Consider the following 142,393-nt stretch of genomic DNA (forward strand, 5'->3'; position numbering starts at 1 on the left):
TTTGAATGGGAGGGGGAGACACACTTCCAAGTTCACTTTCTTGGCTGGTGTAGGATGCCTTAGTTCTTCACCACGTGGTTCTCTCCATAGGTCTGCCCACACCTTGGTGTCGATCTTCCTCCAAAGCAAGTGACCCAAGGGACAGTGTGACCAAGATGGAAGTCACAGTGTCCTTTTATGACCTACTCTGTGAATCTCACCCTGTCCCTGCTTTCTTCCATTCATTAGAATGAAATAGTTACGTTCAGCCCACACTCAAGAAGACGGAAAACTAAGCCCCACCTCTTGAAGACAGGAGTGTTCAAACACTTTGTGGTGGCCAGTGAGTCACTTTGGAGAAGCAGAAAGGAAGTTAAGGGATGAAAACTGTATACCGTCTAAATCGTACACACCATTGCTAGATCATTCTCATCAGATTAAAGTTTGTTCATGGGATACTCTTGGTCAAAAACTATCATAGTTTTCCATTGCCTATATCCCACAGGAGGAAGGTTAAACTCTTCAGCATGTAATTCAAGGCATTCCACGATCTCACCCTATTTCCCATCCTTCTCTCCCACGGCCCTTTTCTCTTTCCTATGATCAACCAAACGGAGCCATTCCTTACTTCTCACACCTTCCCTCCTGGTCCTTCCCCTTCAAATGCCCTTCCCTCTAATCTCAACGTGCTCAAATTCTGCCTACCCCTTTCGTATCTGCTCAAAAGCATTTCTCCCAAGAAACAGTGCCTAACCATCTCAGTCAGAAGTGAAATAAAATGGGCAGGAGGGAAAAAGAAAAAGAAATAAAATAAAATGTCGTTATGATCTCACTTATATGTGGAATCTAAAAAAATGATACAAATGAACTTATTCACAAAACAGAAACAGACTCACAGACATAGAAAATAAACTTATGGTTACTAGAGGGGAAGCGGGGGAGGGATAAATTAGGAGTTTGGGATTAACATATACACACTGCTATACGTAAAATAGATAGTCAACAAGGACCTACTGTATAGCACAGGGAACCCTACTCAATATTCTGTAATAACCTACATGGGAAGAGAATCTGAAAAAGAATAGATGTATGTATATGTATAACTGAATCACTTTGCTGTACACCTGAAACTAACACAATATTGTAAATCAACTATACTCCAATATAAAATAAAAAATTTTTTTAAATTAAAAAGTAAAAGAAATATGAACATAAAAAAAGAAATAAAATCTTCCTTTTCTGATTTCAGGAAAACTTTATCAGCACTTCTGTCACAGCCAATGTCATTTTCACCTTCATATTTAAATGATCTCTCTCCTTAGTGAATTTTCAGCTTCTTGATGGCATGGGTCATAGTCACCTTGGTCACCTTGCTCCCTCTGTGGTATGTAACCTTGCACCTAGAAGTTCAGTAAGTATTTGTTCATTTTACTTGCATCATAAGGATACAAATTATAGCCAAAAAGGAGGGGAGTTTTGCAATCTTTGGATTTTTTTCCTTTATGATAAAGTGATTCAGCAAAATTAAAAAAGAAAAAACTCTGTGGATGTTTGGAGAAAAGACTGAGAAAGGCTCCTGCAGTGTCTAGGTGAGAATTAGTGGAAACCTGGACCAAGACGGTGGCAATGGAGATGGGGAGAAGTGGAGAGACGTGAGGTGTGTTTTTAAAGTGGGACTGATACAGGATTTGCCTTTGGATTGGATGGGGGAGGGGAAAGAAGTTAAGGATGACTTGCAGGTGTTTGGTATTGGTATCTGGAGCTGGTGGCCCCATTTCCTGAGAGGGGAAGAAGGCAGAAGCACCACGTTTGGGGTGCTAATGGAGATGTTGGGATGCCCATGGAGAAGCCTAAGGGTGAGGTCAAGGGGCAGTTGGGTCGGTAGATACACGAGTCCGGATGAGAGCAGACACGAGGGCTGCAGGTACAAATTTGAGTTCTCAGCATAGAGATGGCTTTAAAGATGGGGGTGAATGAGATCCCCTAGGGAGAGAGTGGGGAAGGGAAGAGTCCAGGCCTGAGTCCCGAGGCTCTGCAGTGTCTAGAGAACAAGTAGAGGGACAAGAGGGGAAGGAGTCTGAGACAGAACAGCTGAGCAAGGAGGAGGAAAACCAAGAAAGCGTGGGGCTGCCGATGCCAAGGAAGGACAGTGTTTCAAGAAGCCCAGAGCTGGGCTTCCCTGGTGGCACAGTGGTTGAGAGTCCGCCTGCCGATGCAGGGGACACGGGTTCGTGCCCCGGTCCGGGAGGATCCCACATGCCGCAGAGCGGCTGGGCCCGTGAGCCATGGCCGCTGAGCCTGCGCGTCCGGAGCCTGTGCTCCGCCACGGGAGAGGCCACGACAGTGAGAGGCCCGCATACCGCAAAAAAAAAAAAAAAAAGAAAAAGAAGCCAGAGCTGCCTGTGCATTTACTCTCGACAGATCAAACAGACTGAAGACCCAGCGGTGTTCTTTGGGTACAAAAGAAATGTTAACATTGGCAAGTGTAGTTCAGTGGCATGAAGGAGACGGAAGACAGAGAGGAGTGGGCTCAAGCACGACTAGAAACTACCTATATGATGAGGAATTTAAATATTGGTGTGTTTATTATACACTCACCGGATAAGACCCTTCAGATTCTATCTGTCCAGCCTCCTAAGCCTCTCCCAAATGTACTCACTTCATCCCCACACCTGCCTCAGTCTCAGTTACCATCAAGTCTCACCTGGATGTCTCATCCACAGCATCCTAACTGGTCTCCCAACCTCCACTTTGCACCCTTCAAACCCTTTCTTTATGGCGGCCAGAATGACCTTCCGAAGACCCTACATCTGACATGTCACTCTTGTGTTTAGAAGCTTTCAACGCTACCCATTACCCCAGGGATAAAGTCCAAACCACTTGTAAGTTTCTAGGGCATAGGGTTCCTGCTTGGATCTCTGTCTCTCTGTCTCTCCCTCCCCATTTCATCTTTGCTCTCCAGTCATTTTCTTTCACTGTCATCTTGGATTTTCTCTACTGTGCCCTCTTTGTATTGTTGTCCTCCAGGTTCAAGTCTGAAGTCTCAGATTAAACATCATTTCCCTAGAAAGGCTTCCCTTGACCTCTCTCTCTGAGGTCAAGCCCTCTCCTCTCCGCACTTTCCCTATCATCAGAGACATTTCTTTTCTCTTTTCTGCCATCAGCACTAGATAAACAGCGTCTATGGTTTACAGCCCATAACCCCGAGTAGGCACCCAGTAAGTATTTCTTGAATGGATTAAGTGAAACCAACTTCTCATTTCCAAGGAAATTCTCCACCAGAATTTTTCTGAAATAGGAAAATATCTTAAAAGACTTTAGAGTCCTTGTTTTCAGTAATGCAAGCTAATTTGGACATTTTAGATGAGGCTTTTCAAAAACAACAGGTCAATGATATCTCAGGAGGCAAGACCTATAGATTCAATTATTCTCAATCATTGCTACTTACAGACGGAATGTAATGCTTTCACTAGGGATTGTTTGTTAATCCATTTAATAATAAGTAACTTTTTGGTTGAGAGAGAGGTGAGTTAAATAATCCCTGATTCCATAGAAGCAATTAGTTATACATACATTAATTTGCCTGCTTTCAATTCAGGTACTGTTAAAAAAAATTCCAAGAGGAAAAGTAGTGGGAGTTTAACAGCCATCCATTCTTTGCAACATTTTCAGAAAGCAAATGAAAATGAACCCTGAAACAAGCCGACAGCAGGGACACTCATTAACTTAATACACTTTAATCTCGTGAACAGAAGCTGGAGCCGAGTCACTTAATCCAGAGCCGCGGACTCCCACCTCTGGACACCTGCAAGACATCCAGGCATGGGTGTTCCCATGGCACCTCCAATCAGCACGACCCAATCTGAACTCATTATCGAACTCATTAGGGTCCCGTGCAGAAACCAGCTCGCCCCCTGGGCTCTCCGTCTCCGTGGTGCTCCACCCCTGGCACACAGGCTGCAAGTCTCAGGAACATCTTCCCGGGCTGTCTCCCTAGCCATCCCCAAGTCTGCTGCATCCTCAGGACTTAACCTCAATCTCGCAGCAGCCGCCCCGGCCCCTTCTTAGCCCCCGTTAACTCTCACTGAGGCCTCTTAACTTGCATTCCCAACTCCAAGTTCCCTCATCCTTATCATAATGACTAATACTTGCTGAGCACCTACTGTGTGCAAGCTCCACGCTTGGTGCTCTACATATGTTAATGCATTACATCTTTCCGAAGAGTCCTCAGTGAAAAACCCAACTCCCCACCACCACCTCCCCAAGCCTACCTCTCCCACTTCATCCAGGATTCTCGCTGGCCTGCCAGGTGCCAGTCTCAGTGGCCTTTGGGTTCCAAGGACACACGCCCAGCCTCTGTCCAGCAGCTCTGTTCTCCTGGTGTTCTCTCCTTGGTCCGGCTTGCTTTGCTCCTTTTGCCATATGGCTCTCAGCTCAAATATAAGTTTCTTAGAGACTGCCAAAGTTGGGCTCTCCTATTATCACAGAATACCAACCGGCACTTGTCACGCTCTGTTATTGTCTCATTTGTTTGTTCCCTCAAGTGAATACAGGCTCCCCCAGGGCGAGGGTGATGTTCGATTTGTTCACCAATGAGCTCTAGGAGTAGCATAGTGCCAGGCACTTAGGGACACACAATAAGCAGTAGTCAGATGAGGAAAGAAGGGATGCATGAAAGCACAGTGCTGATGAGCCCTCTGTAAGTGGTGGCTGCGATCTATATATCTATACCTGTATATACATATATATTCTTTTTCAGATCCAGAATATATATATACTTTTTCAGATTCTTTTCCATTATAGATTATTACAAGATATTGAATATAGTTCCCTGTGCTGTACAGTAGTAGGTCCTTGTTGGTTATCTATTTTATATACAGTGGTGTGTATCTGTTAATCCCAACTCCTAATTTATTCCTCCCCCTTCCCTTTTGGTAACCATAAGTTTGTTTTCCATGTCTGTGAGTCTATTTTTTTTTTTTTGTAAATAAGTTCATTTGTATCATTATTTTAGATTCCACATATAAGTGATATCATAAACCCCGTGCCCAATAAGTTGGCCCTGCCCTTGTGCCCAGGTGTCAGATGAGGAAACTGATGCTCAGAGGACCAAAATTCCCAGTGAAAAAGACCCAGAGCTGGCACCGGAAACCAGGCCACGTGTGAGTCTAGTTCCAAACTTCTATCCCGATCCAATATCCCTGGGGCCCAAACAGGTTGCGCTTCTGGATCAGTACGGGTGGTTCCCTCTGCCGCGTGCAGGCTGCCCTCTGCGCCCCACCCCTCCGCGCCGGCCCCGCCCCTCCGCCCCGGCCCTGCTCTTCCCGCCTGGGATGAGGCGCGCGTCCGCAGGGGGCGGGGCCGCGGGGCCGCGCGCGCGCTCGCCCGTCCGCCGTGCGCATGCGCCGTGCTCGCGCGCGCGCTCGCGGGAGAGGATGGCGGGGGCCGCGCCGGGCGCCATCATGGACGAGGACTACTTCGGGAGCGCGGCCGAGTGGGGCGACGAGGCGGACGGCGGCCAGGTGAGGGGGGCACCGGGCGCCCCCGACGAGGACTGTTGGTCTCCGTCGCCGGCGGGCCGGCCCCGCCCCCGCCGCGTGGTCCAAGCACAGCTCGCCCCGCCCCCTCCCGCCGCTCGCCCACCCCCCCCGGGCGCGCGGCCTCTCGGGGGGCACTGGACGGTGATGCGTGGCGAGGACCCGGTCCCCCCCAGTGACGGGCTCCGGCCGCAGGGGCACCGCCTCCCAGTCGTGACCCGATCTGACCTTCCGATCACCCTGGGGCGGCCTCGGGGCCGGGTCCTGGGACTTCCTAGCCCCGCCGGGAGGGTCAGACAGCACCTCGAAGGTGGAGGATTGGGCCCAGACACACACTGCGAAAAGTAGCCATAATCTTTAAAACAATCCAACTCAGCATCATGAGGGCGGAAAAGTGGAACTTGGACTTCCGCACATGTGCTTTACTGTTTGTAAACCATACTCTTGGGCGCTCTGGCTGATGTAATCAGTCCTTGGCCTGAGTGAGGAGGAAAGGATCGTCCATCCTTGACCTTCAGGGGTTTGCTGTGGAAGCTGAGGGAGGCTCAGAACCTTCTCCCCAGAAGCCAGGGGTTGCACAGTAGGAACTGGGCGCAGTCGCTCGGCCAGGGGACCCCAACCTGATTCTCATCTGAAGACCCACCCGCAGTGATGTTTGAAACCCAGCTTCCCGGGCTCCTCCCCTGGGGCCTGGGAGGAGTTGGTCTGGAGCGGAGCCTAGGAACCTGCCTTTTAACAAGAGTCAAGGTTAGGTGTTTTGGGAACATACTGAAGTGATATTTTGAAGGAAGAAAGCCTGGAGTGGGGCGTGCCCCGTTGAAAGGGGCTGGCGGGGCACTGAGGGCATTGAAGCCGGGGTACAGGGATGCAAAGGTGGGCGCTGTGTTCCAGGAGCTGAAAGGAGGCCTGTGTGGTTAGTTGCCTGGTGGAAGCAGTGGGTTCTGAAGGGCCTTTGAGAGCTGCTGAAAAGCATGACTTGTTCAAGAGTTGGGGGCAGGGAGTGACACTCTAAGCTTCACGTGTGGGATCATTCCAGGGTGTTGGAGGCTTAGAGTGGAGAGATAGAGTCAGATGTAGCTAATTGAAAATCTGTGCCGACTAGGTGCTTTCATGCATCATCTCATTCCACACTCAAGATACTGAGTTGGGTGTTAACTCTGCTCATGTTGAAAATGAAGAAAGTGAGACGGGAGGACCGAGTGACCTGCCCAAGGTCATGAAACTCATACATGAAGGAATGGGGATCCCACTTAGGTCTTGTCTCCATCTCCACTCGAGCAAACAGCCGGACCACCGAAGCCTTCCGGTCACAGTGCGCTACAACTAGGGCATATCTAAGGGCCGTCTAGTCACTTAACCCCATGGTGGGTGGATCTGGGGGAGGCCGGAAGATGTGTAAGGAGGCTGCTGTGACATTCAGTCCAGACGACAGAAGCTAAGGGGTACTGAAGTGCAGAGAGATCTAGGCTACATTCGCATTTGATAAACTGAGCACTCCAGTTGTTGGCCTTTGCTTAAGCAGTTAGGGATGGCAGAGCCAGGCCTAGACGCCCACAGACAGGAGGCTGGGGAGTCTCAGGTTTGCGGAACTTTAAGCATGATCCCGATTTGGCCCACTGACTCTGATAGGCTCTCCCTGATGAGAGGGGTGGACTAGATGTTCATTTCACGTTCATTCTAACTCTGACTTCATGGAGGAAAGAAAGTCAAGAAAGGTAACAGGAAGGGTGGCATGAGCTGGATTTTGAGACAGTGGAAGATCAATTTCTGTGACCCAAATTCTGTTCACTTAACCCCATGGTGGGTGGATCTGGGGGAGGCCGGAAGATGTGTAAGGAGGCTGCTGTGACATTCAGTCCAGACGACAGAAGCTAAGGGTACTGAAGTGCAGAGAGCTTACTCCGGCTGCGGCTTGCCAGTGGGGAGTGCCGAGGGACGACACTGCGGAGGCAAGCGAGTGGGAGGGTGAAGTCCTGCTGTCTTTTCTGAGGGAGATAGGAAACTTTAAGCAAGAAAGAGACATCAGATTTGTGGCTTATTAAGGTCATGGTGGCATCAGTGTGAAAGGTGACTGAAAGGAAGGAATGAGACCACGCCACTGGGGGACCATTGCAACTGCGAGCGTGCCCAAAATAAGGAAGGGCAGAGGGAAAGAGGGAAGACATGTGGGAGGGAGAATTGATGGGTCTTTGGGCAGGATGTGGGAGCAGAAATTGAAGACCTCTTCTAGGTTTGTGAGTTTAAGGTAACAGGTAGAGATGATGGAGTCCTTTACAAAAACATGGGTTGTGGGAAGCAGATCTGTTTAGAGGGAAAAGAGGAGGTCAGTTTGCAATCTAATGAGTTTGCCGTACTAGTGGGACATGTGAATGGAAGTGAGAATAGACAGTTGAATGCTTGAGTCTAGAGCTTGAGAGAGAGAGAGAGATCTAGGCTAGATTCTAGATTCATGAGCAGGGAAGTGGCACGACCCAGGAGAAGATGTAGTGGAGAAGATGAGTGCCCAGGGTAGAAGCCCGAGAATCCAGACACCCAAGGATGCCTCTTGGGGCAAAGGCCGGCCTTCCTTCAGAAGCCTTGCTCGAGGCTCCCACTCAAATAAGGTCCAAGAGAAGACTCCCCGGTCTCCATAGTGAAGGAATCGTGTTCCTTCTCCCAGAGCACTGCTTTCAGGATGTAAGTCTGCATCAGGGGTGGGCAAGGTTTTCTGGAAAGGGCCAGACAGTAAATGTTGTTGGCTCTGCAGGTCTCTGTCACAGCTCCACTCTGCCCATTTTATAGGGGGGAAGCAGGCATAGACAATATGTTTTTAAAAAGGGGGCTGTGTTCCAATAAAGCTTTATTTACAAAGACAAAAGGAGGCTGGATTTGGCCCTGGGCGTAGTTTGCTGATGTCTGGCCTAGCTCTTACCCCATTATGTTAGGGGCAGTTACTGGTTTGTAAACTCCTTCAGCAGAAAAAGCCATCTCTTGTCTTACAGTTTCTTGGGTTTCCTGTATAGTGCTCAGTATAGTGAGTGTTCAAAAAGCATCTGCTTGTTGGTAACAGCGTTAGAGCTGGACAGACCCTGGGGTCATTCAGTCCTCTGTCATCACATCATCATCCTGTTGTGCCCTTAGATTCAGCGACTTGCCTGAGGTCGCTGCCGTGTAGGACAGGGACTAGTATCCAGGCAGGCCTGCTGATTGGAGGCAAGCCAGTGAGCTTCACTTTCTGACAGCAAATGGACAGCAAATGGCCTTTGAGAATCGCTTCCTCAGTCTTTGTTGGAAAGCCTTCCATGCGTGGCACATATGAAATAGTAATAGTGAAGACAGTAGCTAACACCTACTGAACTCATACCAAATGTCAGGTGCTGTGCTTGGCTCTTCTGAAAATTAGCTCCTGGAATCCTCACAGCAGCCAAATGGGAGTAGGTCCCGTTGTTGTCCTTGTTCAGTAGAAGAGAAATGGATGCCCAGGTGAGGTGTCTTGCATGAGATGCGGTAACTTGTATGACCGCATACACAAGTTTGCCAGCGTGGAGTCGCCATACAATCTCACTTGGTATGATTCTGGATTCCATTTTCTTAGCCACTCGTTACTTGTCCAGCGTACTTCATGAGATTGTCATGAAAGTCAAATGAAATGACATACGTTGAACTTTTTTAAAAAATTAATTTTTGGCTGCATTGGGTCTTTGTTGCTGTGTGTGGGCTTTCTCTAGTTGCGGCGAGTGGGGGCTACTCTTCGTTGTGGTGCACGGGTTTCTCATTGTGGTGGCTTCTCTTGTGGAGCATGGGCTTCAGTAGTTGTGGCCTGCGGGCTCTAGAGCGCAGGCTCAGTAGTTGTGGCGCACGGGCTCAGTTGCTCCGCGGCATGTGGGATCTTCCCGGACCAGGGCTGGAACCCGTGTCCCCTGCATTGGCAGGCGGATTCTTAACCACTGCGCCACCAGGGAAGTCCATGGAACACTTTTGACATGGACAGCGTTATACGGGTTTAAGGTGAGATAGCAGGATATTTGTAGTAATGAAGAATAGCCTGGCTCTTTTTGCCAACAGCAGGAGGAGGATTATGGAGAGGGAGAAGATGATGCCGAGGTCCAGCAAGAGTGCCTACATAAATTTTCTACCCGGGATTATATAATGGAACCCTCCATCTTTAACACTCTAAAGAGGTATGTGAGAAAAGTTGTTTGCACTGGGAGGAGAAAGTTGTGTAATAGACCCAAAAGCTGATACGTGAAATTCAGAAGAATGCGGTACGGGAATGGAAGGCCTCTAGGGGTCCCCCCACTTTAGAAGCCTGAATAACCTGTCTTCCCCCTCACCCTGCCACGGCTGTCCATCCCCATGCCCATCTGCGTCCATTTGAGTGTCACAGCTTGTTTGTTCCTCTTTTCTAGGTATTTTCAGGCGGGAGGGTCTCCAGAGAACGTTATCCAGCTCTTGTCAGAGAACTACACTGCTGTGGCCCAGACCGTCAACCTGCTGGCCGAGTGGCTCATTCAGACAGGTGCCGTGTGGGGGTGGGGTCCTGGCCCTTCCCCCAACACAGTACAGAGCCGCTGGGTCATCATCATGCTGATACACTGGAAAGGCCTTCTTTGTCTTCCTGGTTCTTTCTGTTTGTTTGTTTTCCTGGTTTTTAACACCTCTGTCAGTAAGAAGTGAACTTCTTACCCATTTTCATCGGCTTGGTTTTTATCTTTGATTTAATAATTGAGGTTCACAGATAACCCGCAAATGTGATTCTCATTGAGCTGTTTTCCCTACCGTGTTGTAGAAGTAGAGGATTATATGGCGTATGTTCAGTGTGTCATCTTTAAGAGGTCTATTATAGCAAGCAGAAATCATGGCTAATTTAGGACTGGGCATGATTATGGCTTTTAGCTACTATGATCCAAGTAGCGCCTCACTGTAAATCCTCTGTGCTGAGTACAGATGGCGTCGTGGGGTGGGTGCTGCCCGTAAACGAGTTGACTCCCTGCTGTCACAGTCATCACACATGAGTGTGCCCCCTGGCTGGCATCTGCTCTGTTCTGCCATGGGGGAGGGGGGGTGTTTTTCCATTTTGGCAATTTGTCCTTGTTCCTAGCGAGGCTTCGAAGATGTCACTGTCCTTTCCACGTAAACAAGCATCCTTGTGTGTTTCGCCCTGGACTCTTTTTTGGGTCTTACCATCGAATATGAGTAATATTAATTTTTATAAGAGGCCCCAGATCCTAAGTGGTCAGAAGCAGTTCTGTGATATCTGATTTGCACGTAAACTTTTGATCTGTCGACTTTTTCTAAAATAACACGGTGAATTGAGAGATTGCCATTTTCCATCTCGTGGCTTGCATTTTCTTTCAGGTGTTGAACCAGTGCAGGTTCAGGAAACTGTGGAAAATCATCTGAAGAGTTTACTGATCAAACATTTCGACCCCCGCAAAGCAGATTCTATCTTTACTGAAGAAGGAGAGGTGAGGAACCTTTTTCCCTTTTTTAATTCCAGCTCTTAGAGTCCTCTGCTGATTCCACCTCACGGTGGAGTGTGGCGCGTTGTGTCAGTCAGGGCTGGAGCTTCCACACGCTGCGGGGGTGTTCGGGGCTTGGGCTCGGCCGCCCGGCCACCAAGCAGCCTCAGCAGCCCGCGGCCTGCTTCTTCCTGTGTCGGGGACCGCGGCAGAGCCAGGAGCCCAGGGGCTCTTGCTGTGTCTGCTGCCACGACGTCACCTTCACTTAGGCGAAAGCTAGGCCTCTTACCTTGCTTTTTGTTTGTTTGCTTGTTGTCAGACCCCCGCTTGGCTTGAACAAATGATTGCACATACCACGTGGAGAGACCTTTTCTACAAACTGGCTGAAGCCCACCCAGACTGTTTGATGCTCAACTTCACTGTTAAGGTAGGAAGAGTCCTAGAGTCCGAGAAAAGATGAAAGTATTTATGAATGAGGGTGATTTTGACTTGGTTGGTTGTTGGTCTGTGTCCTTTGAAAAGATCCTACGTGCTTTATTTGTAAAGGTTTTCGTCATTTCACTTTAGTAAGTCATAAACATCGAGAAAGAGAAGCATAGACTTTGTATGTTTGGGGATCGAGTGGACTGTGTTTTAGGATTGGGCAGGAACAGGGGACAGAGCCTTGCGTTCGGAGAGGAGCCTCTAACAGCGCCTGGTCCATCTCCTCCGTCTCACACACGAAGACTCAAGGGTGGGGGGCTTGACTGGGACCACCAACCTAGTTAGTGGTGAAGCGGGGACCCGAGCAGAAGTTTGAGACCCGCGCCCAGCGCCCGTCCCTCCTCACCCCGGGCTCGGCCAGCGGCTGCCTTCCTGTGGGCGCCGGGCACGGCTCGCCAGCACCGTGTGCGCTTACTTCCGTGTTGCAGCTTATCTCCGACGCAGGGTACCAAGGGGAGATCACCAGCGTGTCCACGGCCTGCCAGCAGCTGGAGGTGTTTTCTAGAGTGCTTCGTACCTCTCTAGCTACGATTTTGGACGGAGGCGAAGAAAACCTCGAAAAAAATCTCCCCGAGTTTGCTGTAAGCGCTTTACTTGACGTGGCTCAGATCAGGAGGAGGCCGTTCGCATGGGGCCATGCATCTTCTAACGGGAAATGCTCTTTACTGTGGAGAGTGTGTGGGGCGCAGGGCACCTTCCCAGGTGGGGACTTGCGTGCAGAACTGTCGGAGTCCGACTCTTCTGTCTGCCTTTGTCATTGCTGTGGTCCTGAAACCCCACACACTGTCTCCCTGCCGTCTTCCAGAAGATGGTGTGTCACGGGGAGCACACGTATCTGTTCGCCCAGGCCCTGATGTCCGTGCTGGCCCAGGAGGAGCAGGGGGGCTCGGCCGTGCGCAGGGCCGCACAGGAGGTCCAGCGCTTCGCCCAGGAGAGGTGAGAGGCTGCCTGTCAGCTCGCTCTCGCCCCTACCACATTGCCCTGTGTCCACAACCGAAGACTCTAGGTCCTCCTGTTTTTGACAGATAGGTAAACTTGCTTTTATCCAGTAGAGCTGAAAAAGTCGGGCTAATATTAAATACGTGAAGAGAGCTTGCTTCGTAAAGTTTTGCTTCGATGAATATTTGGTAAATGATTTGCTTATCGTTGAATTCACTGTACTTACGAACCTAAGTGTATTTATGAACCTGAATTCCCAATATATTGGGATTCATCAGTGGCACATGGCAGCAGTCCTGAAATAGCTCTTCAGTAGTCTGATGGTTAGATCGTGGTCCATATCTTACAGAACAAAACTAGCCCCTATTAGCTTCATTGTCTACTAATGGAGGCTTAAGATACTTAAGAAGTGCGTGGTTCCTTTTAGGAAGCCTCTGAGCTGTACTGAAGCATTCTTCCCCAGTTAGCTCTAAATGTTGCTTTCATGGGTCAGTTAGTAAACGTACCAGTGGATGAGAGAAATATGAAAAAACAAAGGGACCTCAACAGTTCAAAGCATAAATCTGAAAGAAGGAAGGAAGGAAAAGGAGAGAGAAGGAAGGAGAGGGCAGGACAGGGCGCCACCTCATCAATGATGGGATGTACGATTTTTTTTCATCAAGAGGCCATGACGCCAGTCAGATCACGCTCGCACTGGGCACAGCTGCCTCCTACCCCCGGGCGTGTCAGGCCCTTGGGGCTATGTTGTCCAAGGGAGCCCTGAATCCGGCCGACATCACAGTCCTGTTCAAGATGTTTACAAGCATGGACCCGCCTCCTGTTGAACTCGTGAGTTGCTTTTCATTTTAACCTTAAGATGGGACACCCTCAGTGCCTATCGGAAGTATATTCCTTTGGAAAGTTGTTCCTTTTAATTCTCTGAAGTCAGCGAGTGCACATTCCTATTGAAATGTTTCTGTCCTCTCCCTGGTCCTTCCTCATCACATCCTCGGCCCTCACACACCCTGAAGCACATGCAGTGGTGGACGTGAGTGGGCCCTCCTGCCATGGGTGCGTGTGGACTTACCTGCCATCTCACTCCTGTGTTCCTTTTCAGTGTGTTTGTGTGTTTCTCTTCAGATCCGGGTGCCAGCTTTCCTGGACCTGTTCATGCAGTCACTCTTTAAACCAGGGGCCAGGATCAACCAGGACCACAAGCATAAGTACATCCACATCTTAGCATATGCAGCGAGCGTGGTGGAGACCTGGAAGAAGGTACTGTCAGTTCTGAGAACTCATGGACTTTTTTACGGAGCCAGAAACCTCCTCTCTGTGGTGTAATTTGGGAATTTTGGCTGCAGGGAATCACGGGCCCAACTAGTATCAGAAATGTCTTTTCTAGTGTTTCTGCATAAAATAAGTCAAAGTGCTAAATGTCTCAAGGAAAGGTGCACAGCATCTACGATACTAATTTAAACTGTAATTTGAAGTGTGGCTAAAGATACGAAACCGATTCCCTAAGCCACTGACGGACGCCGGTCTCCCTGACGGACGGTCTCGCTGTGTGACGGGGACACTTCAGAGACAGGGACGGGGGTTTGCAGAGAGAAGGGCTGAGGCCAGGTTACCCCAACTGCAAGGACGCGGGCACCGTCGGGATTCACCGCCTTCATGTGTTTTCAGAACAAGCGAGTCAGCATCAATAAAGACGAGCTGAAGTCAACATCGAAAGCTGTTGAGACTGTTCACAACTTGTGTTGCAATGAGAACAAAGGGGCGTCTGAGCTTGTGGCCGAGCTGAGCACCCTCTACCAGTGTATCAGGTGAGCACGTGGAGCTTCTAACCCTGACTCTCCGGGGAGGACGGGTTTGAGCTTTCATATTAAAAGCTCAAAAAATAAAACAGATTCAGAGATACTTATTCATCGTATTTATTTTCTCTTTCGTAAATAGAGGGAGAGCACTTTCAACTGTTCTAGCAGCATGAGTAATTTTCAGGTGTTTACTTGCCAGAAGTTTGCAAATTAGACTCAGAAAAAGGAAGACCAACCAGAATTACAACAATTGACTTGAAGAAGAGGCTCTATTTACAGTAAAAGTTAGACCAACAAAGTACCACCTAGACAGAAGTGGTGGGTGTCACGCCAACTGTTTAAATAAGCATTCACTAGAAAAGCTGACACACAGGGTGGCCTCTTAGGCATTTGAATCTTCCTCCGTTAATTTGTCCTAGTGACAAAGAGAGGCTTTGCTAAATAAAGGTAAGCTTCAGCCCAGCCCACCAGGCTCTTGGAGTGTGGCGTGAATGGTCTTTTCCTTTCAAACCAGCAAAGTTGGTCTAAAGTCAGCTGAGCGTGGGATTCGGGTTCTTGAGCTGCGCGTTTGAGAGGACGCTGGTCTCGTCAGCCTGTTCTTAGCTCATCGTGTCTCCCTGGCAGAGCACGTTGTAGAGTGACGTGATGGGCTGGCTTGCGTTGGTGGTGTTCTGGGGTTTGCCCTTTAGGAAACTTTGTGTAAAGGAAGCGTTCTGCCTTGTTTACCTGTAGGTTTCCAGTGGTGGCCATGGGTGTGCTGAAGTGGGTGGACTGGACTGTGTCAGAGCCGAGGTACTTCCAGCTGCAGACGGACCACACCCCGGTGCACCTGGCACTGCTGGACGAGGTAGGGGCTGCGGACCTCCCAGCTCCGGTCCGAGGCTCTCGCACGTCTGTTCCCCGCCTTCAGAAGGCAGTCCTTCCGGAGCTGGTTATTTCTGTTCTAAATGAGGAGTTTCCTTTTAAGGAGCTAGTTTCGTTGACTCCACAGATCTCTCCGTTTTTATCAAGTGTCCCTGAAAGGATGAGGAATGGGTCAGAGGCTGGCCGGCCCTGGGCCGAATGCTGGGCCCGCCGTCCTCAGCCGCGAGCTGTCTTTGGTGACGGTCCTCTGGGGCCGGCAGGGAGCCCAGAGGCCTGGCCATAGCGCTCAGGGTGGCTCCCTTTGGCCTCTTTGTAGATCAGCACCTGCCACCAGCTCCTCCACCCGCAGGTCCTGCAGCTGCTGGTGAAGCTCTTCGAGACAGAGCATTCCCAGCTGGACGTGATGGAGCAGGTGAGCGGGCAGCCCGAGGGCTGGGCTGCACAGCGGGAAGGCGGCCCCTTCCTCAGCCTTGTCGCCCCACCCGTGCAGCTCGAGTTGAAGAAGACCCTCCTGGACAGGATGGTGCACCTGCTGAGCCGGGGCTACGTGCTCCCCGTGGTCAGTTACATCCGCAAGTGTCTGGAGAAGCTGGACACCGACATCTCCCTCATTCGCCACTTTGTGACTGAGGTCAGCGCGCGCCGGTTACCGCTTCCCCCGGCAGCGCCCTTCTTGGCTTGATGTAGTCATCTGGTACCGCACTCCGGAGCCGTGCCGTCGGAGAGTCACGGTGATGACAGTGACACGGATGCCAGTCTACCAGGCACCTCCTACCTGCAGGAACAGTGTTTTACCTGCCTGGCCCCTGGGCGTCTTAATGTCGGAGATTGTCGGCAGGAAGCAGAATGGCGGGGGTTGGGGGAGGGGTCTCGCCGCACTGTTGCCGTCTGACTGGTAGTCGGAGCCGCTCACAGGCTGTGCTCCCCGTAGGTGCTCGACGTCATCGCGCCCCCCTACACCTCTGACTTCGTGCAGCTTTTCCTTCCTATCCTGGAGAACGACAGCATCGCCGGCACCATTAAAACAGAAGGTGAACACGACCCTGTGACAGAGTTTATAGGTAGGGTTGGCGTGAGCGTCTCTTGGCTGCAGTTTTCGATGTCATTGTTTCCCTCCTGCTTCTAACCCAGTGCCTGTTTTCCTTCCGTTTGCTAAAGCTCACTGCAAGTCTAACTTCATCTTGGTGAACTGATTCAGCGCATCCTCCAGAGCTGCAGCAGAACATTCCAGGAGACCCGCTGTGGAAAAACCCTTTCCAGAAGCTATTGTTGAAGAGGCCCAGTCAGCGTCTTGGAAGTGGGCTGTGGTGGGAGGAGGTGGATAACTTTTTTAAAAAGGAAGATGTCAGCAGTGTAACGGCTACTAGGAACAGTCCCGTCTCCTCGTGAGTCCAGGGCTGCCCCCAAGTCCTGTTTACAGTATTTCCCCAGTAGCGGAACTAGGTTCCCGTCACCTCTTGGGATGTAGCCAACTGTCAGCCCCGGGGCGGGGGGTGGAAATTCAGAAACTGAGACACTTAGATGAACTATTTTCAGAGTTGATTGATTTAAGTTTTCTCACAAGGCTCCATTGGTTAGTTCGTATCATTGCAATTGCTTTCATTTTCCGAGAACAAATAAAAAGCCCTTCTGCGGTTGGAAGGTGTAGGTCCCGGTGTTAATGTTGTTTTCGTGTGTAAATAAAACACTCAGATTCAGTTCTGCTGTGAAGTGTGCATTTTATTCATCCCTTGGGCAACTTGAGATCGCCATCCCCCCTCGGCCCCACCATTGACTGCAGGGTGACAGAGGAACTGGTGATGACAAGTCTGAAATGTTCCACCTCTTAAATACATCACAGACCACAGTCACCAGATCATTTATCGAAGAAAACGGAGGTCACATCATTCGCTGCCTGGTGGCTCACGCTTCTTCAGGTAGATGGTGCGCTGCCGTCCTCCCGGCAGGAAGCCGTCCTGTGCAGGTGCTGGGTCGTCCCCCCGCCGCGACTCCCCGCCCCACCCCAGAACGCGTTCAGCCCGTGCGGCATCGCGGCGGCCGTCCCTCCTGGGCGCCCAGGGCCGTCACCGGCCATCACGTATGTGACCGCCAACCCCCAGTTCCTTCAAACCACGGCAGTACCACCCCAGTGCCCGTGAAGGTGGGATCCCCTCTGGTTACGGCTCATGCGATCATCTCTTTAAGAGCCGCTCCTCTGGAGACGTCTGCCTTAAACGATGGGGTCCCCGAATGTGCAGCTCTCCTCGATGGCGAGGTTGTAGGCGGCACCCATGCCACCTCTGTAGGCGCTGGTCACGATGCGCATCCAGCCCCGCTCACCCTGTGAGGAGTGGGACCACGCATCAGCTCAGCTCCCGTCTGCGCTCCGAGTAGACGGAGCCCCTCCCCTCCTCACTCAGCCTCAGGCTCGGGGGGTCTGCAGCGTCCCAGCCACCCGCTCGGCTGACCCTTCCCTTTTCTGGGACCCCTGTTCGGAAATAGCTTTTGTGAAATATTCAACTTGGTTAATATTCAACACGAGGGGTGCATGGCCCTGTTCTGCCGAGAGCTAATTAACTAAAATGTTGATCGACTCTTTAGACCAGATGACTCGACTACCTATTAATATCCCCATTTATAGTCGTTTAATAAAAAATATTGACATTTCATCACTTCGACATAAATCACCATCCCTGGGCTTCCCTGGTGGCGCAGTGGTTGAGAGTCCACCTGCCGACGCAGGGGACGCGGGTTTGTGCCCCAGTTCGGGAAGATCCCACATGCCGCGGAGCGGCTGGGCCCGTGAGCCATGGCCGCTGAGCCTGCGCGTCGGGAGCCTGTGCTCCGCAACGGGAGAGGCCACAACAGTGAGAGGCCCGCGTACCGCAAAAAAAAAAAAAAAAAAAAAAAAATCACCATCCCTGATTTCATAACAATGAATTTGTGTCTTCAGCTGTTAATGGTTAATACTAGGTCTTAGAAACGAAAATTCTGCCAGTTAATTTAATTCCCCTGGGTTTTTGACTCAACTCAAAAAGTATTTTTGAAGAAACTCCACGGTATTACTTAGGAGAGCCGAAAGTATGGCAAGAAAAAGAATGAGATGGTTGTAAAGGCATAAAAGCTAGCTAAATGGAAACTTCTAAAGCAGCACTTCTCAGCCCCCATCCCCCTCGGGAGACATTTGTCAATGTCTGCAGCCGTTTTCTGGATGTCACAGCTGGGGAGCGGGGAGGAGCATCTGGCGTCTACCGGGTAGGGGCCGGGGAAGCTGCAAACGCGCTACGAGGCACAGGACGGGGACAGCCCCCGTGCAGCGCAGGAGGACCTCACCCCACGTGTCTGCAGCCTGGAGCCCCTCTGCTCAGGGCCACGGTTCTCAGCTACGAAACCCCCAGAACCATCCAAGTGAGAGGAGTCGCAGTGGAAATGTCTTACCCATGGTTCGCCCCACGAATTCCGGACGATCCAGTACTCCGTCCCATGGCTGACACCCCAGCCGGCCACGGAGACTATGTGGTTTATGTAGGCCCTGTTGCGGTATTCAGCATAGATGCCGCCGGTGTAGTTAGACATCTTCTCCGTTGCCATTATACCGCAGCTGAGAGCAAGCAGGGAGAGAATGAGCGCTTTCAATAGCCATCGTTGACCATTGTTAGGAAGAGCCGTGTGGATCCAACTTAAATAACACGCACCTGATGATTCTGCCCAAACTTCTGTAGTTACTCACCTGGCATCCTCCCTACCAAAGCTGTACCAGCCGCCCCAGAGCACTGGCTACACTCTGGGAGCTGTCCATGGATGTGTCCTTCCCTCACAATAATCCTACGAGGGGCACATGGGCTACTGAGCTTTACTTTTGAGAAAACTCACGTGGCAGCTGTCTCCAGCCCTGTGGGTAAAGTTGGCCAGAAGGAAAGGGGTGAAAATCACCTGGGTCCCGTTTACTAGAAGCGTGCACGCCCTCTGCGGGCAGGGGTCTCAAAGCTCACCTGATGGGCCCCTTCGCATAGATTTCTGCCATCATCTTTTCCCTCCCGGAGACGGAGCCGTAGTCGCCAACTTTCCAGAGGGTGTAGTTCTTGATGACGTGGCACTCTCCGAATTCAGTGCATGTTCCACACTGGTTAAACTTGTCACACTCTGGGGACAGCACGGAAAGTCAGCGTGAGGCCATTTCCCCGTTAATCCCTGAACAAAGTAGCACGCCCAGACGCAAACTCCACTTGTCTAACTGAAGGCTCCATCCATCAGCTAATAATGGAAATCTTCTTGCCCTCGGGTGTTTAATTACCCTCTGCTTTCAGCTGCAGGAGTTACAAAAAGCCTTTCCCCGGGCCTCGGTGGAAAGAAACGTTAATTAGCACACAGTAGGTGCTCAAAAGCTCCACTTTTCCTTTAAAGCCGGGACAAAGGCCTCTGCACAATACTCTACAGCTGAGAATAGAGTGTAATTAAATTATTCACTTTTAATAAGATTGTATTGTTTCCCCACGTTTGGGGAAAAAATAAGCATTTTCTTATTCTTTCGGTCTGAGAAGGTATAATAATTAGGCCTCAAAAAACAGTGCAGCTATTAGATCTGGAAGACTCCACACCGTCTCCTGCATCCTTCCTGGGCCCTAGACAGTATTACTTCTCACCTTGTCCATCCTGCCTTGGCCCACAGCACCACTTTCTACTGCTTTCACATTACCTATTTCTGTTATAGTTTTGTATCTATCCAGACTCCTTCCCCAAGACATTAAACTCCTTGAGGATTAAACTGTTGGTTTAATTTGTCCCTTGGACACCAAATGCCCAGGACAACCTGAAAAAAGGTGGATCTGTGGCCACATTTGCTAATACAAAGACAGGACTACTGGAACTTGCCTGGTGGCGCAATGGTTAAGAATCCGCCTGTCAGTGCAGGGGACATGGGTTCGGTCCCTGGTCGGGGAAGATCCTGCATGCCACAGAGCAACTAAGCCCGTGCACCACAACTACAGAGCCTGCAGTCTAGAGCCCACGAGCCACAACTACTGAGCCCACGAGCCACAACTACTGAAGCCCACGCGCCTACAGCCTGTGCTCTGCAACAAGAGAAGCCACCGCGATGAGAAGCCCGCACACCGCAACAAAGAGTAGCCCCCGCTCGCTGCAACTAGAGAAAGTCCGCGTGCAGCAACGAAGACCCAACACAGCCAAAAAAAAAAAAAAAAAAGACAGGACTACTTATTGCAAACAATCAGGTGCCGATGAGTTCCATCTGGCCCTGTTGTCCCAGGTGGGCTGGAGGGGCCTGGCCGAGGACAGACAAGACCAGCTCTGGGTGGATCAGGGCTCCGAGGACCACGGGGGCCCTCCCTGCTCCCCTTCATCCTGGACTCTTCTTCTTGGTTCTCTGACGCCTGCTGCATCTATCACTTCAACAACTCACTGGACCAGTTTGGGGAGATGCTTGCTGGCCGGGCAATACGGCCTGGGAGGCAAGGCGGGGGCAGCCTGTGGGCGTGGGATGGCGCCTTCAGAAGGTACAGGGGCCTGAGCACACCTTTTACAGATGGAAGGGGGGGCAGAAAAGCCCCCCGGTCTCCCCACACACACCCCCGTCCTCCCCACTCCTGTCTCAAAAGGCCTTTTGAGTTGGTCTCAGCTCTCTGCTCTGGTTACGAGGGAGCTCAGACAGGTGACTTAAAACTACCCACTGTGGGGTTAGGGTTTGGGCTTTTTCTTTCCTTGGGTTTCCAAGGGGAGCACCCTGAAAGGACCGTGCCGACTCCAGGGCCCCAGGCCAGCTTGCATCCGCTGGTCCGTGCAGCACCCTCGGCTCCAAATCCACCCAGACGCAGGCGGCCGGGACCAGGGTCTCGAAGCAGGCCAGGCCCGCCTGCTCCCTGCCTGCTCGCCACTTCCAGCTCCTGGAAAACACTCTTCCCTTGATGAGCGATCCCCTTACAAAGGGCCATGAAACCACCAAAATGCCAACACATCAAAACCCAAACACCAGGGCCCGGCCTGGGTGCCGGGCACGCAGGATCCCAAGTCCTTTTTTTGTTGGTCTTCCCACCAAGGATGCCAGGCCCCACCTTTCCCGTCCCCCCGTCCCACTAGACACACAGCGGCAGGGGGCTCCCAGCTCCGTCCCACCCTTCCCAGGGACCCGGCCACGAGAGAGAGAGAGAGAGAGAGAGAGAGAGAGAGAGAGAGAGAGAGAGAGAGAGAGAGATGAGCAGGCCCTACCTTGGTCCTTGGCCTGGTAGTTGTTACAGGTCTCATCGGGGATGCCGTGCCGGTGGGCGTACTCCCACACCGGCAGGTCATTGCCCCCCTCGCACGAGCCAGCATTGCCGCAGTCGATCACGTGCTGCACGGACAGCAGTACGGAGGGCCACGCTCCCTTCCTCTTGATGTTGATCCGGTCTGCGGGGGCAGCACCCATGCTGGTCAGCACCCACCCCACTGCCTGCCGCCCCGGGGGCCATGCATCCCTCTCTGGAGGGCCCTCCCCTGCTCCCTGGGGTCCCTGCTCTCCAGAGAGGCCTCCCGGGCCCTTCCTGGTACCGATGCCCACCCTGCCCCCACTACGAATGTCATCTGGGCAGGGCCGGGCATGTCCTGCCTGAAGGCTGGTAGATCCCCGAGGGCACCGGGGAGCCAGACTAGGGGCCAGTCGGCGACCCCACTCTCACTCCCCACGCGCCTGGGCCCACACACCCCACGGGGCAGCTGGGGACGGCTGAGGGCAGCCACGGCCCCCCGCTCCTTGCCCCCCTTTCCCTGTACAGACAGCATCCTGTGGGGCCCTGCAGCCAACCATACCACGGGCCCGCCACCTTGCTTTCCGCCCTCCTGGAGCGAAGATTCCGCAGCCGCCCACCTCGTGGCCGCATCCCGAGTTCCCACCTCCAGGTCAGAACTCACCACAGCTGCTCCTGTTCCTTCCCTGATGACGGCGAGCAAGCGGCCAGGCCCTCCACCCACCAGCAGCCCCCTCCAGGCGCCCCCTTCCATCCTTCCCTCCTGCAGCCCCAGGCCCCCTACACCCCTGGGGTCACCTCCTAGGCCCTTGGGCCCCCAGGGCTCTACATGCGGCCCCACAGGGCTTGTGGAACCCACGGCCGGTCACCAGCACGTGCCCCAGCCCTTCCCCCAGCGCCCCTGGACGCACCGCCCAGTGCTCCTCCGTGGACCCCCTTGTGCGGGTGAGCACCGCCCTCCAGCCCCCGCAGGTCTCCCCAAGCTCCTCAGCAGCCTCCCGCCGTGCCCGCCCTGGGCGCTCGAGCCTCCTCCCCGGCCTCGCTGACCCTGCAGCTGACACTGCTTCACCCAATAACCCCTCCCGCCTGAGGGTACCGGCCCGTTCTTCAGCTCTTGGTGTCCAAACTGGGTCCCAACACGGAACAGGGAGCCAGCTGACACAGGCTCTGCGGGCAGGTCAGGGTTTTGTTCTATCTGCCTGAAACCTCGCAGGGCTTCAAGCGGAACAGAAAAGGGACCCGGCCTGGGTCTGAGCTGCTCCACCAGGAGAGCAGCAGGCGGACCAGGCGGCAGCTCCGCAGCGGTGCTTGGAAGGTAGAGTGCAGCCCTGCGGCCCGATGTTCTGAGGGTGGAAAGCAGGAGGCCGGCTGCCTCTGGGCCTGGGCCTGAGCGAGGGAGGGATAGCATTCTCCTGGAGTGATCAGGGAGGCCGGGGAAGAACCGGTTTGGGGGTGAGGGTGGTGGCAGAAAGGAGGAGCACGTGAGGTTTGAGGTGTCCCGCGGGGGGGGCGTGAAGGCCGAGTCCAGGTGCAGGGTCCCAGGGAGTCCAATGTCCAGAAGTTAAGCGGGGTGGGGGTGGGGGATGAAGTTGGGGCCGGTGAGACAGAGACTGGGGGCCTGTGGCTAAAGGCGAGGAAAGCATTTCGGGGAGGGGCTGATCGAGCACAACAGGGCGGGGCGAGGCCCAGGGGCAACCACCAGACCTGCCCCGGACGGCCCCGAGCCGGTGACCTTGGCGAGGAGCTGGCAGGCGACTGGAGGGGGTCGGGTTAGCAGGGAGAAGGTGGGGACTGCAGGCCCCTCCAGGAGCCCAGAAGTGGGGTGGCGGCTGGAGACGGGGTGGGGTTCAGCGCTGGCCAGGTCTGAGCATCGGCAGGGATGGCCTTGTCCAGGGGCTCAGACGCTGGACGGCCGGGGACAGGAGGGAAGGTGGCAGCTGGGCCGGGCACCGTGGAAGTCCCCTTCTGGGGGCTTCTGTTTTCTCAGTGAAAGAGGAAGAGGACGCCTGCTGCTAGGGAGGCCGTTAGGGGTTGGAGAGCAAGAGGGGAGAAGCAGTCATCTGCCCAGGAGACTCCACTCCAGCAGGTGGAGGGCGGACCTCTGAGCAGGGACACGCCATCGCCTCCAGGCCCCGCCCTCCTCTACAGATGCAAATCTTGGCATGTGATTCCCTCCCTAAGATCCCTCAGGCTTCTGCCGGGCCCCTCCCCTGGGGGTAGGGCCCCTGGTGACCTTCTCAGCTTCCCCCACCCACCCTTAGGCCCCTGCCACAAAGGCCCTCTCAATTCCTCCAGGCCAGGGAGTGCGCCATTCCTGCCAGGCCTTCGCCCTGAGCCTCTGGCTCGAGGCCCGCCTACACCCTGCCTGCCTGCCCGCCTTGGGCCCCTGAAGTCTCCCAGCGGCTCCAGGGGTTAAGCCTCTGCTCCACATTCTCCAGGGGCCCTGTCCCTCTCCATCCCGGTCAGGGACCTCCCCAGCTGCCCAGAAGAGCTCCTACAGCTTAAAATGGGGCTCAGGGGGTTCCCTGGTGGCCCCGTGGTTAGGACTCAGCGTGTTCACTGCTGTGGGCCGGGGTTCAACCCCTGGTTGGGGAACTAAGACCCTGCAAGCCGCGTGGTGCAGCCAAAACACACTTTTTAAAATAAAATAAAATGGGGCTCAGCCTAGCCGCCCCCACCCTCCTCCTCCCTGAAGGGCCAGAAGTGCAACCCAGCCCCCAGGAGAGATGGGGCGGGGCCCCCACGAGGCCCTGCCTGATGCCCCCAGTGCAGCTGGCTGGCCCCGGGGTCCAGACGCCAGCCCCACCCCTCATCCTACAGACAGCCCAGCTTCTGTGCCCTGCTCCCAGCTGTCACTCCCATAAAGGCCTAGTCTCCTGACCTCCCTGCCGGAGCCTCAGTTTCCTCATCTGCAAAGTGGGAGCAATCACAGGACAGCCAGGAGGTTTACATGGGATGAGCCGTCCAGCATAGGCCAGGGGCGGTAGCCACACACTGGCTTAACACAGTGCCACAGAGCAGGAGTTCGAAAGATTCCGGCGTGACTGCAGGCTCCCGGAACCCCGAGCTGAATGAAGGCCCAGGCTGGTGTGAAGTCCCCCTCCCTCCCCTACCAAGGCAGGCCCAGCAGCCTTCTGGAGCGGCGCCGATTTCGGATCCCTCCCTGCCCCCCAATCCCGGCCTCGAGGTTTCCCGCCCTCGCTGCAGCCAGGCAGATAAGGCCCAGATGAGGAAACAGCCAGCCTTGCTCAATGTTCCAAGCCCAGGGCTGGCATTCATTTCAAATATTAACTACGCTGAAAAGCAGCTTCTCTTCCGCATACCCAAACACCAGCAGGGTGTTCGGTGAGTTTGTGGTTTGAGCCCCAAGAGCCTAGCTCACAAGCTTCGGGACAGATAAGCCTCCTGGGAGCCGTTTGTCACAGGTCTTCAGTCCTGTGACTGCCGAGCATCCGCTCCCTTAGGCCTGACGCGGACACCCCCCCATGCCAGGCTGAGTCCTGGCACAGAACTGCAGGCCCCCAGGACCCTGGGCTGCAGCTGCCGGTACTGACAAAGAAGGCAGCTGGACGGGCTCTCCTGGCCCACAGTCAAGAGGGGCCGAAGTCCCCGACCTACCCGCCATGGCACTGGTGCTGCCGTGGGCCCAGCAGGAGCCACAGTACTGGGGGATGTGCTGGTTCCTGGTGACACTGGCGTAGTTGACCCCATTCACGTTGCGCCAGTCCCAGCTCTTGGGCAGATCCGATAGGGACAGGTACTCGTGAGGCCGGGGATACGTCCTGGGAACAGACCACCACCACCGGAATCAGCACTGGGGCCCCTGGGGGTCGGGCGCGCAGGCAACTTCCCCAGCGCCCTCTCCCTTCCCCAAACTGAGAGCGAGCGGGAGAGGGCCATCTCAGCCAGGAGACGCCCCTGCCCGCTCGGAATCTCAAGTGGGCAGGGCACACACGCGCCCCCGCAGTGCAGGAACCAGACCGCTCCGCCAGCGAGGCTCCAAATGCCAGGGCGGCGAGGCTAGCCTGCCTCCTGCACCGGTGCGCCTCGTCCAACCCCGCAAATGTGAAAGGGCGCGCCCCCAAAGCAACGGGGCTGGCCTTGACCCTCAGAGGTCAAGGGAGGCTGGGCGTCCTGGTTCCTGGCACCCCAAGGAGGCGGCAGGGTCCCCCAGGCGGGAGAGGGCGCGAAGCCCCGGGAGATGGGCAGCCCCTGACCACCCCCCAGCCGCCCCGACCTGCGCCCCAGCTGGGTGAGCTGGTCCCCCCGCAGGGGCCGGTAGCAGCCGCGGCCCGGGCGGAAGTGGAGGCCGGCCCGCGCCGCGCCCGCCGGCAGCACGAGCAGCAGTAGCACCAGCTGCGCCGGCCCGGACGACGCCATGGCTCCCTCGCCGGCGCGATCTGACCCCGACTCGAATCCCAACTCGGATCCTAACTCGGATCCCGCGCCGGTAGCTCCTCCGCCAGCCTTCGCCCCGGCCGCCCCGCCCGGCCCTTAAGGTGGCTGCGCGCGGGCGGGACACTCCCCCGGGGCGGGGCGCGCGGCTGCCCCCGGTGACCCGGCCCCGCCCCGCCCGGCCGCACGGCCCGCCGCCCGGACTCGGGTCACGCGCCAGGCCTCGGCTGACCCCAGACCCGACCCGGCCACCAGCCACGAGCCTCCCATCCGTCAGACCTCATTCACTCTCGGGCATCCCCACCTTGGATTCTTGGGACCCTTGGCCCTGGAGAGGTGCCCCTCTCCCCGCATCCCACGTGGGCCCAGGCCTCCGGGGATGGGCAGGGGGTCTCCTCGCAGGACTGTGCCCTGGTTTCATGTGGGCCTGAATCATTAATTCTACTTTCCAACTTCTAAAGCTGCTGGGTGAGGTTTCTGCTGACAAAGTGCTTCATCTTCAAACAGAGAAACAAAAGCAGAAGTGGGACCCTGGGGGCCTTGGTTTCGTAACTCAAGAATTTCCCCTCCCCCCGCTCCTCCTGAGTGGCGGTCACCTGAGCTGAGCACAGAATGGCCTCCCTGGTTCTGGGAGAAGAGGGTCCAGGCTTTTTGCTTTAGGGCCCACAGCCTTGGCTATAGGGTCCTCAGATGCAGGGACCCTGCTCTTCCCTGGACGACATGGGCATCCCCACACACCCACCCCCTCTTTCCCTCTGCCGACACCAAACCTGCAATCAGAAACCACGGTGGCTGCCCCGTGGACTTCCAGCCATTTCTGTGACGACCCTTGGAAGCCCTGGGGCACCCACGGAATCCCAGGAGGGCTTAGTCCCTGCTCCTGACACGCTATTGCTGAGGCAATGTATAGACATGGCCTCTACCTATTGAGGTCTATGTGTTGAGGTGTCTCTCTTTTTTTTTTTTTTGCGGTACGCGGGCCCCTCACCGCTGCGGCCCCTCCCGCTGCGGAGCACAGGCTCCGGACACGCAGGCCCAGCGGCCACGGCTCATGGGCCCAGCCGCTCCGCGTCACGTGGGATCCTCCCGGACCGGGGCACGAACCCGCGCCCCCCGCATCGGCAGGCGGACTCTCAACCACTGCGCCACCAGGGAAGCCCGAGGTGTCTTTTATCTTCCTGGAAAGTGGGCTCCTCCGAACCCTTACTGTGAGTCAGTTCCTGGTTAGGAGGTGGGATGGAGCTGCCCACCCTCCACCCCGATCCCGTGAGAAAACGTCCAGGTTTGAGCAGTGGGGATGGGGGCACAGAAACCACGTCTGCAGAGGCTGATTTGCCCGAACAGGTGTCCTGGCCCTGGCGCCAAAGCCTTTCCCTTCCCTCCGGTGTAGCAGGTGTGGGAAGGGAGTTGCCAGCCAGGACTTCCCCTTCCTACCCCTCTTTCCTCCACGGCCAAGGTGAGTCAGCCAATCTGTCCTCCATCCACATGAGGAAACAAGCCGGCATGGTTGTCCCCGTGACCCCCGTGACATCTGTCATCCAGGTGGGGTCTTCCTAAGAGGTGGGTGTTTGGTCTCCTCCAAAGAACAAGCTAAAACCTCCTAGTTGCTGAAGAACGATCAGAATGGTCCCAATATTGCAGGGTGACAAATATTTTGGGGACCCCCAAGTCCCCATAAGCGGTCAGGGCCCAAGAGGTGCAAAGTCCAACCACAAGTTTTATAACATGGGACACAGACGGTCCCTAGGCCCAGCCTCTGATGACTGCTGTGAGGTCTGGGGCTGCATCCCTAACGTTGGGTGAAAATCATGTGCCGGGTTACAAGCTCTTCGGTACCTGCCGTGTTGGGAGACCTGGATGTTCTGAAGGCGCCCTGGGATTCTCCAAGGAGGTCCACGTGCGTCAGTGTTATGACAGGCAGGGCCAGCGTCATGGGCTTGTGACCTCTGCCGTCAACAGGGCCCAGAGCACTTGGTGTGATGCCGGGTTGCCCAAGGTGCCCTGTTTTCGTTTTGAGCCTTAGGTTGCAGAGCTGGGCCTGCCAGATGACTCAGCCTCCGTAGGCCAGGGCCTGCAGCAAGGGTCAGAGCGGGGCTTGGGGGTCAGGGAGCACTCAGCCCTGGAGAATGCAGGTTAAAGGGAGGGACGGTGACATTTTCAGGCTGGAAACGAATAGGACATCCAGCGTTGACAGGTGGCGATACAGCAGGGTTTTCCTGCCCTAGAAGCAGCTCAAACTCAGAGAGTGACAGGAAAATCGGGCAGGAGGAGGGGGAGGGAGGCCAGACATTTGAAACCACAACTTTCAAGGCAAGAAGAAGTAAATGAGTTCTCCTGTGACCCACTCTGCTTCTTCAGAACCTGTGACGGGTCCAACGCGGAGCCAAGCCCCTGGACCCTTTCTTCCCCTCTGAACCTGGCTGTGGTCCGCTGATGCACGTCCACCTGGCCCACGGCTCTGAGGGGTGAGCTAGCCGCGTCACTTTAGGGGTCACTGAAACCGCACTGGGTCCCTTAGAGCTGTGTTCTGTTGAGGGAGGGGGCCACAGCCCTGACCGCCTCTGTTAGCCGAAGGCATTTGGCCCTAGGAGGTCTCTGAAGGCACACAGGTGAAATTCAAACGCCGCGGGGACGGAGGGAGAGGAGAACCTGCTGGACTGGCCGCCCGGCTCTCCCCGAAGCAGGTGCACCTGAGCGGCAGGTTGTGCGGTCCCTTCCTGGCACCGCTCTGCATGCCTGTGAGGGCAACGTGCAGATCATGACTGTCTCATCCGCCTGGAACAGAGGAGGCTCGGCAGGGCCCCAAGGTCGGCTGCCCTCAGGCCATCCTCACCTGTGTGTCCCCGTGCGGAGCACATCTAACGCATACTTGAGACTCAGACCCTTCCCTGAAACCAGGACACAGGCCTCTCCCTGGGAACCCGGCCGGCATCCCTGCACTCCCGCCCCCTGGGCTGTGTCCACAGGCAGATACAAATGACAGTCTAGAAGGCTCTCCCGTCTGGGAAACTCTTTTCTCATTTGATCCTCCAAACAACCCTGTGAGGTGGGAATCCGATGCTGTCACCTATTTTATAGGTGGGAAGACTGAGGCTCCAGAGAGGTTGAGAGACCGGTACTCAGCCCAAGGCTCACGGGTGGCGGGTTTGAGTCTAGTCCCTTTTTTCTTTTTTAATGCCCCGTAAAGTCTCCTGGCGAACATGTGATCCAAGGCCACGACGCAAAAGCCTATTTGCTTCTAAAAATAAGGTTGACTTGTCCCCTCGTCCCAGTAAAGAAATCACACACTTTACAGGTAGGCCAGGGCCGGCCCGGTCTCCCAACGGGCAGCAGAAGAACAAAGGTGAGTTTTTGTTTACCGTGGAATCGCCTCGAAGTCCTCTCCTCTCCTTCCTTCGTGCCATGTTGCTTGCCCGCACCCGGTAGGCTGCAGACATTTCCTATGGCTCCACATTCCTGAGCTGAGCCACATCCTGGATACCGCATCTGTCATTAAAGATGCTGGCGGTGACAGAAGGCAAGTCTGGCTCGCAGGGCACCGTGGTCCCCTCGCCAGCTGCAGGCTCGCCTCCATCCACGTGGCCACTGGGTCAGATGCTCACGCTGACCCTCTGCAGCGAATGTGGGTCAAGTTCGTGGTCCCCAAATGCCATCGCCACCACACCCTCTGCTGGCCGCACAGCCTCACTTGGGGGGGAGCTCGGCTCCTGGGGGTCCCATTCCTGAGTATGTCACACCTGTCAGTAACACCTCAGAACACGCTGGCCACCGCCCACCGGCCAGGTCACGTCCAGCCCACCCAGGTGCTGGCCCAGGAGCCCTTGCAGAGCGGCCCGGGCCTTTCACCTGGTCCAGTCTGCTGGCGCTCTAAAGGACAGTCGGCAAACATTGCTGACCACCTAGGATGCGCCACGCCACTGACCCAGCCCTGGGGGCACAGGAGTGTCAGTCCCCGCCTGCCCAGGGCGAATATTCTAGCAAGGGGCCACGTGGAAACAGAGGCTCGAAGAAGAATGTGCTGGCTACAGAGCAAATGGGGCCTGGTAGAGACAGGGCCTCGCGTATCTGCTCTGGGACGTTCTCTTAGCCATCCAGTGAGTTGGGATTGACTGATGAGGACGTAGCCATGGAAAGTGCTGGACCTTTCAAGCAGAAGGGAGAGTGTGTGCAAAGGCCTTGGAAGGCCAGCACCCGTGGTAGGGGCGACCAAGTGGCAGCAGAGGTGGTTGGAGAAGAAGGCGGCAGGGCGAGGTCCCGGGGCTGTAAACGCGCCTCTCAGCTGCTGGCGCTCTGGGATCTAAGACCATGCTGCCCGCTGCCCGAAGGCCGCTGCCCTCGAGGTGCAGGGCTCCTCGTCATGCACCGGTTCCCACCCACCCCTCCCCGTCCCTCCCTCCCGCTCGGCCTCCTTCGGCTCCCTCCCTGCTTCCGACCGTGGGCTTTTCCCATCAATCTGAACAACATATCAGCTGCGGTAAGAGCAACGGTTTTACCCTGGTGGCCGCTAGTTTCCCTGGAGAGCAGTGGGCGCGACCTTTTGTGTTCTATGAGCTCGCTCTGGGAGGATGGATGGAAGGTCAGGTAGAGGCCATTGTGGTCGTGGACAGGTGAGCTGGTGGTGATAGGTGAGGGATCCTGCTGAGAGATCGTGAGCATGGGCACGTCTGTCTGGGTGGCAGGGCTGACAGGACCCAGTTATGGACCAGAGGTGAGGAGAAAGGCCCAGCTGGAGGCTGTCTGGCCGGTCCGCCTCTTGACACCTGGAGTCATCCCTAGATGTAGAGGTCCGCAGACCTGCGACCCACCTCTGGTTCTGCCGCATCATCCTGGGACTTGAGCTGTCGGGTCCGTCTCCAAGCCTTAGTCTCTTCTACCAGATGGAGAGGAACCATCCCCTTGCCCAGAGGTGGGCTAAAAGAGGTATCGAGAGAGATGGGTGGCAGAGAACTTGGTAACGGCCAGAGAGAGGGAACTCGGCAGGTGTGTCTCTCATTCCTGGAGGGGATTTCCTACTTCGCCGAGGTCCCTCGAGCCCCCCAAATAGTAATCAGCCAATATTTGTTGGATAAACGAGTGGATTTCTGAGACAGACAAAATGGAGATTTCTTGGACAAACACGGAGCTGGAAGAAGTATATATTTGTGCTTGATTTCACATGTTATGTTTATCTCTCTTTCTGCCACTGAACATTATGAATCGGGAGTTGCACACCTTGGGAGACGGGAGAGATACAACCGAGAAGGTTAACGTCTCCATACACCCTCAGAATCACGTCAACTCACGGGAAGTGTGTGTGTGTGTGTGTGTGTGTGTGTGTGTGTGTATGTGTGTGTGTGTGTGTGTGTGTATGTGTTTCTGTGTGTGTGTTTCCTCCTGCAAGTCAGAGATGCCACAGCCCAGGACGCTGATTCTCAATGTACCCAGAGAGACGGCACTGGACCATCTCGGGTCCAGTGGACCACCTGATGGGGAGAAGGTCTCAAACTCCTCCGTGGACCTGGGCAGCCTGGCTTAGTGAAAAACAGTGACTAGTTTTTTAGTTAGTCCCTTTCTTCTTGCAGTTACTTATTCATCCTCCCCGAACTTTCTTTTACAGTAAGAGAACGCACGACGAAGCAGAGTACAGGCAAGTGGAACTCAGTTCATCTGATGATCTGCCCACACCCAGCTGAGTCACTCCTAATGGCTCCTCAGATGTCATTTTCTCGCTAAGACATTTGGAAAAATTTCTACCTCTGAATCACAAGCAAACACTATAATTCACCCATCTTCTCTAAGTTATGCAAGGAAGTATGATGCCCTAGGAAGTGGAAGATCAGGGGCGGATGAAATCAATGAATTCTCTGAGAACTTTGTTTTTCTCCTAATCATTCATTTGCCGAATGCAGGGCTGGGGGAGCCCCACCCGGCCACTGGGGTCATCTCCAGGGGAAGTGTGGCAGCAGCCGATGTGGCGTTTCTGGATGACGCTTGGTTTTCCTTATCGTCTTGGTCCTGTTCCCATAATAGACCCGAGTGTCATCCAGGAAGGGGCTTGCTGTCACCCCATCTTCTTGAGGACGGCTCCTCGCGACGAAGGGCTGGCCACTGGTACTTAATGATTTCAGTGTCCTTGGGCGAGCGGGGTCACCCCTGGTGCACAGGGCAGTTTCGCTCCTGCCCTCTGCCCTGCTGAAGCTCCGCTCAGGGTCCGTCACCATCATCTGCCTTTGTCACAGCCCTTCTCAGGGGAGATCCAGATGATTTTGTCATTCATCACAGATGGCCGCTTTTAATCACTTGCTGTGCTTCAGGGCAAGGGGTCACCTTCAGCCTGACAGGAGAGCAGACCTTGGGTCTCCCCCCGCGTGAACTGTCACACACTCACCTGTGTGGCGGGAAGGGGCCACTTCTCGGGGACTGAAAAAGGCACTGTGTCTTCAGCTCCTCACTGGCTCTCGCTAACCTGGCAGCCAGAGGGGCGCACGTTCCCCAGGGGGCAGGTCCCTTCATGAATAAGGACAGGGGAGCAGAGACAGGCTGGCGTCAGACCTGCTGCGTGTCCAGCCACCCTGTGCTACCCGGACGTGTTAAGTCCAGATGGAGGGCTCTGTGTGCCACAGCTAGCTTAGGCCAGATACACGGTAGGTGCTCAGGACCCAGGGTGCTGCTGCGTCTACGCAGTCAGCTGCATCGCCGCCTTCCATCCTGTGAAGCTGACTTGGAAAACACTGCCTGCCCAGGGGTGTTGAGGGCTGCTCAGTCCTCGACGCAGACCTGGGCCTCGGGACCGTCATCCCGCTTTCCAGCTGAGACGGCTCAGGTCTGGGGAGAGGTGGGCCCTGCTGAGCCGCAGCCTCTCTGCCTGGCATCCGCCCCCTACCCCCAACCCCCGCCCCTGGCAGCATTCCAAGCTCAGCACATGCCGCCCAGGCTGAGTAAACACTGCTGGCCGCGCTGGAATCAAAGCAAACAGGGTTCCTCTTCTTCCGCCGTTTTGCCAGCTGCCCCATTAACAGAAAAACCTTTTAAGCGCTCATCTGGAAACCTGGCAAACTGAGGTGACCAAGAGAGGCGTGCTCCAGGGTGGAGGCTGGCGTGCCCAGCCCGCTGCGCCCTGCTCCTCTGGCCTGCAGTGAACACATGGAGATCAAGGGTGTCCCTCAGGCCAGCCCCTGGGCCCTCCCAGCAGCTCTGCCCCCCACCGTGTCCTGCAGCGTCCCAAAATAGCTCGTGTGCTGACTCCACGTTCGATCCTGACATCCTTGTTCTTTGGAACAGTTTACGCTTTCAGCCTGGACCACCTCTTAGGGGACGGAGGAAAGCGCCCTCGGCACCGAGCCCCACCCATGAGGGCACACTCGAGGATAAATACGTTCTCGGCTCTAAGAAAACGCCCTTCTGAGCAGGGCTGCTCAAACTCGCCCAGCTGTTGGTCTGCCCTCAACAAACATTGACTGAGGCCCTGTTATGTATCAGGCACTTTGGGGACTCAAAAGGTGAAACGACACAGCAGCTCCCATGCTGGTGAGGAGATAAGGCAGGAGTAGAAGTAATGAGCAAACACAACCGTATGTGGAAACTGCCACTAAAGCTCTGGGGCCACCAAAAGGGGGGGGTGTCCCTGACCCCCCAGGGTCTGATCTCGTGCTCCAGCCTCGGAGTCTGCTGGGCAGGGGAGGGCGGGCTGGGCAGGTGGGGACACAGAGGGAAGAGGAAGGGGCGAAGGCACTGGGGTAGGGAGAGTGGGGTGACTTCCTTGGAAACCGAAAGGTTCATTCTGTGTATGTATGTATTTTCTTTAATTAAAGTATAGTTGATTTACAATATTGTGTTAGTTTCAGGTGTACAGCACTAGATCTATATACTATATATATATATATACTTTTCTTTTTCAGACTCTTTTCCCTCATAGGTTATTACGAAATATTGAGTATGGTTCCCTGTGCTCTACAGGAGGTCCTTGTTGGTTGTCTATTTTATATATAGTAGTGTGTATCTGTTAACCCTAACCTCCGAATTTATCCCTCCCCTCTGCATATTTTTTAATTTGTGAAAAATACTGCTAAGCACATGCAGATTTCTTCCTCTTGGATGTACACAGTCTCCTCGTCTCTTTACCTTGGGGAGAGGCCAAGTTTGGACCAGAAGCAGGTGTGGGTCATGTGGTCATTCAGCTTTGAGTAGGAAGAAATTTCTGAACTAAGAAATGTTGCCAGAGTCCTCACCTTGTTCTAAGCTTGGAAAGATTCAGCCTTGCTTAACCTCTCTCTCCACGTATCACGTTGTTATTGTTGCCCAGCTGTTTCAGAGAAAGTTGCATGGTGACCTTGAATACCTGGCAATATCTCCTGAAAACAAGGATTTGCATTTGCATAGCCCCTGGGCTAAGATGGAGTTCAGAGATTATAACATGGCTACACTGTTACTATCCAATCTACACAGTCTGTATTCAAATGTCCATAATTGTCCCAGTTGTGTCCCTTACAGCAACTCCTCCTCTGGTCCAGGACCTGACCCAGAGTCACACGGGGCTCTTAGTCAGCACATGGCCGGTGAGGTCACCAGACAACGGACAGGAGAGGTCCTGCTGCTGACTCCGCGGGACAAAGTCCCTCTTCCCCACCTGTGGGTTTCCTTCCCAGTGTTCAGCTCAGGTCTTTGCTCTGTGGTTGAACTCCTGGGAGTACTAGAGGCTATCTTCCCCAGAAAGTCCTTTGGCAGTAACTTCCCTGCCCATGTCACTGACCTCATGTCATGGGCCCCCAGAGCCCTCTAGAAAGGCACGGGGTTTAGGAGTTGACAGTCAGGCTGGGGCGTGCGGGGTGAGAGGTGATGGGCCGGGGGCTGCTGGTGGGCGTGGTTTGCTGGGAGCGCTGGGCTGAGCACCTCCTGTGTGGCTGGCCCTTGCTGGGCATCAGGGAGATGTGGCTGGGAGTCCGTTTGGGTCTACGGGACTTCATCGTCTGGTAAAGGACCCAACAGCAAACAGTGAGCCCCCCGTGACAAGAGCGAAGGGGCAATAAAGCACAGAGCTGGGGGTCGAGGGGGCAGCCAGGCCCTGGTCTGGGCAGAAGGCCCGACAGAGCAGCTGCAGCCTCTGCATGAAGAGTGGCCTTGGCATGTCAGGGAGGGGCTAGTGAACACCAGTGTGAACACTGGGCTGGGCGAGAGCAGTCGTGGGCTGAGAACCTGAGGGCCCAGCGTCGAGGGAGCTGGCTTCCAGAGTCCTCACCATACAGGCTTTCTCAGGACCAGAGTTTGGAGGCGGTGCTGGGAAGGAAGCTTGGGGCCAGGTTAGCAAAGGCTTTGATGGCAAGCAGGGGAGTATATTTTCTTTACTTATTTTTTAGAAGTATCTTTTTAAGTTTTATTTATTTTTTTTTTTACTTTTATGGCCACACCTCGCGGCATGTGGGATCTTGGTTCCCCCACCAGTGATCAGCCCGGCACCCCCTGCACTGGAAGCGTGGAGTCTTAAGCACCGGGCCGCCAGGGACGTCCCAAGCCAGGGAGTTCAGGTTCTACGTCTTGACTGTGGTTTCCCAACCTCCCAAGAATCCCATGTCACCCAGACACATCTGGCCAAGTTCAAAAAGCAAACTTTCTCTTATTATCATTTTACTACTACGCATACTAGTTATTTTTTTCTACTAACATCCAAGTATACAACATAGAAACTGTCCACCCGTGTTCCCCTGACGGTCACCTCAGCGCCACCAGTGGCTTTCAGACGAAGCACGGCTGCAGGCGAGGGAGTCATGGCAGGTTCTTGAGGGAGGGTGGGGAGACGTCTTAGTGGTCGTATGTAAGACTGTGGTGAAGCCACTTCATGCTCTGGGATTCGTGGCCTCATCTGTCAAGCGATGTGTTTAGACAACAGGATTTCTAATAATACAACTGGCTTGGATGGGAAAGTTCTCTGGAGGTGGTCCTGGTCACCCCAGTGAGCTAGGAGTCTCACCAACTTGGGGCCCGGAGCCAGCGCTGGTGCCCAGAGTCCACCATGGAAGGCCTAGGCCTGGTGCCAGACTTCCACGCACCTTGAACGATGGCAGCCTTTGGTCTTGAACTCTAGGAAATGACCAGGCAATATTCTGTGTTGGGAGAGGAAAAAACTCCCCCTCCACAAGGATGATAGGGGGAGGGCTGGGGCTGGGCCTCTGGGCTGGACACACCCTCGGGTCACCCTGGGAGGTAGCCTGGTCAGCTGGTCCCATCGCTGCGATGACCAGAGCTGTGTGGGGCTCACAGCGGTGACGGGCGGCTCTCCCAGAGACTGGGGACCCTGTGAAGATCTTGCCCTTGGGCACAAAGCAAGGATGCGTGAGATCGTACACATTCAGATCGGCCAGTGTGGCAACCAGATCGGAGCCAAGGTAAGGAAAGTTCGATGACTAGTGCTGGCCTTTCCATGGTCCACAGTGCAGCCAACTCAGAAGATCCCCTAAGTTAGCAGGACGGACGGGGAGCCCAGCAGATGGAGACGCTTGGTGGGTATCTGACTTATTAAACGACACCTGTAGCTCAGGAGACCCAGGAAATAGTAAAGGTTTAAAGGGTTAATTTAATTCATGTTAATTCTGTTGACGGTTACATGTGTATAATATACCTGTCAACCATTTTTACTCTGATCACTTTAGCAATGAACTTTTCATATCTAAAACCAGGAATTTGTCTCAAAACAGTTTTCCAAAGTTTCTTGGGAAAATTTTTACACCGTATTACTAAGATATCTTTCCCTCCCTCCCATGTTTATGTTATAAAGTTAAAAAAGATCAACTACTATTTTATTTCAAATGCAACAGAAAATGAAAGAGGTAAACCTAAAAGTTTTTTGGGTCCAGCAGCAGAAATAATTAAAATATATCCTCTGGAATATAGAAGTTTTTCTCCTTCCCCCTTAAGTTTTTCTAAAAAATACCTGGTACTGTTGGCCAATGCTAAAAAACAGATGCCACAGCCCAAGGTCTCCAACCCTAATTTTAAGATGATCAGTTCTACTATGTAACAACTGTCTCTTTGCTATTTCGAAATTACTTTTACTAGTACGAATTGCATTAAAAATTTAATTGCATTAAAACTTTAAAAAATTTAAATGTGATAAAATGGTATAAAATGTACCATCGTAACCATGTTTAAGTGTACAGCTCAGTAATGTTAAGTATATTCACACTGTCGTGCCTCCAATCTCCTAAATGCTTTTCTTCTTGCAAAACTGAAACTCGGTACCATGAAACACTAACTCCCCATTTCCCCTCCCCCTGCCCCTGGCAACCGCAATTCGCCTTTCTGTCTCTATGAATTTGACAGCTCTTGGTGTCTCATATTAACAGTATTCGTCCTTTTGTGAGTGGCTTATTTCACTCAGCATAGTGTCCTCAGTGTCTATCCCTGTTGTAGCCTGTGTCAGAATTTCCTTCCTTTTTAAGGCTGAATAATAGTCCATCCTATAGAGAGACTGCATTCTGTTTATCCAGTCATCTGTCAATGGACACTTGGATTGTTTCCAACTTTTGGCTATTGGAACTAGTGCAGCTATGAAAAAATGAAAGTCTTTTAATACAGGTGTTTAAAACCCGGGGCAAAGAAAAGGACCGCTTGCAAAGGAGGTGTCACCCTTCCTTGCCGAGTGATAAGACGTTCAAAACTGAAACACACAGAGACGTGGGAGGCATGGGCCCCAACTGCGCTGAAGTTGGAAGACAGGATGGAGAAAGGACCCCAGGAGGGAGAGGAGGGTCTAGACAGGGTCTCAGCTCTGAATCCAGAACTGTGTTGTCTAGTGGTTAGAGGCCCAGCAACTACTTATTATTTGGGGCCATAAGAGCTTTAAGACATACATTTAATTTGTGCTGTGAGAGAACTTAAATTTCTTTCTTTTCCCACACCCTGAAGAGTGCTGATAATTTACTATAAAGTAATCTTGTTCATAAGACCAAGGCCACATCAGAGCCATCATTTACAAGATGTGGTTGGGAAAACACCCCAGGGGATTTTAACATAAATGAATGTATTTTCATTGCGCTTTACTATGTGCTCCTTCAGGTAACGAAAAGGGGTTATTATCTCAGTAACTGTTTCCATTCCATATAAAGAGCTTGGCACCTACCTATATTCATAGATACTGTAATGCGATTGGAAGTGTAGTATGTCTCAGGTAGTTACAAGAGAACAGCTACGCATAATTCTGAATTGAGCGAATACCTGATCATCCAACTGCACACAGTTTAAAAGCGCGCATAGGCGTCTTAGTGGGGGGCTTTTGGGAAAACTGCATGAAAATAAATCCGCAAAGTGAAAGGGGATATTATTGTGAAATCAGATAAGAATTCAGTTTATTTTCACGTAATGGGATCTATACTTTACTAGCTGGAAGCACTGTAAGGCCAAACTAGAGATACACTTCTGATGAGAAACTCTAAAAGAACAGCATTAATGTACACAAGGGCCTGAATTTAACAGGAGCAAAATCCAATTTAATATTTTATGTGTTGACATTTTATTGAAGCAGTTCAGGCTGACATAAAAAATCTTCACTTCATGGTGAGCAGAGGTGAAGAGGACGTTACGCCATGGGGTGGGCAGTTAGGAAAAGGGCCCCCAAGACCATGCTGGGGACGGAAGCGGGCCCAGGAGCCCTCACTTCCTGTCTTTCTGCTCAATGTGCTGTCGCCGACCTGGTGCTTGTCGGGGTCCCTCTGGACACTGACCTCCCCTCCTTCTGCTTTCAGTTCTGGGAGGTGATTGGCGAGGAGCATGGGATCGACTGGGCCGGAAGCTACCGCGGGGACAGCGCCCTGCAGCTGGAGAGGGTCAGCGTGTACTACAACGAGGCCCATGGTAGGACCTCGCTGTCGGCCCCCGTCACCAGCCCCAGGGACGCGGCAGAGAGAGGAGGTCCCGTGAGACGGGAACGCCAGATGGGGGATGTCCCGAGTGACCGAGGGCAGGACTGGCCACTAGAGGGTCACTGGTCTCTGGTCACTGGAGGGGGGCACACTCAACACAAGCAGTTTAGGCCCCGACCTTCCTTTCTGGGTTTTATTTTATTTAATGAATTGATTTATTTTTTAATTTTTTAAAACTTTTATTTCAGCTGTGCTGCACAGCTTGTGGGATCTTAGTTCCCCAACCGGGGACTGAACGCGTGCCCTCGGCAGTGGGAGCGCGGCAGTCCTAACCACTGGATCACTGGGGAATTCTCCCTTTCTGGATTTTAAATAAAAAGTAGAATCATTTCCAATAGGAACAAAATCCCTGTCGCTGGCAAGACAACAAACAAAATGGACAACGATGGAGAAAGTTATTTCTGCAGCGTTCTACAGATCTGTGTGATCGCTGCTGCAGTCCCAGATACGATTTCCAGTCTTTCTATCACAGACACCTTCAGGGAGGGCTCTTTTCTTCTGGACCCGTGTCACAGGGTTCTACTCTGATGAAACATTAACCTTTAGAAAAACAGCAGTTGGCTGACTTCTTCCTATTTTTCCACGCAGGTAAGAAATACGTGCCCCGAGCAGTCCTGGTGGACCTGGAACCTGGGACCATGGACAGCATCCGATCCAGCCGACTGGGGGCCCTCTTCCAACCAGACAGCTTTGTCCACGGTAGGTTTTCCTGGAAGGTTCCAGCGGGAAGAGAGGAGCGCTTCCTGGTGTGTTGCTGCCGACATCCTTCCCCCGACCCCAGCGGGCTAACCGAGTCCCTTGTGCCGCAGGTAACTCTGGGGCCGGCAACAACTGGGCCAAGGGCCACTACACGGAGGGGGCCGAGCTGGTGGAGAGCGTGCTGGACGCGGTGCGCGCCGAGGCCGAGGGCTGCGACTGCCTGCAGGGCTTCCAGCTCGTGCACTCGCTAGGCGGGGGCACGGGCTCGGGGATGGGCACGCTGCTCCTGGGCAAGATCCGCGAGGAGTACCCCGACCGTATCCTCAACTCCTTCAGCGTGATGCCCTCGCCCAAGGTGTCGGACACGGTGGTGGAGCCCTACAACGCCGTGCTGTCCGTGCACCAGCTCCTGCAGAACTCGGACGCCTGCTTCTGCATCGACAACGAGGCCCTCTATGACATCTGCTTCCGCACCCTCCGGCTGGCCACGCCCACCTATGGCGACCTCAACCACCTGGTGTCCCTGACCATGAGCGGCGTCACCACGTCGCTGCGCTTCCCAGGCCAGCTCAACGCCGACCTGCGCAAGCTGGCCGTGAACATGGTGCCCTTCCCGCGCCTGCACTTCTTCATGCCCGGCTTCGCGCCGCTCACGGCCCAGGGCAGCCAGCAGTACCGCGCGCTCTCAGTGGCCGAGCTCACCCAGCAGATGTTCGACGCCCGCAACACCATGGCCGCCTGCGACCCCCGCCGCGGCCGCTACCTGACCGTGGCCTGCATCTTCCGGGGGAGGATGTCCACCAAGGAGGTGGACGCGCAGCTGCTCGCCGTGCAGACCAGGAGCAGCGGCTGCTTCGTGGAGTGGATCCCCAACAACGTCAAGGTGGCCGTGTGCGACATCCCGCCCCGGGGGCTGAGCATGGCGGCCACCTTCATCGGCAACAGCACGGCCATCCAGGAGCTCTTCAGCAGGATTTCTGAGCACTTCTCGGCCATGTTCAAGAGGAAGGCCTTCGTGCACTGGTACACGGGCGAGGGGATGGACATCAATGAGTTTGCCGAAGCCGAGAGTAATATCCAGGATTTGGTGTCCGAGTACCAACAGCTTCAAGATGCCGAAGCAGTTCCGGAGGAGAAGGAGGAGGTCGGGGGCGAGGCAGAAAGGGAACCAGGAGATAAGGGACATTAACCATGAGAGAAGCTGCGCGAGGCTGGCTGCGGCGTGGAGTCACGTCCAGTGTTCTCACCTAGGATGAGTGAGTCCCCACGGCCGTCCCCGGCCAGTTCTGCACCGTAGCACCGCGACCCACACGCAGCCACCCAGTATTAGCTTCAACACAGGACTGCGCGGGTGGGGAAGTACTGATGGGCAGTAGGGTCTTCTGCTGGCACCGACTAGCCTTGAAGAGCTTCATATCCCCTGCCCACTCTAGTCGCTTCTTTTTAATAGCCAGGTGAACTTATGGTAAAGCGCTCCCTCTGTTTAAAGATCTGGATTGGCTATTTGCTGTATGCCTAGCACTGCGCCAGGCATCAGGGCTCCACACGTGAACGCGCGGGGAGCCACGGCAGTTGAGGTTAAATTGTAGATGCTTTAGCTACGCTGGTAAGCGTCCCGGAATCTGTACTCGGCATCCCGGGCTGCTAAGGCTCTTCCTGCAGGTTCTCTCTTAACTCGCTGCCCGCAGCCCACCTGTTCACACCTGCCGTCCTCCAGAAATGCCAGGTGACTGCTTGGTGTGCAGGAGGTTCGCAGAGGTAAATGGGCTTCAGCGTCCACTAGTAAATTGTGGAGACTGTGTGTACGTTTCAACGTACCAACTGCAAAGGGCAAAAGGGAGGAAAGGAGAGTGGCATTCCTTCCCGCAAATACCCGGGCAAAAAAAAATAAAAAACAAAAAAACAAAAAACGACAAGCAAAACTCGAGAACTTCAGTCCTCTGACCTTTATGTCTGAAGAGCTGGCTTTTAACATAGGTGTACTTACATACGTTTAAGTTTCTTATTAATGTTTGATTCTGAGAATTCATTAATCATCATCTTTGGTTTTCCTTGTAAAGGCTATCTCGAAATGCCCTTTTCACTTTCACGCGGCGATCACCTCCTGAAAGCTCCCTGTAGCCGCTCTGTTCTTTAAAAGGGCACAGGCGCGCTCAGCAGCCATTCAAACGGAGGAATTGAGCAGCGGTGGCTGCAGTGTCCTTCGCAGTTACGGAGGACATCGTCTCATTAGGGAACTTTTACAGTTCAAATTAATTTGCAGAAGTTGCCATAATGTTTGCATGATCATGCAGCTTTAACCATTACATGATTTTAATCTGCTCACATTACAACAGGACCAGATACACAAAAGCGTAATCAGATCATCCATAACTTCTTAATTACAGTTTACCTAATTCCTGACATACAGCACTGCCATCCCTTCCAGCGCCGCAAGGGTTTTAATGGCCTTCTAGAATTACCACGAAGCTGTCCTATTTGATCCATGGGTAGCTGGCGACAGGAGGAAATATTTACTTGCAGGCAACTGGATTTGCTCTGTAATCTGCAGTAACGAGGTAGCCGGTGAATGGGTGACAGGAGCTCATTTTGAGAAACTTCACTCTTTTCATGTAGTCTTATGAGGAAATCACTAAAACATGTACCCAGAGAAAATTGTCTCGCTGTTGGTATCATGACAAGTCTTCTATTTCCAGAATTACAAAAAAAAAAAAAAAAAAATTTAAATACTTTCTACTTGTGGTTCAAAAAGCACTAAAAACAAAAGTAGATTTAAAAGTAGATTTAAGGAACTGCACCTAAACGACTCCTAGTTTGAAGTTCATAACTTCCTTAGATGCTAAAAAGACTTATAACCTGCGATTACATAAGAACTTACACACGATTCCTCTAGCACTTTTTTTCACTTTCTCAAACCTGAAAAGGCAATTAAATAGATGCAAGAAAGGATAAAGATCTAAATTAAAAAAAACCCTGCTGATTTATATTACTGTAAAGATTTTTGTTTGCTCAACAGTAATCATTAAAATAAAAGAAATACAATTTTAAATGGCTAAATTGCTTTATTTCAGACTAAATAAATTCCTTTTCTTGGAATTCTAACCGTCCAGACTGATTAATGTGAGTAGTTAAAAATATTTTCAGAATGCATCTCACCATCCTACTCTTTCGTATGGTAGAAATAGATTAAAAAAAAAAAAAACCAAAAACCCCACTAGAAACCGAAAGAAATCTGTCCCCTGTGATTTTGAAGAGCCTATTCCTTTAGCTGGATGGTTGCTACAGCGACATTGGTCTCTCGGAGACCAAGACGGTGGAATCAGAATCTCGGAGCTTGTCTGATTCCTTCACTTCACACACGAGAACACTGCATGAGTGAAGAGACTGAATCCCTCACAATCACTCAGGTGGTTAGTGAAATGCCCACAAGATCTGATCAGGGCCCCTGGTAGTCTGGACACAGTGGTCCTGCCACCTCCCAGCAGGGCCTCACAGTATCGGTTCAGGATTTTTTAATCACAGAGAAAGAGCCTCAAAGAATCTTTACTGAGCAGTGAATCTGTCCTTTACTCAGTTGACTTTTAATCCTTTCCATACCACAAGCCCTGTCCCTAAGTCTCTTTTCTAATTATCCCATTTGCCTCCCGAATGAATGACTTATCTCTAATTGAATTGGTTGGGAAGAATTTAGCCCTTTGCCTATCAGTTACTTTTATTTGCCTGGTACCAAGAAGGCCCCACGGCCTTGTGATCCATTTATTCCCGTCCCTGTAATGAAAGATGCCTCCTGGTACCTTAACTGTGGGGACCGGAAGCATGACAACTGAGGGGCCTTGACTTCAAAAGAGCAGGACAACAGCCTGAGGCACAGGGCACAAGGGGCTCGTAGGCTGCTTCCGTCCAGCCCTGCAGCTCCTCGCGTGCCCCATGCCAAGAATGAGATAAAGCCTGTAGGTCAAGTGTCCAGGGCAGGAAGTCCTCTCCAGAAGCCAACAGCAAAGGCGTTTTCTTGCCCTCATCCTTGGCATGGCGGAGTGGCCGTGATAAATTATTGTTAGCTTAAGTACCAAGCTGAGAACCTGTCCTGGGGCAGAAGCTAAACCGGTGTTTCAACATTTCCTGTCCAAGTGTCTCTCTCCATGTCCAGAAGTGGGTAAAAATCAAGCAGTTAACTTTGCAACTTTGTAAGCTTTGCGGTTTTACTTGGCTGAGTGCCTTCAAGTTTCAAAGAAAGAGAAAAACACCCTGCTGGCAACAATTCTTCAACCCTAAATATTTAATAGGTAAACGAATCGCCGTGAAAACACCATGGACCTACTGTCATGACCATGCCCTAGACCTGCAGTCCAGAAGCTTAGATTTTCACGTCAGCTCGGCCATCAGCTCGGTAAGCATGTTGCTGAGCGGCTTTGCCTCGTTTCCTATGAGAAGTGCTCCCAGAATATAAAGATTCACTTACAAGACAATGTGAAAAGTATCTCGTGCTTAGCAAATTTCGACAATAGTACTTCTCTATAGCTTTGAAGTGCACGATAGAAAATGAATACTACAATTTAGCATTTCTTCTCATCTACGCTTTCCATAATTATTCGCACTCAGCCTGCTGAATCGCACCACCTGGATACGGCTGCCGGCGCAGAAGGACGAGGCCAGCAGACAACCCGGCCCACCCCTGACCCCAACCCACTGCTCTGACATGACGTCTGCAATTCAAAGATAAGGGGCAAGACAGCCTCAATGACGGAGCCCAATTCTGTCAATTACGTCACGAAAAAGAGAACCTTTTCTTTTGAGACATTTTCAAAATGTCTCCTGGATCCCTCTGGTCACTAGATACGATATCTGTTCTCCCTTTAACTTTTTTTTTCTTTTTTTCAGCTGTACGTCTTACAGGACCTTAGTTCGCCGACCAGGGATTGAACCCGTGCCCCGTGCAGTGGAAGCTCAGAGTCCTAACCACTGGACCACCAGGGAATTCACTGTTCTCCTTTAAAAAGCCCTGGTTCGTATGATCATAATCCTGCAGTGGTGTGGTAGTTCCCAAACAGAAAAAGTCCGAGAGAAACCAAAAACCAACAGCAAGAGTGAACTGTACTTTAATTTATTGGCATTGTCAATCTATGAACAAGACAGGTTTTTTTTTTCCCCCACGAAGGGGGATCGTTTTCAATCTGCCATAACACGTGCCCACACATCTTCACCATGAACATGCAGCATTTCAAGCTGTAGTCAGGGTCTAGGAGGAAAAGAGAAACAGCAAGTTGCCAGTCCTTCATGTTTTCTTAAAAATCCAACACGAATAGGGAAAGTAACTTCCTTATAATGAGCAGTATAATATGACTGCAGATCTCCTTCACTCGGTTGGTGATAAACCCTGGCTCTCAGCTGTAAAAAGCGCAGGTTCATGTGCACTGCCTTAGCCGAAGAGGCACTTCCCTGCTAAGGAAAACCAAACACTCTCCCTGCAATAAAGAAACACTCTGCCTTTAAAAGACGCTAAATCCCCTATGCTGAGGCGGTGGGGCTGCGTCCCCAGCACGATGGATAGAGAATGGTCACTGTTCTGCTTACCGGAGCTGGACACTACTACTTCCTGGCCCAAAGGACATTACAAGGTGGAGGGAGTTCGATGCGGAGTCTGGCTCGGCCATGCTGCAGGCACAGGCTGGGTGATTTTTCTCAGTTAGCTCGTTGTTAAAACAAAACAACCCAACCTAAAACCAGGTCTCATTCCTCAGAATTATGAGATCAGACAGAGAGCCCCAGAAAAAGGGCTCAACACCGCATCTCCAGACTTGTAATAAAATATTTACTAATTCAAAATGAAAATGAAAAGTGCTTAGGGGAGACAGTTCCAATAAGTACAATCGCTCATAACCACAAGCTGCCAGAGGATTACTATTTATCACATTTCCCTGCAACTGCGGGTCTGAAGCTTTTTTAAAGCTAAACAAGAAAATTAAATCTGAAAAACAGCTTTCCGGTAATTTGCCTCGCTTGATCTTCGAAATAATAATGTCAAGAAAGCAGTTTAGAGATCAACTCACTTTAATAGTTTGGAACACAAAAGTCTGAACTTATCAACTGTACGAAACTGCCTTACTTTGCATTGCCAACATCAGAAGTAAAATGAACCAAACTCTGAAAACATAAATTTAGCCAAACAGTATTCACTGCAGGGTCTTGCCGATTTTATTGCTTGATAAAATAGCAGGACCCTTGCCTGTACCTGTAGCCCTACGTTCGGGAAGTAGTGATTTGTGAGAACATGAGCAGATGTGGGGGAAATAAAAACTCAAAGAACTGTAATTTTTCATGCTCCTGAACTGTTACATCACTCCAGTAACAATTATAAAAGTGGGGAGTTTATCCTCCGAATTATTTGATTTTGTGCAGACACATGAAACAGGTTTAATTAAAATAAGATGGCTTTCTACCTAGCATTGCTCAATGAACTGAAAATCAACGTGGCAGGTTACTTCTGCTTGTCAGGGCCTCGAAATGACATTCTTTGATGATGCCATGGGGCTTCCACAACCTGTATGCGTGACATTACCATCCCACTAACTTACTTCTAGATGTGCTGATGGACCAAATGTGGACAGAAGGCAGAACTAAAATTATTTTGATTTTTAAAAGCTCTCTAAATACTTAAGATGCAACTCTTTCTCTAAATCCACCAACAACTTACAGATTATTCCTTTTGCACTTTCACAATTTTTATGCTGCTGCCAGAAGTCTTCTCGGTGTTTGCTTTGAATCCCGTCTTCAGCGCATCCCTCACTGCTTTTGCACAGATCTGGGAGTATCGGATGTAGCTGGAGGAACACGAGAGACAATATAAAGCTAATTATCAATGATCCAGCCAGACTTGCTGTGTGACTGTGCTTTTGTTTTTCTTCCTATACTTTTCATTTTGGTTGGATTGTACATCATTGTAGAACTGAACTTAAAAATGACTAATGCGGGGCTTCCCTGGTGGTGCAGTGGTTAAGAATCCGCCTGCCAATGCAGGGGACTTGGGTTCGAACCCTGGTCCGGGAAGATCCCACATGCCGCGGAGCAATTAAGCCCATGTGCTCCAACTACTGAGCCTGCGCTCTAGAGCCCACGAGCCACAACTACTGAGCCCGTGCGCCCTAGAGCCCGTGCCCCACAACGAGAAGCCACCACAATGAAAAGCCTGTGCGCAGAAACAAAGACCCAACATAGCCAAAAAAAAAAAAAAAGTTAATTAATTTTAAAAAAAATGACTAATGCAAAAGGAATCTATACAAAGAAAAAGAAGAGCAGAAAGAAATGTATCAAAGTCTTAATTGGGGTTAGGTGATTTTTGGTTTTTCTTCTTCGCAGTGTTTTCTCTTTAATACATATTAATTTGAAATAAAAGATGCATATATTAGAGGAAAAAACCCCACAGCACAGTAAACAGTCCTAAATGTTAACAGAGGGTATGAGTGGTTTTTTTCCATTTCTCTATTTAAAATTTTTTCTTTTATTATTCTTACAAGGTAAAGTATACATAATTAAAAGAAGGAAAAAAAACTATTTTGAATTAAAACAGCTCTACTTCTGATTATTTAAAGGTTTTCCTGCGAATATTGGATTCTGCTTGTCAGGCCTGCCATTGAAAATACTTCCCAAGCAAGGTTTCTAAATTAAACGGAGAAGTCCTTAGAGAACATCATCAATTCCAGCAAAATATCTAACAGCCAGCTTCCTGTTTTGTAGATGGACTCCCATCAACATCTTATTTTCCAAAAGATGTCAGCTCACTTTTTACACTGTTTGAAAACAGGAAGGACAGAGGGGAGGGAGCTGCTGACTATTTTCTCATGTTTCAGGTTTGTTTTTTTGGGCCAGAGATAGGAGTTCCAATTCTTGCTTCCACTCCTACTAACTGGTGAATTTTACGCTGTTCCATCTTTTGGGCTAATTTATTCTGTAAAAACAATGGAACAAAGCAGAAGGATAACAGTATTTGCCTCACTGGTGGCAGGGAGGAGGAAAGACAAAGTGTGGAGAGCAGGATTGCCCCACCTGTCTCGTAGGAGGTGCTTAATACATGGTCCCTCTGACTGGGGCCATCATCCTTCCAACTGTACAAAACTTTGCTTGACCTTGAAAGTCAGGACACACTTGGGTTGCCCACAGTCACATACCCACAGACGGTCACTACTAGGAGGTGCTACTTAATCTAGTCAAGCAACAAGGTGTGTTAACCTGAGCCAGGTGAGCGGCTCAACTGGGTGCACAGGCAAAGAAACCAGGTGTGACACCTAGATCCATGGTGTCTCCATTTCGCCAGAAGCCATGTCCCCCAGTGGGTTCCATAGTTTGGCTTCCCAAGAGCCACCACTCACCTTGTGGCAGAGCTTTGTACACCTTACCGAGGGCTCAGCCGTTTTACCAATAAGGAAACCTGAGAGCAACAGGAGCTAATTTAATAAAAGATGGATATGCCATTTTAAAAGGCCCCACCTTAATGCTGGAACGGCCAGGTATGGTGACCGTGGTTACCTCCAGAGACCTCTCTCCTCTCCTTCAAGTTCTCAAGTTGTATGTGGCTCTGTTACTTCTAGAACGTGAACCGAGTGTAATTTAAAGGACAAAGGCCCCGCGGGTGAGAAGCGCCGTCCACGGGAAGACACGGCACTTGTCGAGCGCGTTCAAGGCGGCGCACAGGTGCTCGGCGGCGCCCCCGGCAGGTGCGGACAGGTGCTCGGCCCCGGCGCGCCCGCATCCCACGGCCGTGAACCCGGCCTCCCCGCCCGCAGGCCGCCATCTTGGGGCCGCACTCGCCGGGACCACCCCCACCCCCGTCGCGCCCGGCGTGACCTCCGACCCCGGTTCGCCCCGGACCTCCCCGCGCCCCAGCTGTCCGCCCCTCCCGATGTCCGGCCCTACCTGAGTCCAGCTTGTCGCCAGTACGCCACCATGATGTCGCGAGAGGGGGCGCGTCAGGCCGAATCCCGAGGACCCGTCAAGGACGGCTCAGCGGGCAGGCCGGCTGCCGGAAGGTCAGGCCTGAGAAGCGGAAGGGGCGGAGCTCCGGGCCTGCCAATCCCACCGCCCCTTGCCCCGCCCCGCCTTCCCGAACGGCCTCTGCCGTCTCATCGCAGAATCCTCCAGGCTCCGCGAGCCAATGGGGGCGCGCGGCCCGGGCCGCGGGTGCCAATCCCCGGGCGGGCGGGCCGGTCGGCCGCGCGTTCCTATTGGCTCCGCGGGCTTTCGTAGTGGCTCAGGCGGCGGCGGCCGGGGCGGCGGGGCAAGAGGGGAGTTGGAGGGAACGCGCGGCCGCGTAGCTTCGGGAGCGCGAGACTCGGGGCCGCGTCGAGGTCGGTGTCGGGGCGCACCGCCCCCCCCGACCCGACGGCCGCGTCCAGACCTTCATGTTGACAACACTCAAGCATGTCCGCCCCGAGTTAACAGTTAAAACGAGCCGCCCCCCGACAATCCCTAGGGTTTCAGGCCGGCCCGGGGCACCAGAACCTGGCCGGGGAGAATGAACTGGACATCGGAGGGAGGAGGGGAGGAGGCCCAGCGCGTCCAGCTTAAGAGACTCAACCTCGCGGCGCAGAGCCGGCTCGAGCGCGCGGCAATTAGGTGAATTCTTACAAGGAAAAGCATTTCTTTTGCTCCTTAGTTATTAAAAAGAAATTGTAATCAGGAAAAACATCATAGTTAAAAGGAAGTTTTTATTAACAGGAAGGTTTTTCTTAATTCATGTAAGATCCATCTTTAACATTAAACAGGATAATATGCTCCATAATCCGAGAGTCTAATTCTAACCCATGAACACTCTACTCCAGTTTAGTCCTCTCGAATGCCTGCTGTTATTTATATTTTAACAGGTAAAAGCCATTACCTACGAGCTACTTAACGAAAAGTAACTACACTGGAAGATGAAAATCTATAGAATTTTGTCATTAGATCAGAGTAAAAAAAAAAACAGGATAAAATTTTGTTTAGAAATCTTTTTTATCATTAGGGTATTCTTATACTTTTCAGAACAAGTATAATTTTCAGAAGTTATACAAGGCAACTTATTATTAAATATCATTATTTAGCAATGGTTTGTTTAGTTGAAATGTTATTTTAATTGTAAAAACCATCTCCGGTTACAAAAAATAATCAAAAACCTTATTGGCTTTAACTTGCTTTTACAAATGTCCTAAGAAGTCACAAGCTAAACAATATTTTAAATAGAAAAACAATAATTTTCAAATAGCCTGGTATACTATTTTTGTGGTTTAGGTACATGTATTAATTGGTTTCTTTTGTAGGAAACCTGACTAGAAGTTTATCACTTTAAGTACTGTGAAATAAAGACAAGAGCTCATCACCTTTTAACAAAAATATTCTGTATGCAACAATTCCCAGTATCAAAGGTATTCTTATTTAACGGTTGATAATTAATTGCCTGCTACAAAATACAAAACAACACAACATTTACTGGATTGTTTTCCAGATTGCAGCTGCCCACTGGCATCCAAAGCAAGGATTTCCCATAAATAAAAGCTGCAAAGCAATTCACATACTGGTTAGTTTAGGTCAATGCTTTTTTTTCACCCTATTATTCTTTTTTCTTCTCCACCGCCCCCATCCCCTGCAGTGACACAGTATTATTTAAAAACATTAAGTCCCTGGGATTTATGCTTCAGATCAAGACATCATTCGAGTAATTTCAAATGATGTACAGCTCTTCACGTAAAAAAGATGTTTTGTGGTCACAGTTACTTCAAAAAGGAATTATATTCAAATAACCTGACATATCATGCTTTAGCAATTACAGAACCACAATTTTGACACATGGCAATTGATAAGTTAGGCAAATGTGAAATGCTAAAAGATGTGAACAGCTGTTCTTCTGTTTAAGTTTAGAGTAGTGCAAAATTCTGGTAATGACTTTATTTTTTCAGTTAACATAACCAGCCCACAACACAGCATACTAAGTCATAAAGTACAGATCCAAGGAAGGTAATACATTTACTAAATTACAAAACTTTGGCAAATCAATACAGTACTCTTTAACACAATAAAATATATTTTCGTTGGAATCAGTTATTACTTTCATGGTAATTTTTACTCCAAAAATGTTGAGTACCAAATTAAAACACTGTGATTTTTCATGGTGGTTTATAGCAGAGCAAGTTATTTTATACAATTAATGTCTTTTTAAAACTATACAGTTTCTCCTTTAAAAGTGAGTTCCCTCATGCAAGTTCTCCAAGTTTATTGCAGGGCAGTGGTGGGTATGTAAGAGGTGGCTCTGCTTGGTTCTGGGGTTGGTCCAAAGACAGGTAGAGTTCCAATGCATGAAAAGCTTTAAAACTCTACCTTAAGGAGGTTTGATCAGCCAATACCAATTTTCAAGTACTTTTCAAAAATTGTTACATTTTTACATAAATACTGGAATCCTCAAAATCAGACAGTCATTTCAGACAACACTAATTTCAGCCAATCCCTTTGATTTAGAAACACTGCACCTCTTTGTTTTGATCAAGTCACATAGTCCTTCTTCAGCTTATTAAAAAAACAATTCTACCGAAAATATAGTTGTATTTTTTAAATAACAAATAAATATACTGCCAGCTTGTAGAGACCTGGGGAACTGGGTGTTATCAACTTTCATTATCATTTCTCCACAAATGCTGCTGCTGCCATTGGTGTCCTTATGCTCCCTCTTGCCGAAGCCGTCAATTCCTCAATTTCAGCATTTAATTTATGTATTACCCACTCCATTGCTTCTCGGCCCTTAAAAAAAAATCCAACATGTTTATTCTTACCAAGTGAGAGCAAAGGCACCTGTCAAACAAACGGCACATCAGGAAGTAACAAGAAGCGGTACAAGCGTAACTAAACCTCACCAGGACAGGTTGTTTTTACCTTTGCTTTTTTTTCTCTAACGTTATTTACCAAATATCAAATGCCTTGAGAAACTGGCTTGATCTATATACTGATTTTAATTTATATTTTTGCAAAAGATGTTCTCGAATCTACAATTAAATGACAGTGGTGTTTTACTTATTTATGATTAGAATGGTTCCCCTTTCGGGGTGAGGTCAAACTCCTTTTTTTTCTTTTTATGTCCATATTTTAAACCAAAATCCTGTATGAGGCTCTGAAGGCTCTGGTCCCTGACTTCCACTTCAACCACTCTCTTGGACCCTATGCAGTTCCTTGAGGGACAGAACAGGAGCATTTCCTGCTTCCGGTCTCAGGGCCTCCTTTGCACACGCAGCTCCTCTGCCTGGAATGCTTCCTAGCAGGCCCCTCACGGCCTACCCACCCCTCATTCAGAACTCAGCAGAAACATCACTTACTGAACACTCATTAAACACTGTCATACCTTTCTGTACTTTTCCTTTCCTAATGACGTTTTGTATGATTAATGTCGCCTTCCTCTTAGTTCCACGAGGGCAGGGACCACGTTTGTTTTGCTCCCCGCTGTATCCCCAGTCTAGCCTAGCACTCTGCCTGACACAGAGAAGGCATCTATGAATATCTTTTGACTGCTGAACGATTATATCAAACATGTGTTATAAAACAGTACATTAGGCATCTCTTTCTCTGAACTTACTTTATTTTAACTCATTCTCAATCAGGCAAAAATTAGTTGGGGGGCAGTGGAGAAAAATCTCACTGTTTTCACGTATAAAGCACAGACATATATCCATTTATCTATATCTATAATCTGTAGTATTAAACAATTTCATGGGGTGGGGGTAATTAGGGGAAAAATATCTACAGTGGACCTGGGCGTGAAGGGAGCTAAGAAAAAAAGGTTGGGAATCTATGCTTTCAACAGTGACGCACTGCTACATGGCTCCCCCCCTTCCCCCATGCTGGGCCCAGGGCTACAGTCTTCCCATATTATCTCATTCACTCTTCGCACCCAACCCTGTAAGGTGGGTGATTAATCTCCACTTCGCAGACAGGAAACTGAAGCAGAGAGAGGTTCACTTAATTAATCGCCCAAGGTGAAAGGCTGGTCAGAGTTACAGCTGGCACGTGAAGGCAGGTGGGCTGGACCCCAGAGCCCGTGCCAGCAACTGCCCACATCACCTCGCACTGCAGTGGCTCAGAGTCAGCTCACAAGGACAGCGCTTCCAAGAAACAAGACCCAGGAGTAAGAGCAAGCAGGGAGGGGCTTCCCTGGTGGTCCAGTGGTTAAGACTCCACACTTCCACCGCAGGGGGTGTGGGGAACTGAGATCCTGCAAGCCTGCGCTGCACCCCCCAAAGAAAAAACAGAAAACAAAACAAAGAGCAAGCGGGGAGCAGCCTTACTTACTTTATTGGCATTTGACGATATCGTGCTTGCCATCAGGCCTTCGAGGTAACTGCCGAGACTGACCCCTTTCACGGTAATTATGGCTTCTTGAGTCAAAACAGTTCTGGAACAAAACACATTTACACAGCTTCAGGATGACCTAATTTTCATTTTTCAAAGAAATATTTGATTAAAAAATTAAAACACACTGTAAAATAGGTTTGTTAAAATATTTTTCACTTACTTTTCTGGGTCTTGAGGATGTGGTTTGTATATAAGTCTCTCATCTACTGAAACCATATTTGTAAATGAAATCTATAGAATTAAAAAAAAAGTCAAATCATCTTGGAAACCAAAAATATTTCCAAAATTAATTCACAAACCAAAACCTTGCTAGCTAAATATACAAAACAGCAGCAAGTAAACCACTTTGATATTAGTGTAAAAAGAAGTTTTCACTATTCATTGCTTCCTTTTTATTAAAAAAATAATACATTTGACAAAAGCATCATAATAGTAATAACATGCACACGATGCCAAGTGCACTTTACTGAGTGCCGTCTCCTAGAAATAACAGGCAGGCTCCTTAGAGCGCTGAGGCTAAGCGCAAACAGGCAGAGACGATGCAGCATCTCAGTACTGATTTCCTAAGCCAGGCTGAAGAGCATACATTCATTTGTGTACCAACTACAAAAGAGAGGAAAAAACGAAGCCAAACAGTTTAAAATTAAAACAAAAGAGAGTCCAGACTTACATTAGTAGATTTAAGTTCCATTGTTTTCTCTACGGGATCCACTACAGAATGTTCTTGCACATATGTTTTGGTTCTTGCTGCACCAATAAGCTAAGTAAAACATTCAGAATTAGTAATCAGAGGAAGAAGGATTTCTTAACAAGTGTATCAATATTTTATTTGAAGGTAAAAATGTGTTAATGTTTTGAACCAAAAATCTGTTTTCATAAAAAACATGAGAAAGCAACAAAGGTCAGAAAGGAGACCCGTTTAATGGTAAGAGGACTTCATACACCACGAAGGAGATGAGACGCCCAAGACACAAGCAGAGGCGATTAGCAACCAGCCCGCGGAGAGCGAACGGAGTACAAGGCAGGACTCGGCAGCTGCCGAGGTTGAGGGTGGAACAGTGAGCCTGAACATTCGGGAAGCAGGGCATGTAGAGAAAGGAGAGGTTTGGAGTGTCTGTCAGTGTTTTCCTAGCGCGGCCCAAGGGAGAGGACGCAGTGGCTCCGGTCTCCAGACAGAAAACCAGCCACCTCACGACGAAGATAACACAGCACATCCAGGGTCATTCCCTGTGCTCCGACCCCAAGCCAATCCCAGCCGTGCTCATTTCTGCGTCCGCACCATCTAGTGCAGTGGTGTGTGCAATGGAAGCAAATTGTTGGAAAATGTGTACTTTACTTTTCTGAGGTGGCCCACTTTCTAGAAAAAGAATCTCTACAGACAACTGGGTCCACTTATACCAGGGTTCTCTCCCATCACGATAAACTGGCAGCCCACTTTCTTGCTGGTTAAACTGGCTCACTAAAGCCTGCTCCCTTGAAAGGGCATAGAATTGCTTTTAAACGTACAGGTAGAAGCAACAGATCTTGGAACAAACACGGCAGCAGCAAAGTGAGACCATGCTCCTCACTTAACAGGCGCGGCCACCACTGACCACAGCAACTGTCAGCTAACAACCGGCACCAGACCACTGCTTCCACATCTTAAGTTGCTGGCAAAGTAGGAAAAGCAGAATAAAACTTTTAGATTACAGAGCATTAGCTGGCTTCCTTCAGGAGGTTTTATCGGGTGCCTTCATGAAGACTGTAATAATATTTCCAATTCATTATACACTCATAACTCAAGTTTATTATAATACAATTTGAACTGATGCAAAAATGACATTCAGAATCGGCTCCCACAACCTATTTGAAATTATAATGTGGTTTTGAAAACTTCTCTACAGCAGTCACATTGCTTCAGGAATAAAGACACACTTACAGATTTCACAATAGAAGGCAGTCCCCACTCTGTGCTGAGAAGTCTATGGCTGTGCAACTTTCCAGAGAGATCTACGTGTCTGTCCAATACATCAACTCCAACCACACTTGGGTTCATAGGGTTTGGGTATTTCTGCATTGCAGCTGTTGTAACAGTTTCCCATGGGTGGCTGCCGACAGGAATAAAAAAATCAAACATTAAAAAATACGCATATAAATGAAACCATTCTTATAACCCATCCAATTAGTCTTTACAATTAAACTTTACTTAATTTACCTAGGGAAGACTACTTTCTGAAACGCTGACTGAAAGATGATTTGGGGAGGCTCCGTCTGCATTTTGAACGTGCAGATTTCAGTATGTTTTCAGCACTCAGGTGATGCGGCAGAGCTGGCGCCCAGGTTAAAATAGCCCACAGGGCGCTACAGGGCCGTTCTTCAGTCACCTTGTCCACTTACCAGTGTCCACTCTCACATGTAAGTTTTGTTTCTAAGAATTACTGATTCATAAAAATGTGTTTTACAATTATGTTCTACAGAAACAAACAGCAAAAAATATTATTATACCATTTATTCTTTTGTCTGACCCCACTTCTGTGAAGCCATAAAGAAGTAACAAGAGCAAAAGAACTTATAGGCACTACAAATTCTCATAGGAATTACAAAAAGATCCAAAGCATTACTGATTTGAATATCATAATATTAAACATGTATTCTTCTCTAATAAGGTAATAAAGAATACTGGCCCCTCCAGTCAATCTTTATCCATTACTTTCCTCAAGAGTGATTCTGATTTCTGTTTTGAAAAGGTCACCCAATACAATAAAATGTTTTTTTAAGGTGCTCCTAATGTGCCACTCTCTAAAATTCTCTCTTAATAAGCATTTGCTTGCCATCTAGCATCGAGATGGTAATAATACCACGGAACTCGCAGCATCTTTAGAGTCGTCAAAGCGCATGTACTTGGGTGATTCAAAATGCGATGTGCATTTGTTCTCTTCACAACTTATCTGGACAACATGCCTGTACCAAAGACAGCCATTTCAAATGGGCTTCTCATTAACTACAATGAGCCTTAAAAGCGACTGATCTTACACGTCTTCACTGAAAGGAAAGACAAGATCTGGAGACGGTGTTTCAAACTACACTTACCGATAAACCACACAGCATGACTTCCTATTTTTCGAAAAGCAAAACACCAACATTGTAAAGCAATTATACTCCAATAAAGATGTTAAAAAAAACAAAAGCAAAACAAGTAGGCAGTAATCTACTTCAACTTTTCAGAGAACTAAGCCTGACAACTTTTCGTGGACAAAAGGAAAATCTCAGCCTCACTCATTTTGCAAAATCCTGGACAACCAGTAACATTGCTCGCAATGCCCTCACTTTTGCTCTAACGTTACACAGAAATGAGCCCCGTTCTGGTTCGAATCTCAAGCCGTATTCAGCAAACGCTGCAGGTATATAAGCGGGGCTACTTCATAAAGCTAAACCGTCCCCACAAACAGAAGTGATGGGCCAAGCACTCTCACTGCTACCACGAAGACTATCTAAAATGAGAATCGGATGAACACCTCCCTGTCTCCATCTAGTCATAAACCATGGGGAGGTGGCTTCCACGCACTTATCTCTTCCCCCACCTCCTTGAAAAAATTAATAATTGCAAGGCTTTGGGGTGGTTATGCATTATTTCTAAGTCAGTCATTCTCTCCTCTCTGAGCCAACTTGAAAACGTTGACGTTGACTTAGCCTGGACGAAGACTGCTCTATAAAACACGACTAGCTCAAAAATCACAAAGGATGCATATTACAATTAACCATCTTCCACTAATTCACTTTAACTAAATTAATGAAATCATGTGAAAAGACTTCACACTGCAAGGCATTCAAAGATGGCCCCAAAGGACAGTCAGTCAGTAGAACCTGGTCGTGCTTGGTGAGCTGTCCAATTTTTTCACCTATAAAACGAGGTGGGGAACACTGTTAACTCCACCGAGGCAGCAACAGTGTCTTGATTTATTTACCAAAGTGGAACCAGTCCGAAGAACAGTGCCTGGCACTTAGTGGGCCTTCATATTTGTTGAAGGAATCAGTGAATGACTTCAACTGATGCCAACTACATGCTAGGCCTCAGAAGGAAGCACTGGAAAATCAAAGATGGGAAAGACTCAGAATGATGACTTAGATGTTGTTAGTTAGTAACATCCTTAAGATGGAAAACACAGGGAAAGCATAAAATTTGAGAGGGGAGATAAATGACTTCATTTTTGGGGATGCTGAGTCTGAAGAGCCTGCAGGACATGTGAGTAGAGATACCCTGCTAAGACCTGAAAATAAGGATTTTAAGAAAGACTGGAGCCCAAGGTACAGATTTGGGTGCCAGAAATGTGTGTATCAGCTGGGACCTTGATTAAAAAGTCCACATTATCTGGGGAGAATCAGGATCAGGGCTTCTTCTCCCAGGAAATGCAGAGCATTTATGTTAATATGTCTATTTTCTGCGAGGACAGTCCCAGAGCTTTCATCAAATTTCAGAGAAACGTGCAACAAAAAGAGAAAGACTAATAGTCCCTGATGAAATGCAAGAAGGCCAACAACAGAATTTCACTGAACATTTACACTGACGGGTAAGAAGAGAGGAAAACATTAAAGAAGAGGGCCAAATGGGTGGGGAGGGGTAGGAAACAAGCTAGGGAGAAGAGTGTAAAGGAAGAAAATTCTAAGGAGTGCCAAGAACTTCTCAAGCATTTAAACCCGGAAGAGAACTGCAAAGAAGAAACCATCCATGATCCCAACGGCTGAAACAGAGTAGTGAAGAATGTGACCTGGTTAAAGAACACTGGAAAGTCTACAAACTTAGGCTCTTTCCCCCAGAAAGATTGTAAACATTAGGGAGAAAAGAAATCTGCCCCGATTCTAACATTCTCTACCTTCCAGGATCCAGTGGACTCCTGCATGTGTCTGATTCACTGAGTGTGTGAAAAGCCTACAACTTGTTTTAAACATTGCCCTGGAAATAAACTAAAACATACTGCCAAGCTAAAAAAATTAAAACAGTGTGGCAACAACAGCCAGACCACTGGGATAGAACAGATAGCTCAGAAATGGATTAAAATATAAATCACAAGCGTCTTAGGAGGAAGGTGGCATTTCAAATGGGTGAGAAGAAAAAAGATTAGTCAATAAAGAGTGATGAGACAAATGATCAACAATTTGTTCAGGCAAAAATGATACAGGCGAATAAATGCATGGTTCTTTTGTACAATGAATCATGGAACCAGAAGGGAATTTAATTCCCAACATCCAACTGGTGTAAGGCCTATTTTCCTTACCAAACATTTCTCCCTAACCAACAGATGTTAATGAACATGGCCTCAAAGACATCTCAGCGCTGTCAAGGCCCTGACGACACCTCCGTCGTCGTCTTCCATGTCTCAGACGAAAATGCGTAAACCCAAGGTCACACAGCTTGTTGGAGCCAGTGCTGGACCTTGGACTCCAATTTCAAGGCCGTAAATTCTAACTCCTCAGGTCAACGGGCTGCCGGAAAAGGTCCGCTGTGCGGTCGCCTGAGCTCGCCCTAAGTCCACATTCCGAAGCAAGGAACTCCACCCGAAGATACTGGAGCGACCAGCCTCTCGACAGCCCACGATCCTCGGGGCCACGACTCACAGGTCTCTGCAAGGCCCCATGTGGCAACGGGGCGCCTGTCCCACCCCCAGTGCCGTCAGGGACCTCGTGCTCGACGACGCCCCCGCCCCGCAAAAGAGCGTCCACGGGAGGCAGGCCGCCAGGGCCCCTTCCCCAGCCCCCTCCCGGACGGGTCGTCTCTCCGGGGTACCCATTCCTGGGGCGTCCCCAGGGTCGTGACCTTCGTCCCCGCCCCCAGGACTCCGAGGCGCTCGGGCCCAGCTCCCCCCACCAGGCCCGACGCCCGGAAGCTTCCTGAGGGCCGCCCCGGCCTCGCCGCGACTCCGGGCCCGGCCTGCCCTCCCACCCCGCAGTTACCCCATGCCCCCCGCCGACCTGCCCCCGCCCCAAACGTACTCAAAGACGTGCTCCGAAGTCCAGATCTTCATGATGCCGGCGGCCCGCGCGGTGTCCGGGCGGCGATAGGGCACAGCGAGGCAGAGGAGCCACTCTTGCCCCGGCCCCGCCCCTCAGCCTCCCCGGCGGCCGCCCAATGCGCACGCGCCATCGGGCCCGACGCGAGGGACGTCCCGACGCGCTGCCCCACGCCCTATCCCGGCCTGGGTTTTGCCCCAGCCTTGCGCGCGGCGCAACGAAGCCCCGCCCCTTAGCGCCAGGCGCACCGCGCCGGCGCAGTTCCGAGGGCGACGCTCCAGGCCGCCGGCGCGGGAGCTGTGCTGCGCAGGCGCGGCACGCGACCTGCGGTCCGCCCCCTCGCGGGCGTCGGGGGGAACGCCGACCTCTGGGCAGAGTTGGGCCGGGCCCAGCTGGGTCCTGCGCGCGCCGCCCGCCAGCCCGTCCGCCCGCCTCGCCTCCTTGCCTCCTCGCCTCCTCGCTCCCGCCGGGCCCGAGCTCGCCTGGCGTTACGAGGACTGTTGACGGATCCAATCGGCCCTCTTACACCGACATCTCCTGTGTGTTCGGGGTTCACTTGAGCAAATGTTCATGGTGCCACGTTAGAAACTTCCTCCTACCTGCTGTCTCACCCCAGGCTGTGGAGGGTGCATAGTCAACCAGCTAAGCGATCAACCAAGCAAGCAACCAGCCAAGCAGGCAGTCAGCCCTGTGCTCGTGCCACCTGCCCTCCCGGAGGTTTTTGCCCCTCGGCGGGGAGAAGAGACACAGAGTACACCGGAGAAGCTAACATCAGACAGTGCGCTTAGTGCCCAGTGGAGGGTGTAGTTAGGAAGCACGAGTGCTCAATGGAACAGGTGGAAAGCCAGCTGGCCCGGGGTTTACAGGATGGCTCTCAGCTCAGCTGTCAGTGGCCCCCGCCCTTCCTTTATCACCCTTCCTTAGCAGCTCCTCTAAACTTTAGTTCCTCTGACACACATCCTGTTGCATTTTTCTTAGCACTTCTCACTCTTTGAGATCATCCTGTTCATTTGTTTAACTTCCGCTCAAATGTAAGCCCTTGAGGGCAAGGATCTTGCCTGCCTTGCTCAATAATGATTCTCAGTAAGGTCTCAATGGTTATTGAAAAATGAAATAATAATTCTTCGCGGAATGAATGAATTACTGGAATCATACAGCCACTAGACTGTAAGCGCCTGACAGGGAGGGTCTTGCCAGACTTGTCCAGAAAAATCCCCCTGCACCTACATAATCTCTGGTTGTTGCGTAAATGAATGAATGAGAAGGACGTGAGGGGGCAGGATGGCATGGCATGCGGTTTCATCCACATCACGAGATGAACCTCGTCCAGTGGACAAACTGGCCTCGCTTTCAGGACAAGGCCTCTCTCTCTGGTACCCACCACACTCCACAACCTGTACCCCCTAACAGAAAAATTTGCCGTTTTAAATGATGGCTGTGGAGGAAAATTTTTACATCTAGTTACCTAGAAGCTAGTTCGAAGCACTGCCTCATTCTTGTTCTTAGCTCATTTGATTGCTAAAAACAAATAAAAGCCAGGTTAATTTAGGAGGGAGGATAATTATTTAAAATAGCCGAGGCCCTTTATATAAAGAAAGAAAAATTACATTGGACAGGAAGGAAATAATATGCTTGGGTAGTTGCTAAGTGCAGTTTGTGGTACCTAGGACTTTAAAAACAAAACCTACAGTACTTAGAGGGGATTCTTAGGGAGGTAATGCTTTACGGGCTGCTGAGAGAGCCTCAGCCTCGATTACGGAGAAGTTAATGTCATTAGCTTCAATTGAGAAGTTAATGTCGCTGGGTGTTAAAAACACTGGTTCAGGAACCGTCAGCACAGAACAGCCTGTCTCCGCTATTCCCGGAGCTCCGTGAAGCTGTTCACCGTCCAGGATTCCTATTCTGTTTAATTTAGAGAATGTTATTCTGCCCCCTAGTTCAATATTTCTGTTTTTTAAAGTTGTGAAAATGACAGCTACCCCCCACCCATCCTATATCAGTCTATCGACAGCTTGAGTGGTGGGGATGGGGGCATGGAAGGCTGGAGATCTAGGCCCAACTATCTCTTCTGTGTGTAAGTCATACCACCGACCTTGTACTTGGGTTTGGAGAGCAGGACTTTACATAGATTTTCTCCTGGAGACTCACACAGGAACACACAGAGGAAACAAATGAATGGTTTTTAGATACCTAAGCCTTGTGTCACTGACTGTGCCTCTCACAGAAACAGGCAAGTCATTAGCAGTCATTAGGTGACTGGCTCTTTTTTTAAAAAAAATTATTTATTTATTTGTTCTTATTTTTGGCTGTGTTGGGTCTTGGTTGCTGTGCATGGGCTTTCTCTATTTGCAGAGAGCGGGGGCTACTCTTCGTTGCGGTGCACGGGCTTCTCATTGCTGTGACTTCTCTTGTTGCGGAACCCGGGCTCTCGGCACGCAGGCTTCAGTAGTTGTGGTGCGCGGGCGCACGGGCGAACGGGCTTAGCTGCTCCGCGGCACGTGGGATCTTCCTGGACCAGGGCTTGAACCTGTGTCCCCTGCATCGGCAGGTGGATTCTTAACCACTGAGCCATCAAGGAAGCCCCGGTGACTGGCTGTTATGACACTTACTTACCAGGATGACACACAATCCCCAGAGCCTCACGCCCTTCCCTGTGCCTGGGGTGCGCGTTGGGGAGAATGCAGATGGGATTCCTACCATCAAGAAACTTCAAAACTGGCTGAGCAGCCAAAACACAAGGCGAACAATAACTAGAAGATGAACAAGGTCCTTCCGTGCAGCACAGGGAACTATGTTCCATACCTTGTAATAAACTATAATGGAAAAGACTCTGAAAAAGAATCTATATATAGCTGAATCGCTGCTGTATGCCAGAAACTAACACAACATTGTAAATCAACTATACTTCAATTTAAACAAACACAAAAAACTAGAAGATTTTTAAAGCGGGGGTGGGATGGGGTTAGGTGTTCAGAGCAGAGGCCCATGGCCGTGAAGGCAGCTCCTTCTTAGGAGATGGTGGTGGAGCCTCTTCCCGGGCTGCAGAGCAGGATTTGGCTGAAGGGCCTCCATTAGGGGCTGGGAAGTGAAGAGGCAGCAGGGCCACGTTCGTGGGGCACAGAGACAGGCCTGGCAGGAGAAGCAGATGAAATTACGTGCCTCAACTTCAGCTGGGCGCCGGCGCCTTTAATTCCCCAAGTCAGTCATTCTCATGCCATCTTCACAATTTGCCCTGTCTTCATACCATCTGTTCCATTATTACCTAAGTTTCTTATATCAGTTTTTTAACAAATACAAAAAAAAAATTTTTTTTTCTCTCCTCAACACGTAACTATTAAAGCAAAACAGTAAGCCTGTGGCCTCTCCAACATCTTTCATAGACTTCAGGAGTGGGTGTGTCTCATATTGGGGTCAGTTTCCAAGCTTCTTAACTGCTCTTTAACCCTCATCTGTGCTCTTCAAACTCCAAACCGACCTCTTCCTCTGAACCTCTCAGCCATGACCCTTGTCTCTGAATTTACTGTGAGCTTCTTCATCGTTAATCCTCTTCTATATTTCTCTGCACTCAGAGAACACATTCTTCCCAACCTTTTTGCCTTTCCTCCCTTCATTTATTTATTCAAGAAATAGCCACAGATCACCTATTCTAGGCCCTCGCTACAATCATGGAGCTGACACTACACCAGCAGCTCACAATCAGTGGCGACTTCCTCCGAGAAACACATGACAATGTCTGGAGACCTTTACGGTTGTCACAGCTGGGGAGGGGGGTGCACCTGGCATCCAGTGGGCAGAGGCTGGGATGCTGCTAAACACTCTACAGGACACAGGACAGAGCCAGTCCCTCACATCAAAAAAGTGCCGGCCCTTAGCGTCAGTAGAAACGCTACTGACATTTCTAAAAGCGTCGTAGAAACGCTGGGCTCAGGCTAACAGGCTCTTAGAATCTGGACTTAGGATCAGACAGGTTTACCTGCCTGGACTCCATCTTTTGTCTTTCCAGTCGCCAACTCACCTGACCTTTACAGCTACAGCGATTACTAGCTGTCCCTCAACAGGCCACACGTTCCACACCCTTGAACTTTGCACGTGGTGTTCTCTGTCCAGAAGGCGCTTTCCCCTCATTTGCCCTAAAGATTCTTGCTCATGTCTTGAGGCTGCACATACTCCCCTGACCCCGAGTACCTCACAGGTGTGCCTCTCCCCAGCTCGGCCCAACGCTTTGTGTCTGCTTCTGTGCTGGTGGAACTCTGTATAGATCTTGTGATTGTATTGTGTGTGCGTGTCCACAGCTGCAATGTTAAGTACAAAGTTGTGACTCCTGTCTTAGTCAGTTCAGGCTTATGTAACAAAATACCACAGGTTGGGCGGCTTATAAACAGCAGAAATTTCTTTCTTTCAGTCCTGGAAGCTGGAAGCCCAAGATCAGGATGCCAGGAGGGTCGGGCTGCTGACTTCTCGTTGCGGCCTCACTTGGTGGAAGGGGCAAGAGGGCTGTCTCGGGCCTCTTTTGTGAGAGCATCGATCTCATCCATTTGGGAACCTCCCAAAGGCCCCACCCTCTTTTTAAAAAATATTTATTTATTAAAATATTTATTTATTTATTGCCTGCGTTGGGTCTTAGTTGCGGCATGTGGGCTCTTTGTTGCAGCGTGCAGGCTTCTCACTAGTTGTGGCATGGGCTCAGTTGCCTGGAGGCATGTGGGATCGTAGTTCCCCAACCAGGGATCGAACCTGTGTCCCCTGCATTGCAAGATGGATTCTTTTTTTTTTAGATGTTGGGGGTAGGAGTTTATTAATTAATTTATTTTTGCTGTGTTGGGTCTTCGTTTCTGTGCGAGGGCTTTCTCTAGTTGTGGCGAGCGGGGACCCCTCTTCATCGCGGTGCACGGGTCTCTCACTATCACGGCCTCTCTTGTCGCGGAGCACAGGCTCCAGACGCGCAGGCTCAGTAGTTGTGGCTCACGGGCCTAGTTGCTCCGTGCCACGTGGGATCTTCCCAGACCAGGGCTCGAACCTGTGTCCCCCTGCATTAGCAGGCAGATTCTCACCGCTGCGCCACCAGGGAAGCCCGCAAGATGGATTCTTAACCACTGGGCCACCAGGGAAGTCCCAAGCCCCCACCTTCTAATGTCATTGTGTTGGACATTAGGATTTCAATATGAATTTGGGGCGGGGGGAGAGGCACAAACACTCAGACAATAGCAACTTCTCTGTTAGAGGGATGAGAGGGCCTGTGGCCATACTGGGAAGCAAGAATCATCAAAACATGAACATATTTATTCCTGAGCCAAACGCTTGGAAACTTAGCACCTGCTGAGAACACTAGCCTAGACCTTGTTGAGCCCAGGTGTCTTCTGGTTAGTCTCTCAGTGCTTGTCTATGGCGGAAAATGTACCACCAACTGTTGGAAAGTGAAGTGGCAACGCTGGGAAAAGATGCAGGATTTTATCAGGTTGAGCAGGTGACCCCCAAGACCTCCTACATCACATGTGAAACCACCAGTGGATGACTTCCTGTGGAATCAAGGCAGCTAACAACTGAGAAGAGAAAGTTGACAAGAGATGGTTCCCAAAGTCAAAGCATGTCATAAGACAATGCTTTGAATAGCTAAGGAGTAGGAGGGACCCATGGGAAAACTAATCAAGTCCTTGAATATTTCTGCAAAGATCTCCATCACTGTGATTGGGCTGTGAAATTCAAACATATTGTGTAGTGCTTTTTCCAGTTTGGTGGGGAAAATGATGGCAAAACCCAGCACTTGATTCATCCTATGTATAAGAATTTGCATGGAGTTACAATTTTAACCTAAACTGTGTGTGTATGTGTCTCATAATATATATAAATATATGTTATAATATATATGTATCACTACATTTATGCACATGTATATATGTGCCTGTGTGTGTCTATAAACTTACTAGTGTCATTTGATATTTCATTTTCCAGGGTAAAGTCCTAGCTACAATTTTTGCTTTTCGTTATTTACTATGAAATTTTGCTGCTGGTTGTAAGTGGATTCAGTGGGTTGACTGGGCACCAACTGTACACTAAGAACGAGGGCTTTCTTAAACCTCAAGAGCTGGGACTACTCAGGGTGATTGTTTAGGAGGAAGATGCCCAGGCACTCAGGGTGAGAAACAAGGGCAGAGGTGGAAGGAGGGGAGGTGGGGCTTGAGGCATTTTTAGGAAGCCCTACTGGTAGGGAACTTGCACACACACTCACCTTTGTGCTTTGACTCAAGCAGACTTTACAGATGGAGAGACAGAATCTGCGTGGCCTCGGGATGAGCGGGAAAGACGCAACCTGCACAACAAGCCCAGGAATTCAACATCCCGTGGCCTCTGTTCCCTGGGGATTTCACTGGCCTGGAAAGAGACCAGAAAGCAGGAGGGACTCAGAAGCCTGCAGGGACCTCGGGCCCTGGAGCCCACTTGCTTGTGTCTACAAAGGGCACCTCCTTATCTCAGGAATCTTTCATTACTTCTAATTCAACAAGTATCTTGAGGCAAATGCAATTTTGTTCCCATATTAGTGATCCCAGATTTTGGGTAACGGTCCAGAGCTTCCTATCTATATGATTTCCACCCCGCCCCCGCCACCCCCCCTCTATGTTTACCTAAGCATCTAACCAAGTTATCCCTAAGTTCCTATCATAAGAAATGAATCCCTTCTCCTGGGAGGACTTTGACTATTCCAGTAATTCCTTATCCTGAGAAATTAAGGATCATTTCTTTGAGCTAAACCAATTTGTCTTATGAGCTATCTTCTCATAACCAGGCGGTCCATGTGGAAATTAGTTTCACTCTCTTTCTATGCGGAAAGCTTTCACCCTGAAAAGACTGCTTTGCAAACACTCTCACACACAGAGGTATAAAACCTGGCCAGAAACCCTTCCTGGGATGATAAAAATGTCATCATCCCATGCATCTCTGAGATGAACAGTTCTAGCGGTCCTTCTTTCATGGTCATGTAAGATACTTTGTTTGGTTCCTCTGACCACATCAGGAGACAAAAAGATGGAAGGAGGTGCTCTAGCCAAGCACCGAGCATCTGAAGACCAGAGAAGGCTCTTAGCAGCATCCACCTGCACGTAGATGGGAGCCGCGTTTCCCGTTTTTTTTTTTCTCTTATAAAGGACATTTCTTATTTGAAGTCACCCAGATTGTGACCTGCTGTTTGGTGACCACGGCCAACATAGCTCAGCTCTGTGCCATCGGGAGAGAGGGGTGACAGGCTGCACTGAGACCCACCCTCTAGGTTTACAAAAGACGAATCAACTATAGTTCAATTTAAAAAAAGGTGGTGGGGGGGACCGTTGGAGCCTGGTTCCTGGCTAGCTGTGGAGCTTGGCAGTCTCCTCCATTTTGCTGGAGACAAACGGACCAAGCGAGAAGCAGACTAGGCTTTGTCTGGGGCTCCCCTTCCAAGTACCCTCATCCACAGGGGACCTTGGAAACAGGGAATTACAAATGCAGCCGCCTACTGGCCTGGGACGGATTCAGACAAGCTCCTTTTTGTGTGGCTTATTCTTACTTGACCCTATCTGGATGACCTTTCGGAGCTAACATTTCAGTGGCCAACAGCATGAACACGGAGGGAGAGAGCAATTACAGCCACGATCCACTTCCTGAAAGCAGTCCAGCTGACTACAGTTTCAAAGGATCGAATCAGCACCTCTTTCAACCCCGGGGGTTCCAACCCGTTCAGTAATGAGTGTCGGGGCAGAAATCTGGGATGAATAAATATCTTGTCTTTCTCCAAGGCAGCTCGGGGCCCATCCCATGCATCCCCTCATTGGCCAGTGTGACATCTTGTAAAGAAAGGAAGTAGGGACTTTATTCCTGCCAGAAAAAGGAGGCAAAGAGATGGCCGTGCCTCTTCTGTCACATGTGCCTTCCACTGGCCAGCACTGTTTTCTCATCACTAGGTTGTGGCATGGGGACAGGAGTGACAGACACAACAACACAAAACTCGTGTAATGTATTTGCCTCGTTCCCCAGGCTGGAGGTGGCAAGGTCAGCCACAGCAGAGCTGGGATGTGTGAAATCGCAGTCTGACCCGCCTGGTTGCCCCTATTCATTCTGTAAGAAGGTGGGTGTGTTAAAATGTTCTGAACATAAGGGGAAGTCCAATAAATATTTGCTGGATTCTATTCACAGAAGTTGGGGTAGAGTCAGCTCTTTGCTTTCTTATGGTCTTCCTGAGAGGTCCATTCTGCAGAAGGGGGACATTTTATGTACATTCAAGAAATTGTATGAAAAACAAGCACAAAAAATGGAAGAATGGAAGGTAAGTCAGTGGTTTGCCATGAAACATCTTATAATGACTGACCTGGACCATTTTAAAAAATACATAATTTCATCACTGAGACTCAGTGCCCTTCAGAGAAGGACCGCATGATACTGTGGACCACACTGAGTAGCTTCACAGCATGTGGGTAGAAGGTTCTAGAATATGGATCCAGGAGGAGTATTCAGTGGTTCTTTTCCAAGGCACTGGAGTCAGTAATACTGACCACAGGTACCTGTGGGCCCGCAGGTAGCTCCTCCCAGGGAGGTGTTTGCTTTTCATGTTGCCACGATGCCTAAACTAGGTGGTTCAGTCAGCTCATGAAAGAAAAACTAAACTAGGTTATTGGCAGCCAAGGTGAAAACCAGAACATTGGGTGGCCAACCTCGTTGGTAACATGTGGGCTCAGGCTTGCTCACCCTGGGTGTCAGGTTGGAAAACCTTTAGGAAGAGACAACACAGGGACGTCAGCTTCCATTCCCACCATGTGTCCTTGTGTCTCCTCCCAAACAAATAAAACAGTGTGTCCTTTCTATCTTCATGTGAGCTTCTCCACTGAGAAAATGGGTCTATTCACATTAGCATGCTCCAACATCATGTGGGAAATCTGCCAAGAGATTTTTCCACGAAGGATAAAGTAAACTCGTACCATTCTGGAGTATGAGGCAAACCAGACCCCAGCACTTAGGCTTGGAGGGGCTTGGAGGCCTGTAGGAAACCGGGGTTTTGATCTTCTTAGTTCTGGGGGACCCATGCAGACAGAGGGAATACTCCAGAGAGATGGTCTGTCTCGTTCACAGCTGTGTCTCCAGTGACCTAGCACAGTGCCAGGCACATAGTAGCTGTTCAAAAAGCAACAGTTGAATGAATAAAAGAATGAACGGAAAGCAAGCCCTAGCATGAGGTGACACTATGCCTCATGTATTGATGCGGGTCAGCGACAGATTTATGAAACTGGATAATGACCAGAATTTGGAAATTGCAAGGCACAGCATGACGGTCTAAAGCCAGAAAGAACACAAGGGAACTGGGAGAGACCCAGCAGGTGCCTGAGTCAGAGCAGTGCCCCCAACCACTCTACGGGTCCGTCTAGGGAGACTGGTCTTGGAGGCCAGAGCGGAGAGAAGCAGGGGCAGCACTCTGGCTGGTAGCTCAGAGTAGGCCCGGAGGGGAGGATGTGCCTATGGCCCAAACTGCCTTCATTTAAGAGAAGAGCTGTTTGCTTGGGCCTAAGGTTGGGAAAAAGAGTGCTGTCCTTAGTAAATCAGTGAGCATCCCTATTAGAAGTGCCCAAAGGATTGACTAGGGAATCAGCCACTCCCCGCATGTTGCTTTACTTGTGTGCTGCAAGTTAAATGTCAAAATGTACCAAAATCTACCCAGCTCCGTCTCCTTCCATTTTTCATCAAAGAAGTATTTGACAAATGCATGTACTCTAACCACCGGGGAAGAGAGGAAAGTAAGACATTTTCCTAAGGGCTCGGATGGAGAAGGGAAGCCTCAGCTCCGACAGAAAACATGCCCTTTTACGGATTGTGTGTTACATTAAACAAGATGAAAATGTTTATGAGTACTTGCAGGCTGATATATCATGATGGAATCTTAAATTTACATAGACCTTCCTTCCAAATACTTCAGAAACCTAGCAGATGGGGAAACAGAGGCACCAGAACCCATGTGTTGAGAATCTTTGGAATGCACTGGAGAAAGAGCATATTGGCATGTCCAGGCTTTTTCCTTTTCTGACTTGTCTGTTCACTAAATAATAATGTAGAAAAAGCCTGCTGTAAGAAGTCATTTCAGTGGTTTCTTATTTCTTCAAATGCCATTGACTATAACTCTGAATAAGACAAAATCCTCATATAGCTTTAGTTATTTCCATCAGCCAACTGGTGCTTAGCACACATACATTCAGATATTTACATTTTTAAAAAATTTATTTTATTTATTTATTTTGGCTGTGTTGGGTCTTTGTTGCTGCGCGCAGGCTTTCTCTAGTTGCGGCGAGCGGGGGCTACTCTTTGTTGCAGTGCGCAGGCTTCTCATTGCGGTGGCTTCTCTTGTTGCAGAGCACGGACTCTAGGCACACGGGCTTCAGTAGCGGTGGCACGTGGGCTCAGTAGTTGTGGCACACGGGCCCTAGAGCACAGGCTCAGTAGTTGTGGCGCATGGGCTTAGTTGCTCCACGGCGTGTGGGATCTTCCCGGACCAGGGCTTGAACCCGTGTCCCCTGCATTGGCAGGCAGATTCTTAACCACTGCTCCACCAGGGAAACCCCAGATATTCACATTTTTAACAGAATCAATCAGCACATAGAATTGGTTGTAGATCTCCTAAAATTATACTTTAGGTAATTGTGATTTATTTGAAAAGCTAATATAAAATTGTTTACATTTAATTTAAAATTAATTTAAAAATACAAAAAAATCAATAGCTTTTTTTTCATACCAGCAATGATCACTTATAAGCAATAATGAAAAATTTCCATTCAAAATAACCCCAAATACAACAAACCTAGGAAGAAATCCTAACAAGAGATGGGATAGGATCTATATAAACAGAATCATAAAGTTTTTCAGAAGGATATAACAGGAAACTTGAATAAAGGAAGAGCTACCATGCTTCTGGGCAGGAAGATTGAATGTTTTGATGTTGTCAATTCTCCCCAAATTAGTTTAATGAAATTCCAATCAAAAGCCCCGCAGGATGTATTTGGAACCTGACAGAGTGATTCTAATGTTCATTTGGAAGAATAAAGAGTTGAGAATTGCCAAGAAAATGTTGAAAACACAAACAGGAGAATTTGATGTACTAGGTATTACAACATACTATCTAGTTATAGTAGTCAAAATAGTGTGATACTAGGCAAATATGGGTGGAAAGGAATGGATAGCTTTAAAATTAACCTTAGTATATATGATATATATATATATATTTTGCGGTACGCGGGCCTCTCACTGTTGTGGCCTCTCCCGTTGCGGAGCACAGGCTCCGGACTCGCAGGCTCAGCGGCCATGGCTCACGGGCCCAGCCGCTCCGCGGCATGTGGAATCTTCCCGGACCGGGACACGAACCCGTGTCCCCTGCATCGGCAGGCGGACTCTCAACTACTGCGCCACCAGGGAAGCCCAGTATATATGATATTTTAACATTTGATTTCTTTTTTCTTTTCTTTTTCGACCGCACTGTGGTATGTGGGATCTTAATTCCCCTACCAGGGATTGAACCCATGCCCCCTGCAGTGGAAGCATGGATTCCTAACCACTGGACCACCAGGGAATTCCTAGCATTTGATTTAAATCAGCATTTCAAATCCAAGGGGAAAGGATAGCTTAGTAAATAAATGGTGCTGGGACAGATGGTTAAGTATTCAGAAAAATCAGTTAAGTTATATTATCTCAGGCTATATGCCTAAATAAGTTCTAGATTAACTAAAGAGATAAATGTTAAAAATCTAATTATTCATAAGGATTCCACTGCACAAATAGCACTGACACAAAAATAGAAAAAATCAAAAACAAAATTGAAAGGAAAATATTGTATGAAAATATTTACCACTAATATGGCAGGTTAAGTGTTAACTTTCTTAATACATAAAAAAACTCATATAAACTATTAAAACCCCACTAAAATCTTTTAGAAAATAAAAATACCACAAACAGGCAATTGGTAGAAAAAGTGAAAATGGTGAATAGTTGTGAAAAAATGCTCAACCATACTGGTGATCCAAGAAATAGAAACTAAGAGAGTATTCAATTTTTTTTTTTTTGCCTATGAAATTAACAATGATTAAAATATAGCTCTTATTCATAATTGATGAGTGTGAAGTGAAATAGACACTTTTATACACTTATGTTGAATGTATAATTGGTGCAATCTTTGTGGTGAGCAATTTGGCAACATCTCTTCAGAGCCTTAAACATTCCTCTTTGTTTTTTGTGATTCCTAATGCAGGAATCTACTGTAACAAAATATTCTGAGATTGGCCAAAGATCTAGATCACAGAATTATTTGTAATAATGTAAATTTTGAAAAAACTTAAATGTTCAAAAAATGATTCCCTGGTTGGATTGGGAAAGAAAAGAAGTCCTTCAAGGGGAGGGAAGAGGAAGGAGGGAATTCTAGAGAGAAAGAAGAGCATGGCTGGTGTCAGGGGTGCGTGGTGGTTCAGTGCATGGCTAATTTGGAGACTGTCGTGTGCTCTGTCATGGCTGACGTGGGGCATGTGGGGGAGTAGGAAGGGGTGAGGCTCAGAAGCACTTATGCAGTCATCTGTCACCCTCATGAGAGTTTAAGATGTCAGGATTCTGTGTTGGTCATTTTTATATCCTCCCAAGTTCCTGTTAGGTGCTTAATAAATGTCTGTTAGTTAATGAATAGATTTCTTTCAGGTGGTGAGTGGCTTTGAGTTCCATATTTTTGAGTTGTGGTGTTACTCTTTCACCAGTGAAGATCCAGCAAAGTCTCTTAGGAAGAAAGTTGATAAAGACTCTTCCTAAGTAACTCTACTGATTCACTTTTATGACATGCATTAAATGACATTTAAAAATAAATTTATTTGGACTTCAGTCAGTAGGGGGTGCACTGATGCTGGAAATTCCAATATTAATACAGAATAACACTTATTAATCTTATGGTTCTTTATACTGGTTATGCTTTATCTCCTCTGTGCCCCTCTCCCCACTCTTCCCCTCCTCCCACAATTTTTCTATCACATACATACATTACTAGTAGATAAACATTGCCTCAGAACCACCAGTTACAAAACTGGGTTTTAAAAAGAGTTAATTCAATATTGTTATCTATTATCGTTGTTACTGGTAAGTGTGACATTTAAAAATATTAGTGCTATAAAGAAAAGAGTTTAAATTGTGCTTATCATTTACTCAGGACAAATTTTACATCAGAAAAGGTGGGAAAGTACTAGAAAAAAATGGAGGTGATATTTTAATGGTGCATGTGAACACTAATACTATAATTGAAACAAGAATAATAGTGACCTTTAGAGAAAGAATATTTCATAAAACATTCATTAAAAAAGAAGGAATTGACTTTTGGAACATTATTTTCTCAAAGTTCTTCTTGAAACAGAATTAATAAAATTTTATGGTTTATTGAAATTTCAAAAAAAGGAAACTGTGGAGTTGTTAGAAGAATTGAGAGAAAAGTAAAATGAGGTTTGTATACGGTATTTTTGGTACAAAAAGGACTTGAATGGCATACTTAAAATTTGAAGACAATAGCATTGTACCAGAATAATGTCTCGAAATCAAAACATAAGAAATAGGAATCTGCATTTGATGGAAGACAAATGATCAATTATAGAATTCAAGAAGGCACGACCTGAATAGGAAAAGACAGCTATTTGTGCTGGTGGGGAGTTTGGAAACTTGGAGATGGCTGCATTTCATTAAACAATGCTGTGCCCTTTTGGAATGATGATAGAGGGAACACCAGGGATCTTCTCTCCTTCAATTCCTTTAAAATGTTTATAAAGTGGCTTAAAACAAAGGAAAATAACAGTTATGAAAATGATCACTCAGGTGAGTCAAATTCAAACAAAAGTTTAAAAACTTTTGTAGAAGGAAAAAGAATGGAACTAAAAGAAAAGGAAAAACACCAAGTGGAACTCCCACTAAAAGGCAAAGATGCTCAAAGAGGATTCTAGTTCAGCATTGTGCTGCTCATGAATAACATACATATAAAAAGTCACACAGACAACCTAAAATTAAAAGTTTCTATAATGATATAGCAATGATAAATACAGGAAAGCAAAGGTTGGAATAATAATTTCAAATAATTCAAGATAAAAAATATTAAGTGAAATAAATGGGTGGTTATACAAAGATAAACATAGTACATACTTAAGATATAATAATTGTGAATTCATATGCACCAACTAACATAGCAACAAAACACAAAAAGCAAAGAATGTAAGAATTTCATGTAGAAACAAACAAAAATTCAGTTATAGGGGAGAGTTAAATTCCTTATAACCAAAGGTATAACAAGTAAATTAGGCAAAATTCTGTACTCTATAAATGAGATATAATTTATTTTAGAATTACTCGAAGAACACTTATCAATCTTATCTCTTGCTAGTTTACAGAAAATTAAATGAATAAACTTCACCAGAGGTTTTACAGGCTACATTCTAACCAAAATACAACTAAAACTTAAAATTAGAAGTCCTCAGAATAAAGAAACAGAATTTCAAATTACTCTGATATTTTAAAATAATCTCCTAAAGAACAACTGGTAAGAGAGAAGAGATATGGGGACATATGTGTATGTATAACTGATTCACTTTGTTATAAAGCAGAAACTAACACACCATTGTAAAGCAATTATACTCCAATAAAGATGTAAAAAAAAAACACAAAAAAAAATACAACTGGTACAATGGGAAAATCAAGAACTCAATTAAAAGAGAATTTAGAAAATAATAATGATAATATCCTGCATACCAAGATCAGTGCTTAGAAAAACATCAATAAAAGTTTTAAATGTTTTATTGCTAAAATTAAAAAGAGAAAGTAAATAAATTATTCAACTTAATATCTCAGAGAAGAAAAACAAAATGAAAGAAATAAAAGATAAAGTCATAAGTTGGAAAGCAATAAACAGAGTCAGCGAAAACAAGAGCTGATTTCTTGAAACTTTTATAATATAGAATAAAACTTCTGATAATTCTAATTAAGAAAAATGAAAGAACACTTAAAAATAGAAATTAGAAAGGAAATAGAAACTCTATTGAAATAAACCTATGAGAAATAAATATCTAAAGTATGCTACTGTATTTGTAATTCTCAAAGAAATTTCATGCAAAATAAAAATTTCTAAAGTTGATGCAAGACAAAGGCAATCTTTACAGATTGATAAGACAAGAGAAAATCAGAAAAGTCATCAAAGAACTATTACAATTTCATTAAAAAGGCTCTGAATATGAGTGAATTTTTAAAATATTTAAAAGATAGATAACACTATGTTGCAAAGTGTGTTCTTGACTAGAAACACTTAATACATTACTGATAAGGATAAGCACTCCAAACAGTCAATGTCATAAATATAGATGGGGAAATCTTAAACAAAACCCTTCAAAAGGGCATTGCATTAGAAAGTAAAATGTACCCCCTGGAATTCAAGGATGGTTCAATTGCAAAATCTTATAAGACACAGATGAGTTAAATGAAAATTTACATATGGTCATTTCCATAGATGCTAAAAAGTAATTTGAAACACAGATTCCAACTACATATTTTTTAATAAAGGACTTAACAGGGGTGGGATAGGGAGGTTGGGAGGGAGGGAGATGCAAGAGGGAAGAGATATGGGGATGTATGTATATGTATAACTGATTCACTTTGTTATAAAGCAGAAACTAACACACCATTGTAAAGCAATTATACTCCAATAAAGATGTTAAAAAAATAAAATAAAATAAAAAGACTTAACATATTATGAAACTTTTTTTTTAAATCAAGGGACAATGTTAAATCAATGAACAATCTTAGAGACATTTCTTTAAAAGCAGAATGAAACTAAGGTGCTGCCTTAGTTTAATATTGTTTTATTCTCTTCAATAAGTTAAGAACCAAAATTATGACATAAGAATAATACATATTGGGCCCATAGAGACAACATATTCAACTTCAGGTGATTAAAAATGTAAACAAACCTGCAAAAAGTTGCCAGATATAGAAGAAATGTGTAAAATCAATAATATTCTTGTGTAGCAGTATTAACACCTCTTTAATTATAACAAGAAATAAATTATAAAGAAAATTAATTATAAGTTTATTACTTAGGAATAAACTTAACAAGGAATAGATGTATGAAAACAATGAAAAATTTACTGGAAAGTATAAAGGGAGATGATGGAATATAGAGCAGTGTGTTCTGGAAGAGGATAAGTTTTCTAAGAATGATAATTCTCTCCAAGTCCAACTAAAATCCCTAGAAGACGTTAAACAGAACAAACAGATGAAAACAACTGAAGTAAATAATTATAAAATCATTAGGAAAGAACGGCCATAGGAACATATAAATAATTTAAATAAGTGGAGTGTAGCCCAAATGGCGGAGGTGGATTTAATGAAGCTAACGAGGCTTATACTTCTGTGCCCTCTCTGTGCGGACTTTCCCAATGTCCTGCGAGGTGTTCTAGCAATGTGTTCTCATGGTCATATGTTTTTATTAATTTCACAAAAACGAAATGTATTTTCTTTATGACCCCTGCCCCCAAAATTGTATAAGCTCCAGATGCCACGATATTTGACTCTACCATGCCAGATATAAAATAATGTTATAAATATACAATAATTAACAGGTTACTCAAGTGGTGTAGAAAATTAAGTCATCTGAATAGAAAAAAAGCTAGAAATATTCCATTGATATATAAAATGTAAATATATGAGAAAGCGTCACAAAAAATGTGATGAAAGAATGAATAACTGAATATATGGCATTGGGTAACAAACCAGGTGATGTTCAAAATATTAACAACAGTATGGAATGGGTATGTCTACCAGGTGCCACAGTACAGGTGGGTGTGAATTTAATATAGCCCTGGCTTAAATTAGGAAGTTGGGAAATACACTTTAGATCCGTATTCTCTACTATATTGAACTCCAGATGAATTAGTCTGTTAAATATAAGATATTTGATGCTAAACAGATATTTGGAGGAGTGATACAACTTTCTAAAGCAATAGAAGAAACCAAGCCTTTAACTATTAGACTGCAGACCACTTTTTTTTTTTTTTTTTTTGCCGTGCCATGCGGCATGTAGGATCTTAGTTCCCCAAGCAGGGATCGACCCCTGCAGTGGGAGCGTGGAGTCCCAACCACTGGACCGCCAGGGAAGTTCCCTAGACCACTTTTATAAAATGAAAATTAACCACATAAAAAAGGAAACAACTATTTGGGGAAAAGATGTAGGAATCAAATATGACAAAGGGTTAATATCTAAAGAAGCCACTTCAATATACATCAGTAAAATTATGAGTCCAATAAACAAAGAGACAAAGTTCATAAGGAGACAATGTACAGAAGAGCAGACACATATGAAAAAGTGTTGGGCTTCCATGTGGATTAAGGAAATGCTAAATAATGTACAATAGGTGCTATTAAAACAGTTCACATTAACAAAAATATTTAAAAAGATAATACCTGCTGCTAGTACAGCTGTAGTCACACACAGTTAACTATGTATGTTACAGGCAGTACTTTTGAGCAGAAATGAAAGGAATATTGACAATATTAAAAGTAGAATAATAAAAATGTTTCTGCCTTTTAGCTCCATAATCCCACATCTGAGGAAAAGCATAGTACCTGAAGAGAATGTGGAATCTGAGTTGGAAATTCTAGGTTTGGATCCTGATTCTAATATTTGAAAGCTGAGTGATCCTCAGATTCCTCATCAGCAAAACTGGGATTCTCATTTGTACCTCAGAGGGTTTGAATGAGGGTTAGATGCAATTGTGCACGTCAGCTGATAAGCCCTGTGTTTCCGTGACATTTTGTACCTTTGTCCACAAGCCTCAGTTTCCTTATCTGTAACATGGGGATAATAATGTCTATCTCACAGACTTGTTGGGATAGTGAGGTCAGATAATGCATTCATTCATTCAGCGGCCAGGCTTGAGTAGTTGCGGGGTGCTGACCAGTGCTGGCCACACTGGGGCGGACCAGACAAGCCCAATCAGCCATTCCGTGTCCAACTGGAGCTGAGTCCAGGGATGGGTTTGTCGCATGGCGATCACAGTGCAGGTCTCAACAAACAGGACCATACTGTAATTAATTAGCAGTTCTTACTGCACAGTGCAGACCACACTCAGTGCTCCTCAGAGGAGCTTTCATATTTGCATTCCGTTTTTGTGCCCTCCACAAAGAACAAAGGCTTAAGTTAATATTCCATCCATTGGATGGATGAATGCATGCATGCATATGTTTATAGGAGGGTAATTTGTTTTAATGAATAATCTGAAGTCACCTAGATGTCCAATACAAGAGGAGTGGATAAGCAAATGATGTTGTAATCACTTAGCAGAAGAGTTTGCAGCCATTAGAATGGAAAATTATGAGGGTCATGAAAGACAGGAAAATATTTGATATGATATTACAGGTGGAACAAAAGCAGAATACAAAACAGCATATATTTCCCAATCACAACTATATGTCCAAAGTGAGATCAGATACTGAAAAACAAACATTTTGATTACGGTAGGGAGACACTGGTTGAATTTTTTAAATTCCTTTAATTACTTTAGCAATAGAATAATAATAACAATGAGAAAGAAAATGGCTGCTGTGCAGAGAGGAAAAAATAGGTGATTTTACTTAATTTTTGGTTGAGGTACAGCTTACGAAGAGTAAAGTGCTTGTAAGTGTTTTTACATGTGTTTTTTTTCTTTTCTTTTTTTTTTTCCAGTACGCGGGCTTCTCACTGCTGTGGCCTCCTCGTTGCAGAGCACAGGCTCCAGACGCGCAGGCTCAGCGGCCATGGCTCACGGGACCAGCCGCTCCGCAACATGTGGGATCTTCCCAGACCGGAGCACGAACCCGTGTCCCCTGCATCGGCAAGCGGACTCTCAACCACTGTGCCACCAGGGAAGCCCAACATATGTATTTTTTTACATGTGTATACACCTGCTTAACCTTCACCCAGGTCATTTACAGAACATTAAAAATGCATGATTTTAAAAGGGAAAAGACGTTTTTTGTGTGTACTGTGAGCGTGGACAGAAGACTAACGGATGGATGGTATTATTCTGCAGAAAAGGATCACTCTGTTCCTAATGAGAAGATGAAATGTTAGAATGAGTAAAACCAGCAGAATATCTAGAGCCCATTTTCAGAGGGAGTTCAGAAGTTAACAGTTTTTCCAAGGCAAACATGGTGAGCTGACTTTCCTTTCACATTAAAAGGCCCAAATGGAGGAAAGTCCCTCCATTTAGATGATTACGTATTAGAATGATTCCATACAGTATGCATAAGTACAAATCGGACACCACCCAAATAAGATGCAGAACCTTGGTTTTCCTTCCCGCAGGATAAACAAAGCAACACAGAAAAATCCAACTGGAAATGCGACCCTCAAATGCAATCCCCCCATTCCGGGACTGGGAAAAGAAAGGGACGTCAAGGAAGCAGTTTGGAAGCCGGAAGCCGGAAGCCTACGCCTGGCCTTTTTTTCTGCCCTCATCCTTCCCCCTGTGTCCCTCCAAAATGCGAATACATCCCTCGCACAGCCATCCTAACACCCTAACCGCAAACACTGACGCCTTCTATGGCTTCACAGCGTTTTCTTTTCGGTGGATAATTTATCTGAAGTGTTGCTTGGCTGCCTTATCTTCCTCTCCCTGCACGGCCTCTGAAATTGCTTCAGCAGATCCTAACCTCTCTGGAGACGGGAGACAGGCACGCAGCTTAGTGCCGGACGCAGCGAGGCTCCGCGTCCGCGTGGGTGCCAAATGATGCTACATGATGGCAGCGTGAGTCACCGAGATTTAGGGCGAGAGTGTGGAGGAGGGTGTCGATGAAAAGGGCTCTGGCACCGCGGGAGACGAACGCAGGTCAGGAATCCTGACGTCAGGCTGGGCTTTAAAAATAGTGACACTCCACTGTGAATCAAAATGATGCTATGGGGGAAAAACCAAATGAACGACGGAAGGTTACATGGCTTCGTAAAAGTAATTTATATTCGACCTCCAGACAAGCAAAAGTGACAAATCAGAATAGACTCAGAAGTGAAGTACTCAGAAACTTATCAAAAAGAGTTGGAGTGAACTTACTGTGTTCTGTACAATAACTGAAGATGATTCGAGAATCGAGAAGACTGAGATACCTGGCTCCCTCCCCCCTTGCAGTCACCTGGGCGCGTGGCCCTCCTGGCTTCTGCTTTAGGACGAATAACATGTCTCTCTTGGGTCCTTAAGAGAAAGAATTCAGGACGGGGTATCAATGGGTATGGATTACAGAGCCTGCATTGCTGAAGTTAACCCCAAAGAGGAAAGACCCTGGATAGGTTTTAGGGTTACATGACGTGCCCAGACTTGAATAGCCCAGGTTGTTTACCTGTATATGCCTCGTATGCCAGATCCCCCTGACTGAAGCAGGGCCAGCTTTAATTAGTATAATCAATTTTGCCTTTTGATGGAAAATAGAAATGTATTAGGAACTACTCCAAATTATCCCCCTCCTGGAAAGTCTCTGTGAATTCTGTATGATGTGGTTGTTAAACTCTGCAGTGAGTGATTCTGTACAAGCATATAATCACAAAAATAATATTTTTGACACACAGCTGGCATTTAACAAATTCCAAATAACTAGTCAGAACACATCAGTAGTTCTAAATTTGAAAATCAATTCTGTGACATTAATAATAAAAACAATCACCTGTGGGAATTAGGTTGTTTGTTTTCTTTTAGTGATTCACAAGCCTGTGGTAATAAGTACAAAAATAGGATTTACCTACTGAATAAACAATGTTCTATTTATAAAAACCAAGCAAGGCCAGTAATTAAACCCTGTAGTTCTTTAAAGTTTAAACTTTCAGTCTTGAGCTTCCCTGGTGGCGCAGTAGTTGAGAGTCCGCCTGCCGATGCAGGGGATGTGGGTTCGTGCCCCGGTCTGGGAGGATCCCACATGCCGCGGAGCGGCTGGGCCCGTGAGCCATGGCCGCTGAGCCTGCGCGTCTGGAGCCTGTGCTCCGCAACGGGAGAGGTCACAGCAGTGAGAGGCCCGCGTAACGCAAAAAAAAAAAAAAAAAAAAAATTAGTTTTTTTATAAAATTAGCTCTAATATTTTAAGTGATAAATAGTACAGGAGGTTAGAGGGCCTTTTCTTTCTTTCTTTTTTTTTTTTCCTTGAATAACATGAAGCAACTTAGGGACAAAACAAACAAGTTAATTTTAGTTTCTGTTGTTAGTCTTTCTATACTATCAAGGTGGGGCCATAAATTGTGAGATGAGGGGAAAATGGTGGTTTTAATGAATCACTCTTGATTTTTCCTGGTTCTGTTCATGTACTCATACATTTTATCCACATGATAACACATCAATGTAGATTTAAATATTATACTAGCAAAAAAAATACAAGAAATAAATGTTTTATTTTACGTTTTATTCCCCCCCCCCTTGCACTTAGTACTATCAATGAGTTACAAATAAGGGAGAGCTACCAGTATCAGTTTGTGCTGTTGATTACAGTTCTGCCAATTTGTATCAGTAGAGGCCAATACAAATGGTTGCAGGGAAATCTAGGTACATCTATAGAGAGAGGCACAAATACATCATGGAAACCTGAGGGGGGAATTACAAAATGAAAAGAGTATGAAACAAAAAACTTTCAGTGCATTATATTTTTCAAAGAAAATTATGCAGATATCAAGAAAGGTAAAGATTCTGACTATAGAACTGGACATTATGACTCTAATTCTCCAGTTACCACCAAGATAATGCATAATGGTCCAATGGGATGAAAAATATCATTGTTTCTTCAGAACAGGTCTCATGACTTCTCAGAGGGAAGCCACATTCTGTGTCACACTATAGAAGACACAGTCATTGCCTTTTTTTCCTGAAAGATTTCAGAGGCACAGAACACATTTATGATAAGTAGGCAGCTATTATATTGAAACAGTTTGGAGTCTGCAATGATTTAGAAATGAAATATGTTTAATAACACTCTTGCATTCCTTTCCAAGCTATTCTGAACAATTGATTCTATAGATTGGAGGAAAATTGTCAGCCTTTCATATTGCTAAAGGATAAATAACAAGGATATTGGCTCAGAATAAATAACAAAATATTTATAAATAACAAAATATTTATAAATAACTCTCCCTATGACAGAGTAATGCTTTTACTTTCATGATTATAAAATATGAATCAGAAATATTTTAAAAGATGTGTTTTAGAAGAAGATAATCCAGAAACTGCAATGTATTATCCACATGTCTGGCATATAGTAAGAAATTACCTGATTTGAGAATAGACAAGAGATATGATTGTTCAACCAGAAGCTCAAAGAATCAGTAGAAGCAGACCCAGAGGTTATCCATATACCGGAGTGAGTAAAAATGTACTTCAAAATAACTATGATTAATATGCTAAAAACAAAATAGAGACAGAGCTTCCCTGGTGGCACAATGGTTAAGAATCCACCTGCCAATGCAGGGGACACGGGTTCGAGCCCTGGTCCGGGAAGATCCCACATGCTGCGGAGCAACTAAGCCCGTGCGCCACAACTACTGAGCCTGTGCTCTAGGGCCCTCATGCCACAACTACTGAAGCCCACGCGCCTAGAGCCCGTGCTCTGCAACAAACAGTAGCCCCCGCTCTCGGTAACGAGAGAAAACCCACGTGCAGCAGCAAAGACCCAGTGCAGCCAAAAATTAATTAAATGAATAAATAAATTTATTAAAAAAAATAGAGACAAATGTGGATGGATGAAAAGATGAAGTATTTAAAAATGAATTAGATTATATCCAAAAGCTTATAGTCCCGGCTACGATCTCCAACACAATGTTGACTAACTGTGGTCATAATAATCATCTATATCGTGCTCCCAACCATAGGAATGATGAGAGCTAAAGGGTTTTTTGTAGCGGTGCCCTTAAGATCTGGGCAATGTACTATCTGTAGGTTATCCCACAATAAAGAAGAAAAAGAAAATAAATATCCTAGGAGGTACTTTTACTTGGGTGTCAAACTGTTCCAAAGGGGTCTAATCTCTGTCTTTTATTTTAAAAACGCTAAAATGCTCAATTTAATCTCTTTTCAGTTACTGAGAACTGCAGTTTTAGGATACTGATGGCTTTCCTAAATTATTAGTGACATCAGCTGTAAATAAAACAGGAAGCAGTTGCTTGGAAACCTCAAAACTGATATAAAATTATTCTGATCAAAATATTTTAACTGAAATGTTATTGTTTCAAAATTTGGCAGTTGGTTTCTTGGTCTCACCATGATGCCAAGTACCGGTAAAAGTTAAATATTCAGTGTGTTATGGGGGCAGGGGTGGGGCTCAATTAACATAGACATGTTAAAACCTCTGCTACATGTCCAGGCTGCTACAAATGTCAGCAAACAGTTTAGTAATTGCTGTGATTGAAACTGGGCTGGGGGTGTCATTCAGCAACGATCTGAATCGATCGTCACTCTCTTTCTCAGTTCAGAGCGGAACCCAGAGGAAGCAAAAGGTCCTCAAATCCAGACAAGGGGGTGTCTTCATCTTTCAACCCTCTAACCCAAGAAGCAACAAAATTCTTCATTTATCGTTTTCATTAGAGACTCAAACATAGGATATCAAACTTGCAAAAAATTTTTTCACAGAAAAGATTTCGGATGGCCATTTCATCACTTGTTTCAACAGCACTTTTTTCAATTTCCTGTTCCTTCCAGACACTGCTGTGGAGCGGCATTTAAATGGAAGATATACATTTCCCCCCAAACATCTTCAGCTACCTGACGGGAAACATGATGGCCTATTCTTTTAATTCGGGCAGGGTGTTTATTTCCTCGGTTTTCAACGCTGTCTCCAGCGTTTCAATTTTCTGAGCATTCAGAGGCTTCTACTGACGGATTCTCCCTCCTTAAAAGACTGTCAGGGCTGCTGCAGGCCTAGGACACTGACTCTGCAAATTGCCCTACTATCACACAATAGACAGGCATTAGATACTTGCCTCCTGACGGGCACATTTTGCAGTCGATGCACCCCTGTGTACAGAAATCCCGTGGGAAGAATGTATACGGATGCTCTCAAGCACAAGTGGGCAAATCCAGCTAGCCCCCTGTTTCTGTGCAGTCCGTGAGCTGAGGATGGTTGTTATATTTTTAAATGGTTGGGAAAAAAATTAAAAGAATAATATGTTGTGACACATGACAATGATATGAGATTCAAATTTTATTGTCCATAATAAAGTTTCACTGGAATGGGGCCACTCATTCATTTGCATATCATCTACTGGATATTTCATGGTATAGCCACAGACTGGAGTCATTGCTGCAGAGACCCTAAGGCTGGCAAAGCCTCAAATATTTACTATTTGGCCCTTTACAGAAAAAGATTGCCCACTGTTACAGATTAAATTATGCCCACCAACCCCCAAAGATGTTGAAGTCCTAATCCTGAGTCTGTAATCTTTGCAAGCAGGCTAAATATGAATTCCATAAATTCACAGAGGTCAAATTATATGTCTCCATATTTTTTTCCCCATTGCACCAAATTTAGAACTGGGCATCTAGAACCTTCTCAGTAAATCTTTTGTTTGATTAAGAACTGGAGATTTGTTTCTTTTTGATAGATGTGCTGTAAATTAATATAAAAAAAATTTATAAATGAAGTCATTTACAAAAGAATCCCAAAGCCTGGTTATTTATTATTTAGTTATTTATGGCTGTGTTGGGTCTTCGTTGCTGCGCACGGGCTTTCTCTAGTTGCGGTGAGCGGGGGCTGCTCTTCCTGGCGGTGCGTGGGCTTCTCATTGCGGTGGCTTCTCTTATTGTGGAGCATGGGCTCCAGGCGCACAGGCTTCAGTAGTTGTGGCTCGTGGGCTCTAGAGCGCAGGCTCAGTAGTTGTGGCGCAGGGGTTTAGTTGCTCCACGGCATGTGGGATCTTCCCGGACCAGGGCTCGAACCTGTGTCCCCTGCAGTGGCAGGCAGATTTTTAACCACTGTGCCAGCAGGGAAGTCCAGCCCTGTTGTTAAAGTGAATAAATTACCCCTTAGCTTATCTTTCATTCACATCTTGATGTTCATTAACAGCTTATGTTTGTATTGGAATGCCTTCCACGAATGATTTAAACATTTTAAAAAACTGTAACTAACTGTAGAACATAGGTGGGGAGAATTTATTGTTTATTCTCAATGGTAATTTTGTTCTCAACAAATATTAAAACTGAAACCCATTTTGAAAGCAGGTTTCGTTCCTTAAAATGTTTTTAAAAGGAGCCCAAAATATTTTTTTCCCTCGTTTTGTTGTTTGGGATATTAAAATGAAAAGCTGAAAGTTTCCCTGTGTCCTGGGATTCTACTGGGCAGTTCCACTGGTGAATGTTCTCAAAAATATTGGTAGAAAGAACATCGCATGCAGTCATCCTTGTTTTATCTTTTAAAAGAAAGCCTCTTTGTAAAAATTTTAATTTTTGAATAGGAAGCTATGAGAAGTTGGTTCAGGTGGGAGTTTAACTGTCAGTTCTTGATTCATTTGCTATTGGGAAAAATAGGTGCGTGTCACACGTGGGGAGTTTGCAGGTGCACAGAGGGGAGCCAGACATTACCAAGGAGCCTCAGGACCAAGACAGAGCCCGGGTCACTCCCAGTGGGAGGGAAGGCAAGACATATCTGTGGCATTGTGGAAATCAGACACTCTTAAGAACTTTTCCAGTGATCGGAAAAGGGCATGAGCACCTTTTAGTGGACGACATTTATGTTTTAAATCGAGAGTGAGTGTTTCCATTTGCTAGGGCTGCCATGAAAACGTACTACATGCTGAGTGGCTTAAACTGTAGAAATTTATTGTCTCACAGTCGTGGAGTCTAGAAGTCCAAGATGAAGATGTTGGCAGGGCTTCTAGACCATCCCCCTCTCCACCACGTAAGAAAGAGAAACCACTTCCAGGGACTGGCAGCCCGGTGCCACTGACCAAGAAGAACTGCCTGGGGGCACGGTGGTTTCCGAATAAACCAGAGGGCAGGTACCAGGCTGTGGCAGGGACCGGAGCAGCCGGAGGATGGGGACATGCTAATGGCGCTGGGTGGGTTGGGGAGAGGGAGGGATGCAAAGCATTAATTAATAAGATGTGCAACTTCGAAGCCACCTTTTTTACTTTGCCCTAGGTTTTTACCCAGGTGATAAATCTTGTTGTTCCTCCTTCAAACTATCTTGCCCTTGCTTACCCAGGCTGAAGACCTCGGTTCCCATGACCCCTCCCTCTCCCTCACTTTCACCCACATTTATCCAGTCAGTTCCAAACTCTAATATGCAAGTAGCATCACTGCTGCAGCCACTGTGGAAGTTCAGAGACTTTAACAAAAATTTGGCCAAGGTCACACAGCTAATCGCTGGGAGGTCTACAGGCTCCAGACCCCACTGTTCTTCCCTGACAGCACGAGGTCTCCTCACTGGTCCACGCAGGGTTAAGCCAGCACAGCTCTCGGTCTACAGCAATGCTTTGTAAGTGTCTCCTGACCAAATGAAGAATAATATCTTTTCCTCTGATTCCACTTAGTAGCTTCTTCCAAACAAGATGTTTTCAGGCTTTGAGGACTGTCTTGTTGTTTGGTCACAGAGGGCCTGATCGTCCCCATTGTTTTTTGCTGCTGCCTTTAAGCGAAACAGGGCACAAATGGAATTTCACAGCAATCTTTGGAGTACATGGAATTGCTATTAGGAGTTCATAAATCTCTTTTTTGGGGAGGTGGGTGGGAGAGGTAAGGGCAGAGAAAGATGAGCTCAGGAAATACAATTCTTAGGTCAGGAAGCAATCATGATGGGTTTGCAACGGGTAAAGAGGAGGATCCAGTAGTTAATACCTTGAGTTTTGGACAGTAAGAGCGTGGGACGGCTCCCGTGAATAGGTAATGACCCTGATGAAACATACAGACACCAAATACAAACAAGTCACTTGGTAACGTAAATGCAAATGATAGACGCACTTCTCTTACCGCTCGGTAACAGGTGAAGGGCAACTCAGATCAATTCAGAAACACTCTGCTGAAAAAGTGGACATCTTTTCCTCATGCACTCTGCCTAGAAAGCCTTGTTGTTTGACCCTACGAATTCGTAAGGAATAAGAATCAAAATCAAGCAGGTTTCAGTGAAGCAGTACGTCAATGTATCGCGTAAGGAAGATTGAAATGCATTAAAATACAAGGTCGCATAAAATTCCCATTTCACTGCTTGACACACAGTACCACCCTACACAGTATGCATCTTACCTAATGTGGGTCCTCCAGATATGTGCTTTTATGCTTAAAATTCAGTATAAATTTACTAAATGTACTTTATTCCGATCAACTCGGTAGCTCTTCTGAGATAGAAAAACTTGCCAACTACCCTCCTAGCTCTTACACGCCAAGGGGAGAAAACAACTTTCAGAATTACCACGTTGAACTCTGATGCTACTCAAGAAAGTTACTGCTTAATTCTTCATCTCTTATGCAAACCGGGTGGCACAGGATTTCATTTTATCTTATTAAGTCAATTATCTGAAAAATAGACAGCAAATTACAATGTATACTGTTTTTTTCCCACTCTATAGAGAATCAAAATGTCACAGGTAGGTGGGATACAACAGAATTTAAAAAGTTTTCTGCTTATGAATGATACATAATTTCAAGTGACTCATAGGACTTGTTGAAATAAAGTATCCAACCTGGCTGACTCATAATAACACTGACACTGGAGTTTCAAATAGAGTTTCCATAATAACAAAAAAATTGACGTAACGTATGCATTGCAGAGAGCTAGCTTGACCATAGCAAATCACAAATTATCAGGCTATCAATCATTTAAACAAACAATACAACCCCAAGATAATGCACGTAATTACCTAACCCTGACCGGAAGTTCCACAGGAACCACTTTCATAACTTTAACAGAACGCAGTGGGATACACTGAAAAGCCTTTTTAAATGAAAGCTCTATTGTCAAGCGCTAATGAGAAAGTAAGACTCTTTATTCGCCTATAATTTTGAAAATGGCCTCATTTATTCTCCAAGAACATTCAAGACATTTTGGATAATTTAAGAATACTGTATTTCTTAAAAACATGGTGTGAGAAATGTCAACGTCTGGGAAGGAAAAATTTGGGGTGGCTTTATTTGTTTCATCTCCTTGTGCACCGACAGATCCTGAGGAGCTCATACAATGGGTTTTTCACTTTGGTGTCTTTTCAATGACAGGGTATTAGAACAGAAAAAATAGAGCCCTAAGTAATTAAGACTGATTCACACTTACCAGCGCACAACCATGTTCTACTTACTTCTACTGACTAATTATAACACCTTTGTGAAAAGTCAGATCTCCTCCATTTCGGTTTCCTGTTCCGATATGGAAGATGGAATTTTACTTTAGCAGCAAAACTTCAAAGGGGAAAACTTCAGAAACAGACTGAGTTCTCTTCGCACTGTCTTCGTTTATAAAAGAGGAGAGGGACTAATGGATTTATGTGAGTGAGGAACGTTAGCAGGTTAGCTTTTATTGAAGTCCTATATTCATATCATTCAGCTTCACTATCATTATAAACACTTTTTCCATGTGAAAGGGGCACCTGTTAATTTTTTCTCCCAAGGGAAATTTCCATGGAGGAATTAAAAAGTTCTGAGGAAATAGTAAGAATCCCCTAAGAGCTCATTATTTTAGACTTTTCTAGTGTTCTAATATAGTCAGCTATTCATTCAACCAGTATTTATCTAATACCTATTATGTGTCCGCTAGAGAACAAAAATGAGATGGCACGGGTTTACCCTCTAGTGGGAGAGAAAGATTATTCCTAACAAGCAAACACTTTATTAACTACAAAGCATGGGAGAGCATGAGAGATACGAGTATGGTGGAAAAACTGAGGATGCCGTGTGGGAGCAGAGGGAGAGGCGATGGCTACTGAGGCAGGTCGCTTTGGCTACGTGAGTAGGTGACGCTTAACCTGAGATCTGAAGGATGAAAAGCATGCAGCCCCTGGTCAGCAGGAGGAAGCATTTTCAGGAGAGGGGATGGGGGCTGGACACCTGAGGTCTGAACGACTGGGCTGTGTGACGATGTAGGAAGTAAGAGGAAGGAGGGACAGGATTCACGTTTCTTCTCACCCTGGTCCCCCCGCTTCCCATCTACTCTTAGGAGGGAGCCAAGTCAGGTTCTAGTCAGGTGAGGGAGTGGGGACTTGATGCAGTGCTTGAGAGCAGCCCTGAAGGCACGTGTTTCAGAGAACACGTGCATACATGTGCCCCTTAGTGTGTGCAAGTGTGGGTTTACCCAGGGGGCCCACTCCCTGGCACTTGTCTGGGAGGCCCAGAATCTCCGTGCCACCTGCATGTTCTCATGTAAGTTAGTCTATGATGTCAATAGCACCCTTTTAGATGTGGTGTAGTGCACAGCCTGGACACCGGTACATAGCTGCCTGGGGGGTGAGGAGAGCATCAGAGATGATGCAGGTTTCTGGCCGTGCCATTACAGAGCTAGGGAGAACTGGAGGACAACGCTGAACGGGAAAGAGGAAATATACCCTCCCCCTATTATGTGGCCAATTGTCTCCAGTTACGCAATGTGAGTGGTCACAGGGGCCACAATATGATGTCTCGATTTGTCTCTTTACCCTTTAAGCCCCATAGCAAGCCCAAGACGGATGTGAGCTCCAGCACTGCTGTGGAGAAGGGAGAAGCCCACAGCTCTGGGCTAAGACTGCATTGGTTTCTGCTGGGCTTAACCATTGGCCAGGTAGGAGGACACTTAACCTTCTGAGCCTCGACATCGCCATCTGTAGAGTGAGCAGTTCACACGGCTAATAAGAGGAGACACCTGAGTTGGGACCCAGGTCTTTGCGATTTCAAGGTGCCAGCTTCCTGTTATTCTACCCTTTAGCTTCTACCTCTCCTCGGTGCCTGGATTTGCAGACCCAGGTTCTTGGTTGAAAGGGCGCTTCTTTAGAGCAAACATTTAAATTTTACTTCTTTATCCTTACAAAAGAAGTCTAAGGTTTCCCGAGTAAATGAATTTTAAATGCAGCATATCAAATTTTAAAATACAGAATATCAAATACCTCCTGGCGGTCCGTGTAACATACGGTAACAATTTGCAAATTATTCCAAAATATTTCTCTCCTTTGCTATAGGAAACTAGAGTTGAGAAATGGCTTCATTTTCACCTTTCTCAGATATAAAATGGTCAGTTGAAAGGAGATGTATATGGTCCAAGAGTACCGTGTAGTCATAATGAAACTCACACTTCTCATGCTCTATTTTTCTGATGCTTACATTTATGTCTTTAATTTTTTTTGGGAGCCAGTAAAGCATGACAAAGAGTACTTAGATTTGTTTTGGGGAGGCGGAATTCTGCGAACTTTGGAAACATTGTCAATGCTACCAGGAAAAAGGAGTTAATCACACAAGAATGATCCAATCAACCTCAGCCCATCATGAGAAAGATCTGCATTTAAACTAAATTTTTTTTGCGAGAACCACTGACATTTTAGTCACTTCACTTGATCTTTCAGGAGAAAGAAAGTTTCCCTCTGCACAGGATGACCTTGGACAGCTGGTCGCATTGGGCACTTCTGCCCTCGGCTCAGAGAAGGAGGAACAGGGAGGGGGCGCTTCCCAGAAGAAGCAGTGATGCAGGACCATGGCGTCCACTGTGTGGCAGATAGCATCCTGTTTCTAGTGACTCCCAAGTGAGACTGGGGTTTCAGCTCAAGAGTTCCCTGATGAGCTATTCTGCCATTTCAAGAAAATACCTTTTATGTCACTAATTTCTAGAGAAATGCAAGTCAAAACTGCAATGAGGTATCACCTCACACCAGTCAGAATGGTCATCATCAAAAAGTCTACAAACAGGACTTCCCTGGTGGCGCAGTGGTTAAGAAGCCACCTGCCAACGCAGGGGACACGGGTTCGAGCCCTGGTCTGGGAAGCAACTAAGCCTGTGAGCCACAACTACTGAGCCCGTGTACCTAGAGCCGGTGCTCTGCAACAAGAGAAGCCACCACAATGAGAAACCTGCATACCGCAATGAAGAGTAGCCCCCGCTCGCCGCAACTAGAGAAAGCCCGCGCGCAGCAGTGAAGCAGCCAAATAAATAAATAAATAAAATTAAAAAAACAGTCTACAAACAATAAATGCTGGAAGGGTGTGGAGAAAAGGGAACCCTCCTGCACTGTTGGTGGGAATGTAAATTGATACAGCCACTATGGAGAACAGTAAGGAGGTTCCCTAAAAAACTACAAATAGAGCTACCATACGACCCAGCAATCCCACTACTGGCATATAACCTGAGAAAACCATAATTCAAAGTGTCATGTACCACAATGTTCATTGCAGCTCTATTTACAATAGCCAGGACATGGAAGCAACCTAAGTGTCCATCGACAGATGAATGGATAAAGAAGATGTGGTCTATATATACAATGGAATACTACTCAACCATAAAAAGAATGAAATAATGCCATTTGCAGCAACTTGGATGGATCTAGAGATTATCATACTAAGTGAAATAAGTCAGGCAGAGAAAAACAAGTATCATATAATATCACTTATAAGTGGAATCTAAAAAAATGATACAAATGAACTTATTTACAGAACAGAAATAGGCTTACAGGCATAGAAAACAAACTTATGGTTACCAAAGGGGAAAGAGGGGGCAGGGATAAATTAGGAGTTTGGGATTTACAGATACACACTATTATATATAAAATAAGCAAACAACAGGACCTACTGCACAGCTCAGGGAGCTATACTCAATATCTTGTAATAACCTATAATGGAAAAATATCTAAAAAAGAATTTATATATATATATAAATATATATAAATATAACTGGATCATTTTGCTGTATACCTGAAACGAACACAACATTGTAAGTTAAGTATACTTCAACTAAAAAAAAAAAAAACAGCAACAAATGACCTGCCTGCTCTTAAAATATATATATATAATTTTTTTACCACTCTTCATAGCTCTCAGCATATCACTGTCATCAACAAGAAAATGTGGCGATATTTTCTGGGGAACTTAGAGGGATGCAGCCCAGCTCAGGCCTCACGTCCTTCAGAGTCTTTCTGGATCAGTCAGGTGAGAACAGTTTTCCCCTTTCTTACGGGCCCATGGTTCTTGGTTTCTTCCTCAACTACAGGACTTTGTGTGATTTGCCCCGTAGTGTGATCAGATGGATACGTGTCTTCACTAGATTTTGGGTCCAAAGAAGAAAAACTCGAAAACATCTTTAGCCTTTCTTCATTCCTCAGAATAATGTCTTAAATAGGATCATTCCTCAACAAATATTTATTGAATTTGAATTTCAAATTTATTCTCTATTAATAGATTCCATCAGCGACAAGCCCATGATTTGTACCTCAAGTTGCATCTCAGTTATACACTGTATCCGTCAAGGGTTCTGATTACCAACGACAGAAATGGATTCTGATTAACTTGAGAGGACAGGAATTTATAGGAAGGATATCAACGGTTCAGAGAACCAAAGAGAAGGCTGGTGACATCGTCTTGGGATGTGAGCAAGGTGTGCAGGATCAGGTAGCCAAGGACACCAAGATCACAGCATGAGGAGGGTCTAGCTGGGCCTCCCCCCTGACATCTGCCTGTCTGGGCACTGGCCGTCACCACCCCTTGGCTCCTAACTCTGCCGCCACCATGCTAGATACCCTGTAGGTGCACCTGTTTCTTGGGGTCACTCCCTAACATTTCAAGCCATGAACAGGAGTGCGCAATTGACTGAGCAATAGGCATATTCCCATATCCTGGCAGCTGGGAAATAGAGAGAGGGTACGTCTGCATCCCTGCCTTGACTCCCTTCTGAGAGGCAGGGACTCCACAATGGAGAATTTCACCAAGATATGAAGGGTATTATCAGAGTGGAGAGAGTGTGGGGAGGGAGAGAGGGTGGGAGAGGAAGAAAGAGGAGGAAGGGGAGGGGAGGCAATGTCCATCAGGTTAGGGGAAAAGTTTGTTTTTGTCAGCCATGATTTTTTAAAGCAGGTTGAACAAATTCTTTTCAAAAACACATGAGCCTTTTCCGAATAAATTGATCTAAAAAAATCTACATGGTTTGTGTGAGTAAGAAACAGCTTAACTGGGGCTTCCCTGGTGGTGCAGTGGTTGAGGATCCACCTGCCAATGCAGGGGACACGGATTCGAGCCCTTGTCTGGGAAGATCCCACGTGCCGCGGAGCAGCTAAGCCCACGAGCCACAACTACTGAGCCTGCGCTCTAGAGCCCGCGAGCCACAACTGCCGAAGCCCGCGTGCCTGGAGCCCGTGCTCCACAACAAGAGAAGCCACCGCAGTGAGAAGCCTGCGCACCGCAATGAAGAGTAGCCCCCGCTTGCCGCAACTAGAGAAAGTCCGTGCGCAGCAACGAAGACGCAACATAGCCAAAGATTAAAATAAATAAAATAAATACATTTATAAAAAAAGAAACAGCTTAAGTAATTATACAATCTAAGTGACAAACTCCATATTAACAACACAAAAGACTAGAAACTTTAAACATTTAATAAAACCAAAACGCAGAGAATGAAAAGTGTTGATTATTTCAATACGAATAAAGAGGGAACTGTTTTAGAATAGAAATCAGAAAATTAGGTATTAACTAGAGGGTTATTAATTAGGTCCCAGTGGTTGAAACCAATGAACTGTGCAATAAACATTCTCATATTTTCGCTCTTTTGGGGATATCTCTACTCTGAGAAGAGGACCAGTTGTGACACCAGGAACTGTATGCTCCCAAAGTCTGCTAACATGTTGGGAGTGTGAATTATAAATCATTTTGTTTTCTCACAGTAAATCAAAACTCTTCTTCCTAGGGCAGAAAAGATTTGGTCATTATAACCATAATGATTGTCTGTGCCATGCATCTAGGCTAAAAATTCCCCTCTTTAATATCTTGCAGGTTCTCTCAGTCTTCATGAATTAGTTATTTTAATGTTCCCAGAGAGTCCAGCTGACTCTGTACCTCTGCACACTCCTCAAGCTACGAAAACATGTTCCTTTAAAAATAGGGCCTGCCATTACTTACGCCGTATCAACTCTACTGTCACACTTCGAAAAGATAGAAACCTATTATGATAAAATAGCATGCTGTAAAAATTACCACCAATTCATGGTTATTAAGTTTTTCTGGAAGTGGGTACATCCAAATTCCTGCTATGTAATTTATTCATAATATCCTAGAAATAACAAAAATAAATTCTTAAAAAATTAAAATTGCTATTCATCTTGTTCATGGAGTATTTTTTCTTCGATTCCTAATTATATGTAGAATTTTCAAGGTGCATGAAAAGACACTTCTTTGGTAAACAGTGACACAAATTATCAACTCCATGCACTATTTTACTTTACTTTCCACGAAGGGAAATTTGATCATCACCAAAGAGGTGCTTTACTGCCCTAAAGTTGATAATACATAAATCATCATTGCCTTAACAAAAAGTTAAAGAAGTTCAACATTATGGTGATCACAGCAGAGGGAAGAGCAGACATTGCCTCTAAAGAATAGAAATGATAAATTTTCCAGAAGTGGCACCTGGAGCTTCCCTGGTGGCGCAGCGGTTGGGAGTCCGCCTGCCGATGCAGGGGACGCGGGTTCGTGCCCCGGTCCGGGAAGATCCCACATGCCGCGGAGCGGCTGGGCTCGTGAGCCATGGCCGCTGAGCCTGCGCGTCCGGAGCCTGTGCTCCGCAACGGGAGAGGCCACAACAGTGAGAGGCCCGCGTACCGCAAAAAATAAAAAAAAGAAAAGAAAAAAAACAAGTGGCATCTGATTGTACAAATGAAGTACTTAGTTTTAGGATTTAATCAAGCAATGAGTTATTGCTCAAGCCAAATTATTGAACCTGAACAACTCAATAGTTATATCTGTTCGTAAATTGAGCTGTCTTGATAGTTTTCCACATACATTTTAAAAAGCGTCATATCCCTCAGATACTTTTAAAGCACATTGTTGGTTGTTCTTTCTAGCAAAACCATTGCGAAAAATCCATGTGCGCAAATAAGTGACAATACAGGCTTAGTACCGGCAGGTTTTAGGGCAGGTAGAAATTTTTTTAAAAAGCCTGTTATATATTGGTATTTTGGCAGAAATGAGTGACTTATGAAAAAGAGGTCAGATACGACAGGAAGTGTAAATTGGATCAATATTTTCTGAAGGCAATTTGTCAATACATGTCCAAAGCCTTAGCTTTATTTATTTATTTATTTAATTTTTTTTTTAGATGTTGGGGGTAGGAGTTTATTAATTGATTTATTTATTTTTGCTGTGTTGGGTCTTTGTTTCTGTGCGAGGGCTTTCTCTAGTTGTGGCGAGCGGGGGCCACTCTTCATCACGGTGCACGTCCTCTCACTATCTCGGCCTCTCTTGTCGCAGAGCACAGGCTCCGGACGCGCAGGCTCAGCGGCCATGGCTCACGGGCCCAGCCGCTCCGCGGCATGTGGGATCTTCCCGGACCAGGGCACGAACCCATGTCCCCTGCATCGGCAGGCGGACTCCCAACCACTGCGCCACCAGGGAAGCCCCACAAACTGCATTTAATAAAACATAATTTAATAAAAATATAGTTTACTCATTAATAAGAGCTCTTTCCTCATAAAGTATATCAAAATAAATCAATTTAACCAGAATGAAATAAAATATGATATTTTATTTACCATTTTTCTACTACTATTTCAGATTGCTGTTAAAAGAAATCTACCCAAGTGAAAATATCTGTATTTTCATGCTTTAAGAAAACTTGATAAAAATGCGAAAACAGGGATGTCACGTGATTAGCAACTGCACTACTAAAGGAAAGACGGAGTTGTCCTATGAAAGAAAGAGCTCTTTCAATGCGTTTTGAAATTTTCAGTTTTTCTCTTTGTACAGAGTTACTGCAACTCTTTAAGCTTGTCTGTGTCTACAATTATGTGTCTAGATGTTACTAATTGTTATCACAAAGTTCCCCTCCCACCCCCCATTATGTCGGGTTTTCTTTCTTTTTAGCAGAAGCTGGTATCCACTCGCTCATCTAGGACTTGAGGAGTACCTACCGTACTCCAGGCAAGGCGTCCTGCTGCTGGGCTGAATGCCACTGGCCCTACCCTCGGTCCTAAGTGTCTGGAACAGCAGAAGCACACGGCAAGCACTTGGTAGATACGTGTGGAATATCAGTGCTGGGAGGAAGAGGCTGAGTGAATCTGGACATGCATGTGAGGGCCTCTCCCAGGGTCAAGTGTGGGCCATGCGGACTTGCGTACTACGTGCGGCAGGTGGGTACGAGCTACCATCTATGGAACACCTACCAAATTCTGGGCATCATTCAGGGCACTTTAAACGCACCGAGTGATTCACTCCTTGAAACACTCCTTGATATAGGGACCATTATCCCCACTTTATAGATAAGAAAATGGAGGTCCAAAAGGTTTAAATAACTTGCTTGAGGTCATATGCAGTGAAAATTAGAGATGGCATCTGCCTGCCAAGGGCAAGGAGGGAGAGGAAAGTGATGAGAATCAGAGGTAGGTTCCTGGGGACTTTCTACTTCGGGGGAAGAGCGACAGGATTAAGGGCACAGAGGGGCTTCCTAGATGTTCAACACGTGCAGAATATGCTTCAGGAAGACCTGGCCCTCAGGGGTCCAAGTGCTAAAGAGCGGTTTGGGGTGAGATGAGAAGGAAGGCTCAGAAACATGTGGTTTTAGGAATTGGGGCCTTCCTGGGAGCACCTTCGGTTTACATGGAGAAGACAGGGCAGAGCCCCTCAGCCTCCACGCCTGACCCCTCTTTGCAAGAGCCTTGGGGTGGAGGGCATGCATGAACTGGGAAGGATGTCCAAAGCCAGCAGGAGAATTCAGGGAAGAATTATTTTAGTCCAGGACAAGATCAGTAGAGAGAGAGGCTGGACAGAGCAAGGGACATGGAGAAAGGGTGAGGGCCAGAGGAGAGCTGGGTCAACGGCGTGAAGCTCAGCAAAGGGGAGGGGAGGACTTGTTCCCCCCACAGGGGTAAATGAAGAAGGCTTTGGAGAATATTAGGTGGGAGATAGGGACTTTGAGGACCTACGCCAAAGGCAGCCCAGAGCTTTGGTGAGGGCGCTGGCCCTGCAATCAGACCATTCTAACCCGAGAATGAGGTACTCAAATCATGGTTTCTTACCGTTACTGCAAGATCCTTTCATCTTAGTAAAATTTCAGGCAACGTGACCTGGAGCAAGACAAGAGATGAGAGCAGAAAATGTTCAGAGCGGAGGCGATGGGCACGTACACCTAATAGTTACTTAGTCATGTCGTATGGCGACTTTCTGTTCCAAGCTGGTGATGCTGGTTTTTCCATCTAGTAGTTTCATAAAGCTCGATTTTAAAATAAGTCTATTTGGGTAAAATAAATAAGTCCACTACAGGAAAAATGTTAAGTAAATAACGGTACAGGTAACACAGGGACATGGCAAAAATTGTAAAGGTGGGGTGTAGATGAGGGAAGACTGGATGATGTTGAACTCAGGATTAGATTTTCCAATTAAAATCATTTGAAATTTAATGTTTAAAAAAATATACCGTTAATTGCTTCACCTGGCTAGGTGGTGCTACGTGTCAGCCCAAACTAATACCCACCCGGAGAGAAGTGGGGGCTGGGTCCCTGGCAGGCTTTCCAGACTGGTGTTGGCAGAGACCGTGGCCCGAAGAAGCTGTCCGGCCCAGTGGAACGTGTGGATTTGCAGCAGTGCACCCAACAGGTTCCGAACAATTAAAAAAAAAAAAAAGAAAGAAAGAAACAGCTACCCTTATTTCAGTGCTCCATTAAAACAATTTTTAATGTTCCTTCTCAGGCGTATATAATTTCATCTCACTCTATATTTCTAAAGCATTTCAAAAGAAAGTGGAGGGCTTCCCTGGTGGCGCAGTGGTTGGGAATCCGCCTGCCGATGCAGGGGACACGGGTTCGTGCCCCGGTCTGGGAAGATCCCACGTGCCGCGGAGCGGCTGGGCTCGTGAGCCATGGCCGCTGAGCCTGCGCGTCCGGAGCCTGTGCTCCGCAACGGGAGAGGCCGCAACAGTGAGAGGCCCGCGTACAGCAAAAAAAAAAAAAAAAAAAAAAAAATACAGCTACATAAACTGCTTTCAAAAATAAGATCCTTGATTACTGGTGCTGAGAATTGTATAGGAAACAAATTTCAAATGGTATAAAAACACTAAATCTGATTTTACAGCATTCCCTTCAAAACTCTAATGAAATTAAATGCAAATAATGTAAACATATATCAGCCAGAAAGCTTATAACCCTTCTAATAAAATTCATACAAATTCTTTAGGAGATTTTATATAGAACAAGACAGACATTAGAATGAAAATATAAAAAATATGTACTTGCCTAAAACTTTGAGATAACAACCAGACTATATGCCTGGGAGAGCAAAAATTCCTATGAGTAGAAGGGAATTACGTTTTCATCATTTTAATGTCTGTTAGGAGGCTGGCCACATAATGAAAACAAAAAAATGGGTTGGTAAATTTTTGTAACTAAACTATAAAGGTTTAGTTACAAACTTATGTACCATATGACAAGGTATAAAACTGTTGTAACTTGTTTAGATGCAATCAAAAATTTAATATTTAATACATTTCTTTATAAATATCCTTTAATATATAATCAAGAAAACACTAAGTAAATACTAGTATAGTAGGAATAGAATTGTGAACTCCATATTATTACTCAACATTCTTAGTATGTATATTCCAGAATTGTTTTCCAAAATAGAAGGCAGCAGTGGAGAAAAACTGTTCACTATAGTAGGGGTTAGCAAATTATGGCCTGCAAGCCAAAACTGGCCTGCCGCTTGGGTTTGTAAATAAAGTTTTATTGGAACATGGCCACATCGGTTTGTTTATATATTGTCTCTGGAAGCTTTTGTGCTTCAACAGCTGAGTCTAGTAGTTGTGGCAGAGACCTTCTGGCTTGCAGAATCTAAAATGTTTCCTCACTGGCTCTTTTCTTTTTCTTTTTTTTTTAAAATTTTTATTTTATTTATTCATTTATTTTTGTCTGTGTTGGGTCTTCGCTGCTGCACGCAGGCTTTCTCTAGTTGCGGCGAGCAGGGGCTACTCTTCGTTGCAGTGCACAGGCTTCTCATTGTGATGGCTTCTCATTGCGGAGCACGGGCTCTAGGTGCGTGGGCTTCAGTAGTTGCGGCACATGGGCTCAGTAGTTGTGGCTCACGGGCTCTAGAGCACAGGCTCAGTAGTTGTGGCACGTGGGCTTAGTTGCTCTGCGGCATGTGGGATCTTCCTGGACCAGGGCTCGAACCTGTGTCCCCTGCATTGGCAGGCGGATTCTCAACCACTGCGCCACCAGGGAAGCCCCTCACTGGCTCTTTACGGGAAAGTTTGCCAACACATCTCATAGAATCATCCAGAACTGTGATGACTTATATGTACTTTAATATTCACCAATGATAGTGGACTGGCAAATTAATTAATTTTGCTTCTCTTTGCTTTTCTACACTCAAATTATGTGTTTATTTTAGGACTTGTGGCTGATCAGTGCTCAAAAGCAAATAAGAAAACTCGTTCATCAGAACTAAAAACTCTGCAAGTTACTTTCATAAAAATAAATGAAGCAGAGAATAAATAAGACGTACGATGGATAATATAAATAATGAGATACTAATTCCGAGCTGAAGACTACCCTAAGGCTAATAAGATAATGTTACTTGTAGGAAATGATTAAACTCCCTTGCAATGTATCCACCCTCTCCTTTGTGAAATAAACGTTCCCCATCAAAGGCATAATGACAATTTTAATTTAAAGCTCGACAAGTCCTGTGTGAGTGAGATATGGGCTTGGATTCTCTTGCTTTGTTGTTGTTGTTTAGTAGCTTCTATAGGAGCGTACTACCAATTTTTGAACTTGGGATGCAACTGTAAATTATATAATAAATATTCTCTAAAATATAAGATATTGATCAAAGCGTTAAGGTGAAAATAATCTCAACGATCAAAACATAATTTAAAAATTAGAGATCAAATGGATTGCTTGGTGCATTGCAGCAGGTGAATAGAATACTCTGGAATGGGCTATGGTCCCTGGTCAAGAGGACCACCAGGGGGCGCCTCATTTCTAAGATTTCCCCAGGGGCTGTCCTAGTTGGTTAAGATTCCTGGTTTCAGGACCCAACTCGGAATCTTTAGAGAGACTGTGAGACTGATTAATCAACTCTGAGGCACTCAGTTCCTTCTCAAGTCTGGTCCTCAAATACTCCAATGGATCCTTGAAGGACCACGGGATGGTTATGTCCCTGAGATTTGGGACCCTGTATTTTAATTGATGTAGGCTTCAACCTACACAGTCTTTAAAAACATATGGTCAAGTGGAGCCCCAGGTCTTCTTCCCACAAATTGTGCTTAGGTTCAGGCTTATTCTACGAGGAACTGTTTGTGGAAAACAGGACAATGTATTTTGGGGGTCAGGGAACCTAGATGGGCTTTGCCTCACACACATATAGTATGTGACTTTGAGTAAATTACTTGCTCTCCTTGGGGCTTCTGTTCTCCTATTTGCTACTTTGTACGACTGCTATGAGGAGGAGGTGAGATAATGCCTGTCAATGTCCAGCATGTAATGGGCACTTCACGCCATACACCAACATGCCGCTATCCTTCAACTGTATTAAAAAAAAAAAGAAATCTAGGTTTTTACACACACTCCTGTTAAATTTCTGCTTAATTTTGGTCCAGCTTTCACCTGTGAAAATCCTTCCGACTCTTGACTTGTTTTGTTCATCAAAGGATAAGCGTTTCTTTCCATTCCTGGGCTACTTCCAGCTTGGATACACACTTCTTCTGAGTCTTCATCTTAGTTGAACAGAGAGGGTCAAGTGGAGCCCAGGGGTATAACAAAGGCACTCCTTCCAAGTTGACAGCAATCTACTGGTTGACAATTCTTGGGGGAAACCCGTCTTGAGGGATTCTAATTTTCCCAAGCCAAGGCCATGGGCAATTATAGCAATGGCCGTCACTTGAGATCTCCACCTGGCCCTGCCCCTGGAGCCTGCTCTTCCCTGGTCTTCTTGCTTTCCTGTTGGATGCCTGTCAGTTAAACCAGCCTCGGTGGCCCCTGGTGTTTCCCCAATTTCTTAGGCCCTAGGTGGCTCAGTTCTGGGACAATCTTGCACTGTTCTTACTGCTTCACAGATTGGACACTGGGGACCATTGTTTTTTGCCTCTCACCTCACTTCTCTTGAGGTGCATGTCCAGCGTTGGGGATTGGCTTCCTTCCCAGCAGTAGATACATTTCTCTCCACCCACCTTGGACAATCTGGCTTTGGAGTGCTCACAGAGCTTTTTGACTGCCTGACAGTAGATAGAGTTTTTATTTTTAAAGTTCTTTAGTTCCTCCTATCGTGTTACTTGCAACACATTCCCAGGGGTCAGCTCCAAGGGCATTTCAGGGGTGCTGCCTAGGACCACAACAATTGCAGTTTAAGTCACAACTTGGATGCCTGGTCAGTGCAGAGGAATGCAGAGCCTTCCTAGCTTGGAGAGAATGCCTTGCCTTGTGAGTTTCACAGACACAGTAAGCTGTTGGAGCATCCTCTTTTTTTTTTTTTGCGGTACGCGGGCCTCTCACTGTTGTGGCCTCTCCCGTTGCGGGGCATAGGCTCCGGACGCGCAGGCTCAGCGGCCATGGCTCACGGGCCCAGCCGCCCCGCGGCATGTGGGTTCTTCCCGGACCGGGGCACGAACCCGCGCCCCCAGCATCGGCAGGCGGACTCTCAACCACTGCGCCACCAGGGAAGCCCAGTTGTTTTTTATTTATTCTGGATACTAGACTTTTATCAGATATATGATTTGCAAATATTTCCCTACATTCTGTAGGTTGCCTTTTCACTTTCTTGAGAGCATCCTAATTACTTCCCCCCTTTTTAAGAGTCAGATTTATCGAGGTAGAATTTTCATACAATAAAATTTACCCTTCAGCAGTGTTCAGTGCCAGGACTTTTGACAAATGTTTACAGCCAGCACCACTATCAAGATGGAGCATTTTAATCCCCACAGCAAGTTTCTCCTGTGCCCTTTCAGAGTTAATTCCCGCCTGGCGCTAATTACTTGTTAACTTTCGTCATTATACCACAAACTTTAGCTTCCTGAAAAATTACCATGGAACATCAAACAAAACAATGTTAGATAAATGACGCATGACTGTATTATTTGTACCGACACCATTTAATTTGTGGAATATTGACATTTTATATTTTTAATTTTCTCTTCCCTGCCACCCTGCTGCAAGGGTAACACTTGTTTCGGTTGTGTAGACTTGGAATGCCAGCAGGAAGCATCGGAACTCAGCTTCTCTCCTCCTGGTGATTCACCAAGAAGACTCACTCTGGTAGGAACGCAGAGGTAAATTCCACCGCGAAATACATGCCGTCCAAATTACTCCACATGCAATCTAAAAAGATTTAAAATAAAGGCTGAAATATTTCTTTAGTAATGTTCTTTTCTAAGAGCAAAAGAGGACTAATGATTTTCTGGTTTCTCAAGAGATATAGAAAACTTATTTTAAAAATAACTGAAATTTTCACACTAGCGTGAACTTGTTTTGACACTTGTCAATGCTTTTGGACACCTACCCTCAACCCTGAAGTTCCATATTCTTCCCTGCAGTTTTCTAATTCCTTGCTGAAACTGTCCTAGAGATGTCTTGTGCCATCTCTACACTGCTGAGGGGCCTCAGTCATTATCTGTGCCCTTTATTTGAGCTGGGTTGAGTAAGTCTAGATTTTTGAAACTCAAACAGCCTGATCGAAATAGAATTCATACAAAGAGTGAAGTTGCAGAGAAGTTTCAGGCCTAAAGAAGAAAGGAGGAACTTGGGATGCTTGTAAGGTTATCAGGACACAGTTGGGCACATGATAGGGAGAACCCCCTCCAAATCCTACAGTGAGAAGCTAGTGTTCTGTGGTGGTAAAATTCTTAATAGAACTGATCTCCTGAGACTCAAGCCCAGGGCTTCTAAGTCTCTGAGTAGCGAGAATATAATGACCAGCAGTCACACACTATGATTCTGCAGGTGAGCATGTGGGTCTCGGCATGTACATCATTTACCACTTCGTATTGAAGTGATCTGTGTTCCTACTGAAACGATCTGTCATCTCTTCCTGGGCAGGGGTCAGTTTTATTTGTATTTGTATCCCTAGTGTCTCTGTAACTTAACAGAGGAGTCACTCAGCACATGTTCCCAAGGACTCAGCTGTGCCGTCTTCTGTCGTTAGGATGGTGTCCAAACATGAGAAGCTCAGCTGTACCTTTTCAGGGCTCTTTCTACCTTTGCCACCCTTCCTTAACATCCCTGCCACTTCTTAAGATACCTTCATTTAAATTACATTCCAAGCATCTTTGAACTAGGCCAATGGATATTTAGTGCTGAAGTCCAAAATGTTCAGGTAAGTAAAGAAAAAGTTAAAAGTTAGTTATTTCTAGATGCAAGGCATGATAATGGATTGGATACTGGGCCAGAAAAAAGTTGCTCTGAACGACATTGTTGAGACGGTGGAGCTGGAACACGGAGCAGCAGTCATTTTCGTCTGCCCTGTGATTCCGCCTTTTCTTTCATGCCTCCGCCACCCGTTCTAACTGCAGATTAGGTAAGAGTATTATATCAATGTAAAATTTCTTGAATGTGATAACTGTATTGTCATTACATTAGAGAAGGCCTCAAATGCACATTGAGGTATTTAGGGATGAAAGGACATGATGTATGCAATTTAATCTCAAAGGGTTCAGACAGAGAGAGAGCGATAAAGTAAATGCTGCAAAATGCTATCAATCGGTGAATCTGTGTAAAGGATATCGGGAATTCTTTGTACTATTCTTGTAAATTTTATGTAGCTTTAAAATTATTTCCAACTAAAAAGTTAATATAAGGCAGTCATTTCTAAGACCATTAAACCTTTTCTTTGATGCACTGTGAACAAAAGGCACAGGCCACAGATATCCAGGACTTAGCAGTTGGAGCAATACCTCTTTATCTGTCCACTTCTCATTCCTCCTTCTCCTTTATCGGCCCTTCCCGCCTAATTCTAACTTGCTTTTGTTATCTAAATGTGGACAAGCCCTGAGGCCCCTTTGTTTGCTGTTCCTTTCTCTACACTGTCTGGGTGCTCTCAATTGTGCCCCTGGCTTCTCTGGCGGCATTCAATACTATTGAATGGTATTGTGAAGGGTGTTAAGGAGACTTGCAGATGTTCAATTTATGGTAGCATAGATAAGGCAAGTGCCCATAGGGTGGTTCTGATCAGGGTTTTAAAGGAACTGTGGATACTAAATGAAAATGGAGATCTTCACATCACTGCCTGCCCACCACACAGAGCAGGCTGGTTTTGGGTTTTATCACCATTCAAATTAATTGCCCTTGGTAGGGTCACCAAGAACTTCTAATTGGAAATCCAACAGACAGGTTTCAAACTTTGTCACACTGACCTCTTTGGAAGCTGTGTGGTCTAGGATAAGAGGAATAGCAACAATTATACAGAGCGTATTATGGCAGGCTCTGTTCTAGGCACTTGTGTAATACTTGCTAATTTAATTCTCTCAACAGTCCTCGCTGGATATTATCATCTGTCTTAGTCCATTTGGGCTGCTCTAACAAAGTACCACAAACTGGGTGGGTCATAAACAACAGAAAGTTACTTCTCACAGTTCTAGAAGCTGGGAAGTTCCAGATCAAGGTACCAGCATGGTTGGGGTCTGCTGAAGGCCCTCCCCTCAGTTGCAGACTGCCAGCTTCTCACTGTGTCCTCAGATGGTGGAAGGGGACAAGGGGGCTCTCTGGAACCTCTTTTCTAAGGGCACTAAACCTATTTCTGAGACTCTACCTTAATGAGCTAATCACTCCCAAAGGCCCCACCTCCTAATACCATCACCTTAGGGGTTAGGTTTCAACATATGAATTTTGGGGGGACACATTCAGACCATAATACTATCATTCCCATTTTACAGCTAGAAATTAAGGGACAGAGACAAAAAGTAACTGGCAGAATTTAGTAAGTGCTGGTGCCAGGACTGAAGTCTAGGAATCTGTGCACTTATCCACATTATACCCCACATAAAGTCCTTATCAAGGTCCCTGGTATTCAGCCAGTGCCCAATACACCTTAGCTCTCATGGCTATTATTAGCTCTCTGGACTGGAAGGTCTGGGCCTGATGGTCTAGAGCTGTGCTTTCCAACACCATCCCAGAGCCCCATGTGGCCACTGAGCCCTTGACATGTAACCAGTGCAAACTGAGATGTAGTTTAAGTGTAAAATACACGTCAGATTGAAGATTTCACACACACACACAGGCTATAAACTATCTTGATAATTAAAAAATAGTTTGGATATAGTGGCATAAGTACGTTATTAAAATTAGTTTCACATTTAAATTTTCACTTAAAAATGTATTTACTAGAAAATCTAAAATTACATACGTGGCTTGTGTGGCGTTTCGACTGCTCAGCGTCTGCCTAGGGACTGGAAGGAAAGCATGAAGCTGGAGCGTCCACGGGAAGAAACATGATGCCCTTTGGGATTATCAGCTGGTGGATGGTGGTGAGCAGAAAAGTTGGAAGCAGCTTTGGGGCAAGAGACCCCAGGACCTGCACAACTGCCAGTACAAACACGCATCACCTGCCCTAGCCAGAGAGTGAGGGCCGCAGAGGAAGGAGGCTGCACAGAAGCTTTCTGCTTTCAGTGGAATTGCTTCAAATTCTGGGTGAGCAGACGTGGTCCAAGTACTGCTGCCATCAGAGACTGAAGGGAGTGAGCGGGCGGCCATGTTGCCGTCTTCTTCGCCTGTTGGAGGCTCCTTCCGGCCTCGGCGGAAGTCCCGCCCCCTTCGAGTGAGGCCCCGTAACTGTCACCGCGAATGCATAGCTGCTGCTGCCTCTGGTGGATTTTTCTGGAGACCCTGATTTTTCTGGGAACCTTGTAGTTTTCAGAGAAAGGGTTGCCTCACAAATTACCTGCTGGTCTAATAGTTTCTCCTCCTCTTCCGGGTCTAGAGGTGAAGGGAGGGTCGGGAACTCCCATCACTTGCCGTAGACTCCTTCTGAAGCGTCTCCGCCTGGCTCTGCCCCGTGAACGCCTCCAAAGACATCTCTCCAAAACTGATCTCAGAAGCCATCCCTGGAACCTGCCTCCCTGGTGTGCCGGCCCTAGTAAATCCTTCCACTGCTCCTCCTGCCAAAGCCTGGGCATCATCTTGGCGAATCCGCCTTCTTCAGTCTGCTCGTCCAATCAGTCTGCAAGTTCTGTGCACTCTGCCTTGTAGATCTATCTGGAACCTATCCCGTGGTGGCCCCCCATCCCAGTGGAGGACACCTGAATGACTGGCAGGGCCTGGAAGGGTCTTCAGGGGTCTTCCCGTTTCAGTTTGCCCTGCGCGGCGGGTGTTCTTTCTACAGCACCTGATAGTGTCACATGACATTGTTTCCATAAAGTTCTAGCTCCCACATGTGGCTGGCTGGCAGGCCTTTAATCAGTTGGCATCTCCTTGACTCTTCAGTCTCCTCGCTCATGCTTCTCCCTCTCCCACTTTACAATTCAGCCGTCTAAGTCTTCTTGCTTTTCTGCCCCAAATCCCCCCTCCATCAATACTATCTCTGTACCCCACCCCACCCCTCCACTGCAAGAATTTTGCCTTGCAGCCTCGCTCTCTGTTCAGGTCTCAGTTTAACTATCCGTAACTCATCCCGTCTACTTTTCCCCCATAAGAGCACTTTGCACCCTGCTTTATAGGCTGAGTTTGAGCATGGCCTGCTCTTGATCTCTGTTTGCATCTCCAGAAGCAGCAAAGTGCCAAGGAGATAGCAGTTGCACATAAGTATTTGTTCCATAAATGAGTGGGTTCAACACAGCTGACTATTGCCAGAGGGCAGCTGACGTTCAGGTCAAGAGGTCTTTAAAGCCTATGTAGCTATCAACACTCAGGTTGGCCTGATTTCCAACTTTATAAAAAAGTACAACTGCCGAGGTCAAGGGCATTAGCCTGCTAAAATCCAGACTCCTCCTTTCTTGGGCCGCTGATGAAATGTTCATCTCCTCAATCCTCAGGGTTGTTACTTGCTCCCTCTTCGCTTATTTTTTTGAGGGTGGCCAGGCTAAGAGGTGAGAGGCTGGGGAGAAATTGTTTCTGCTTAGCTGTGGAGAGTGAAGTAACTTCAACATTGTTAACTATGTAATACTTTTTATCAGCTTACTCTTTTCAAGTATTGGTCCCGAATTAAATCTGAGTCGTTTTGGGGACTGGGAATATCCTTCTGAATTACTGGATGTGGCTGGGAAATGTGTTCTCAAGGAGCCCCTTGTAAATTTCCACAAGCTGCTGTTATCCTAAAGTCACATGAAGGCAGTAATCCATCAGAGTTACCCCAGGTGCATGAGGAAGGAATGTCTGGAATCTAATTTTGTCTCTAACTCTATAAACAGTCAAGTGTACCATTTATTATTTTACATAAATCAATCCTGAGACCAAATTCTCCTTTAAATGTGTCCTTCAATCTTTTCCAATACTGCTTAAAAAGGCTCCGTAGCTTGAAACAGTTCTGTGGCCTCTGCATTTGGAGAAGAAGAAGGGGCTGGAGGAAGGAGAGGAGAGGAGAGTCTTGAGAGGCAAGAGGAGACCCTTCTCCAGCAAAATTGCCTGACGAGGCTTTGGCCCCATGAGCCAGAACACCTGGAGGAAAAGCAGAGTATCAAGTCCATGGCTGGCCTGTTCTCAGCTTGGCCAGATGCCTTTTTCTATTCTCATTGAAAATATCTTTTGGAAAATAGGAAATTGTAGGTCCACATTAGTCATCATTAGGAAAACTTGTACAGGAATTTGCTTTCTAGTGACTTGACTTGGAGAGTAGCTGGTATCCATGGGTCCTTAATAAATGTTCATGAGAGATCAGGACTCTGATGAAGATTGATGCTAAATGGGCCATATGCTTCCTGTGGCTCTAATGGAAATAACACTGCATTTAGCATAATGGCACTATGGAAAATCCGCTTCCTTCTCCCAGCCATATTTTTACTAATATAATATTATAATATGATTCTCTCTTGTTTATCCCGTTATTTTTTATGGTTAAAATTTTAATTTGGTGTTTAAATGTAATTTGAGTACTGCCTAGAGCTCTCCAGAGGCAAGGTGATATCAATTCTACGGAACGGAATTATTGTAATTTTCACATCGTGTTGGATGGCAACTAGGGATGTATGCTGCCTCATGACTGGGTATCTGTAAGCTCCTACCATCACCTTCAAAAGTACCATCATGGGCAAATGAGAAACCGATAAAAATAAATGGTTCTTTCCTTCCAAATTCAGTTACCAGAGTGGAAAATCAACTTGTTATCTTTTCTTGCCATACCTTATAGGATGAAATTCTAGTCTTTAAAACATATTTAGGAGTAAATAGCCTGGTTTCTTCTTTCTATTCAGTTAGGGGCTCAATTTCTGGGCGGGTAAGTCAACTGTAAAACTTAATCCTATCCTGTCTGACTTTGGATGCTGTGATTGGGGACAGATTATATTCTTGTTGTTCTTTTCACTTATTTGTCATTCTCAGTCCGGTGAATTCTCCTCTAACTTCAGTCTAGAGTTAATTTACATTCCCAGTGTTGGACATCCTTGGATGAGATCGGAAATGGCAAATAATTTTGAGAACTTTGTGCTCCTATGGTTATAAGCATTTGCTTGTTGGATGTTTTTGGCTTTGGTTCAGGTGTAAGCTGATACTGGTTTTTGAAATGAAACAAGAAATCCCAGGGAAAAGTCAGCAATATAAAAACCAATTACTCCATGAGCATTAATTGAGTGTCTCATTTGTACCAGGCCCTATCCTGGCAATAAAGTTACAGAGAGGAGTAACACGAGACCCCTGCCTACAAAGAGCTTCCCGTTATGTAGGGAGCTCAGGAAGGTAAACCAGCGATTACCCTGCATTACTGTGCTGGCCATGGTGGTCGGTGGTATGGGAGACAAGTTACCTCTGTGGGTAACAGTGGGTACCAGAGCCAGATCTGTAGGTTCAAATCTTGGTTGTATCATTTAATTTCTCTGTGGTCCTGTGCATGTGATTTAACCTCTCTGAGCCTCAATTTCTTCATCTGTAAAATGGAGGATGTTCACAGTTCCACTTTCATTGTCAGGATTAACTGAGTTATAAAGTACTTAGCCCAATGCTCAAAGCATTGTCTCTGTTCAGAAAATCTTTTTTTAAAAAACGTTTATTTTATATTGGAGTATAGTTGATTTACAATGTTGTGTTGGTTTCAGGTGTACAGCAAAGTGATTTAGTTATGCATATACATACATCTATTCTTTTTCAGCTCAGAAAATCTTGGCTGGTATTTTTATTATTACTAGTATATTCAAGGTGCTATGGGAGATAGAAGGGGATACATTGAACTCTGAGGTTTCATAGAGGTGATGATGTCTGCAAAGTATCTTAAGGGATGAGTAGGAGTTTTCCAAGAGAGTCAGGAAGCGCTTTCTAGGCAGAGGAAATGGCATTCCAACTGTCATGCTAATGTTTGGGAACTGCAAGTTTAAGAGGAATCAACATGTAATGAGTATATGTTCTGTGCCAGGCACACTTCCAGGTACTGGAGATTCAGTGGCGCAAATAGACCTGTGTCTGCTGTCATAGCATTTATATTCTATTGGGAAAGAGAGTCAATAAACAAATAAATACAGACATCTATGAGACCGTTTTAGGTAGTGGTACATACTATTTGCAGAACTCTTTAGGAGCCCGCTTTAATAAAGTCAGGAGGCAGAGAGCGTACTGAGTGAAAGAGTCCCCCAAGGGACAAAAGAGTCCCTTATCAGAAATGAGAATCAAAAGAGACTGCTATGATCAATTAGATGCCGAGAAAAAAAGGGGTAGCCTGGAAGAAATGGATAAATTCCTAGAAACATAAAACATGCCAAGACTGAATCATGAAGAAATAGAAAATCTGAACAGGCTAATAGCAACTAAGGACCTTAAATGAGTAATCAAAAGTCTCCCAGCAAAGAAAAGCCCAGGGCCAGATGGTTTTGCTGGTGAATTCTACCAAACATTTAGAGAAGAATTCATGCCAATCCTTCTCAAACTCTTCCAAAAATGAGAGTGGAGGGAAGACTTAAATTTTTTTTATGAGGCTAGCATTGCTCTGATAACAAAGCCAGATCAGGACACAACAAGAAAAGGAAACAACAGGCCAATGTCCCTGATGAATATAGAGGCAAAAGTTCTCCACAAAATGCTGGCAGACTGCATTCAACACAACATTAAAAGGATCATCCGCCATGATCAAATGGGATTTATCCCTGGGATGGGATAAATGCATTTGTAAATCCCAGCATTCATTGCAGCGTTATTCACAATAGCCAAGGTATGGAAACAACCTAAGTGTGTGCTGTTGAGTGAATGGACAAAGAAACGTGATATATGCATATATATGTGTATATATATACACACACACACACATATATATACATACACACACACACGAATATTACTCAGCCATAAAAAGAAGGAAATCCTATCATTTGTTACAAGGTGAATGTAACTTTAGGGCATGACGCTAAGTGAAATAAATCAGACACAGAGAGACAAATACTGTATAATTTCACTTATCTGTGGAATGTAGAAAAGTCAGACTCATAGAAACAAAGAGTAGATTGGTGGTTGCCAGGGGCGCAGGGTGGGGGAAATGGAGAAATGCTAGTTAAGGGTTCCAAACATCTAGTTATAAGATGAATACGTTCTGGGCATCTAATGTAGAGCGGGGCGGCTACAGTTGACAACACTGTATTGTATGCCTGAAAGTCGCCAAGAGAACAGATATTAAATGTTCTCACCACGCATGTAAAAAAAGGTAACTATGTACGGTGATGGGTCTGTTAACTCATTTACCTTGGCGATTATTTTATAATATCAAATCCTCACGTTATACACCTTAAACTTACACAGTGTTTTTTAAAAAATTTTATTGAAGTCTAGTCGATTTACAATGTCGTGTTAATTTCTGCTGTACAGCAAAGTGATTCAGTTATACACATACATACATTCTTTTTCATATTCTTTTCCATTATGGTTTATCACAGGATATTGAATATAGTTCCCTGTGCTATACAGTAGGACCTTGGTGTTTAATCCATTTTATGTATAATCGTTTGCATCTGCTGACCCCAAACTCCCAATCCATCCCTCCCCCACCCCCTCCCATGTACACAATGCTATATATCAGTTGTAGCTCAGTAACTGGAAAACACCCTCATCTCCCTGGAGCCTAATACTTGCATTTTGGGGAAGGGTCTTCCGCCTTCCTCTTCCTAAAGGGTTCGTTTGTATTCCAAAGGATTGTAAGACATTAGGAAGCAAAGTTTCTCTCTCAGAGAGGAGGGGGTCAGTGTGTAGCCTCTGTATATAAACTCCCAGATTAATGATCTGGGGGCTCCTCTCCTGCAGTACAGACCCCTGTACATACAGAGTGAAATCTGGTTCTCCCTGGCTCCCTGTAGGGCACTGGCAAGGGAATCAGGGCGATTATTGTTGTAGGTAATAACTCTGATCCCTCCTCCAGGACTTCATGTTTGCTTCCAGCGTGAAAATGAAAAACCTCTAGATGTTAGAAACTTTTCGAGTAGCAGGTGATAGAACTCCCATAACTTCCACGGCTATAGAACTTCAGAGCTTTAAAGGTGATTTCGAATCATCATCCTCTTTGACCTTCTCAAAAGTTCAGAGCCAGCAGGGCAGTGATGAGGAAAGTAAAACTCAGAAAGGTGAAGGGATTAGCTTGAGGTCAGACCGCCAGTAAATCACAGAGCTGCTTCTTCTCAGCCAGGAGGGGACATCCGGCAATGTCTGGGGACATTTTTGGCCATTACAGCTCTGGGGAGGGTGCCCCTGGCATCTACCGGGTGGAGGCCAAGGATGTCGCTAAACATCCTACAACGCACAGGACAGCCCCCGTGCAGCAGATGCCAACGTAGCCAAGGGTGAGCTACAGCTTCTAGATCCTTCCTGCTCCAGACCTGTGCTTTTCTGGTACTTCTGGCATCAGCCTCCTCGGTTCTGCAACTTCCATTCCATCTTGTTGAAAAGCGAAAAGCAGCTGTCAGTCACATCCTCCGGAGAGTGCCCACAGCTGGGAATGGAACCCTTTTTGAAGTTTTCTTCAGCGTATAAATAATCCCTGCTTTTATTATAATGTTCTGCCAGATAATGTCTAACTCAGTCTTAACTGAGAGTATTATATTGGCATGTGTTTTCTTCAGGAACCTATTATAATAAAATTAAACGATGGTGGAGCTGACTGGGTAAAGCAGGAGGCTGGGCTGCCTACGCCTGGGAAAGTGTTTAGAGGAGGGACGGTTCATTGTCTCTCCCCAGCTCCTTGGCACCCTTCCCTGGGCGCTTTCTCCTGTGGAAAGCGACGGCATTTTCCATGGCTCTTCCCTAGAGCATCCTGGCTCTGGCTATCCCCATAGCCCTTTTTCCCGGCAGGCCTCCTGACTTAACCCTGCCATCACAACGGGGTCAAGGTGAGTGCGGTTTGGCCCAAGTTCTGGGCTACTGGGCTGCAGGCTTGATGCAGAGTTTTAGTTTTTGGAGAGCTGAGAGTTCTACACTGGTGGGTGGACACAGGTACTTGGACTTCACGAGAATGGGTGGTGTTTTATGATTCGTCAAGGGTTTTCAGATTCACCCTGGCCTCGGCCTCTCTCTGGGTCTTATCAAAAACCTTCTGCTACGGTTTCATTTGCTTTAATGTTGCCTTAGGTTTTTGTTTGTTTGTTTTGTTTTTGGTTATTCTTATTTCCCTGGGGTTTTGAGGCTTAAAGGGAGGGGATCAGGGTTCTGAGCGGCAGCTGGGAAACTTCAGAGACGAGGAAATTGGATCTCATGTGTGGGGCGAATTTGCTGTGACCTGAAATGGCCACTGTCCAGGTCTACAAGCTCACTCCTCGGTTTCCCTAATTAGAGTCAGCCTCTTTTTACCTGTAGGTCAAGAAGATGCTCTAGTGATAACTTTTTAGGAGACAAGGTGCTTCCTGCCATCCCTTATTCTACAGAAGAGAATGCTTTCCTGGAGTCCACACACTAGATCCTAATTCGCCCACATCCCTGTGCACAGTAATTCAATTTAGCCCCCCCACATACTGGTCAGACCTCTGCTCTGAAATTTTCCATGCTCATCATGAAGGTCAAAACCAGTATGAAGGTAAGTATGGGATCTGGGTTCTGGTTCTCCCCACCCTGAGGACAGACTGCCTCTGGGCATCCAACATGGCGACCCTTCTCCCAAAGAGGCTGGACGTCCCTCCTGTGTTAGTTTTCTGTGTTCTGTAGCAAATCACCACACACCGGGTGGCATGACACAACACGCACATTGATCATCTCCCAGTGTCTGTGGGTCAGGCGTCGGGGCACGGATCAGCTGGCTCAGCCCAGGGTCTCACATAGCTGTGATCAAAGAGTCAGCTGGGCTACATTTTCATCTGGGGGCGGCGGTCACCTTGCATGCTCACGTGGTGGTTGGCAAATGCAGAATCCGTTTCCTAGCGTGCGGGAACCGGGGGCCCCAGCTTCTTGCTGGCTGTTGGCTGGAGGCTGCTCTCAGGTTCTAGAGGAGGCCTGCAGCTCCCTGCTGTCATGGGCTGAATTATGGTCCTCAGAGATGTTGAAATCCCAATCCCCTAGTACCTGTGAATGTGACCTTCTTTGGAAATGGGGTCACTGCAGGTGATCAAGTTCAAATCAGGTCCTAGGGTGGGCCCTAATCCAATATCGTCAACTCTGTCCTTGTAAAAAGGGGAAATTGGGACATAGAGACAGACATAAACAGACTTCTGCTGTTTAAACCACCCAGTTTGAGGTATTAGGTCATGGCAGCCCTAGAAAGCTTTCACACCCCCCAGGTGGCCCTCCGCCACATGGCTACTCGTCCTCTCAAGCGGGTGAGAGGAGTCTTTCTCTCCAGTTGGCCAGGATGGAGTCTTACATAAGGTAACCCCATCAGGGGACTGACCTCTTGCCTCCTCAGCCACAGTCCGTGGGCTAGAAATAAGTCACAGCTCTCAAGGGGCTACCAGGAGGGGTCACCGGGGTCATCCCTCCCCACGGACAGAGGGACAGGTCAGACTTTCACGTGACCCCAACCAAATGTCAGTCTCGCCACCTTCAGCGTGGGGGGCGGGGCTTCCTAAAAGTTGGTTCAAGATCAGGTTCTCACTTCCGTAGTGAAACAAGGGGAAAAAATAGGCCCAAGGTAGTGGGTTTTTCCACCAAGGTAGATTTATTCGGTTTAAAGAGACACTTGATTTTTCGGTATGAAACTGCCCCCCTTGAGGAAATAACAGGGACAAGAGAGCGGATAGGGCATTTTGGGGGTGTCTGTATTTGGCAAATAAAAGCTGGAAACTCTATATCATTTCCCCTAAATAAGGAACCAGCTCGTAAATCTGTCAAATCTGAAAACCCCTGGCCCAGCGCATGAGGCTTTACTCCGAATAAACTGCACGGAAGATGTGGAGCCCGCTGTCCCCATGACTGTGGAGTCTGCCTTCTGCTAAGTTGGCTGCTATCTGGAAGGCATCAGCCCCCGAGGACAGACTGGCTGCTGGTTCTTTCCATTCTGGGAGCCTCAGCCCTTGACTGGGCCAGCTCGCTGGGAAGGGGCAGGCCCAGAAGCTCCCTGTAGAACTGCCTTTAAACAGAACATGATTTAACTTCACGCTCTGAGCTTTTAACCGTGGTCGATAGGAAAAATGGCCGTTTTCTGAGAAACTGTTCTCAAAAGCACCATCCTTGAAGTTGTCCTCTGCCCTTTCTTCGGAACCCTTGGGATAAAAGTCTTTTTAAAGTTAGAGCTTGGAAAAAAGTTTGCTTTTCTTGGCAAACTTGTATATATTTTTTCTTTTTTAGACAATAAGAGCTCTGTGACAATTAGAATTGTTTCTCTTTTTGCCTTGGTTTCCAGGAAGCTTAGAGAAAGTTTTCATGTTTAACTGGTCTAGTTTTCCCCAGTGAGGTTGTACCTGACCTGCTGCCCTCATCCGCCCCCCACCTTCTTCTAGGCTTCTCTTCAAAGTTTTATGGGTTGATGGTATCTGTGCCCGTAATCGTAAGTCAACTCAAGCCTTTTGGGGAAGTATAGAAATATACTATAAATAGTTATCACATTTCTCAGGGTTGCTATAAGGATTAATGAGGTTGCGTGTGTGAGAATGTTCCATAAACAGTCAGTGGCTATGGAAACACATATATACACCATGCACACACACACATGCATGTACATTCACGCACAAGCACGTGCACACACACACACATACCCTGGTATCCAGTGCAATCAAAAGGGGGCTTGAAAAATAGTAGCAGGAAGCCTTGAGAATTTCGAACGCGGAAAGTACTAGGTTTTCATCATTTTTTAAAAAAATTTCTTTACTGAAGCATAGTTGATTTACAGTGTTGTGTTAATTTCTGCTGTACAGCAAAGTGATTCAGTTATACATACATACATATATATGTGCTTTTTTCATATTCTTTTCCATTATGGTTTATCACAGGATATTGAATATAGTTCCCTGTGCTCTACAGTAGGACCTTGTTTATCCATCCTATACAGACCAGTTTGCACCTACTAATCCTAAACTCCCAATCCATCCCTTCCCCACCCCTCATCATTTTTAATTTGTGGTTCTTAATAGGTCTTTTCATCCATGTGGGTACATCCTTTCTCTCTGGATAGACATCAGACTTTCTCACTGTCCCCATGACTCACTAGCCTCTTGTCTAGGCTTGGCGTCCCTGAGATAAGGATTCAGGTATAAGGAATTTTCTGGGAGGTGAAGAAATTACTGCTGGGGAGGGAGTGTATAAGTGATGTGAATTGTGCCCTCCCATATGCTCTGTCACACCCTAACCCCAGTTCCTGTGAATGTGACCTTATTTCCAGGTTTAGTCATTTAACTGCAGCTATAATTAAGCTCAGCATCTTGAGGCGACATCATCGTGGATTTAGGCTGGGCCCTCAGTCCAATGACTGATGTCTTCATAAGAGACAGAAGAGGGAGCTTTGACACTCAGAGACGCAGGCAAGAGGCCATGGGATGACGGAGGCAGAGATGGGATGGATGCGGCCACAAGCCAAGGACCATCTGTGGCCACCAGAAGCTGGAAGCGGCAGGATGGAGCATTCTCTAGATCCTTCAGGGGGGTGCGGCCCTGCTCACACCTTGATTTGGACTTCTGCCTCCAGAACTCTGAGAGAATAAATTCCTGGTGTTTTCAGCGCCCCCTGCATCCCAGTTTGTGGTAATTTTGTCCCCAGAACACACACGAGGGTGTGCCTTCAGCCAGTCACCAGCATGGGCCAGTGGAGCTCAGTCCGTTGGGGGAGTCCAAGGAGTCAGGGGGACACGCCCCTCGGAGCTGTCCTGCTCCAGGGCTGGGGGACTGGGGTGTCTGTGGGCCCCTCCCGTTACTGTCTGAGGGGGAGCTCTCAAGAAGCGTTGGTGCTCTGCCTCAAGGAAGGCCTCCAGCGTAGAAATGCAGGGACTGGAGCTGGGGGTGGGCCGGGCTGCACTGGGTCCTCCGGGTCGATGGCGGGGGCACTGCCTTCCTCACTGTCCGGTCCTCGCCGGCCTCTCTGGCCCTCACGCCTCCGTTCCATCCTGTGTCACAGTCGGGCTGGACACTGTGTCCCCCCACATGCCGGGCTCTTCTCTGAATCTGGCACTTAGCCAAGGTCCCTTCCGCTGGACGTTCTCCTCACTCGCCCACGATTGGTCTGACTCTTACTTCTCCATCCCATGTGTGTCAGTCAGGGATTGAATGCCTGCAGGTAGCAGAAAATCCAAACAGGTGCAGCTTAAGCTGATAGGGGCTGCCTTTTCTCTCCTGCAACAGGAAGCCTGAGGTGGACATTCCAGGACATGTGGTTGCTCAGGGATACCAGGTCCAAAGTCACGGCTGCACTGTTGACCTCTCCCTCTCACTGAGATGCAAGGTGCCTGCTGCAGCTCCACTCACCAGGGAGGAGGGGAAAGAGTGTAGGGCAAAGCATAAGGGACACCTTCTTCCGAGGAGGCTTCTTGGAAATCCAGCCAGTGACTGCTGCTCCCATCTCTTGGACAGAGCCGTGTCCCGTGACAACCTCTCCTGCAGAGAAATCTGGGAAATGTAGGTTTTTTAGATGGGCACATCATCTTTCTTCCCTGCTCTGCCCTAAATGCTGTTCTGTAAGATGAAGGGGACTGTACTGGTTTCCTAATTAGATCAGGGAGGGCCGCCATAACAAACACCACAAACTGGGTGGTTTAATACGTATTTACTTTCTCGTGGTTCTGGAGGCCAGAAGTCCAGAATCAAGATGCTGGCAGGGCCGTGTCCCCTCTGTTCCATGCTTCTCTCCCACCTTCTGGAGGTTGCCGGCGACCCCTGGTGTTCCGTGGCTTGTGGCTGCATCACTCCAATCTCTGCTCCTTTGTCACGTGGTCTCTTCCCTCTGTGTCTCTCTCTTCTTCTTACAAGGACACCAGTCACATTGGATTTTGGGCTACCCTACTCCGGTATGACCCCATCTTACCTCATCACATCTGCTAACGACCCTGTTTCCAAATAAGGTCACAGTCCAAGGTTCAGGGAAGAACCTGCCGTTGGGACGGACACCATCCCCCCAAGCACGGGGATCAGGGCCATTGGTTAGGGACTTAGCTATCTCTCCACAGAGTTCAGCTGAGCCACCCCCTCCTCTAGGAAACCTTCTCTGACCTCCCCAAAACCAAGGTCGCTGCCCCTCTTTGAGCCCTGAAAGCACGTGGCTCTCCCCAGCACTGCGGCTCTACCGTAATTGCCCGTATGCTGTCCGAATCCCTCACACGTCAGAGGCCAGGGAGCCCTATTTGGTCCTCTCCCTGACCCCTCATTCTGGGAGTAGACCTCAGTGAATGTTGCTCGTCTCTGACTCTAAATGACAGAAAAGCGGGGCTTATACACTGGCTAAAACGTGAGGGAATTAATTTTCTTCCCAACGGGAAGTCCAGAGGTAGGTGGACTTGGGACTCAGGACGCCAGGGCTTTGGCTTTGCTGTGGCCTCCGCAGTCGTTAGCTTTAGCCTCAGGTGGGGAGAAAGATGGCAGCCTCCGTCCCAGGGGAGCCTTTTCCGAGGGATATTTCCCAGACTCCCCTGCTGTCAGGATGTGTCCCACATCTGTGGTCAGCCAATTGCTGGCAAGCCTGGCTTGTTGCCTTCTGAGGGCTGCGAGGGAAAGATTGTTCCAGGTCTCTCTCCTTGGCTTACAGATTGCCATCTTCATTTCACATACCTGCCTGGGTCCAATTTCTCCCTTTTATAAAGATGTCAGTCATGTGGATTAGGTGCCCACTCTACTCCAGTATAACCTCATCTTAACTAGTTACAACTGCAATGACCCTATTGCCAAGTAAGGTCACATACTAAGGGGTTGAGGTTTAGGACTTCAACCTATGAATTTATGGGACGTAATTCAACCCATAACACCATCCTTGACACTTTGGAGGAAGAGGTGACACCTATCATTCTTTGGGCTCTAAACATATGCCAGGCATTGGGCCAAGCCCTTGGCAACATCCACTATCCCACTATGTCAGAGGAATAACTGAGGCTAAGTAATTTCCCTAATGTCATCTAAGTAATATGTAGCAGAGCCAGGTGTCAAACTCAAGACCTTTGGATCTGAAAATCCTGACTTCAGGGCGTGAAAACCTAGCTAATGGTACCAACTGATACTGGATACATCCTAGAGTGATATATGGACAAGAATGTCCCTGGAAATTCACTGGGGAGAGATTATTTCAAGGGAGAGCAGTCAGGGAAGGCTTCACAGAGGAGGTGAGATCTGGACCAGGCCTTAGAGCAAAGCAAACTTTTTGTGTACCATAACCAGATCAAGGAAATATAAAAATGAGCCACATTTTTTTTTAATTATAAAGAAACCATTTTCTCTTATTTTTTTAACTTTTTATTATGGAAATGATCAACCGTACACCAAAGTTGAGAGGATAATATAATAAATCCCCATGTATCCACCACCTGGATCCTGTGATTTTCAATATGTTGCAAATCTGTTTTATCTATTCTTCTCCCTGGACTGTTTGAAGCAAATCTCGGACAGTGTATTATTTTATCTATAAATACTGTTAGATTACACCTCTATTAATTGAAGACACTTTTTACATAACCACAATTCTACCATCACCTCTAAAAAAATTTGACAAGAATATCATCTAATATCCAGACAGTCATGTTTTCCTAATTATCCCAAAGTTTCTTTGTACAGTTCATTTACTTGAATGAGGTTACAGACACAGTCCACATAGTGCATTTGATTGATATGTCTCTGACATTTCTTTTAATCTAGAGATCTTTCCTCACCCCACCCCTGCCTTTTCTGTCCCCTTTGCTCCTTATGTTGCAGAAACTGGGCCATTTGTCCTATAGAAAGTCCCATATTCTGGATTTGGTGGTTGCTTATTTGTGGTGTTATTGTACTTGCTCCCTTATCCTTTCAGTGATGCTGTTTTTTTTTCTTTTCTTTTGTCTGTGTTGGGTCTTTGCTGCTGCGTGTGGGCTTTCTCTAGTTGCGGCGAGCAGGGGCTACTCTTCATTGCATTGCGTGGTCTTCTCATTACGGTGGCTTCTCTTGTTGCAGAGCATGGGTCTAGGTGTGTGGGCTTCAGTAGCTGTGGTGCATGGGCTCAGTAGTTGTGGCATGTGGGCTTTAGGGCACACAGGCTTCAGTAGTTGTGGCACGTGGGCTCAGTAGTTGTGGCTCATGGGCTCTAGAGCGCAGGCTCAGTAGTTGCTCTGTGACATGTGGGATCTTCCTTGACCAGGGATCAGACCTGTGTCCCCTGCATTGGCAGGCAGATTCTTAACCACTACACCACCAGGGAAGTCCCTCAGCGATGCTAAGATTGATCATTTGTCTTAAGTGCTGCCAGCCTGGTTCATCCCATACAGAGCTTCCCACTAACCTTTCACCTAGGGTATTAAGAACTTTGAAGCTTGTCCCAGAGCCAAAATTCATTGGAGATAGCAAAATAGTAAGATTCTAATCCTACTATTCCTTCTTCATTTATTAACTAAATTTCTTCTATAAAGAACTTACCCTTGTCAACCTTTGGTTACCATGAAGTACAGCGGGTTCAAGAAAGACAGTATGAATGCTTATTTCTTTTTCTTCATCATTTTTCAGACTAAGTTGGTGCCTTATCAGTCTTTAAGAGTAACTAATGAGTTTCTATTTTTTTTATATCAGTTTGACCTTATTGATTTTTTTCCATCAATTGCAGCCATTACTCTTTTTGTTGCCCAAGTTGATCTGTCTTTGGCCAGTGGAAGCCCCAGTGTTACCCTGTATCCTTTTGACATGATCCTATTGGTCATTGATAGCTTTCTTGCTTTCCTGTAGAACAGAGTCTCCCCTGTTCAGCTTGTACATTTCCTGCCCCAGACCTGGAATTGGCCATTTCTCTAAGGTCTCTGGTTCTTTTTAGTGGAAAATGATATTTAGAGACCGAAATCTGGATACTTGGAGTGCTCAATGCTATTGGTTCAATCATTATTTTCAGTGGGACATAATTAAGAACTTTGTAAGCTGTTTTTAAAGGAGAAAATAACTCATGAGTTCATACTGATATTTCTGATTCATATTTTAAGACTATAGAGTTTTACTTCTTTGGGTTTTATATGTATATCTCTTTACTTTTAAGCTGAAACATTTAGTTCCCCATGATATTAACATAACTGCACTTTGCTTTAGCCTGCATTATCCATATAATAGTTTCAAAATAGCAATACCAATATTTTTACTGAAAACAAGACTTTTGAATACAAGTTAAGATTTATTTACAGTTCCTTTTATCCTTAGGATATATTCCATTAGAGGCAAGGGTCCAGATACTGTGTTTTAAAATCATTTGAAATATTTCTTTTTGTGTGTCTGGTTAGGCACCAATTTGATATTCACTCAAATTCATTTATTTCAGCTTGCTGTCAATTTTTAGATGCAGAAAAAGCTTTTGACAAAATTCAACACCCATTTATGATAAAAACCCTGCAGAAAGTAGGCACAGAGGGAACTTACCTCAACATAATAAAAGCCATATATGACAAACCTACAGCCAACATCGTTCTCAATGGTGAAAAACTGAAATCATTTCCACTAAGATCAGGAACAAGACAAGGTTGCCCACTCTCACCACTATTATTCAACAAAGCTTTGGAAGTTTTAGCCACAGCAATCAGAGAAGAAAAAGAAATAAAAGGAATCCAAATCAGAAAAGAAGAAGTAAAGCTGTCACTGTTTGCAGATGACATGATACTATGCATAGAGAATCCTAAAGATGCTACTAGAAAACTACTAGAGCTAATCAATGAATTTGGTAAAGTAGCAGGATACAAAATTAATGCACAGAAATCTCTTGCATTTCTATACACTAATGATGAAAAATTGAAAGAGAAATTAAGGAAACACTCCCATTTACCATTGCAACAAAAAGAATAAAATACCTAGGAATAAACCTACCTAAGGAGACAAAAGACCTGTATGCATAAAACTATAAAACACTGATGAAAGAAATTAAAGATGATACAAACTGATGGAAAGGTATACCATTTTCTTGGATTGGAAGAATCAACATTGTGAAAATGACTCTACTACCCAAAGCAATCTACAGATTCAATGCAATCCCCACCAAACCACCAATGGCATTTTTCACAGAACTAGAACAAAAAATTTCACAATTTGTAGGAAACACAAAAGACCCCAAATAGCTAAAGCAATCTTGAGAAAAAAAACTAGAGCAGGATGAATCAGGCTCTCGGACTTCAGACTTTACTACAAAGCTACAGTAATCAAGACAGTATGGTACTGGCACAAAAACAGAAAGATAGATCAATGGAACAGGATAGAAAGCCCAGAGATAAACCCACGCACATATGGTCACCTTATTTTTGATAAAGGAGGCAAGAATATACAATAGAGAAAAGAGAGCCTCTTCAATAAGTGGTGTTGCGAAAACTGGACAGCTACATGTAAAAGAATGAAATAAGAACACTCCCTAACACCATACACAAAAATAAACTCAAAATGGATTAAACACCTAAATGGAAGGCCAGACACTATAAAACTCTTCGAGGAAAACATAGGCAGAACACTCTGTGACATAAATCACAGCAAGATCCTTTTTGACCCACCTCCTAGAGAAATGGAAATAAAAACACAAATAAACAAATGGGACCTAATGAAACTTCAAAGCTTTTGCACAGCAAAGGAAACCATAAACAAGATGAAAAGACAACCCTCAGAATGGGAGAAAATATTTGCAAATGAAGCAACTGACAAAGGACTAATCTCCAAAATTTACAAGCAGCTCATGCAGCTCAGTAACAAAAAAACAAACAACCCAATCCAAAAATGGGCAGAAGACCTAAATCGACATTTCTCCAAAGAAGATATACAGACTGCCAACAAACACATGAAAGAATGCTCAACATCATTAATCATTAGAGAAATGCAAATCAAAACTACAATGAGGTATCATCTCACACCAGTCAGAATGGCCATCATCAAAAAATCTAGAAACAATAAATGCTGGAGAGGGTGTGGAGAAAAGCGAACCCTCTTGCACTGTTGGTGGGAATGTAAATTGATACAGCCACTGTGGAGAACAGTATGGAGGTTCCTTAAAAAACTACAAATAGAACTACCGTACGACCCAGCAATCTCACTACTGGGCATATACCCTGAGAAAACCATAATTCAAAAAAGTCATGTACCACAATGTTCACTGCAGCTCTATTTACAATAGCCAGGACATGGAAGCAACCTAAGTGTCCATCGACAGATGAATGGATAAAGAAGATGTGGCACATATATACAATGGAATATTACTCAGCCATAAAAAGAAATGAAACCGAGTTATTTGTAGTGAGGTGGATAGACCTAGAGACTGTCATACAGAGTGAAGTAAGTCAGAAAGAGAGAAACAAATACCGTATGCTAACAGATATATACGGAATCTAAAAAAAAAAAAAAAAAAAAAAGGTTCTGAAGAACCTAGGAGCAAGACAGGAATAAAGATACAGACATAGAGAATGGACCTGAGGACACAGGAGGGGGAAGGGTAAGCTGGGACGAAGTAAGAGAGTGGCATGGACATATATACACTACCAAATGTAAAATAGATAGCTAGTGGGAAGCAGCCGCATGGCACAGGGAGATCAGCTCGGTGCTTTGTGACCACCTAGAGGAGTAGGATAGGGAGGGTGGGAGATGCAAGAGGGAGGAGATATGGGGATATATGTATATGTATAGTTGATTCACTTTGTTATAAAGCAGAAACTAACACACCATTGTAAAGCAATTATACTCCAATAAAAATGTTAAAAAAAATCGCGTTGTGTCTCATGAGAAAAAAGAACACTTTTATCACAACTTATGGTGAAAGTAAAGGATGCCAGTGGGAAGAACTACTCCTATTTTTACCACTAAAATGTAACTATTTGGACAAATATGAGAGGTGATCAAAGGGTGGCTGCTGGGTTTTGAGAGGCAAAGTAGGGTGGTGGTCTAGAGCTCAGGCTTGGAATCAGGAAGACCTGACCTCAGATCCGGACCCCATCATGACCACGCAGTGGAGCTTTGAGCAGGTCACATTACCTTTCTGAGCCTCAAGCCCAGCGAATGTAAAATGGAGAATGAGAGTACTATACCCCTCATAGGTATATTGTATTTTCTGTCTAGATTAAATGAAACATCCCACATATAGCCTTTATCACATAGTGAGTGCTGGGCCAATTTACATATTATCATCATCTTTTTTTTTTCCTATTTTTAAAATGTTTTATCACAAAATTAGGAGGCCCCAGATGAAGAAGGAAGCTCTTTTAAGCAGGGGAAGGGCAGGCATCCTTGTGATGCAATTAGGGTCAACACCTCACTACCCTCAGCTGACCGAAAGAGTTCAGGTAAGGCAGCAATAGGAGATCAGCGTTCCCCGAAGAGGATTTAGTCCTCCTGATCTTGCTTTGGAAGTAGACACAGCATCAACACCTCCTTTATTCTGCAGGAACACGTCTAAATAAAGATTGACCTTGCTCTGCAATTTCTTGGCTTTCAAAAGTGCCTGGTCACCTCCAGTCCTCCAACCCCCTTCTTTTGCTGACCAGTGAGAGCCAAAATCCTGAGTTAATGAGGGCAGGCATCTGTCCCCAGACCAGCTTCCAGGCCAAGCCACACTCATTCAGACCCTCCACGGACCCACAACCGTGACCTAAGAGCAGCCTGGGAGCTCTGGCTCAGGAACATGTAACTTTCCAAGAAAGAAGTTGGTTCCTGCCAAGAAAGGACATCAAGCCATCCCCTCAGCTGACCTCCATGAGTGCTGGCACGAAGGAGCAGTCATCAGGAGAGGCTGGCCCAAGCCAGAGGTGTTTCCACTGGTTCTTGTAATCCTGCAAAATGCCTCTGGGGGTTTAAGCTGGGCCTTTGGAGTTTTCAAAGTCCATGACATCAAAAGGCTACTGCAAGCAGAGCGCTGTCCTAGGCCCAGCGTAGAGACAGCAAAGCAACTACAGTGGATACATTCACATAGAGAAGTGGTCCTGTTGGCTGAATCCCCCAAATCCAGCCACCCCTGAATGATTAGTCCAAGCCAGCCTTGCCACCGAACGGCTGACCACAGATGTGGGACACATCCTGACAGCAGGGGAGTCTGGGAAATATCCCTCGGAAAAGGCCCCCCTGGAACGGAGGCTGCCGTCTTTCTCCCCACCTGAGGCTAAAGCTAACGACTGCGGAGGCCACAGCAAAGCCAAAGCCCTGGCGTCCTGAGTCCCAAGTCCACCTACCTCTGGACTTCCCGTTGGGAAGAAAATTAATTCCCTCATGTCTTAGCCAGTGTATAAGCCCCGCTTTTCTGTCACTTAGAGTCAGAGACGAGCAACATTCACTGAGGTCTACTCCCAGAATGAGGGGTCAGGGAGAGGACCAAATAGGGCTCCCTGGCCTCTGACGTGTGAGGGATTCGGACAGCATACGGGCAATTACGGTAGAGCCGCAGTGCTGGGGAGAGCCACGTGCTTTCAGGGCTCAAAGAGGGGCAGCGACCTTGGTTTTGGGGAGGTCAGAGAAGGTTTCCTGGAGGAGGGGGTGGCTCAGCTGAACTCTGTGGAGAGATAGCTAAGTCCCTAACCAATGGCCCTGATCCCCGTGCTTAGGGGGATGGTGTCCGTCCCAATGGCAGGTTCTTCCCTGAACCTTGGACTGTGACCTTATTTGGAAACAGGGTCGTTAGCAGATGTGATGAGTTAAGATGGGGTCATACCGGAGTAGGGTAGCCCGAAATCCAATGTGACTGGTGTCCTTGTAAGAAGAAGAGAGAGACACAGAGGGAAGAGACCACGTGACAAAGGAGCAGAGATTGGAGTAATGCAGCCACAAGCCACGGAACACCAGGGGTCGCCGGCAACCTCCAGAAGGTGGGAGAGAAGCATGGAACAGAGGGGACACGGCCCTGCCAACACCTTGATTCTGGACTTCTGGCCTCCAGAACCACGAGAAAATAAATACGTGTTAAACCACACAGTTTGTGGCGTTTGTTATGGCGGCCCTAGCAAACTAATACACCTGGGGATCCCTGCGTGTGTGTCCCTACGTCACTTGCCCAGTGCCCTCTTCAAATCTCAGTGGGAGGCAACAGCTATTGTTAAGGATGTTGATGTTGTGGATGACAAAGAAGAGCTTCAAAATTGGGCTATATTGTCCCAACTCAGGGCGCCTATCTAGGTTTCTCAACTTGGCCACATCCCTGTTACTCTGACGATATTTCTGATTCATTAGATTAGGCTTCTCCCACTCTCTACCGCGCGTGTGTACACACACACTGACTCGTGTGCGCATGTACACACAATTTCGCTTCTAATACCCTGAGCAACAGTTTCCAGCTATTTGCCAGACCATTCCTGAGATAACGAAACCCTAGGAAAGGCCAAGAAGCCCACGGAGAGATGAAAAGTAGTGATTTCTTAACCAATTGGCTTAAACAAACACACTGCAAGCCCATCCTGAAAATGTCTGGAAGGTCTGAACTATGTGAGTTGATCCTGAGAAAAGACTAGTCTCTGGGTCTAGAAATTGATACCACGAAGCCTGGGGCTTGGGGTTGAGGTCCCGGCAGCGTGCTCTGGCAGCTTGCGTATCTCCGTTCCTCCAAACGCCCTGTCCTCATGGCATTCTTGTGCTGAGCCCCAAGGGGTAACTTTGACTTTACAGAGTTCTTCTTGGTGGTGCTCTGGCCGCAGTGGGTCTAACAAATTCAGTCTGGTGCTTTGAAGGAGCTCTGTTTCCTGGGTTCACTCTCACTTTCTACCTTCTCAGGTTCCTGGATTGGCCCAAGAGGTTACTAAGATAGCTGTTCCTAGGTGCAAAGGAGGCCCCAAGGACAGGAAGGAATGCTGAATCCCAGCCCTGGGTGGGGATCGGGTGAGTAGGTAGGTGGACAGATGTCTTCAATACCTGTGGGCAGGTTTTGTCCAAGGGCCACAATCCCACCCCTGAAAGTTTGGGTGGACCCATGTGTGTTACCTTGAAGACCTAGGGATTTCTTGTAACTATGGAAACATAAATCTAGGCATTAAGAAGCCAGGGGGAAAAAAATGCTAGCGTTGCCTTGACAACAGATAAAAGCCCAAGTCTTTGTTGTTAGGAGTAGGGATAATGCACCTTCAATCTTTTAAGTTCATTTCCTTGTGGGAAAACGCTTAAGTGGGCTTGAGTACCTTCCCGAAGCAGCTGGTACTTGAAAGCCTTGATTGGGGAGGGGGTGGCTTTCTGAGGCTGACTCTCCCGCGGGACGGGCTGTCCTAGTCTGCCTTCCGATGGCTGAGATGTTCCCGAGAGTCTGTACAAAGGGCTAGTGTCCTCGTGCCCGCAAGGAGGCCCTCGTTTCTTCACTCCATGGGTCATTAAAGTGGGTGACCTCTGCTCACGTACTCTTTTCTGTTTCCAATCTGACTCGGAGTGTTGTGGCTTCTTGCAGGGAGCTGAGATCTTGTTATTGGGACAGATACTCAAATACCCTTTCCTCCCTCCCCAAATCCCACCCCTCAGCGTTTGTAAGAACAGGTACAAAATGTCGAGACGGATTACCTCTGGTTCTGCCACCCAGCAAAGATCACCCCTGAGCCTGCAGATAAGTGCCCAGAAATAGTCATAGCTCTGGGCCACATGGGGCTTTAATTACCATGTGTCACCAAGAGATTCTTTTTCTTCCTTAATATCCTCAGAGGATATTGGACCTCGATGTGGTGTGAAACTCTGAGTTGATGCCCAGATGAAATCTGCATGAAGAGAGTCCTCAAGCCAACTTCAGGGGACCAGCGAGAGGCTTTCTGTTCTAACTGGAAGAACAATGACGTTGCATCTTCTTCTTTTTTTTTTTTAAATAAATTTATTTATTTATTTTTGGCTGTGTTGGGTCTTCGTTCTGTGTGAGGGCTTTCTCTAGTTGCGGCGAGCGGGGGCCACTCTTCATCGCGGTGGGCGGGCCTCTCACTGTCGCGGCCTCTCTTGTTGCGGGGCACAGGCTCCAGACGCGCAGGCTCAGTAGTTGTGGCTCACGGGCCTAGTTGCTCCACGGCATGTGGGATCTTCCCAGACCAGGGCTCGAACCCGTGTACCCTGCATCGGCAGGCGGATTCTCAACCACTGCACCACCAGGGAAGCCTACGTTGCATCTTCTTGATGCTAAGTGCCAGTTCTCTGCGTGGGGCAAGACAGCAAAGGTACCTGAAAGGAAAATTGGAGGAAAGCCTTTCTGAAAGCCATCATATTGACATGTGCGGGAGTTTGGACCCCTGTTCCATGTAAAGAACATTGAGTAAAAGGAGTAAGAAACCCACACCAACATATTTATGACAAGGCTGTTGAGAAGGACAGGTGGAGGGGGTCTCCATCCTGCCCTAATCCCAGCCTTGTCTCCAAAAGGGATGCCTTTCAACAATTATTTTAATGTAATGTGTTGATATATCGAGAGTAATATGTGGAGAAATACAGAGAAGGTGACCAAGGGCAGAACTTTTTTATATGTCAAGTGTTTGTTTTTTTAGCTCAAGCCAATCCCGGGAATTCCTTTCCATAATCTGAGAAGCTGGCTGCCCACTCTGGTACTTGCGGGAAACTCAACATGGAGAATTGTGGATTATACAGATTTACCAATTCAAGGACTACTTGTTACGATACTAAAGGAGTCTTTTTAAGGAGATTTCGTTATTCAGCAGCTATTGCCAACCTGCTCTGTGCTGGGGATGTGGCCAGGGCCAAAGCAGGAACATAGAGGTACACATCTCAACTGTGCTGCAATTTAATGCACAAATGTGGAGATTTCACATACGTATTATAAAATGTGAGTATACCTGTGTCACAAAACAAACAGAAAAACAAAAACACACAAAGCCCATGGAGATGAAAAGATTTAAACTGGGCTAAAAGCAATTATTTACCGAAATCTCCAATACCATATTCCCTGACCCACGAGGCGACCAGCCTCATACTTTTTCTTCATCAGTCCAATTTCCTCATATTAAATTTCGACAGAAATGAAGCATTGTCATTGAGAAGCAGCACATTTGTAAATGAGAAAATGATCTGAAAGCATTAAAAAGGCAGGAGATAAATCAATTTTGACATATTGCTTTTTTGTTGACTTTGTAGCCGTTGAACTTGCGTCTGACTGAAGTATATTTCATAAAAAGCTTCTTTATTAATAAAGATTAGACTCGGATCTCTCTTATTACGTCTCTGGTAAGAGGCGAAGCTGTGCAGGGGTTCTTTTGGGTGATAATTTCCAGCCACTGTTTTCCACCCTAAGTGAGATAATGTAAATTAATCGTCACTGTCCCAGGGATGGATTTTGCAAGTGCCCTTAAAAAAGAAAAATAAAGAGGAAGTGTCCAGAAAGTCCCATCCGTCATCTCTTGTCTTCAACTCTTTCCTTTCACAGACTGTCATGACTTCACACTGTGATATTCTTTCTGGCTTCCATTTAAAACAACCACCTTTGAAAAAAAGTAGGTTTTCAACCTGGGGGTAAGGGAATTCATTACGTGGTGACATGGTGCTCCTGACATTTCCAAGAGTGGGAGGAAAGCGGGAATTTTTTTTTGTTTGTTTGCGGTTCGCGGGCCTCTCACTGGTGTGGCCTCTCCCGTTGCGGAGCACAGGCTCCGGACGCGCAGGCTCAGTGGCCATGGCTCACGGGCCCAGCCGCTCCGCGGCATGTGGGATCCTCCCGGACCGGAGCACGAACCCGTGTCCCCTGCATCGGCAGGCGGACTCTCAACCACTGCGCCACCAGGGAAGCCCGGAAACCGGGAATTTTAAAGTGGATGAATCACCGGGTTGTAAGATCAGGAGAACAGCTGGAGAGGGGACCTCACCGCGGAGGGCACGGCTCATCTCGAAAAGCGACACTAGTCAACCTGCTTTTTGAAGGCCAAATGGTGGAGGATAACTTATTTCATTGATGCACAAAGAACAAACAGGGAGTGGGAGATGGGTGACAGGGCATAGGCAGGAGAGGCGGCAGATCCAGAAAGCAGGTTAACCCTCTCCTCGCCACTGATGGGGATGCGGGGAAGGGAGCTTTTGGGCTCTGGCTCAGCCCTTGACGGCTCTCCCCTGCCAGAACCCCGGGCAGATAGGAGTGTTTTCACATTCCCAGTGGAGAAATACCACGTTGCCCAAGGAGTTCTGATGCATGTACAATTTCTTTTGACAATCTTTTGTTCATTAGCTCCTTTCCTAAGCGTCCACTGGGCCCCAGGCATCATTGTGGACGTTGGCGTTTCTGGGGTGGGACAAAGACGAATCAACCAGAACTTAGGAGGAACTTGTTTCTGGTCAGAGGGACAGACAGATATGTGGCTGCAGATGTCACCTGTAACCCTAACATGGCCATACCTGAATCCACCTGCTTGAGCCTGACCTCACTCCCCGACTGGATTAATTCCTTTTAGAAATAAGCCAGTCTGGGTTGGGCTTCTGTCACTTAGCACCCAAAGGATCTTGAGGAGCAAGAAGCTAACGTTTGTGAAGTGGAGGTGGCTCCGGGCATACCGTGAGCACTCGTTAGAGGGTGATCTTCGCCACCTTTTCTGGGCAGCTGGTCAACCCCGAGCGTGCCGTGGCCCTCCATTGTCGACCATTCTGCAGCACAGCATCCTTCATCAGCCTCAGGAGAGAGGAGACAGCTGCTCCTGCTTTCCTTGTCTAGGATTAGGCCAGCTGAGATTTCTAGAGTTAGTTTGTTTATTTTTTGCAGTACATGGGCCTCTCACTGTTGTGGCCTCTCCCGTTGCAGAGCACAGGCTCCGGACGCGCAGGCTCAGTGGCCACGGCTCACGTGCCCAGCCGCTCCGCGGCATGTGGGATCTTCCCGGACCGGAGCACGAACCCGTGTCCCCTGCATCGGCAGGCGGACTCTCAACCACTGTGCCACCAGGGAAGCCCTCTAGAGTTAGTGTTTAAGAATAGTTTTGATAAGAGTTCTGAAACCCGCCCCACGATCACAGGTGGAGGATATTTCACCTGATAAGAATTCACTCCATTTCTCCTGCTGAAGAGCTGACTGCTGACCCGGTGTGGATTCCTGCTTCTTGGCTGGCGATGGTTGGGTGAGATCTGCCATAGTCACCTGCTGACTTTGGCTGCACAGCATTCACGTCCCTTTTTCTGGTGACAGCATCTCTCTTTTCTGCTGGGGACCTACTGTGTTCTCAGCCCATGTGGATCAAGTGGGCTGATCCACTTGCACAGAGGGAGGCAGTGCTACAGCTAGGATTGTAATGGTCATGAGAGTGAGGGAATCCAGAGCTCATTCTAGAGGGAGTCAGGGAGATTTGAGAATTCCAAGGGTTCTATTCCTTCTGTGCTAAGACTGCTTCTTGGCTATTGAAACTTGGGTTGCATGTAAGTGATGGCTGAATCTTTCTACAAGAAATGTGGAGAGATGTGGTAGATTGTTTGCAAAGATGGCCACATTTCTCCACCCCTCCCCTGGTCATTCATTTCCTCTCTCTCTCTCTCTCTCTCTCTCTCTCTCTCTCACTGTCTCGACCCAGAAGCCTGCTTCCCCCATGTGAAAAACCCTGGGCTTCTGAAGGATGGGAGACCCTGAAGAAGACAGCCTGATTGTCCTAGATGAGGCCATCCTGTTCCATTCTATGGCCAGATGACTCCCAAATATGTGAGAGAGTTCGGTCAACATGAGCGGGGTTGTGTCCCCATCTGCAACTCATGACAGATGCATAAGTGGGCCTGGCTGAGACCAGAAGAACCACCCAGGTGACTTTCAGAGCAATCATAAATGTGCGGTGTTTTAAGCCACCAAGTTTTGGGGTTATTTGTTACGCAGCAAAAGCTGACTGTTACAGATGTTATCAGTTAGGCTTGTGACGTACTACATTGGTTGCTGTGCTTAAAAAGTTGTCTAAACGTAATTTATCTCCACAAGCCCCACGAAGCTTTGGGAGGTCACTGACTTTGAAAACCCAAGGTATTCCTGTTGCTATGGATACCCCCATTGAGACAGGAGAGTGTAAAGAGGGAAACCTAGGGTTGCCTTGACAACAGGTTTGAATATCTGAGTCTGGGAAGGCACGAGACTATCAAAAATAGGAAGAATCAGGAGGAGGGGGAGAAATTCAACTGAAAATGCTCCCCCCACAACAATTTGCCTCCATGGGGGTCTCAGGCCATTAGAAGCAAGCATTACCTGAATTGGGGGCTAAAAAGGGAGCAATATGAAACGTCTCTTTCCACGGCCCATGCCCACAGTAGGGGGAAGTCGCAGAGCCAGGGAGCAGCGTGAAGAACAGACGCCAAGTGCTGCCTTGAAGAGTTTGCAATTTGCTCTCAACCAAGTTTCATTCCAAGAATGAGAGCTTGACCAGGCTGGGATGGGGTTTGGAGCGTCTGGTTCCTTCCTCCTTCTCTCCTGCAGAGAGGGAAACCGAGGCTCTGGGCCTCGGTTTCCCTCTCTGCAGGAGAGAAGGATGGGCTGCTCGAGGTCCCCGTGACATGACATTAGGATTTTGCTCTAGTGGAGTGGCTGAGTGCTCCGACCTTGGAGTCAGCCAGCCCCGGGTACATGTCCTGGTGCTATTTACTCGCCGTGTGATGTTATATCAGCCCGCTGACCTCTTAGAGTCATTCTGTGAGATGGGAACCGTAATAATATCAACTTCAAAAGTGGTGAGAACTCCGGGAGCTACTGCATGAAAAGCACTTAGCCCAGCAAGTGCTTACTATTATTTTTACTGTCAAGTCACTCTGTCTCTCCTTTTCAGAGTCATCGAAGTCATATTGGGGGGGCCCAGTGAGATCCAGAATCTTCTCAGGGAGGCTTGGTGGTGCCTTTTAAGATGCTCACTGTCATTTTCTGTATCATACAGTCGGAGGTCCAAGCTTATAATTTCCGAAGCAGCCGCGTCTTTCATTTCCTCTCGTGGTAGCCTAGCCAGCCAGGCAGACAGGGTCACATAGCTTCATTTTTTCACTTGGTCAAGGAGGAAATTGCCCAAAGTCCCCAAGAAGTTTCTGTCTGCTCCCTAGACGGCATCTCCTCCCCGACACCCCTACCCTGAGGCGGCTGCCCCTGCAGCACGGTGCAGCCACACAGATGGCCCAGATGTGGGGTTTAACACAGAGCGAGAGGAAGGAAGTTTGGGGCATCTGTTTGTGAGAGAAAGTCGCCAGCCGTGCGTGGGAATCTTATGCATAGCAAAAGATTGTTGGGCAAATACCACTTGCATATTCAGAGGTGAATTTCAGACCTGAACATCCTGTCCCACCTAAACAACACAAGCTAAGAACTTTCGTGCGGGGGGAAGGGTCTCTGTGCACGGCCTGGTGTGATGATTGAGAGGAGGGGTCCACAGTGGTCCAAGGTGATCGGCATAACCCAGAGGCGAGCTGAGCCGGCATTATCTGGGGAAGGATGGTTTTGTAGAGCAAATCAGTAGCCCCTGTGTTTGACCAACTCTGGCAAGGAGGAAGCAGGATAAAAGGCGGCGGACTTCAATGACAGGGTCCACACAGCGGAGGGGAGTGGGCTACCCATTCGTTCCTAGGCGGGCAGTGGTGCCTTCCCTCAGTTGCCAGTATCAGCAAGCAGCAGAGGGGTCTCATTTTCCCATGAGTGTCTCTGATCTGGGCCTCTGCTTTACAGAGCACCTCTGGTTTCTGACCAAGCTTCTTGTTCACAGAACAGAAGGTTAAAAAACTGCAAAGCATCTTTGAAGTGGAGGCCAGTTGAAAGGATAGTGAAGTTTTGACTTCTCACTAGCTTGGCCAGGGCACACAAGAGCAGGCGATGCAGACCTCCCTACTGCCAGCGCCGCTGTCCATGCCCCCTGAAGGTCCGTGGTGTTGGTTCAGGTGTGGGGAGTGAGGAGGGGGGAGGGCGTGGGATGCCAAATAATCCGTGTTGGTGGCAACGTCAGGTGATCAGCCAACGGCTCAGGAAAAATAAACTTTCTTCCGTGGCTGCTTTCGTTTCATGAAGTTCCGAGGGGGGAGGCAGACGCAAGGCTGTCTGTGTGTGTCCTATAATGTTAGCCCCCAGGGTCACAGCTTAGGCCCCAATGGCAAAGAAAAACAGTGGCTGTGTTGCTGGCCTCGTCTGGCCTCGTGTTAGGATGGGCGGGCTGGAAGCACAGCTGGATACAGATCCTGGTCTTGGATAAGATTGTCGCCTTTTTTGTCCCTTGGCAACATCCCCCAGTGCCACGCAGGGTTTGTTTTTGTGTTCCCGACTCGCCATCTGTCTCAGGATTAGCAATCCAAGTTCTGTGATCGTCCGGCCTCCACTGTCATGATTAGTGGTTGGTCGGGCTCTAATTGACTCTAAACCCTCGGCTGGGGAGCGCAGATATATCTAAGCGAGCACAGCCATGCTGTCAGAGACCTCCTTGGGCACAGCGTGTCCGGGAGCGTCTCCTTTCTTCACCGGGCTCCCCGTCCGGGCAAAGGAGGACGTAACACAAGGCGGCGCCGAACTTAGGGTCACAAGACAGGGCTCCGGTGAGGCCATCTCCCTCCTATCCTCAGCTTCCCCCATGGAAGGGGTGGCCCCTCTGCGAGGTCCAGCCTGGGACGTAGCAGCGGTTACGTAGCAGGCACCGCCGGCCAGCACGCCTCATCCTTGCTGGCGGAACCTCTATGTGGTGTGGGCGCCTACCCTCCTCCAAGTCGGGAATGTATTCAGGGGTGTCAACCTCATCCCCACTCAGGGGTTAAATTCTGATCAGAGCCGCTCGGCTTCGACAAGCCCATTGCTCTGACCAGCGCTAGCTTTGGAGGGACCAAGGGTCTCAGGACTGGCCAATGGGGCACTAAAGACATCTGTCTGGGGCCTCTGGAAAAGAGGCTCAAGGCTCGTGTCTTTGGCGGGCCGCTGTCGGGGCTGGCTGTGACGCCTGGGGTGGCACTGGCCGTCTTGTGACAGTGACAGCCCAGAGACAAAGCTCGCACTCCAGGGATGCAAGACCAGAGAGAGAGAAAGGAAGGACTCAGGTCCTCGATAGGACCCCTGAATTTGTCACTCCTGGCCCTGCCCTGCTATGGGAACTCTTGTAAAGTGAAATAAAAGAAAGTCCTTATCATTTCAGCTCTTTTGAAGCGCTGCTGTCACTCCAGATCAGTGCATCCTCAATGGCCTGTTCCTCCAAGAGTGGTCCAGACCAGTGGCACTGGTGGCATCTCAACTCTGCCCCATGCCTGCGGCCCTAGACTTGGCCCTAGAATTCACAGGTGGTTCACGCACACCCAAGCTCGAGGAGCCCTGCCTCAATGGCTGTATTTTTCCCACAAGCCCTACTGAGGAGGACGTTGGTTTTGACAGTGATGGGCTCAGTTTCCCCCCAAGACAGAGCAATAGGTGTTGGGTCTACAGGTTCTGACACGCCCATCTCAGGTATACCAAGGAGTTGTGGAAAAGCTCTGGGAGATGGGGGACCTCGGTCGGCGTTTCACAGGAAGATATGACAGAGTTGTTTGTGAGTTTCTGCTTTCCTCGACTCTTTTCCATCGACTTGCATTCGGGTACAGGATTGATTTTAATCTAAAGCCGTGAGGGCAGTAACATCTCATTCATTCAGGCCTCACCAATTTGGAAGTGATCCTTTCAACTGAGGCCAGGCTGGCTGGAGTGAGCGCAAGACTGAGAGCAAATTGTTGTTCGGACTTTGGCTAAGTGGAGGCAATGAGATGCTTCCAGTTATAAATGAACCTCGGTGTGTTCAAGTTCAGTAGGAACCATACTTGAAAATCAATCTATCAATAAATATTTATTGAGTGTCCCTTAGGGACGCGTCCCTCGATGGCAGAATACATCTGGTGAGAAATTACTTTTAATCATTACCCACGCTGGAAAGTAACGGATTTCCTTAGGAAACGCAATTTCTTCAACAGTCTGTGTTCCTGTCAAAGGCCAACTTCTCCATGTGTGTGTATCCGCCTTGCTTCTCTCTCTCACGAGACATCAATCCCCCCTCCTCCCAAGATATTTATCACTTGATGTTTTTCTGTCATCTTAAAAAAAGGGCTAATCTCCATCCATATTCTCTACCACGATCACCCTTTTTCTCTGCTCCCCTTTACCTGAAATTTCTTCAAAGAGTCGACTGTTGCCCCAGTTTCTACCTGTCCTCCATTTTCCTTCAAATCCACTGAAATTCACACCCCATAGATGAGGCTCTTTTCATGCTCCCTGGAGCCCTGGGGTTGCAAATTCCACCGTCCGAACTTCACAGCATTTGACATAGTTTGTCACCCTCTTTTTCTGGAAGCATTTTCTTTGTCCTCTCTTTCCTGATTTTCCACCAACCTCATTGGTGCCTCCGTATTGGTCTTTTTTTTTTTTTTAATTGGGGTATAGTTGGTTTACAATGTTGTGTTACTTTGTGCTGTACAGCACAGTAAATCAGTTATACGTATACGTATATCCACTATTTTTAGATTCTTTTCCCATACAGGCCATTACAGAGTACTGAGTAGAGTTCCCTGTGCTATACGGTAGGTCCTTATTAGTTATCTATTTTATATCATATTGGTCTTCTTTGCTGGATTCTTGCCTTCTGTGTCTCTAAATGTTGGCGTGCCTTGGGACTGGTCCCCTGATGCTTCCTAGATGGGGTATTGAGATCGAGGCTTCACGTGACCACCATACGCCAGTGGGTTCCGAGTTTACTGTTATGCTTGGCTCCCTGCCCATGGCCACTAACCCAAGTGGCCCCTTTCACTGCCCAGCCCCCCCAACTTGTTGATTCCTCACCTGAGGATGCTGTTCTCCAGATGGACTCAATTTCAGTTACTCTCAGAGTAAATTTCAACTCCTTTCTTCCTGTTGCTCGGGGCAAAACTCTTGGAGTGATCCATGACCCCTTTCTTTATCTCGCCCCCCACATCTAATCCATCAGCCCATCCCTTGACTCTACAGCTTGAAGTATAGTTGGAATTTCACCACCTCCATTGCTACCTCGAGGTCCAATTCGCCATCCCATCTCCCCGGGCGAGGACCCTCCATATCTCACTGCCCTCGAGGTCTTACTGAGCAGCCCACAACGATCCTGTTAAAACTCAAGTCAGATCATGCCCTTCTCTGGCCAAGTCTTCCTATGGCTTTCCTCTTCCTCAGAGTAAAATCCCAGCTTCTTCTAATGGCCTCGAGGCCCTCTGTTTTCCTGTCCCTGAGAGCAGAGGCTTCTTGCTCTGCCTGGGTATCCCCAGTTGAGACAGTTGATGCTCCCTTTCCTCCTTTTCTAGAACTTGCTTTGCTCAAACACGTGCCTGGCTCACTCCTTCTCTTGTTCAGCCTGTACTCAAATGTCTCCTATGTAATTTTTCCTCTGGGCAGTTTCGTATCATGACCTGTGACATCTCGTGTGTTTAGCACCTGTCACCCCTCTGGAATGGAAGCCTAGGCTGTTTTGGCCACTGCTGCATCCCTGAATGCTCAGTGTGTATGCGTCAAACGAGTAAGTCAGGCTCTCAGTTGAACTTCTCTGAATTTGGACTGATCTTCTGGCCAACACAAAGGAAGAGGGCTTTGGGGAGGACACAGGGTGGAAAAGACCAGAAACCCTTCCTGGTGAGCTCACCGTGTGGTGAGACGAGGCTGGCAGACATTATTCATGGTATCCAGCAGTGCACCAAGCTAGCTGCTGGGCACGCAGTGTGAACTGGCCAGACGTGGCTCCCGCTGGCCTAGGGGGGGCTCTGCCTCACCTGGTGTGGAGGGTTTATGCTTCTGTGTGTGTGTGTGTGTAGTTCTATACAATTTTATTACATGTGGATTCTTGTGACCCCCAACACTCTCAAGATACAGACCTGTCCAGCTCTCTGGGCTGCCCCTTCATGGTCTCACCCCACTCCCCACCCCTAAGACCTGGCAACCACTGATCTCTTCTCCATCTCTGTCACTTTCTCATTTTGAGAACGTTATATAAACCTAAGCATGCGTTATGCTCGACTGGCTTTGTCACTCAGTGGAATGCCCTTGAGATTCATCCAAATCCTTGGGTGTATCAATCACTCGTTCCTTTTTTATTGGTGCCTTCCATGGCATCTGCCTTAGTCAGCTTGGACCACTGCAACAAATGACTGTAAACTGGATGGCTTAAACAAACGTTCATTTCTCACAACTCTAAATGCTGGGAAGTCCAAGATCAAGGTGTCAGTAGCTCTGGTGTCTGGTAAGGCCCCGCTTCCTGACTTGTAGGCAGTGGAGAGCAGAGAGGGAAGCAAGCTCTCTGGTGTCTTTTCTTAAAAGGGCACGAATCCCATTCATGGGTGCTCCTCCTTCATGACCTCGTCTAACCTGAATTATCTCCCAAAGACCCCACCTTCTGATACCATCACACTGGCAGGTAGGGTTACATCATACACCACAAACATTCATTCCCTAAGAATATGTACGTACCACAGTTTAACCATTCATCTGTCCAAGGACATTTATACTATTTATACTATTAACTAGACTAGGCCTTTGCAGATTTTGAGACTCTGGATGTATATTGAAGGTAGAGCCAATGGCACTTGGGTTGGGCGTGGGTTAGAGAGAAAAAGGAAACCTAACCCGTAGCCTCAGTTTCCTCATTTGTCAAGGGGGGTGGTAGAGACTTGGGAGAGGGAGTGTGAGCTGGGACGGGCTTGGCATCTGGTGAGAACTGACGAGCATTTGCTGTTATTCAAATGCTGGGGAGGGGTTTCTCTGCGGTGGGTTTGTGAGGACTGTGAATCAGGGCTGGGCCTGGAAGCACATTCCTGGGGTCCATGTCACTCTCCTCCCCTCCCGGTAATTTTCCAGCAGGATGTGAACCAGTGTAGCCGTTGGGAGATGTGTGGGGCTTTGAAGTGTGAAAGGCCCCCTCAGGTTCCAGGGGTCCTGGCCCCAGGGCTCTGAGCAGGTTGTCACCTGACATGCCTCCTTCCACCCCACACATCGCGGTGCGGGGCGAGCGGCTGGAAAGACGTCTGGGGCCTTTGGCTTCTCCCTCTCTAATGAATAAGATGGGCTCTACGACTGTGCCCTGTGGTTGTTGACGGGCTCAGCCCCTCTGAATGTATAAGAGCACTTTTGAAACGCAAGGTGTTCTCTCTCCCAGAGCTTGACGTATAACCTCGGAAGCCGCCGCGGAACATCATTAACCCAAATACGAGCCCCAGAAATGGTAAAATGCCCCCAGTTCACTATGGGTGGGGAAACACCTGTGATCTGGGGGTTCAGAGGTACTATCAGTGGTCCTTAGACGAAAGGTCTGGAAGTTCAGGGGTGCTTTCCAAGGCGTCTGCTTTTGGGACTTGGGACCCAGCATTTGGGTGGAGCCCCTGCCTCTGCACTTTCCTGCCCTGTGACTTCGGCTGTCACTCAGGTGCAGTTCCCTCATCTGAAAGGAGGGTACTGGTCCCATCCCAGGTTGCTGGGAGGCCCAGGTGAGCTGAGTGTGAACGTGTGTGGCACATAGTAGGTTCTCAGCCGCCGTTTGGAAAGCTCGCGGGAGGGCAAGCAGGGATGAGGCAATGCTGCACTCCCAGCTGACCTGCCAGCATCTGCGGCCTCCCCATAGCCCAGCGCAGCTCCCTGGTGGCTGATGCCCAGTCCCCAGGTACTTAAGGTCGCCTCCAGCCAGAGTCTCGACTTCCTTGGGGGGCAGGAACACACGCCTAATAACGATGGTGGTTCACACTTACTGTCTGCTCCGGCTCTGAGGTCCAGGCGCTGCTCCGGACAGCGCTCGGCCCTCTTGTGCATCCGCTCCCAGGATCTCGCTCTTCTGGACTGAAGAGGTGACCGAGTTCCTTGCTCACTGTCGCTCAGCCGGTCAGTTTGGCTCCAGAAGCCTTGGTCTCGTTGAACTTCTTGCTGCCTGCTCTGTCCTCATCCCAACTCATGCCCCCAGGGGTGACCCTCGCCCCCTCGTCCTCCACTTCCCAGACCCGTGCAGGTGTCGGGGTCCTCATGGACCCCTGGGGGAGAGCAGGGGGCCTGCTTCCTGGCACACATGGCAACCTGGCAGTGTGTGTGTCTGTGTGTGGGGGTGGGGACAGGCTCAGGGGCTCGGGGGCAGCAGCAGGTTTGAGGCAGCAGGTGCAGGCATGGGCACGGGTGGCCTTGCAGGGTCCTGGCTCTGCAGGGTGCAGGGTCAATTTACCTTCCACTCAGGCAAGGCCAGGTCCTGATTCTTTGGGCCTTATTGAATTTGCTCTCTTCTTCAAATAGAACCCGTTTTAATTGACTTTTTCTGATTATAAAAACTATACACGCTCCTTGTAAAGAATGCAAACCACACTGGGAAGCATAAAGATGAACATTGAAGTCTCTCCAGTTCTTCCCACGGAGCGGGTAACACTGCGGCCACGTCCTCTGCAGCGTCTGATGGCACGTGGCTCACGCATACCCCATCGCAGGAGCAATTTCACATAAATGAGATCATCATCGTGCCCTGCTCTGTGACTTGCTATTTTTCCACTCGGTACTATAATAGAGACTTCTTTCTCAGCCAGAAAATGTAGAGTGATGCCAGGATTGTACACGACTGAATTGCATTTCATCGTGTGAGTGTCCCGTGACGGAGCTCGCTGAGCCTCTTTTGTTGGGGCTTTAACTTTTAAAAAAAACTCCTATTGGAGTATAGTTCATTTACAATGTTGTGTTAGTTTCAGGTGTACGGAAAGGTGATTCAGTTTTATATATACCTATATTCATTCGTTTTTAGAGTCTTTTCCCATATAGGTGATTACGGAATATTGAGTAGAGTGCCCTGTGCTGTACAGTAGGTCCTTGTTGGTTATCTATTTTATATATAGTAGTGTATGTATGTCAATCCCAAGCCCCTAATTTATCCCACCTCCCACCCCACGTTTCCCCTTTGGTAACCATAAGTTTGTTTTCGAAATCTGTGAGTCTGTTTCTGTTTTGTAAATAAGTTCATTTATACCATTAAAAAAATTAGATTTCACATATTAGTGATACCATACGGTATTTGTCTTTCTCTGTCTGACTTCCTTTACTTAGCATGATGACCTCTAGGTCCATCCACGTTGCCGCAAATGACATTGGGGTGTTAACTTTTGGGGGGAGGGGGCCTTTTCTGGCTTCAACAAACCACCTGGTACAAACACATCGTGAATTTGTCTGATTACGTTGCTGGGAAAAAATTCCGAGATGATTAATCGCCGTGCCAACAGTGCCAAGTTGGACTCCAAAAAGTAGACCATTTTCCACGCCTGTCAACAGGGCAGGAGAAGGCCTCTCTCCCCCCACGCTCTGTACCCCAAGTGTTGGCAATATTTTCCCTTGTTGCAATCTCACGTTCACATGCTTTTTTCTTGATGATCCCAGAGGTGAAGCATCTTTTCATGTGCTTCTTAGGCATTTGTGTGCCTTCTAGAAACACCTTTGCCCATTCTGGGCTCTTTGTTCTTTTTTTATAAACCACTGGATGGCTGCTAAACTGGTGAATTGACCTAAATCCTCTGCAAACCTCAACTCTATCTCCAGCAGGCTTTGACTGGAGGGAGGTGAGCCAGTTAAGGGTGACAGCCGCACGGGCCCTGCTGAGCCAGGCGAGACCCCGTGGACTGAGGTTCTGCTCTGCTGAGGGTCTCAGGACCTGACAGTGGCCCCTTATGCTGCCGACCACAGCTGGAAGCTTCTCAACTGATCTGTTAGGGCCTATTCGGCCTCTGGTCCCGCGTGACTTCCGTGGGGTCGCCTTGGGCTGTTGCTCTTCTTGTTTTTCCAGTAGGAAAACACACCTCGCCCGTCAAGCTCTCCTCCAAAGTCAATGTTCGAGGTGATTTAAAGCCATGCAGGCCAGCGCAGGTCCACATCAGGCACCTCCATGCGGAACCAGACAGGCTGGCCCATGGGCGGGCCGGGTGGCCCCATGTGCAGCTTGGTTTGACAGTTGCCAAGTACGAAGAGGGAACCCAAACCACCAACGTAGTCATGAATGCAGGGCTCGTGCACGGCAGGCGGGAGATCACGGCTGGCTGAGCGAGCAAGGAGTAAGTGTGGGTCAGAGTCCAGGGCAGGGAGGGGACCCGCGAGGTCATCTCTGCTCTTTGGTCTTTCGTTCTAAAGCTTAGGAAATGGGGCTCAGAGAGGGAGGCAAATTGGCGGCACAGGTTAGCCTTGGATGGGGACTTCGCGCCTTCTCCTCCTCTTTCTCTTTCTCCTTTAGGCCCCGCTCAGCATCCGTTCTGCTGGTTCTCAGCATCCAGAGATTAGCATGCCATTGCCTTGAAGTCCGGGTCACTGACGGTCAGCAGAGAAGACCAGCATCTTGATATGGGGACAAGGCAAAGCCCAGACCCTCTTTCTTGTTGCCCAGTGGACAACTTGGGCATGACCTCCTTGCCAGCTTCCCAGTGACATAGGGGCCACCCCAGATCCCTGTAACATGCAAAGTGATGCTCAGAATCTTACTGAACAGTGGACAGAGGGTAGTGGCAGCAGCAGGCAACAGAGCCGCCCCCCGGCCCCCCTGCAGCCCCCTACGCAGGCCCTGAAGCGGCAGGACCCAGGGCTGAAGGCCTCCCTCTCTCCACATGCTCTGATTTACTCCTTTGATTTCCTGGTTTAGTTTGATCACTTACAGCAGTCTGATTTCCTTGATGCTTGTCCTGACCTCCTTGCAGGGACCCGTGCCCATCTTCCTCACCCAGCACCAAGGACAGTGCCCGGCATCTAGAAGGAGCCCAGCGATTGCTGAAAACATGGACGAACTCTACTGGGATTTTGGTCTGCTTTTCTCTCTTTTGGCCTTTAAACAGATGGAAATCATAGCTTTTCTGCTCCAGCAGCTTGCTCTTGGAAGCGGAGCAGCGTGACCCTGGGCTTCCCTGCAATCTGGGAAGGATGAACAAAACCCATCAGTTCCACCGTGGGCCGTGGTCATGTGGTCATCATTGTCTCAACCCAAGACCCACTTGGCTCACTGCGGACTCACCGTGGGACTCCAGGGCTCCCGGCCTCTCTTTGCTCATCTGTACGATGGGGGTGGGATGGGAGCATCTGCATTCCCTCCTCTCAGAGCTTGAAGCCACACGGCCTGGGGTGGCATCTCAGCTTTGCCTCTTATGAGCTGTAAAACCTTGGGAAAATCATTTAATGTCTTTGTGCCTCAGTTTCCTCTTTTGCAAATAGCACTAAAATAGTTCCTGCCCCTTTGAAAAGGTACATGCACCCCAGTGTTCATAGCAGCACTATTTACAATAGCCAAGATATGGAAGCAACCTAAGTGTCCATCAACAGATGAATGGGTAAAAAAGATGTGGTACATATATACAAAGGAGTATTACTCAGCCATAAAAAGGAATGAAATGTTGCCATGTTGACGTTTGATTGCATAACCAGGGGTCGGGAATCTTGTGGAGGATATCTCTTTTGAATTCTGCCTTCCACAACCATCCAGAAAGTAAGTGGTGGGGCAGGATTCAAGCTCTGGTCTGTGAACCCGGAACCCATGCTGCCTTCTGCCACGCAGCTTGTCCCTGCCCTCTTGAGTTCACGCTGAGCCTATAACTATCCTTTGCGGTAGATACTGTGGCTCCCTCTGGGTGTAGGTCCCCAAACTCCCCCCTTTTCTGGGCTTCCATCCTAATAGGCGTTTGGCTCATTCTAGGATGAAATGTTGGAATTTGGCCACACGCTTTTCTTCCCCAGCAGACTCCACACTCCCAGAGGGCAACATGGCACAACCTGTAGGTTGTCCTATATCACGTTTCCTTTGTTTCTCATGGTAACTGATTCCCCAGTTTTTACCAGAATACCTGGTCATCCAGAATAAAGATAAAACATTCATGTTCTCTTGCAGCTATATATGGCCCTGTGGCTAAATTCTGGTCAAAGAGCTGTGAAGGGCATGAGTTATATGCTATTCAAGTCAAGCCCTTACAGGGAAGGAGTGTGTCTGCCTCCCATCCCTTTGTCCACCCAGAAAGGAGGTGGTGCACCATCTTGGGTCGCGTGGACAGGGTGAATGTGAGGGAAGCAGACCAACACGTTAGAAGCAGCCTGGCTCTTTGCCTCTGGATCTGCCATCCGTCTCTGCACTGCGTGTGTCAGGACTGTTATATAGCAGAAAAATAAACATTCATGTTGCTTAGGCCACTATTATTTTGGGTCTCTATTACAAAAGTGAAAACTTTTATCCCAAGACCGCCATATCCAGATTGTTGACATGTCA

General features: G+C 47.3%; 5 protein-coding genes across 12 annotated transcripts; 2 read left to right on the forward strand and 3 right to left on the reverse strand.

Annotated features, from left to right (window-relative positions):
* Positions 1-5,408: 5,408 nt before the first annotated feature.
* NELFCD (negative elongation factor complex member C/D) lies at positions 5,409-16,727 on the forward strand (the record flags this gene model as incomplete). Of its 5 annotated transcripts, none has more annotated exons than XM_082670889.1 (15): positions 5,409-5,501; positions 9,561-9,676; positions 9,905-10,014; positions 10,854-10,963; positions 11,277-11,384; positions 11,869-12,021; positions 12,246-12,376; positions 13,042-13,207; positions 13,499-13,633; positions 14,042-14,181; positions 14,905-15,019; positions 15,353-15,448; positions 15,527-15,667; positions 15,968-16,097; positions 16,195-16,727. In XM_082670889.1, the coding sequence occupies 15 exons, from the start codon at positions 5,415-5,417 to the stop codon at positions 16,227-16,229; spliced, it is 1,773 nt and encodes a 590-aa protein (XP_082527015.1). In that variant the 3' UTR covers positions 16,230-16,727. The 5 variants fall into 5 exon arrangements, with proteins under 5 accessions (XP_082527015.1, XP_082527017.1, XP_082527013.1 ...); XM_082670891.1 differs by having other exon boundaries at positions 15,386-15,448; XM_082670890.1 differs by having other exon boundaries at positions 5,415-5,501; positions 9,564-9,676.
* Positions 16,728-16,744: 17 nt separating this feature from the next.
* Positions 16,745-25,736, reverse strand: CTSZ (cathepsin Z). The gene is made up of 6 exons (XM_082670892.1): positions 25,492-25,736; positions 24,873-25,036; positions 21,238-21,417; positions 19,008-19,158; positions 18,454-18,616; positions 16,745-17,356 (listed from the first exon to the last, which is right to left on the reverse strand). The coding sequence occupies exons 1-6, from the start codon at positions 25,632-25,634 to the stop codon at positions 17,246-17,248; spliced, it is 912 nt and encodes a 303-aa protein (XP_082527018.1). The 5' UTR covers positions 25,635-25,736; the 3' UTR covers positions 16,745-17,245.
* Positions 25,737-35,950: 10,214 nt separating this feature from the next.
* TUBB1 (tubulin beta 1 class VI) lies at positions 35,951-40,684 on the forward strand (the record flags this gene model as incomplete). 4 transcript variants are annotated; one of them, XM_082670357.1, is made up of 4 exons in its annotated part: positions 35,951-36,007; positions 38,363-38,471; positions 39,128-39,238; positions 39,349-40,684. In XM_082670357.1, 4 exons carry the CDS (start codon positions 35,951-35,953, stop codon positions 40,425-40,427), a joined length of 1,356 nt encoding a protein of 451 aa, XP_082526483.1. In that variant the 3' UTR covers positions 40,428-40,684. The 4 variants fall into 4 exon arrangements, with proteins under 4 accessions (XP_082526483.1, XP_082526484.1, XP_082526485.1 ...); XM_082670358.1 differs by lacking the exon at positions 39,128-39,238; XM_082670359.1 differs by lacking the exon at positions 38,363-38,471 and having other exon boundaries at positions 35,951-35,984.
* Positions 40,685-44,318: 3,634 nt separating this feature from the next.
* Positions 44,319-48,287, reverse strand: ATP5F1E (ATP synthase F1 subunit epsilon). Its single transcript, XM_082671245.1, has 3 exons — positions 48,146-48,287; positions 45,930-46,056; positions 44,319-44,474 (listed from the first exon to the last, which is right to left on the reverse strand). The coding sequence occupies exons 1-2, from the start codon at positions 48,175-48,177 to the stop codon at positions 45,933-45,935; spliced, it is 156 nt and encodes a 51-aa protein (XP_082527371.1). The 5' UTR covers positions 48,178-48,287; the 3' UTR covers positions 44,319-44,474; positions 45,930-45,932.
* A 629-nt stretch (positions 48,288-48,916) lies between these two features.
* Positions 48,917-58,689, reverse strand: PRELID3B (PRELI domain containing 3B). Its single transcript, XM_082671317.1, has 6 exons — positions 58,565-58,689; positions 54,516-54,684; positions 53,268-53,357; positions 52,758-52,828; positions 52,535-52,637; positions 48,917-50,995 (listed from the first exon to the last, which is right to left on the reverse strand). The coding sequence occupies exons 1-6, from the start codon at positions 58,594-58,596 to the stop codon at positions 50,876-50,878; spliced, it is 585 nt and encodes a 194-aa protein (XP_082527443.1). The 5' UTR covers positions 58,597-58,689; the 3' UTR covers positions 48,917-50,875.
* Positions 58,690-142,393: the final 83,704 nt, after the last annotated feature.

This window comes from Grampus griseus (genome assembly GCF_964374135.1).
Source record: "Grampus griseus genome assembly, chromosome: 14".
Taxonomy (NCBI): Eukaryota; Metazoa; Chordata; class Mammalia; order Artiodactyla; family Delphinidae; genus Grampus; species Grampus griseus.

What these genes read in the sequence shown, in the direction of transcription:
- ATP5F1E (XM_082671245.1), bottom strand. Translation starts at nt 48,177, where the DNA reads ATGGTGGCGTACTGGCGACAAGCTGGACTCAG. An exon ending in TGGCGACAAGCTGGACTCAG is followed by an intron (nt 46,057 to 48,145) that starts GTAGGGCCGGAC and finishes GTGTTCCTCCAG; the next exon opens with CTACATCCGATACTCCCAGA.
- CTSZ (XM_082670892.1), bottom strand. Translation starts at nt 25,634, where the DNA reads ATGGCGTCGTCCGGGCCGGCGCAGCTGGTGCTACTGCTGCTCGTGCTG. An exon ending in CTACCAGGCCAAGGACCAAG is followed by an intron (nt 19,159 to 21,237) that starts GTAGGGCCTGCT and finishes TGCTGTCCCCAG; the next exon opens with AGTGTGACAAGTTTAACCAG. An exon ending in ATTCGTGGGGCGAACCATGG is followed by an intron (nt 17,357 to 18,453) that starts GTAAGACATTTC and finishes CACTCCTCACAG; the next exon opens with GGTGAGCGGGGCTGGATGCG.
- PRELID3B (XM_082671317.1), bottom strand. Translation starts at nt 58,596, where the DNA reads ATGAAGATCTGGACTTCGGAGCACGTCTTTGA. An exon ending in TGCCTTCTATTGTGAAATCT is followed by an intron (nt 53,358 to 54,515) that starts GTAAGTGTGTCT and finishes TGTTTTACTTAG; the next exon opens with CTTATTGGTGCAGCAAGAAC. An exon ending in TGGAACTTAAATCTACTAAT is followed by an intron (nt 52,829 to 53,267) that starts GTAAGTCTGGAC and finishes TTAATTCTATAG; the next exon opens with ATTTCATTTACAAATATGGT.